Here is a 137,593-nt window from a genome sequence, read left to right as displayed (position 1 = left end):
TTTTTTTTTTAAGAAAATAAAATTTGGTTTTTGAAATTGGACTTGGGCTCAGGAGTGAAGTGAGCCTTGGAGCAAAGCAAGCAGCAGCTATGCAACAACCACAGAAGAGAAGTCAGTATTGCAACAGCAGCACAAGGCAAGGAGTGGCAGTAGCAGTGCAAGAAAGACAGTGGCAGGAAGCAATGCAGCAGTGCTGCAGGGCAACAGAGGAAGAGCTGCACAGAAGAAGCAGCTGCAGTAGAAGAAATGCAGTAGCAGCTGCAACTTGGCAGCAACATCTGCAGAAAGGCAGCAGTGCAGTAACAACAGAGCTGCAGCAACAGCTGCAGCTGCTTAAGCAGTGAACAAAAAGCAAGCAGGAGTGCAAGTAGAATGTACAAGCATTGGAAAGACTAAACAGCAACAACAGAACACAAAGGCAAAACAAAATGACACAAAGGATGAACCAAGGCCTAAGGCCAAGGGCAGTGATGTGAAGAAAATAGCAAATGAAAGAAAGAAAACAGTGAACAATGGAATGAATCTAAACATGAAAAAGAGCAAAACAAATCAGTGAAGACAAGAAGATGAATTCAACTGATCATGCCAATTCTTCCTTACAGCAGGTAAAGGTAAGGTTCAAGTCTGCCTTTTACCTAAGGTGTTTCACCAATGGATAGTTGAATCACAACTGATGTGTCAATCCTAAGCACTAAATGTCTGACTAAAGCACAATTAGTCAAAGAATCTGACAATGTCAATAAGGTATGAGTTGTGGTAATATCACATAGTTTTATCCTAACTACAAAGCATACATGATATGCACTGTGAGAGTAAAATGTGGCTTACCTTGATTCAATTTTATCCTAAAACATTTCACACATCTAAGAATGACATGAACAAGACACTAACAGGAACAAGACACTAACAGGAACAATTGAAAATTGCACATTAACAGTAACAAGACACTAACAGAAACAAGACACTACAATGAACAATTGAAATTAGGCTAACCCAAATTGGGTGGAAACTTGGCTAGTCCAAGAACAAGTTTTTCATCTCCTACACATTGCCTATTTATACCCAAATTAACAAATTAGGGTTTCACACACATTTTTCCCAAAAGTATCAATACACAGTACAATTTAGGGATAAATTATTACCCAAAATTTGGCCTCCAAACTCCAAAAATTGCTCGACCCATGCTCTGAATCGTCCTTATGATGCTCTTCCTGCTCCTATTGTCCCCTAATTTCTAGCTATTTTACTCACCCCAAAGCCTAGGGTTTCAGAGGTTGTGAGATGAAGAAAATAGCTAGGCTAGGGTGTTGTCGGGTGTTGGAGATGGTGGTGGCAGTGATGGAACTGGTGGTGGTGAAGGAAGCTCGAGGTCTGGTGGTGGCAGTGGGTTGCAGGCGATGGTGGTGGCAGGACATGGTGTTGCAGAGCCTGTGAAGGAGAAGGTGATGGCAGAGGTGGTCGATGGGTTTGAGGAGAAGGATCTGTTTGGTTGGGTGTAGGTTCTCGACTGCTTGAGTGTGAGGCGGGCCCATCGTATTTCGATGTCTTGCGATGCTTAGCCGTGGGGTGTGGAGAGGGTAGGTAGATCGGACGGCTAAGGAAGAGGCAGCTTGTAGCGACCGTAGGATGTAAAATACAACGAAGTCAACGGTGCTAGATTGAGTTAGGTGTTGTAGTGTTAGGCGGAATCATCGGGAGTTGATGCACAGGCATAGGAGCGACCGTTGGATTCAACTACCATCTAATCTGAAGGCTTGGAATTTCAGCGCTGTGGTGCTCGGCAGAAACATCAGATTTTGATGCTCTATGAAGGAGCGACCGTCGGATGCTCCTGAGAACTGATCTGATGGCTGAGAACGGAGGCGCTTTTGTGTGTAGAAAATGAGGTTGTGCGCACCATTCTTTGCGGTTTCCTTGCGTAATTTCTCCCGGCTTTTCACTACTTTTCTGCTCTTTTCGCTCCACGTCTCATCCGAACTTTATTTATTACCTAAAAATGCAAAATTAATTAATAAAAATATTTATTCTTGAAAACAATGAAAATACAGAATATGGGATAAAATGTAGAATTAATGCGCAAAAGATGAGTTAAATGCCAACAAAAAGGGATAAATATATACAATATTTGGCACTCATCAGTGATGAAGGAAGGAACAAAGTTGTGATGGCTGATGACGTTGTCATCGGGGATGTTTCCGTCCCTGCTGGTGATGTCGCGGATACCCTTCCCACTTCTCAAGAATTTTCTTTTGATCGGATGTATTCCATGGGGGAGTTCTTTGACGAAGCCCTCGATTTTCCCGAGGACTTCTCTTTACTTTCCCCCAATGATGATTGGGATGTTCTTGGTGGTGATGGTAATGGGGATGCTACTGTAGAAGATGTTGGTGCGGAGGAGCCTGCTGTGCATGTAGGCGCGGAGGAGCATGCTGAGGGGGTCGAGTCAGAGAAAGGAAAATCTGTCGTTGACGCGCCCGCCGATAGTCTTCCCCAGTCGCCGACGTCTGAGGGTGAGGACGCCATCATGGATTGGTTTAAGGAAAAGAATCTTCTGTTTGTCTCTCATCCCACTCCTGTGGTCGCTGGGGAAAAGGAATCCACCGCGTATACCCGTCGCATGATGGAGATGTCTTCAAAGGCGCAGGTGTCTGAAGCCTGAGGAAAAAGGTTGACTTTTCCCGAAGCTACCCTCGTGCCGGAGCCTCCTACTTCCGTTGCCGATATGATGGCTATCGCCGACGGGTATCAATATGGCTTTCCGCAGCAGCGTGTGCTTGAGGTAAATTTTCGTACACACTTCTACGTGACGATCAGACGCTTCGGTGAAATAATGTTTTGTCATCTTGATGTGTAGATGATGAGGAGCGAGCATTGTAACCACGTGTTGTATCAGTTCTTCAAAGCGAAATCTCTGAAGCTCGAGGCTAAGCTTCGTCATCGAGAAAAGGAATTATCTGCGGCTGAGGTGGAAATTGAAGAGCTGAAGAAAAGCCTTAAGGAGAAAGAAAAGCTGGGTGAAGCAGAGGCTGATCTTCGGTCAGAACTTGTTGCAGTGCGCGCGGAGTTAGAGCAAACTCGTAGCCAAGTTTCCACTTTCACAGGTTTGGTTCTTTTCCCTCGCCGTATGTCGTCATTCTTTTATCTCTTAGTTGTTCTGTCTGAGTCTCCCCACCCTATCTCCAGTGGGTGGCGTCCCCGAGCTGATATGGATTCGAAACGAAAGAGTTCGGCAAAAATCTCGTATTAGAGATTTGGTTGAGAAAATTAAGAGTGAAGCGAAGAAATGGGATGCTCGGGGTGAGGTATGGCGCGCGCGGCATGTTCAGATGGTCTACATGCAAAATCTGTATAACCATGATCGTGCTTTATTTAATGGCACACTGCTGTGGACCCGTGATAGTCTGCGGGAAGCCCGTGAGCGCACTTCCTTGTTGGAATCTAGGATTCAGCGGTTGGAAGAAGAATTACAGACGGCTCGATCCATTCCTCTTTCAGGGGTCCAGGATAATATGCTCTGTCTTGCCAGAGAAAGAGATGATGCTCGTGCTGAAGTCTACGCTCTCAGCAATGCTCTTTCCGCGTCTCGTTCCGACGTAGCTCGTCATGCTGAGTCTGAGAGGAATCTCGAAGTGTGCATGTACAGACTCAGCAAAGGGGTCTCAGAGATAAATAAAGAGGTCGACCACCTTCGTCATATGGACTCGATGAAGCAGGTAGAATTAGATGCCTGTCAATTTACTCTCACCAACCTTCAACTAGACTATAAGAAATTATCCGCGGAATATGATCATCTTGATGAAGCGCGAGATGCGGTTGTTAATGAGTATGAAGAGGCTTCGGCTTGTGTCGAAGGTATAATCCCATTTCATCGAGTGTGACCTTGTCTTTTTTCTACACTAACTCCGTGGTGTTGTCTTTTTCAGAGCTCGAGGGACGCCTTCGCGTCACAAATGAAAAACTTGAAAAGGCTCAATTGTCCTTAGCGCAGCAGGAAGAACAGACCAATCACTTCAAGAATTTAGCAGCAACCCGCGAGGAGGCCGTTGGTGCTGCTTCTGGAGAAGTGAATCGGCTATCTTCGTTATTATCCCAAGCCCAACAGCGGACAACAGTTATTAAACACAGGGCTCGTTGTCAATTGGATGAGGAGATGAACAAGATGCTGGAGAGGATAGAACTTGGCCTAAGGAATGAACATGGTCTCGTGAAGAACTATCCTCGTCGTCTCGTTCCTTCTTCCTTGCCCAGCTCCTCGGGCCCTTCTTCTGGTGGGAGCGTCCCATCAAGTCTTCGGAATAATCCTGCCGACGGGGCCGCCACTTAGGTAGAGATCGCAGCGTTTTGTAGGATCCGCGGCATCATTATACTTTTTGTAATCATGTAACAAGGATATTTTTTGCTGATGATCCTGTAAAAGGAATATTTTTTGATTGTGTATCCTTGACTTTGGCCTTTCACTTCTTGTAATCACCCTTTATGAAATGAATCCTCTTCTTGATATACCTACAATGTTGTTTTGTTTTTATTTTAAGTATTTGTGAAAAATCAAAACAAAAGTTTTTAAGTGTTTTTGAGTGCGATACTGAAGGAAGGTACCTTCGTGATCGTCTTGAGACCTGTCACCCCGCTGGCGAATCCTGGGCCAGAGGATTCCCAGACGGTGGGGGCCGGGGAACGTTCTAGGATATGGGATTAAAATATTTACGCACCCATTCCGTCGACCCGTTGCCTTAAGATTGGTTGGGTATCTCTTTCTGCTGGGTGCCTTCCCCCTGGTCCTACACTTATGGACACTGATGGGGGAGCCCTGAGAGATTGTAGATTAACTACTTTCCCCAATATTGTAGGTAGATTCCACTGACTTGATAATTTGAAAGCTTGTTTGATTGATAAGTTGAGGTCTGCAATTCCTCTTCCAGAGATAGAAACATGTGGAGCGGTCAGGCTCCCTTCTTCTTCTGGTACACTCCAAGCAGATTCAAATCTGCGTTGCTTCTATGGGAAGTATGGTTTGAGCCATTTAGCATTCCAAGGATGCCGGAGGACCTCGCCTTTTAGATTACGAAGGTAGTAGGAACCGTTACCCGCAATGTCGTGGATCATAAAAGGTCCTCCCCATGTAGGTGCTAACTTTCCCCATTTCTTTTCTTGCTGATACCGTGGGATTGTTCTCAACACATACTGTCCCTCTACAAAATTCCGTAGCTTTACCTTTTTGTTGTACTCCCTTGCTAGTCTTCGTTGATAATTTTCCATCTTTTGCAATGCTACTTCCCTTCTTCCTTCCAAGTCGTCCAACCTTTCTAACATCATATCTGTTGTGAGGTTTTTCTCCCAAGCTTCGGTCTTCGTGGTTGGCATGAGGATTTCCGTAGGTATGACTGCTTCAGCTCCATAAGTTAGAAGAAACGGGGATTCCCCGGTAGCGGATCTTCGTGTTGTCCTGTATGCCCATAAGACATTGTGCAGTTGTTCGCACCATCTTCCCTTATGCTCGTCTAATTGTTTTTTGAGTATAAGGGCGAGGGTCTTGTTGGTAGCTTCCGCTTGTCCGTTGCTTTGAGGGTATAAGGGGGTGGACTTGTTCTTTCTTATTTTGAAGTGTCGAAGAGCATGTCTATATTTTTTCCCTGTAATTGCTTGCCGTTATCAGATACAATTTCAGCAGGTATACCAAATCTGCAAATGATGTTCTGGAATATGAAAGTGAACACATCCGCGTCTCTGATCCTGGCCAAGGCCTTAGCCTCCACCCATTTACTGAAGTAGTCCGTGGCTACTATCAAAAATCGTCTCTTCCCTGATCCTTCGATGAAAGGCCCGACGATGTCTACGCCCCATTTTGCAAATGGCCACGGGCTATCGACAGAGTTTAACATTGTTGCCGGCGCGTGGATTTTTTTCGCGAAGCGCTGACATTCTTCACATCGTCGGGACATCCTCGCAGCATCTTGTATCATGGTCGGCCAGTAATATCCTTGCGTTTTTGCCTTGTCAGCTAGTGATCTCATGCCGCTATGATTCCCCGCGTCACCATAATGGATATCATTTAGAATTCGATGCCCCTCTTTCCGGGACAAGCAGCGTAGTAATGGTCCAAGGAAGGATTTCTATACAGGACCCCCCCGAAGATCATATCTTCCCACTTTGGAGAGCATCTTCCTAGCTTGTTTCCGATCCGCAGGTAAGCTTCCTTTTTCGAGAAAGGCATGTATTGTCACCCTCCAGTCATCTTCGTTGCTGAAGTCTTCGTCTTGATTTGCTCTTGACAGGATGTCTCTTCATCAAAGTCATTATGGATGTCTTCTCCTACCTGGTCTTCGATATTTTTCTTCCATCACATCTTGATTGGTAGCGAAGGAGAATTGAGATGCAATCGAAGGCTCGTATACCCTTGCTATTTTAATACCTTCGGCATTTTTATCCCTCAGCATGGATGATATATGCTAGGGCATCCGCGTGCCTGAGGTCCCTTCTGCATAAGTGCCGGAACTTAATGTTCGGGATTTGTGATGCCAATGTTTGGACCAAGGCCATGTAAGCTGAAAGGTGTCATCGTACACATTATACTCGAGCCCATTTGCCGTATGACAAGCTGCGAATCACTTGTCAGCCTTACATCGGTTACCCCCATCTCTATTATTATACGTAGGGCATGTACGACAGCTTCGTATTCAACAATGTTATTGGTATGCTCTTTGAATTCCAATCTAAGTGCCTGTATAATCCTTTCTCCAGTTGGGGTGATAATGACAAACCTATTCCTCCTATTCCTCCTCCCTCCTGCTCCTTCCTTATTTTTAGATCCGTCGACAAAGACTTCCCATTGTCTATGACTCGCAGGTTCGAGGATATCCATTGGATCCTTGATTTCTTCCTCGGCTTCTGGTATTCCCTTAATCTCTTCGTCGTTGTCTAGGGGGAGGTCTGCTAAGAAATCTGCCAGACTTGGGACTTCTGAGAATGTTGAATTTCATGAATGATGTTGAATTGGTCCAGATGGGTGTTCCATTTGGCTATTCGGCCCACTTTTCCCGTGCTTTTGAGGACTGCTTCCAATGGTGCTTTGCATGGTACCCTGACGAGGTGAGTTAGGAAGTAGGTTCTCAGTTTTTGGGTAGCCCATACCAGTGCGAGGATGAATTGTTCAATCTTAGTATAATTTCTTTCCGCGGAATTGAGTGTCTTGCTGACGTAATAGATAGGCTGTTCTACCTTTGTATTGGTTTTGACTAATACCGCGCTGACTGCGTCCTCTGTTGCTGCTATGTACAGTGCCAAAACTTCATCAGGGTCTGGCTTCTGCAGGATCGGGATTGAAGCTAGATGTTCTTTGATTTTTTGGAATGCTTCCTCGCATTCAGCGGTCCATTCGAACCTGCTCCCTTTTTTAAGAATATTGAAGAAATGTTTGCATTTGTCCGAAGACCGTGCAATAAATCTGCCCAACGCTGCTATGGACCCATTGAGCTTCTGCACTTCCTTCAGATTCTTTGGGACGGCATCTCTACTATGGCTTGAATCTTGCTGGGTCTACCTCGATGCCCCTTTTCGTCACCAGATACCCGAGGAACTTCCCCGAGGTGACACCGAAAGTACATTTCTCCGGATTCACTTTCATGTGATGCTGTCTCATTGCTTCGAAGATATTCCTCAGGTCCTGGTGGTGATTTTTACGCAGCTTGCTTTTGACGAGCATGTCGTCCACGTAGACTTCTAGGGTTCCTCCAATCCATGGCTTGAAGATAGCATCGACCATCCTTTGGTATGTTGCCCCTGCGTTTCGGAGCCCGAAAGGCATTCTGGTATAGCAATAAAGGCCATGTGGGGTATAGAACGCTGTGTGTGGCTGATCTTCTTCTGCCAGGGCTACTTGGTTGTAACCAGAATATCCGTCCATGAATGACAGCTCTTCGTACCCTTCAACTGCTTCAACCAGTTGATCTATGCTCGGCAGGGGATAGCTGTCCTTTGGACATGCCTTGTTGAGATTAGTAAAGTCGATGCATATTCTAACCCCTCCATTTTTCTTAGGAACAATGACCATGTTGGAGATCCAGGTAGGGTACTTGACTTCCTTGATAAATCCTGCATCTAGTAGCTTCCGAAGTTCTGTTTCTACCGCCTCATGATATTCTGGAGCCACTTTTCGTATTTTCTGCCTGAACGGGGGTGTGCCCGGTTTGATGCGTAGTTCATGTTGGATTACTTTTGGGTCAATCCCCGGCATATCTCCTAACTTCCAGGCGAACACATCCGCATATTCCTTAAGTAATTTGGTTAAGGAATGTTCTCTTCCTTCGTCCATGATGGTCCCAATTTTGACCATCTTCGGGTCTTCTTCCGTTCCTATGTTGATTTCCTTTATGGGTTCTACTGGTGTGAACACAGGCTTCGGGTTTCCGAGGACTGGGGCGCTCTTTAATTGCTATTTAGCGTGTTTCTGCTCTTCGCTGGTTGTTGAGGTACTTGTTTCCGAGCCTTGGACATTACATCTTTCGTCAAGCCTTTTCCTGTAGTTTCCTTAAGGAATAGGTCTACGGCTTTCTCGCGGTTTCTTGATTTCTTACTCTTCGGATTTTTCGCTGCTCTTCTTGCTCATTGTTGATATGATCCTGAGTGGCCTGGCATTCGCGTAGCGATTCGATCTCCCTTGATCTCCATTATTCCCTCAGGTGTTGGAAATCTGAGGTATTGGTGGTATGTTGCCGCAACTCCTTTGAGCTTGTGTACCCATTGTCGTCCAATAATGGCGTTGTAGGGGGAAGGGGTGTCCACCACACTGAATCGGGTATCCAGTTTCATGGGCCCTGCGTTAACCTGTAACACGATGTCTCCCAAGGGCGTGGCTGCTCCATTGAATCCGTAGATGGTGTGATAAGAGGTCATCAACTGTTCATCATGGAGCTTCATCCGTTTGAATGCATCATAGAATAGGACATTTACAGAGCTTCCCCCGTCTATGAGGATCTTTTTGAGGTTACATCCAGCTACTGGTAATGTTAGGACAAGACCAAGGGATCGTTATGGTCTTCCATATCTTCTTCGATATCCTCGGCATCGAAGATGATAGGAGATTCCATCCATTCTTCGTGTTCGTCCACCCTATCCCATCGACCTTATATAACTCGCAGCGGTCTTCGAATTGCTTCCGTAACCTTTTTCCAATCTGCGCTGTGAGTGAGGGTCCTGTGGCTTCGGAACACGAGATGGTGTTGATTGTTCGGTTTTCTTCCGGAAGTTGGACTGGTTTGGTTCGTTTGGATCTGTCCTCGGTAACCCTTTCGTATGTAATGTTTGAGCTCTCCCGCATCAATTAATTTTTGGATCATTATTTTAAGGTTCTTGCATTTTCGGTCTGGTGTCCGTTGAAACAGTGATACTCACAGTAATCTTTAGACTTCTCGGATCTCGGGGGCTGCTTTCCCTTAGACCATGGCCACTCTAAGTTTTCCCTCCCTTTGATCTCTCGTAGGATACGAGCATAGCTAGCGTTGAGTTTCGTGTAAACTTGATCTTCGAATTTTCGGTCGCTGTTCTTCGTTCATCCCTCCGTTCCTTCCTATCTTCGTGAGGTCTCTCATCTGAGCAACCCCTTTTGGCCCCATTGGTTTGTTCCGCTGAATTGGTGCGGTGAGACCTCTGCGGATATGCCCTCGGGTTTTCCCGTTGAATTTCTTCAAGTCGAGCGTGCTTCGATAATTATTCGAGATCTCCTTCTGTCTTGGCACGCTCCCATGAATTTCAACAAATAGGGGACTCATTCGGTCTAAGCCCCATTTATAGCAATTGATGCTTACCACTGGGTCCACGCTCCATATGGCTTGGCAGATCTTATGCCATCTGTTTGTGTACTCCCTCGTGGTTTCCTTGTAGCCAATTGCTAGTGAAAAGAGCTTATCCATCCCGGTGTTTACAGTCTTGTTGTACATGTATGTTCTTAAGAATTTCTCTGCGAGTTGGTCATGAGTGGATGGAGTTTGGTGGCAGATTATCAAACCATGATAACGCCGATCCCTTCAAGCTTGACGGGAAGTATCTACAGAGTACGGCGTCGTTCTGACCCCATCTAGCTAAGACACGGTTGTAGTACCGAACATGTGCAGCAGGGTCGCTGGATCCATCATAGCATTCGAACGTCGGGACAGGGCATTTCAGTGGAATAGGGGTGTTGGCCAAGCGATGCGTTAGGGCGTGGAGTTAGCTTCTCTCATGACCTCCTAACCTTCCCCCACCTTGTTTATTTTTTAATTGCCTGATCTCTGCCATCATCTCATCTCGTAGTTCCTCCATTGCGCGTTGGTGCTCTAAATTCTTCAGCTCATTACCGTCTGACTCTCCATCGTCATAATCCGGGTCGGATACGCTACGTCTCCTTGTCGCGTCTTCATTAGCCGCTAGGACGACTCTACAGTCTTGGTTTGGCTCTGGTGCTTTGGAGCTTGCTTCATCAAGTTGTTGGCTGGTCTTCGTGCTTAGAGCAATCCGCTCCTTTAAATCTTGATTTTCTCTGGCCAACAGAGCTACAGCTTCTGCGTAAACCTGCTGGTTCTTCCTCAGTTCCTCAAGCTCAGCCATTAGTCGGTGTGATTGGTTGGACCCCTGATTGGGAGTCCCAGCGCGTGCCGCTACAGCCGTGGTGCCGCCCTCCTCCATGGTCTGTACTAAAGGTGGCAGGGGTTCAGCTTCGGTTGCTGGTGTTTCCAAATTGGAGTGAGCGCCCCTCTGCGGTGCCAGAGCCGCCGGTATGGTTTGATTCTGATTATTTGTTAGCGGCATTCCAAAGGTTAGAAGGTGCGCGGGTTGGAATGTTCTGGATTCATCCACCCTTTCTCTTGGTTGATTAAGTTGACTCATGGCGAAGGTATTGCTAGCCTCCGCAGCCTTCGGGACTACCGCAGCCTCCCCGTACTTTATCGTTGCTGCTCTGAGAGCCGCCGCTGCAACTGAATTAGCGTTCATGGGTGAAGTGATTTCTGCAGTATCTTGCCTTCGATTGGTCATTTTAGCTTTATCTCCTTTCTGCTTGCTTCGGGTGATGATCGGGGTTGTCCTGGGTGTTTCTTTTGACAAAGCTTTGGATTTTCCTGCTTCCTGCGTCTTTTCCATCACGTGCCCTTTTGTTGATAATGAAATCTCGCGTAAACTTGCCTTCTTTACTCACAACACGTTCTCTCTGCATAAGTTATTTCAAACAACAGAAACGGGAATATCCGCGTGAAGCGGGTTAGTTGGCGAAATACAATTTTTCAAGAGGGAATTAATACCCGCAGGCTATAAATATACGGGTTAGAGTTTTATTAAAGGATCCTTAGTATAAAAACTACGAAAATTGTAAATCCGATGGATTAGAACAATAACCCGCTTAGAACAATAACTCTTATCGAAGACAAAGGTGGGTTTTTGAACATAATACAGTTACGAATGATCTATACGGTCCGAGCTGATAAAATCAGAGCAATCATATGCCAATTAAAATGAAATCACAGGACAAGATAAATCTTTTACCGGGACGAAGTCCCTGTTTCTAGCGCCAAATTGTGAGCACACAACCACGTGGGGGTCCGAACGCTCACAATCAATCATTAACATCTAAGAGATTATGATGATGGTACCCTGGTGTTGATTCATTGGCTCAAAACCTTCGGGTTTATCATGGCCTCCTCAACTCCATGCGTGGCGTTTGTGCATGGGATATAAGTATTAAGGAAAACAAAACATAAAGCAAACATGCGGAGCTAAATGAATGTAAAGTGCTGAAATGTAAATAAGACCAAGGTTTACGTGGTTCAGCACTAAGGCCTACATCCACGGGTTTGTTTTTACTATGTTCTTCACGGTTACACGAATAGTTGAATGACTTTTGGGTTTACATGTTTCTCTCCTCTAAGGGATTAACTTACCTTGCATTCTCTCTCTCCTCTCCTTCCCTTCCTGATTTTTCGATCCCCTTCCTCTTGGTGGAGATTGGGTATTTATAAGGTTAGAACGTGGGACCCATCTCTGAAGACCGTTGGAACCTTATCTTCTTGTGTCCTTGCGTCCATCACGCGGAGGTCTGCGTTTCCCCTTGATCCCGCAGAGGCATCCTCGCTCGTTCCACAGGTTGGTCGACACGTACACTGCTCAGAGTGTTTAATGTGGGTAGTTGAGGGGTCTGCTCGTGTCAGACAAGTGTCTTCTGCCCCTGTCAGTCCGTGTCAGCTAACTTTCTCTCCACCGTTGATCTTGGCTTCTCTTTTGGGGATGAGATAAAGTAACTCCTCGGGGTTTATTTGGTGTTTCGTGACCCATCATGTTTCGATGTTTTTGGCCTGCATGCTTTCCACGTACCTCTTTATATACACGTGTCTGATAGTGAGATATATGTGTACACATTTCCGATGAGAAAGCATAAGATCGTCAGGAATGAAGAGGGTATCGCGATAACTGGCAAGCAATCGAACCCAAAAGAGATTGAAGGGCCGATGAATCAATGAATTAGCCGAAGAAGACTGCTAATTCCATGGCGGTTGATAGATGTATACTGAAATAAGAGTTGGGTTTAGGATTTTCTGATTTCTGATTTGCACAAATAAATCTACCAAGTAAGAAATTAATACTGGTACGGCCCAGATCTAAGAAGATCTGAGCAGTTAACTTTTCTCTCGCCGGAAATCGCTTTTTAGAGAGGAGTCTCAAAGTGACTTGTCAATATCATCCTGTTAGTTTTCTTGAATTCACTCTATGGTGTCCCCCTTTAATGTAATCTAATTCCCTAAGCCATATAGACCGTGAGATTATGCAAGTATTAAAATTCAGCCGTTAATTTACCATCCCCTACTATTCCGCGGGAAAAAAAATCAATTCATTTGAGCCATTATACTGTCTTGATTCTAGCTGCACGATTTTACTCTTCTACATCATCTTATGAGCAGTTCATGAGTAATTTTCAGCTTCATCGGATGGCAATTATTATTGATAATTATGCACTAATGGTGCACACGGTGCGGTTCGGCTCGGTTCTTGCCGAGGCCGAGTACCTGTACCTTCCTAGCCTCGTGTAAGGACCTTCAAGCTCGTCAACGCTATTGGAGTAGTCAAGAGACAAATTAGACAATAATATGCCTATTAGTTTAACACGAATGTTAATTAATAATGATTAATCTAACAACGATTTAGGTACGAAACCCGCACAACTTGATAAATGTCGAAAAGTTATACGAAATGGACTGCTCTTACGTGTCATTCGGATATCGGAGGAAGAAGATATCATCATATTTGTTCGAAGGGGAAAATACTCATTTTGCAACTCAGCCGACCTGGGCTCCCCATATCATTTGGGTGGGTACCTGTATCATTTGTCCTTAGCCTAATCTGAGCCGATCGAGCAGATAAGCTCATTCAACATTCTCATTTCTCTTTCTTCCTTCTCTTCTTCATTCTTCTGTTCTCGCTTCTTCTCTTCTGTCGATCTCAAGTCAAGAAGATTAAGCGATATTTGTGTGTTTTATTAATGAAAGCTTTGTAACCTGATGAATCAAGGAATCTTGTGATGATACTGAAGATGATTTGGTTTCGGGAGAAGAAGAAGATGATGTTACTGTAAGTGGATTTAGGGTTTCTGAGATTGGGAATCGATTGAAGATTAAAAAAGATATAGAACTATGGCTAGATGAAGAACACATGGGTTGATGTTTAATTAACGTACTGAGGTTATGTTGGTGGTAGAATCAGAGAGTTAGGGTTTCATGTTCTTCACCAAGTTAAGAACGGGGGTTTTGGATATCGAATGAAGATTCAATTTGGAGTTAGACAAGAAGAAATTGAAGGCTGGGTGTGGTGATTTGAGAGGTGAATTGAAGTGTAGAACTCAGATTAGTTAGATAAAATAATTGGGAAGTTTTTAGGGTTTCTTGTGAACCAGTAAGGGTAATGAAGATTATTGGGTTAAAGGACAAAATGCCCCAAAATCGACCCCCTAGGTTTGAAAATGCCCCGGACGTTGGGCAAGAAATCAAAATGCCCCAAAATCGTATCAAAATGCCCCATTCTGTTATGTTTTCCGTTTCAGAGCGTTAAGTGGTCAAATGCGTAAGCATGTGGCCCGCACGTGGAAATCGATTGACATTTATACCCTTCTGTCCACCAAGATGAAAATCTAGCATGTGGAAATCGACACATCGGCAAGAACCAAGGAAGATCTTTCTTGCATAGCTCAGATCGGAGCAATGTGTTATCGGATGCAGTCCACGATCGGGGACCCCCCCCCCCCCCCCCCCCCCATATTAATTTACAAATCTCACTCTAATCTAAAGGATCCATCCATCTATATGACATAAGGAATAGACTTAATCTACTTTCCAATAAATCAAAATGACCAACACATTAAGTTACACCAGATCTGACCGAATAATGGATAGGCACATAAAAGGATGATCCTTAGATATATTGGTTAACATACTATAGGCGTATTTCAAAGTGTCTACATATCTGTTGTGTGCCCCGCGCACAGACCTAAATACCTAAAAGAATGATTGTGATTGAATGTTATTTGATCAATCACATAGTTCTTGAAAGTCAGATGAACCAATTCTAAACTTGTTTGGAAGTGTGGCAAATAGGTTTCAAGGTTGCAAGTGTGAAAGAGAACTTACAAGGTAAGGATGTCGATATACTTTGAACACGTGATGTGAATGTTTATTTCTCTAATTGTTCAAAGTTATTCCTTAATAGCTAAGGGAAGAGAATCTCAGGATCGAAACATAAATAAGTTAAGAATCTTTTAATTAAGGATATTAATTTCATTTTGTAGGAAAATAAGAATTAGTAATGTGCATTTACTAATTAGAGATTTTCCGAGAGATTTCGATCATTATTTTTGGATAGAGCATTTCCAGGAATTATGAAAACCGAATTTGTGCTTTAATGAATATCTTGGGAATATTTTCGGTTTTGGAAATTCCTTGGTGTCCAAACTTCCTTGTCTATAAATACTTGAATCTTGCCTTTCTAGCAAACTAATCTTTCGTAACAACAAGCTTCCTCTTTGTTGTGTTGTTACCGGTGTAGCCTCCTATTCGGAGAGGAGAGTAACCTAATTAGGTGAAATCTCTTACGGCCGCTCAGTTTAACGTCTTCTTTGGGATTGAGAATATCTAGCGTGTACCGTTGGTGGGAAACTAGATAATTGCGGTTTATCTTTTGTTTTCATTGATTTGATTGACTAACCGTGGTTGAACTTTGATTGCACCTGGTTTGTTTATGCTTGAGAATCTTCTCTTCTGATATAAGACTCACTCAAACTAGTTCAAAGTTTCAACAGGGATCTTTAGACTATTGTTAGTTCTAAAGACGATCTTGTGATAACCCATTGTTAACAGACTCAATTCTGTGCATGATTGATCACGTGCGTGATTGATCACAAGAGATTCAAGAGATTGTGTGCAGGTTATTATTGAAGATCTGGGAAGATTTGAAGATGAAGAAGATATTGAAGAGGTTCACAATACTTGTTTCGGTAAAAGAGGATCCAATTAATAATCGGTTTATCCTTGTGATAGATTGGATTGATTAATTGAGTAGATCGACATCAACACAATTCTTTGGACTAATAGTGTTGTTGGATTAATCTTAAACGATTACTTCGGTAATTGAACATAAGATATATGTAAGGACCTGGTGAAGGAGTTTATGTTAAGATAAACAGAAGAACCTTTGTCCGACTCATATCACTTGGTTGAAGAGAGTTGATACCAAACAGATTTGTTGTTCCTTTACTGTTTGGAATACGAACCAAATGAAGTATTCCAAGTACGTGACTTATTTATAAGTTGGAGGCGTGGGAATACATACGGAACTAGGTGAACTATAGGTTTAGTTGCTTGGTCTCAACTATACGAAGTTAGTGTAATTTTGTGTAGCGGTATTAATCATTTTAGGCACAATTTTAGAAAATTAAATGTATATTCATTATGCAAACCACCACAAAGGATGCATAGCACATCATGCAACCATATTTTGGTTTATGGATTGACTAATTTTCCGTTTCAGAAAAAAGTAATAATATCACATTCCGTTTCAGGAAAAGTGATCCTTTCTCCCCGTTTCGGGAAAAGTGATACTTTCGTCCCCGTTTCGTAAAAAGTGATACTTTCGCCCCGTTTAGGGAAAAGTGATACTGTCGCTCCGTTTTGGGATGGAACAGAGCGAAAGCATCACTTTTTCTGAAACGGGGCAAAAGTATCACTTTTTCTGAGACGAGACGAAAGTATTACTTTTTCTGAAACGGGGTGAAAGTATCATTTTTTCTGAAACAGGGAGAAAGGATCATTTTTCCTAAAACGGAATGTGAAAGTAGTCGCAGAAAAACCCCATCTTCATATTCTTCTTCGATCGGCCCTCCCACCGTGGCAACGGTTGTACTAGTAAACATTACATAACCAGATAAAGTGTAATGTATCTTTTATATGGTCATTTTTTTTGTAAAATGTAAGTCATCAATTGAAACAAAAAGATTGGATTTGGTGTCCATGGTTAGTCTTTTTCACTTGACACAATTATCCCTCCCCTTTAGTCCAATTACTATATGTATCCTATTTTTTGGGGGTATAATCGGAAAGCAAAATTTAATATAACGTATCTAATAATCCGTGTCTTGTAATTTTACAAATTTTATCTCGTTGGAAAGGTTATAAAACAATCTACGGAATGAGTACAATCAATAATATCAAATTTAGAGTTTTTACGAAAAATTCGGATGGTATTTATCATTTTAGCCACAATTTTAGAAAATTAAATGTATATCCATTATGCAAACCATCAAAAAGGATACATAACACTTTAAGTAGCCATATTTTGGTTTATGCATCAATTAATATTCCATTGCAACTAATAAAACAATGTACTCCCTCCGTTTCAAGAAAAGTGATATTCATTTTAGGCACAATTCTCGAAAATTGAATGCATGCCGTTATGCAAACCACCACAAAGGATTAACTCATCATGCAACCATATTTTGGTTTATGGATCGACTAATTTTCCGTTTCAGAAAAAGTGATACTTTCACATTCCATTTCAGGAAAAGTAATACTTTTGCTCCGTTTCGGAAAAAGTGACACTTTTGCTCCGTTTCAGAAAAAGTGATACTTTTCTGAAACGGGGAGAAAGTTTCTGGACGGGGCGAAAGTATCATTTTTTTTAAAACAGCGTGAAAGTATCACTTTTTCTGAAACGGGACGAAAGTATCACTTTTTCTGAAATGGGGTGAAAATATCACTTTTTCTGAAACAGAACGAATGTATCACCTTTTTTGAAATTGGACGAAAGTAGTCGCAGACAAAACCCATCTTCAGATTCTTCATCGGTCGGCCCTCCCACCGTGGCAACGGTTATCCTAGTACTTATACAGAAAAGTAGAGGTGGAGCTCGGTAAACACTATAGCAACGGAAAGGTGGCCTTTCCTTCCTGTCTTGTCGCCTTGCAACTTAATCTGTTCCAGGTTTAACAATTTTATTCCAGACATCTTTAATCCTAGCATTAGGCATTAAAACATGCAATTTGAACGTATAATAAACAATTTGAACTCCTAGTAACTCATTTCTAAGGGTTGTGGTGCAAGATTGGTAGGCTTTAGGTGTAAAAACTTGAGGAGGTGCAATATCTTACCGCTGCGTCATTAAAAACAGCATTGACGTGAACCTGAGACGCAAAGGAGGACAAGAGAGTTGTTCTTATACATTTGTGGTTAGAAGGTCGGATCAACATATGGGGCTTGAATGTATTTGGAAGCTTCAACCAGGATCCCGATTATTATTTGATGATCAAGCTGGCATGTTTCGTGAAGATGTCACGAGCACAGCTTGATTTGGGTTCAAATGAAAAGGTCAAAAAGATGATACCTATTCTCTGTTCATACAGCTGGTGGAATCGCTGCCTGGCAAGGTTATGGAAGATGTTCTATAACAACATGGAAAGAGGTCATGTGATTTAGATTCAGCTTCAAGAAAAGCAGAAGAAGAATCACTTGCATTTCAGATATATTTTCTTTTTTAGCTAGATTTTCTTCGACTTATATTGGAGGAAATCATCCCTTGTAATTCTTTGGCAGAATTTAAGTGGAAGCAATTGTTTTCAATGTTGATTTCCTGGAATTTCTTTCGTGTTTTTGTGTGAACTCGATTCTATTCTGAAATTGGGACGTACATTGGTATATGTTCTGCAGATTCACGTGTTCAAGGTGGAATTGTTGGAGATTTTTGTGTGTTATACATGCAAGTCACCTAATGTTTATTATGTTTTGGCTTCCAGTGTTCTAACATAAGGAGCAGCATCTGAAAACTCCGAAAATGGTCTTCGAAAAGGAGCTTGTACGTAAAAACTTCTCTATCTTATACTCTGTGACATTGATCAGATATTGGGACGTTTCTTTTTCTTAAATACTTACTGCTTGTTTATAGCGCCATTCGATACAAGTCAGAACTGGAGAATAAACTTCACGTGTATTGCCATTTCAGAAACTCGTTTAACATCCTGGGATTTCTAGATCTTGTGACATTTACACCCACAATAGACTGATCTTCAGTCAGAAAGGGGCTTGCTTTCTCACAGCAAAAAGAGACTCATGTCGCACATCCATGTTTTACATGGACCATTGAATGTACAATTACTAACTCTCCCAAACATGTACAATCAAAAGAGTTACAGAAGGTGACCAGGCAGAGAAGTGAAGCAGCATGCAGCTTTGCCCAGGCTTGGATAGCATGACGGCCGGTTTCATCTGATCCAAAAGGAATCTGAAAATCACCTCGACTCTTCTGTGATGGCTTTAGAGGTCCAAACAATGTCTTGTAGGCCAGACGAGAAGCTTTTGTAGAACTGTCACAAATCAGTTCAAAGAATTTATTAAACACAAAAAAGAATGCAGTGAGTTCGTTATAAAGAAAACTCAAGATCAGCGTGAAGATGTTTGCCAAAACTGAAAAGACATAAATTTTTGACATACCTTGTGGAACTCCAAGGTGTCACCTTTGGTCTTGCGAAGCTCTACCATATGCAGAGATGGAGCCACCTCGAATACCTGCATTCATGTGCAGAATTGAACTTTAAAAAAAAAAATGATCTGTTGCAGGTATTGGCAAACCACGGCACCATAAATAATGCAACAGTTTTACAGGAAGAAATGGTGGAGCTCAGGAAACACTAGTTACCTCTGTAGCAACGGAAAGGTGGCCCTTCCTTCCTGTCTTGTCGCCTTGCAACTTAATCTGTTCCATGTTCGATAATTTTATACATTAGTTTGAATGTACAAACATTTCTACCATGTTTTTTCAGAATGATAGCATCTTTAAATCATCAAGCTACAACTCAGTGAAGGTGTAAAACCTTAGACATGTACCTTGTAGTTGTGTTTGTGCACATTGAAACCTAAAGGTTTGGCAGCTTCCTCAATTTTAGACATTATTTCGTTTGCAGGACGCTGCGAAGTGAAACATGTTTCTCTCTTCACAAGACCCTGTCATTCAGAACCCCAGCAAACAACATAAGCATCAATAATACCGAAAAATCTCCTATTAGCAGCCACAGGAATTAAAGCTGCAATTAGCAATATTTTGATACAAGTTGATACACATAACACCCTGGTAACTACAAAAACGATCACTTAAAAAAAAACATACCGCTTGTTTTTCGAACAAATTTTCAAGGTTGAAGCTCTGAGACCTTGAAATAAGCTCAAACGCATTCATTGAAACGGGCTTCTCTTTCTTTTCAGTTACAAGAAAATCCTGCATTAAAAGGAATAAAGAACCTCAGGAAACATTTTCTATACAATCCTCCAAGTTACTCATTTGTAAGGGTTGTGGTGCAAGATTAGTAGCTTATAGGTGTAAAAACTTGGTGACAGGCAGGGGATAAGGTGCAATGTCTCACCGCTGCGTCATTAAAAACAGCATTGACATCCTCCAGGCTGACGTCTTCTTCATGTTCAAAGCTTGGTGGCTTGTATCCCTTCTTAAACCATTCATTTTTCAAAATTTCTGGAATGGTTATCCTCTGAAATCACATAATTAACACGATTACACAAAAATTAAGTGGGTAAAGTGATATTCCTATCAGAGTATTGTTGGTTTTGTGGACTCACGGTTTCAGGGTTTGGATCGAGAATGCACTTAATCAATTTCTTAGCATCGGAGGAGAGCCACGAAGGGAATGTGAATTCAGCACGGAATATCTGCAGTTTGAGTAAATTCAGAGTTTCCATTAGTGGACTCTGATTTAGGTTCTCAAATGCAGAATAAGAAGTTATCATATTAAACTACTTACCTTTTCATACAAAACTGAAAGGTTAGATTCTTCGAACGGCAAGTAACCAGCCATAAGTACAAAAAGGATAACCCCGCAAGACCATATATCAGCTGTTGTACCGTCATAACCTTTATCATTGAGAACCTGAGAGTAAGCATTGAGCCAAAGAGATATGATGAGTCTCTAGGTAATGCCTTGTGAACAAGAAGCAAAAGAAAATTTATTTCTTTAAATGAAGCATACGCAGAAACATACCTCAGGAGCAACATAATTTGGGGTTCCACATGCCGTATGAAGGAGCCCATCACCCTACAACAACCAAACTGTTAGTCAGGTTCTTTCCTGGCAATGAAATTCTTAAAGTCACCAAGCAGAAGTAACAATGAATATGAAGCTCCTAGCAGCCTATTACGATAAAACTACAAGCAACAACCCACAGAGTCCACAGATAAAGCACAACATTTACACACAGAAAGAACGAGGACATAATAACGCCAATTCCAGACACTTCAACCACAATCCACAAAAATCATAACCAACGAAAAGCAGTCTGGCTATCCTTTGCAAGTTACCAGTATGACTGAAGCCCTCATGGGAGGCATTCCAAATTTTATGGCACAGATCCTCATTAGGTTCCCTGACTAGCTAGACAGTATGATTTGACTACTTCTCAATTTGTTCTGATATGAGATTGACATCGTAGAAACACTAACGTTGTATAATTTCTACCAATTGTATTTGCAGTGAAGACGTGCTACTTACTTTCAATTGAGGTGAGAATGCACTTAATCCAAAATCTGAAACTTTCAAAGTTCCGTATGAATCCAGAAGCAAATTTTCAGGCTGCACAAAAATTACGGGAAACATACACTATCAACATAGAGCAGGAGGAATAGAAATGGTTGAAGCCTATATAAACATTGAAACAGAAGGGGGGAAAACCTTCAAGTCTCGGTGGTAGACGCCTCTACTGTGACAGTAGTCCACCGCATTGATGAGCTGGTGGAAGTATCTCCTAGCCTCATCCTCCCTAAGCCTCCCATGATGAACCTTAAGAAATAGGAAGCAAACATACCAGTACTAACCATAAGACAAATGCATATGTAGTAGGGGTAGATGGATGAATTCAATCGGCAAGACTTACTATTTTGTCAAACAGTTCGCCTCCGTTAACGAATTCCAGCACTATATATATTTTAGTCTTGCTTGCCATGACCTGAATTCATTACATTACATCCACTCAGTTATCTGATCTTACAAATGAATGAAACTAACGGATTTCCTGCAACTACATGTATATGTACCTCGTGGAGCTGGACAACATTAGGATGCTTAATCAACTTCATGGTCGAAATTTCCCTTTTTATCTGCCAAAAAAAAAAAAAAAATACAATCACCACTCAAAATCCGCCATCCCGGACATAATTTTGCAAAATCCGAAAACAAATTCATGTATGTATATACCTGCTCGACCATCTTATGGCGTAGAACTTGATCCTTTTGAAGGACTTTAATAGCAACGCTGTCGCCCGTCTCGAGATTCTTAGCATACTTGACCTTAGCAAAGCTTCCTTCTCCTAATGTTTTCCCCATCTCATATTTCCCGATCCTGGTTTTAGTTCTAGCTGTTACCGCAGCTGCAGGTGAAACTCTCCTACTCCTGTGACTACTACTACCCCTGCTACTCATTCTCTGTGTGTGTTTGATGATATTCTTCTTCTTCTTCTTCTAAGAAACAAAAGAAAGTAGAGCTTCTGTGTTTCAGAGGGAGCTGCCTACTTATAATGAATATCAGTGAATCATCAGAATGGGGAGGATATTTTTGGGACCCGGTTCAGTTAGAGCATACTCTGATAGGACCCCACCACGGTAATAATAACTTTTAAAATATTCGTATTCATCTTTTTGATTGAACTGAATTGAATTCAAAGAGAAGATGGAATGGCATGTGAATCTTCTGTACGTGTGTGACTGGCATTTATCTGGACATCAATTATTATTTTCTCTCAATAATGCATGCAACATATGTTTGATTGAGTTGGTGACTAGAGACTACAGATTCACCGCTGTAAATATTAGTTCCGCCACCAATTACAGAGGTGAACCAGGAGCTGATTTACAGTTGAAGGTCTAAGAAATTAATGTCAGGAAAATGAACAAGTCATTTTTGTTTATGATCGACAAGGCACAACAAAAATAGACCACCCAAATTCTTCTGGTGATGAGATTAAGTGATTAAGAAATGAATGGTGGACGTTTGTGTTTAATAGGAAGGGCGTGAAACATGAGCCACAGAGTAAGTTAGTAGTATTCAAGTCAAACTTGGGTCCAATAATAGTAAATTTCGTTCAGAGAACCAAAAAAAGGCGAGGCCAGACGAAATGGCAGGATAGCCACAGCATGTGATTGCAAAAAAGTAAAGAGATTGCGTTCGAAAACAGAATTTCTGCAGAAAAAGAAGAAGTAGAAATGATGATAATGTTGGTTGGACGTGGATATATCCTCCTCCTATTATTATCTTAACTTCCATGTTTTTGTCAGATGAGTTAGGTCACTATACCTAAGATGAGATGAGATGAAGCCTTCTTCGCAGTTTCCTTTACTTTGTTTTCTATCTCTCACTGGCACACACGTCACAGAGAACCTACGGAATCCACACGGACATGGAAAATGATTGCAATAAAAAAATTACGTAGAGGGGCTTCTAAATTGCAAAACTTTTTATTAAAAGTTTCTGGATTTGGTTTTAGCACCTGATGGAATGACCGATGATACATACCCCTTTCATCTGTAATCCCTCAGTTTTGGTACTTTCGCACGGCATTACAAGGAAGAAAAAAAACTTCCACTGTTTGTCACGCAAGTGCACAAGTTTGAAGTATTTTCAGTGACATACTAACTTCTTTTGTTGGCAGAAACATAGTAAGCAAACCTGGTTTTGGACTTGCTGACATGGGACACTTTGATTGTAAGGACATCCCAAATATTTGATTGTACACTAGTACTAGTAATTATCTAATACGGGTTTACTAAAAGAGTTGAAAGAAGCAGATAAATTCAGTTCTTTACTTGGGAAGTCGATATTAAATACAAATTGCCGGTAAACAACTTAGTCGAGTAGGCACAGTTGATGGAGAATATATTACTAATCATTTTAGGCACATAATATTATGTACCGCAATAAACTATTAGACATGTCTCCTTTCTGCTTTCTCCCTTCTTATTTATATCTCAACAGCCAAAAGATGAACTATCTCTCATCTGTATTCTCCTACTCTTCATCATACTAAATCTTGTTCTTGCTGATATTTCCTGTATGTATGCATCTTCAGGAAGTTATCTTCTATAACTTGAATCAAATTCATAGTCAAACAAACATAAACTTGATCCCAAGGCAAAAAAAATCCGTTGGAATTTGATCTCTGAATGAGGAGAGCAGCAAAAAGTATTGCCACTACCACATTACTGCCCAGGGAAGATGTCATCATCTAACTCACCATTGGTAACTTATGGTTTGTGGTCGCTATTGACAAGCCTGGTTGGGGTTCTGATTTTAGTGTGGTGGACTGTTGAGTATCATACCCACAATACTCAGCTCTGGATGGTTCCTTTAGGTCTCATCCTCTCTATTACACCAATCTTCATCTGGTTCTCTATCTTCATTTCTCATTTCATCATCACCCAAACCTCATCTACTGCTACTACAACCAACACAGCCACTTGGGTATAGATACAGAAGCTGCATATCATATCAAATGATGCTATCTGAATACAGTCTAATAATAAAGTAGCAGTAGCAGCAGTACTGATAAACATTCTACGAAAAGAGCATTTTCCATAGGCTCTATTATGCCCATTAAGGTGGCACTACTTTCTAGGCATTCTAATTTCTAAGTATATGTTTACTTTTTCTATTTCTGGTTTCCTGAAAGAGCTTATATATTTTTTTAAAGCTGCAAATATGTGCATGAAATTCTGACAAGTTTAACATCCAATCCAAAGTAAAAGAAAGAAAATACAACATGGATCGAGAGGGCATCTTTTTTTCCCAGCAAAACAGAAAGAAATACCAGCTGGAGATTAACACACCATTTGAGCCGCTTTCTACTTGATGCTTCTCTCCTCCTCCAGAAAAGATTGCATGTTATCTATCAAACCAACAGTTGCATTAGGTTACTACGTTCTTCATACACCAGTCCAATGACATGCCCTGTCAAATATACAAAACCGTCCAATGAGTAGTGTGATAAAGGAAGACGGGATAGATGGAAAAGCCAGAATCCCAGTGGATGATTGCAAAATTAAATGACTTTGACAGGAAAACCGAACACCGAGCACAACAAGGATTATCTAGGCTAAGGATACTAGTAACATAACCAGCCACAGGAACTAAGCATGAACAGAAATAAAATACATCTATCTGCCGGTTGGACTTCTCTTAAACGACATTTAGCTCTGTCCAGAGGAAATGTTGGTGTCTTCGAGGTTCGAGAGGAAAAGGATACAGAATGACAGAAATGATAGTTTCAGTTTTCAGGGAGATTGACAATGTGCTCACTGGGATATGATTGGGGTACAAGAAGGCGTTATGCTTACCGTTATTCTATTCAAGTACTACTAATGTGTAATTTCAAAATTTCAACTGCTGTCATCAGAAGTAAGTTCCCGTATGGAAAGATATTTGTTTACTCCAGCACAAAGTAGACAAGTTATTATGACAGTTAATCCAAGCTATTAATCCAAGATATTTTTGGTGAATCTCAAGCCACACCAGAAAGGCTAACGGCTTCAAGCTATTATGACAGTTAATCCAAAATGTCCTCGATAACCTTCAACTTGAATAAAATACCACAATGACAATTACAATCTTCACAATTAAGTCCATTTAGATGAACAACGCATGAACCATTAATAAAACCAAATACCGTTCACATACGAAAATTAGCACCAGTTGTAACAAAATTGTACATAGAAAATGAGCATACCTTCTATCTTCGAGAAGTTAATGCAGTTCCAGGGATGCTGCAGAAGAAGACAAATTCACTTTGTAAGATTTTTCAAGAATCAACACGCAGTTGAGCTAAAGACAAAAGGCCACCCTAAGGTGCTAAGAGTAACTACCTTCCTTGTTGCTTTCCTGCAAAACTTGAACCATTCCTCCCATTACTTGATCCTTTAGTCTGGAGAATAGGCATTCCCCCGTTTCCAACAGCCATATGAACACCATTCAACTCCTTTGGATCTTTAGGTTTGCCCAAAAGTTTGGCATTTTCTAGACCATGAACACCGTTTGAAGGACGAATTTGTGCTGATGAAGTACTAAGTGATGGCTTTGCAGAACCAATCTTAACATGTTCGGATTCAATTGATGGAACCTTCTTCAGGCGATTAGATTGAGCAATTGGAGTAACAGCCACAGAGGGTAGGAAAGACGAATAAGGAGCAGAAGCAGCTGCAGCTGCAGCAACTTTTGCAACCGCAGCAGTAGCTGATATGATTTCTTGTGCTCCTTCTCGAAGATGAATGAAATCCCCATCAACAACAAATAGCTGAAAATTGAGATCCCAATTAAGAACTTCAGAGAGCAACATGAATTTAATATGGATAACTAGCAAACAAATAAAAGCTACTTCGAGACTTACTTCAGGGTGACCAGCCACAAAGTTATCGAGCTTTCCGTATACTTTCTTGTAATCGTGCCAATGGAGAGGTGCAAGCATTTTCCCCAGTCTATTTGGTAGCTACATTGACAGAGAAGATGAATAAACAAGTCAGACAAGAAACTAGAACTAGCATAGGTAGAAGGCAATGACTGAAGCATGGGCATCGCGTACCAGATGGACCATATCTTACCGTTGAACTAATTCTAATTTGACCACCAGATCCTGCAGGAATGGCACGAACAATGCACACTAGCAGTGACCTTTCATCTAATAGCTTAGGCTCCGGGATTTTTCTCACCGGCAGCATATTTATCACCCGTTCAGCTGGAAAGGATGCTTCAGATGAAACCACAACACTAGCATTGCACTCTGTAGCTTCAGCAGAATTCATAGAATGTGTTGAACTACCAGATGACATATTGGCAGCAGAAAGTTGTCGTGCAGTCTGCTCTTGAACCTCTAATGAATGGTTAGGTCCAGTTTCTATGCTTTCCTCCAGAACCTGCAAGGATCAGAGATATTAGCTATATTTGTACCGAGCACCAGATCCAATTAAAAATACTCAATAACAACTAACCTTGTTTTCCCCGCTTTGTACACGAGAGTCCAATCTTAAAGCAGCATCTAACTGTGAGTTTTCTTGAAAGTTCTGCTCTGGTTGCACCAAGTTATTTATATCATTTGACTGAAGAACCTAAACAGAAAACAATAAACACTCATGAATATATTGGGCCAAAGTCAATAAGAAAGCGTCGTATTACATGGAACAAACATTTCCAAAGAAAGTAACCTGTGCTTCTTCACTGGATGTGATTACAGGATCAGGCTCCTGGTTTGGGTTGACATTAACTTCCAAATGATTCATTTTACGAGTGAGGCCATCAGCAGTAAGCTCGTATTCGTAACGAGCACCAGATCCTTGCTCAGTTTGGGGCATTTGATATTGACTCTGACTTGATACCTGTGAGCTCTCTGGTACAGCCTAAATGGAAACGAAATGGTTTAAGAGATCACAAGCAACATTATATAGAACGACAAGTTGTACAATCACTTCACCCGTTACCTGCTGGTTCTCCCACTGTGGATGGAATGAAATTGCAGGCCCAGACTGAAGTTGGCCAACATGAGATTGAGGAATGTGCGTGTTGGCTGATGTTACAGAGGGTGGAGCACCTTGCTGCTGCATAACAAAGGGATGCAGCGCAGCAACCTGTCCAGGCAGACCGTAGGCACCAATTCCAAACAGGGACGAAGGAACAATATGAACTCCAGGAACTTGATCTTGCTGTTGATGAGAAAGGGGGAAGTTAAAATTTTCTACCCATGCCAACATAAATTGATGATACTGAGTTGGGACGTAACAACAGGCAAATTTATCCAACAATTAATTTTGTTCATCACATGTAATGTGTTAATCATGACTGTCAAAGCTCCAGAACTGAAAATGCAAGTGCAGGAAAATATCTGCCATTAACGCTTACAACTGTGATGTTGGAGAGCATTCAAAAAGGCGTCGTTGAACCTACCTTTACTGATCCGTTGCCAGTTGAAGCAACAGCCTGAAAATCCTCAACGCTCCCGTTTGGGTAGGCACTAGTATTACCATTTTGAGGGGAACCCCCATTTACACTGATCTGGTTCCCTTTGTTTTGTGTATGTGTTAATGCCTCCTTAGTTTTTGAAGCTGCACGAACCAAGTCATCAGCATAGACACCGCTCCTCTTTCTTGCCTCAGCCAGCTCTAATTGAAGCTGTTGTATAACCTGAAGATGATGGCCCTCCATCTCTGCGAACTAACATCGTCAAAAGAAACAAGTCAATAACATAAAAAAGAGCGAAATGGAAGTAGCGGATAAGAACAGAATAACATTTTTTTTTGAAAAGAGAGGCCATCAATGGGGAGACATGAATAAACATGTGAGTGTAAAAGGAAAGTTAAAACAACCTGTCTTTGACATCCAACCCAAAACTGATTAAACTGTTCTGTCCGCTGTCGCAGTTCAGCCTCTAATGTCTGATTGGTAATCAAGTCCATTTGGTTAACACGAGAGATCCAAGTTTGAGCCTCCCTCAATTGTTCATCTTTGTATATAATGGTCTCTTGTGCAACCCTATGCTGAAACACAAAAGATATTAGACAATCCACCTATGTGCTTTCCATGGAGATATATGGTTTAAATGTTGAACATCTATTCTCTGCCAAAGAGATGATAAGGCACGTGGAAGAATACAGAACTTGGTAAAATTGAAATGGTCATGAAGAAGTTATGAGAGCACCTGCTCCTCCAATTCAAGAAACAGCCTATCTTTTTCTTGGATATGTTCTTTGAGATCATGAATTTGCTGAAGATTTTGTCCTCGCTCAGCTTCAGAATTATCCCACTCTCTTCTGCTAGGCAACAAAATCCAAATTGTTAAAAGTCACTAAATGAACACCCATCTTAATAAGTAAAATGGGAAATTTTCTCAAAGATGCTAGAAGAACATACCGAAAGGATGCCAACTCTTTGTTTTGCTCCCTAAGAAGGCCTTCCTTAGCCCAAGCCTGTTAAAATGGTAAAATGTGAGGAACACGTAACGAGAACAACACCAGAAGTCCCACATTTTTAATAGGCATGTCAAATATACCGTCTCATTGTCCATTTTAACAGCATGTAGCTCTCTTTCCATCTCTTCCATCTTTAATTCCATCTCACGTATTGTTTGTTCCCTTTCTCGCAGTTGCTCCTGCACGATAAAACAATCCCACAATAGAACATAAGAAACAAAAATTGATGTATCATGTAACTATGACCTGCAGTTATCACCATCTCACACATACAATTCCTGCCAACATCGCATACAAGTAATCTAGCTACAAGTACCCGAAATTCATAACCATGAAAACAGCAGAAGTAAAACATTTAACCTTAAGCTGGGAGGCAGCATTGGCATGGTCATTGATCTGTGCATTGTAGCTGTTCTGCATTGCGATGATTTCAGATCTAGCAATGAACTGTGCTCTCAACTCAACCTCCATCTGCAGTAATTCCTGTCTCTGTCTAATTATACTGTGTAGTTTCTGTTCAGCATTGTTGTTGTCGTTCATCAACATTGAACATAAATCACCATCTAGTTGCTGCTGTCCTGTTACTTGCTGAACCTCCGCACAAATTAGAACAAACCCTCATTAATTCTTCTCCTCTATCACCCAACCCTCTCAAAACCCCCCAAAAATAAATAAATAAATAAAAAGAGATAATTTTTACCTCGTATAAGAATGTTCTTTCGTGATCAGATTGTTGTTGTTGCCCTAATTTTGATCGCTCAAACTCCTGCCAAAGAAAAACAAGTTAATAAGCAAAAATAAGAAAACCCATTGAAGAAAGGGGGAAAAGGAAGCATTTTATCATGTACCTCGTTGTTGTTAGGGTTTCGAATGGGGGAAGAATGTTGTTCAGAAACAGCACGCCATTCCTTTCTAGGAGAAGAAGATGACTGAGAAGTAGATGAGGAAGGTGCAGGAGGGAGTGAACCACCACCGCGAGAAGCGGAGATTCCTCCAGAGACAACCTCCATTAAACAAAACCTAAAAATAATTTATCTTTTTCCTCCTCCTAATTAAATTAGTAATATTGAGAATGAAATGAATGAATCAGAGAGAACCCAGATTGTTTGATTCTCTTTGGTGTGATTTTCCCTCTTTTTTTTCCTTTTCTATTTTCTATTGGGAGAAACCCTAGAAAGAGAAATCAAAAGAGAGAAAGAGGAGAAGACTGACAGTCAAAAACAAATGTTTGGGGGGACTTCACTTATAAAAAGCAGCTGGATTGTGGTGGTGCAGCTGATTTGTACTCCTCCCTCCCTAATTCAATGGATTTAAGACTTTTAATAAAGGAGTGTGATTAACACTAATTAATTTTTGATTAATGAAGGAGAAAAAAGAGAGAGTGGGTATTAATGGCTAGGCTCCTGCCATTAATAGGGAACGGACATTCCAAAGCCCATCCATCGACCTTAATCAACGAGCCATTCCAAATTACAGTACCTACCCACACGGCCACACCAAACTTACGTGTACATCAATCAAAAATCATCATCAACATAATTATTTTTTCTTTCACTCTGGTTTTTTATTTTTCCTTTTCTTTTGCATTTTTTCCTTCACTTCATCATAAAAATAGTTTCTTGGAACTGTCAAGGTATTGGCAATCCTCGTACTAGGAATTATCTTAAAAATACTAATTGACTTAACATGACCCTGATGTTTTTTTCCTTTCGGAAACTAGAGCTAAATCTGATAATATGAGACTGTATCTTACTCATACTAGATATCCTCATTTTTGGTTTCATTCATCTATTGGCCTTTCCGGTGGAATTGATATTGCATGGAAAGATGGAGTTGACTTCGAAATTATGCACACTTTTGCTGACACAATTCAAGCAATAATTCATACTCATGATAATCATCCAGACTTTTTAATCACCTGCATGTATGGTGCTCATGACACTTTAGATAATACTAGGCGGTGGAATTATCTTTTAGAGATGAGCATCTATGTTAATATTCCTTGGGTGCTGATTGGAGATTTGAATTTTACTATGCATGATTCTGAAACTCATCGTTCTGTTAATCGGCCTCATCATGCTAGACATGTTAGGAATTTCGTTCAACAACTTGGGTTAGTTGATTTGGGGTACTCTGGTTCTGATACTACTTGGTATAATCATAAACAAGCGGAGGATCATGTCTCTGTTCGACTTGATAGGGCTTTAGTAAACAATTTGTGGATCAATAATTATACTACATCTTATCTTTAGCATTTAGTACATGTTGCATCTGATCACAGTACAATCATCTTAAATACCATTTCAACCTTCACTAGGCAGTCTCCTTTTAAATTATACAAATACTGGTTTCAAATTCCTTCTTGCAACACAACTATTAACCAGAGTTAGAACCATCATTTTTTGGATTCTCCTTTGTATCAATTTTCAAGTAAACTCAAGTACATCAGAACTGAACTTCAACAATGGAAAAAATTGCATTTTGGTAACATTGAAGCAAATCTGCATCAAATTCAGACTCAACTTCAACTGTGTTACGATAAAAACCTACCTGCTACTCATCCTCATACTCAGAATCTTACTAATAGTTTGCAGACTTGGTTGTCCATTCAGAAGGAATATTTTATGCAGCAAGCTAGTGATAAATTCCTTGAAGCAGACAGGAACACTTCGTATTTTCACTCTCTGGAAAATTTTAATAAGAGAAGATCTCATATTCATGCTATTCAGAGGCCTTTGGGTTTATGGTATGATTCTAAAAAAGATATTGAAGACATTTTTTAGCTCACTACTCTGCAGTGATTAATACTTTTGTGCCTCAACATCAATCAGATGTGTTGCAACTGTTTACGCCTTGCATTTCAGATTCAAAAAATCAAGAGTTAATTCGTCTTTCAGATGCTGATGAAATTAAGGAAGTGTTATTCAACATCAGGCGATGGGCTTCTCCAGGAAACGATGGTTTTCAAGCGGCTTTTTATCAAAAGTGCTGGGATATTGTTGGTTCAGAGGTAATTTCAATGGTTCAATATTTTTTTACCAATAAATATATGCTTAGAGCCATGCATCATACTTATCAAGTCCTTATTCCGAAAATCCACCATCCTCAAACACCTTCTGATTATAGACCTATTAGTCTTTGTAATGTTAGTTATAAAATTATTTCTAAGATATTAGCTAACAGATTAAAACCATTTTTACCAAAGATTATTTCACCAACTCAAACAGCGTATGTTGCAGGAAGACATATCCAAGATAATGTAATTATTGCACATGATTTACTGCAAACTATGAAGATTAAAAATATTAATCATGCTCTGGTTGGTATGAAGTTGGATATGTAGAAAGCTTTCGACAGGGTAGAATGACCTTTTTTGTTGGATATTCTTCGTCATCTTGTCTTTCATTCAGATTGGATTGCCTTAATCGAACAGTGTATCTCTACAGCTGATATTTCTTTACTTATTAATGGGACTCCTTCAGCCAGTTTTAAGCCTTCTCGTGGTCTGCACCAAGGGGATCCTTTGTCCCCTTATTTGTTTTTGTTTATTATGGAGGATTTTTCTAGAATGTTACAACATCATGTTGATATGGGTCTGCCACAAGGTTTGAAAATTGGTAAGCATTGTCCTGCAATTAACTACTTATTTTTTGCAGATGATTGCTTACTATTCTTTCAAGCAAATGCCACTCAAATGAATCATTTAAAAGATCTGTTGCGCATCTTTGGTCAGGCTTCGGGTCAGGTGATTAATATGAAGAAGTCTACTATTTTCTTTGGTAAGCATACTACTCCTTCTCAAAAAAACAAGTATTAATGGTATTATTAACTTGTCTCAGATGGGTGTCGGAGAAAAGTATTTGGGAATTCCTTTGTTATTGCATAGACCTAGACAAAAAAACTGTCAAGGTATTTTGAATAACATGAATATTAGACTTCAAGGTTGGAAAAGTAAGCTTGTTAAACAAGCGGGTAGAAGTACTCAAGTGAATCATGTTTTGAGTTCAATGGGTATGTACCAAATGCAAATTTTTAAGTTACCAGAATCTATTCTTTATCAGATGGATAAGGTACAACGACAATATTGGTGGAATAATTCCCCTCGTCTCATTTCGTGGGATAAAGTGAGATTACCTAAAAGACTAGGTGGATTGGGTTTGAAGCATTTAGGGAACTATAACTATGCTTTGGCAGTTATTTCATAATCAAGATGCTTTGTGGGGAAAACTTTTGAAAGGTAAATACTTTCCTCATAACGATTTACAATTCTTCCCGCCTCTAGATTCTGTTAACACAAACTAGGTATGGCAAAGTATATGTCAAGGTCTTCAAATTATTCTGAAGTTTGCAAAATGGCAGGTGGGAAATGGTACTATCATTAATATTTGGACTTCAAACTGGATTACCATCAGCACTTACATATTGGGATGATCTTCATCTTTCTGATTATCAATGGGTTTCTCAACTATTCGACACTCAAACTGGTAACTGGGATATTCATCTCCTTCGAAAGTTGTTTAGTCCTTCACAAGTAAATTTAATTCTGACTATACCTATTCAGATGGATCAAGAAGATACTTTAATTTGGCCTTACACAACTTCAGGTGTTTTCACAACTTCTTCTTGTTATAAATTTTTGTGTCAACAAGACAATATAAGCAGTACAACCCTTAATCTGACTCCTCAGTTCTGGTTGAAGTTCTGGAAGCTAAAAATGCCATGTAAATATCAGATTTTTTTGTGGAAAGGTCTTCATAATGCACTGCCAGTTAAAGCTAGATTGTTTATACACATGAATTCTGTGGATCAGCAATGTGTTCTCTGCAACTCAGCTCATTTTGAAGATATTGATCACCTTTTACTTCATTGTCCATTCACTCAGGCAATTTGGATATACTTCTTCCCGCAGCAACATACTTGATCAATGATGCAGTTTGCTTCTCTTCTTTCATGGGTTCAGACTTGGCAATCTCATGACTATCAAATAAATATCCATAGTACCCCTCATGTCATTACACATTATAGTTTGCATTATGCATTTTATCTAGAAACATAGATGTAGAATCATATTTTCTAACCTTTTTCCCAATCATAGTTATATCATTCATCAGGTTGATTTTTATATTGCAAAACATCAGTTACATGTTGCATCAAGTATTTCTACTACTCTTAGGCCTGTTGTGAATGATCCCTGGAAGCCACCTCCATTAAATGTCTTGAAAATCAATATTGATTCTTCTTACAGTCCTCTTTCATTAATGGCTGGTATTGGTATAATAATTCGGAATGATACAGGACAATATGTGGCTGGAAAATCAACAGTAACAAGAGCTATTGATATTCATCAGGCAGAAGCATGGGCTTTATTGGAAGCAATGAAAATGACGACTTCTAATGGGTGGTATGCTATTGTGTTTGAAACTGATAACCTGAATATCAGTTCTTATCTAAACAATCAATCTTCTCTTCCTCCTTGGCAGAGTAAACTTTTACTTAAGAAGTGTGTTCATATATGTAATATAAACGTTGTGTGGTCTTGTGTGTTTGTTTATAGGGGTTGTAATAAGGTCGCTGATGCGCTAGCTAAGGCTGCTAGGAAGCATCATATTTGTGGGGAATGGTGGTCTAATCCACCTGCTTTGTTAATTCCTTACTTAGAGAATGATGTAATGAACTCTTCTATGTAATATATGTGTTCCTTTGTTTAAAAAAAACAACTATTTGATTAAATATTAGTAAGATTTTTTTTTCTTTTTATAGATGTGCTAATCTTGAAGAGTTAGTGTTTTTGGATGGAATTTTATCTAATAAAAGGGACTAAATTTCAGAGAATTGCTACTAGTCATCTCGGTGTAAACAAGATGAAACCGATTTTTTAGTAAGAATTTTATAAGAAGGTCAAACTTCGATTTTGGTTAATATGCAACAACCAGTAGCAACTCTATGAAACTTAGTCCAAAAACTGAAAAGAATGAGGTACCTGGTACACCGCCAATTTTTCATTAGTGAATCTATGTGACAAATTTTTTGGACGGTCTCGAAAATCAATATCGAAGGATAACCTAGAATGATATCTTTCAAGATCCAAATTTCAACAAGCTTAAATCTTGTTTGTTCTATTTTTAAAGAACCACGCTTTAGTAAAAGAATATATAATGCGGAAATAAAAGTGAAATAAACACGCCAAGATTTTGCTAACGAAAAAATTACAATCTTGTAGACCTAGTCCAGACTAAACAAACATTGATTTAAGCTATTACACCTCCTATCTACTATCAGACTTCGGACTAGATGTAATAGAGACAAAGTATACCCTCAATATTTCCCCACTAGTTGTTTCAAGGATTTGTAAAACTCCTAAAAAAACGTTGATTCTCTTCAGGAGTTGCTCTTGTAAATATTTTAACATAAGTTGATTCCCTTTAGTAAATGCTCAACAACAATTAGGGTTTACACGTTTCATAAAAAAATTGATTCCACCTCTAAAGTTCAATTGGAAATCTACTAGTGATATCTTGTAGAACTTCTTAAGGATTTTAATGTACATTACCTCGTATAAGAGTGGGTATAATGGGAATGCTCCTGCCATTTATAGGGTACGGACATTCCAAATCTATGGTTTATGATGTATAATCCTTAAATGGCCTTATATCAAATCTATGGTTTATAATGTATAATCCTTAAATGGCCTTATAGCAGAAGTGAAAAACCTTATATATAATAAACAATAATTATTGTAATCACATACATTCAAGTTATGCAACTATCAAAGAAAAAGATAGCCGACATGGGTTTTACAACTCACAAGTAAAGTATTCATAGCTTCACATGTCGTAAAACCTTATGAATACTTTACTTGTTCGTGAAGAACAACAAAGTCGAAAACAACCTTATGCAACACATGCACAATTTTTCGATGGATTGTTTGTGTAGCTACATGAATCCTCTATAATGAATGACCAAAGATAGGGATATTAAAGCAACTATTACTTGCATTCAAATTAAGTTCATGAACTAATTTCCATATTCACAAATTACTTTGATCCCAAGTAATCTCAGTTTATCCTAGAACAAATACATGATCAAGTAACTAGCCAAATATGGAAATAGATTGCTTCTTGAGTAGCCGCCCTGCCTAGTGGAGGAAACATCAAAAACTTGATTAAAATAAACTTTAATCATGTTTTCGGGGTGGATTTCTCAAATTGTTAGGTTCGCGAACTGTGGCGGAAAAAAAGGTTCCTAAACTTTTATTTCCCTTAAACCCAATATGACAAACTTTTAGCCACATTTGTCTAGCTTTAGTATAGCACTCATAATTTCTTCATTATGCATCCGAATTGAGAGATTCATAGTTTGTTGTATTGGTATTTTCATTCTGTACAAGACAAGGATATTTCAAGGTCAATGGTCATTTTCACTAAATTCTTGACTCAATTGTCCTCAGGTGTATACACAAACCTATATATACTTACAGTCAAAAGTATTGTTCCAAAATTGAGTATTTTGTTTCGTTAGATAGATAGGAAGATAAACAAGAGTTCTGATTAAACGGATCAAGTTTCCTCACTAACCTTACTTAAGTTCTCCATATTTCATGTAGTCTTCCGAGATAGTTTTTTCGAACTGTACTACTTTAACCCAATGTTGTCATAAACCGATTTTATTATACTAAATTAAGAATGCATTTCGGCACCTAAATTTTACAAATGACTTGACATATCAATGCGAGCGGTTTCACCCGAGCAATGGTCTAAAACAATTCTAGATGACCAATTCTCGAAGACTAGAATGTATATATTTATTAAGAAAAAACACGTACATATCCAACGTATTGCATGAAGACGAGGTTGGGATAATAATCGACGAGAAGCTAAAGCTATTTTCTTATCCAAACATATTCGTGTTCCCGATTACATGGTGGTCTTAAAAATGTCAAAGTAAATCAAATATGGGGTGTCACATATTGATTTTCGATAGCGATTGAGAAACCACACTTCACTCATGATTATCGACAACCACGTGCAAGCGAGATCATCGTAGTCCTGCTCCTGAATATAAGCACCTTTGCATCACGAGCAGAATTGTGGGTACAATATTTTATTTTGGTCTTACGAACACTGCATGGACTCGGGAGACACTCCAAACACATTTACATTACAAATAATTATTTTTCGTTCATTACAAGATGAGTACCTTTTCAAGGTCAATGATAGAGAAAGATGTCTAGCTAACCTGACATTGGGAACCCTCTAGGGGATTTCAAGTTGCAGTTCAGCGTGCAAACCAAAAAACCCGTTAAAATGATTGATTGTGACATGTGATACATGAAAAATATTTTATTTTGGTATTATGAACACTGCATGGACTCGGGAGACACTCCAAACACATCTACAATACAGAATATAATTTTTTTTTCGTTCATTACAAGATGAGGACCTTTTCAAGGTCAATGATAGAGAAAGATGTCTAGCTAACCTGACATTGGGAACCCTCTAGGGGATTTCAAGCTGGAGTTCAGCGTGCAAACTAAAAAACCCGTTAAAATGGTCGAATGTGACGTGTGATACGTGAACATGACAGTTTCGGAGCTCGATTAACAAACTCTAAAACCTTTAAAAGTACTTGTATAAGATCTTTCTAAGGGTGGAAGATGTGGTTTTTTGATGAGTTTGAACAGCTTATCTCTGCTAGGATTGAGAGGGACTCTGTGTGGCCCATTCTCTGAAGGAAATTTTTGAGTACCGGAATGAGCCTATTCTGCTATTATCATTACACCTTTAAAGAATTTTGAGATGGTAACTGGACTTGGTAGGTTTTGATTATATTAATTGAACAAAATGAAAAGACAGTACGTAGTACCTAAATTAATTGACAGGTGATGTCATGGGGACAGAATGGGAAGTGCACATTCTGTCCCCATTCATCTGTCCAAATCGCTCCACGTTTTTGGTTTTTTATTTATTTTTTTGAAAATCACATTAAAAATTGGAGAAATAAATAAATTAAAGTATGTACACCTCTATTAACACTTTTCCTCTCTCATCTCTCCCCATTACCTCTACCCATCGCCGCCACCAACACTATTGTTTGAGAAGATATGAGAGAAGATTTAGAATGCAGAAACCAAAAATTAAGAAAAAAATGTTTCCTATTTTAATTTGAAACTCTGTATAAAATCGAACCAGATGTTTTTATTAATCTTCATCTGCTGGAGCCGGATTATTGTTTTATTTTGTCTAATCTAACGTCTCTATGCAATAAGAGGTTAGTAATTAGTTAATTTTTCTTTTTTTTGGTTTTTGTTATTTATATAGTTTTTCTTTTGAAGCATGATATTGTAATAAGTACCAGTAGTATATGTTGGATGATTCTCTCTTCTCTTTTTTAATTACAGAAAAACAAAACGATAATACATCCGCATTACCTTTCAAATTAAAAATACACATGTATGTTGATTTATGTTGTATATTTTATAATGTTAAGTTTTATTTTCTTGCTTATGATAAATTGTTATATATATATATATATATGTGATCTTATTTAATTATTAAGAAAAGGAAAAAAAGTATTTAAAAACTAATCATAGAAAAATTTAATAGTGCATTCATAATATCTAAATTAATACTCCTTCCGTTTCGAAATAATAGGCTGATTTCATGTATAATTTGCACAAAACCTATTATTTTGAAACGGTGCGAGTAAGTTTTTTTATTGTACTAATACTAACTTAAAAATGCATTCATATCATTTTTCTTTAATCAAATTGTATTCATAATTTGTTATAAATGTATCTCATGCTAAAAACATAATAGAAGTTGGCACTAGTGGAAACCAGCAGTTTCGCGACCGACAAAGCAAGTCATTTAACTCGTATCTATGACTTGCTTTGTCAGTCGAAGAAAGGGTCGTTGTTTGAGCGTCTTTTTCAACTATGACGTGTCTCTGGGGGTCGTTGAAAATCTTATTTCAACGACCGACTTTAACGGTCAAATCTTTATGACTGTCTTTAATCAGTCATAGATATAAATCTTAATATAAAAAAAAAAAATTCAGATTGACTGTCTGGCCTGACTGAATCTGATTAAATCTGAAATCAAACAGAAATGAAACTCAAATGAGAATCAAATGAAACACAAATTAGAACTCAAATGAAACTCAAATTAGAATTCAAATGAGAATAAAATGAAAACCAAATTCAAACCAAATAAAATGAGAATCAAATTAAACTTGCACACAAATAATCATTCAATTTAACATTCATTGATTCATTGATTTCAAATTACACAAAGGATTAAAATCTGTTGTTCTGACCAGTGCAATATGTAGTTCTAGGATTCGATTACAAAACGATGAACTAAAAAACTATTAATTAAACAACAAAATTATAAACTCCGATGATGATGAAGAACTTATTTCTACTTCATAATGGTGCACCTGCACAGAAAATCTATTAGTTGATTAATGTGGGGAGGTCACAATACTCAAGAAAATGCTTATAAAAACAATAATCATTGCCATGCACATGAGAGGACAATGACCTATAAAGGCGGATATCCTAACCAATATGATGTCAATCTCTTTACCTGCCTCTGTCCAACATCGACACAACGGCACAAACATAACTAGTTCATTAATTCACGACCTTGACATATCTCGAGCACAAGATACAAAATGGGTTATACATGGAATCCTAATGTAAGAACGGCAACAGGTATTGCATGTAAGATTGCAGAGAGGCCCCAAGATGAATAACTAAAAGAACTCAACAGTTTTGTTCTTCCTACTGATAAACCAGTTGCTATTAGCGCAGTGATTGAGAAAAGCATGAGGAAACAAAGAAACCTATTTGTTGAATCAATGGCTTTAAATGGGAAAAACCCTATTGCAATCCCAACCAGAAGACGAAACAAAGCATGAGCTACAACAAAATTCATTCATGGAAACCACTGAATCATAATAGAACCGATACCAGAAACACAAGCAACAATCAGAGAGAAACTCAAGGAGGATAAAAAGTGCAAAGTTGTGAAGATTAGTACAAATTCCTCATAGATCAGTTAAGCATATATTGTTAGAATGTTTGGTTTCATCTTCTAAATAAATACGACAAATGAACAAACTAATATATGAGAGACTGCAAAACAAACATAACCCTTTAACGAGAAGTAAGATCTGCCAATATATTCATCGAGTTTTACGAAGACAAGCAAGCGGCAGCAGCAATATAATGAGATAGACAAATTGTAATAGCAAGTCCCATGTACTGAACTAAGAGCAAGGTAGAGGTCTCTTTAGACAACTAACAGCTCTTTTCAACATGATTAAGAGCTTCTCTCAGTAAACCCATGTTTTCATTCATTACCATATATAAGGATAAGATCAGGTTATTGGTTCTTTGACGTTTATAAATACAAGCTCATCATTTTCTACCACTGCACCACAGGATCAGTTCAATTTCACACTATTCAAGGAAATGAAATTACTCAGCGAAGCACCATGAGTACGGTTATGACGAACAAATAAGTTGAACTAAAAAAATGTGATGGAAAAATGGGATTATACTAATTCTTAAGGAGAATATATAGCATGTCACAGATATATCAAACTTCAAAAGAAACACAATTCTAACAAAAGAAGTTTGAATTACAATTGAAGCATGCTAACCAGTGGAATCAACAGTAAGAAAGTATAGAGCACTCTATAAACTACTTTTGCAGCATAGAGTGCAACTGAAATATAACCAGTTCAGAAACCACTAGCACAATTTTAAATCAAAAAACACTGTTATCAAAGTAATACCAATATATTGATGCATTGTTGCATCATAATGCTATATTATATACATCGCATGTGGGTTTCTACAAGATAAATGAGACATAAAAAATGCTACCGTAGAAACTCAGGTTTTCAACCTTCTGACCCAGGACTAGCTTTCCAGGTAATAATAAGAAGTTGATTTAAGAAATGCTCAACTCGGTGCCTAATTCAAATAGATCGAATACAAAATCAGTAGGGGATAGTGATACTTAGCTTCACTTTGAAATAAGTCAAAGCTTTTGCAGTTGGCATTGATGTTGTACCATTTTATCTCTTTTTCAACTTGGTACTCCGTTCTATAAGGAGCAAGCACCTGCCACCAAAATAAAAGAAAGAAGATGCCAAATTTTAGCCTTTCGCTTTGAGAAACCGATACATGATGTATTATTCAAATGATATGTTTCAGAAGGTTAAATGATGTCATAGTACAACTAACGAGAATAATTAAAAGAAAAGATAAATGTAATCTAATAACATCTTTCTGTTATAACATATAATAATAGGAAGGCGTAAAATAAGAGGGCCAGTTAGATTGAAACCTTGTTTTTCCCATTGTAATCAGCCTTAACAAGCTTTGAGTAGTCTATATGAACTCTACCCTCCTTAAGAGTTTCAACAACATCAACGAAAGCAATTGTCAGAGCCTCGTGTCTATTAGCAAAAGCAATCATCAATATTTAAGAAACAAATAAAAACAGTTGATAAAACATCCATGGATCCTTCTAAACTAATATAGAAAGACCAAGAAATAGGGGACCTAGTGAAAAGCTTTAAGAAATTACCAGTCCTAGCAAATGCTTATCAGCGATAGGAAGCCCAAAACCTAAGCTCCGGGATATTGCTAGGATTTTCAAAAAGTTCAGCGTCTAAAATATTCTCGTCCTGTTTTGGCTTCTTGAAGGTTTATATCCTGCAACAAACCAATAATTGTTAGGCCATATCTCTCTCTAAATAATTAGAAGTGAACAACACAAATTCAAGAGGTTTTTACACATTCAATTTTCTTTATTGAAGAAAAAGATACCTCTCGCATCTTTTCAATTTTGGGGTTTGGCTAGGGGTATCTGACATTAATTTCTGTTGACACTGCAATGGTACGTATAAGCAAAAGTAGTACTCAGTAGAAGGAAGTGAAATTTGATTATCATATGTTCATATGCAATTACTTAAAGCGAAAACAGTATACCCCTTAACTAATTATTAATCCATGTCCTCTAAACATTCATATGCAATATCCAATTACTTAAAGCAAAGACTTCAGTGAATCATACTTGAAGAGGTTGCTTTTCATGTATCTTCAGCTAGAGCAATAAAAGACCAAAGAATTTATGTGCTCCATTGAAGAGGTTACGTAAAGCACATGCCAAAGCCAATGACCAACTGCCACATGACATGAGGAACTTCATGTCTAAAACTTAAGAGATTCTTAAAATGCATCATGATTTCCAATCAAAATATACTGACCATTGAAGACAGTTCCTTTCAAGGTAGGTAATGAGGATATGATTCGCATATAATCCAATATGTGCAAGTTGGCTATCCATATTATCCACCAGAACTTGGTATGTAACAAGGTTGGGCGAGAAACTGACACCAACAAGTATCGGGTAAGTAAATCTTTAAAAGAAATTATGTATGCATGAAGAGAGAGAGAGGTACACCAACAAAGTACACTTCCGCAGTTTCTTTCACCAAATAATACTGATTACTTATGGTTAATGAACCGAGAACCATTCCCGCACCGTGTTGTATCAATGACATGGGACACAGTTCCTCCTTCAACTAATTCACTCATGACGTCGATGTGAGAGTTAATGTGATACAGATAGCTGCAACCTTCCTTGTCATACCTAAAATTTCAAAATAGTCAAGCAGGATTAGCAAAAAAAAAACTACAGGTAAGTAGAAGAAACTTTAATTGCTTCAATTATCCCTCAGACCTCTTGGTTGCCTCCTGATCATTTAGAACTTCCCCAATGTACTCACACACAAATGTTCCACGTGAAATTGCTTCACCAACTCTGACTGACAAACCCTGTGAAAAACACATGTAAAAGGTTTATCTAGAATTAATGACATGATGAGATCATATCCAGAGTGGTACCTTTTTTTCCGTTTCAAAAATCTCTAATTTGACCTTCACCCCATTTTGCAAAATCTTATTCCGACAATTCTTGTCGCAGCCGCACATTGAGTTGCACTCATAGACTGGGTATATGTCCTGTGTAATTTAATAAAAAATCAAATCTCGCTCTTCCAAAAACAAGTGAAGCTCAGAAATTTACTCTACGAAGAAAAGAAAATAGTCTAGCAGCGGCCATAAAACTACCTTTAAAATAATTCGACCATCTTCATCATATGGAAATATATCATGCATTGTTGACCATTAATATCCTTAGCAGCTTCATAGTCATTGTCAAAGAGGTACACATGATCACAGGCATCTGCTGAACAGGTTGACTGTGGGCAAGAACAACCCAACTGTGAACTCTGCGAAGAAAAAAATACTCTGTGTCAAATTGACCAATGTATAAACAATGTTACGCAGGTGAGCAATTGATACATCAAACATAAAAACTAAGAAAACCCAGTACTCAAAACCTTAAACCCACCTCACAAACAAGAAAAACATCAAACATAGACATATCAATCGAATAAAACACAAAAAAAATACCAAGAGAACAACGTTAACTTAAGCAATTGAAGATGGGGGTTAAATCCTTCTTTGCGAAGTTGCAACAGCTGTTTTCCTCAACCTAAAAGACTCAGTTAAAACAAACCAAAAAAATCAACTGCCAGTTAAGGTTAAAGATCAAAATAAAATTATAATTATATTGCAACCCATATCTCAGATCTCTTCAACAAAATCATTAGAGTTGGAGTTCTATTTGAACCTTCAAATCAAAAATTCCCAAATCAAGCAAGAACAATAGATACAATTTTTTTTTAGGACTACTAATCTACAATAAATCAGAAATTATCTGCTGATATTCTATCTTAGAATATATCAAGATTGATAAAACGTGAAAACGAAACAATAAATCCATCGACACAAAATCAGTTTCTGCAAAACACATTAAACAACTAAACTAACATTAGAACACTCGGTTACAAAAGAGTATTTTAAAACCCCAATTCTAACCCATAGCCAAAACCCCCAAATTCAGAAATTGAAATCTTAACAAAAAAAAAATCGATACATTATACCTGATGAAATTGATGCTCAAGATCGCAACGAGAATGATGATTTAAAGAAGAAAATGCTGAAATGGTTTAGGATAAAGCTTTGATTACTAATAGTGATTTGCAATCTGTGAAGTAGAAACAAAGATTTTTATTCTAGGGTTCTTGGGGTTTCGTTGATTTTCTGTATGCAAACCAAATCAAGGGAGAAGATGAAGAAAGTGTTGTTGTGCTGATGGAAGTAGTGGATGGTGGTTGTGTGGTCTGTTGTGGTGATGGAAGTGAAGAAGAAAAGATAGCTGCAGTCTCTCTCTCGAGCAGAAGAGAAAAAAGAGAAAGATAAATGATATGATATTAGGGAGAAATAATAGAGGGATGAAGAGATAAGGAGAACGGGAGAATGAATGCCTTGAAAATTGAACCACCGAAAGTACTTGGATCGTTGGTCACAGTGTGGGTCGGTGAAAAGGGAATAAAATAATAATAAATTTTTTAATTCAGCGACCAACTTTGGTGCTCCTAGCAGTGGTCCGATTTTTTTATTTGATCTTAGACCGTCTTGACCGGTTAATGGTCAATTGACCGTCATTGAGAGTCACGGGTGTGGGTCAGTAAAGCCCCCTTTTCCACTAGTGTGGTAACGTAACAAGTATAACATTGATAATCTATCCTGGTAAGCTCGGTAATTATCTTTTGCATATTAGTCGTCATTATCTGCTAACTCGGTATCATTGCAGACCTAAATTTAGTGCATTGGACATGACCCAATTCATCCACTAATCATATATAATATAAACTATATACTGATTGACAACAATAACGGGAGCATAAGTAATTGTAATCATCCGATAAAAATACTATTTCCGCACATGGATTGAAGAGTAACTCAAGAGCAAATATCTGACAAGTAATTGTTAGGGTTGTCAATAGGTTAAATAATTTCATTATAAGAATTTATAGTTTTAAAATACAAGAAAATGAAATTAATTACATCTTATATTTATAGGTTTCAATTCCACCAGCACCACCACTGGTACTCCCTTCTTAACCAAATCTTAAATCTCTCCCTACCATAACCACCATTATAATATTATTAGAACTAAGAACAGAAGAAGCCAAACATTAAGAAATTTAGTTAAAATTTCTCAAAACTCATATTTGGAATGTTGAAAAACAAATGGTTGATTGCTAAGTCTAGTTTCGATACAAAATTTGGAAATAAAATGATCATCCTAATTGTGATTCAAAAATTCGCTATAAAAACAAACCATAACTTGATTAATTTTTTTCACTGGGTTATTATTTACTTCCCTTGTCTGAGAACTCTATAGCAAGAGCAGTAGGTTAGCTAATTTTTTTTCTCTTGGTGTTTTTTTGTTAAATTATTAGTAGTAGATTATTTTTTAGTCATATAACAGATAATACTAAAATACACTTAATAAGCATGAGGATTTTTTTCTTTTTATGTATATAAGAATACTTCGTAGATTCATATACACAATGTGGTATGTATATCCAAATATGTATTCATGTGGATTTTATATGCATTTTCGATTCTCTTTCATGCCATTTTTAACCAAATTATGTCAATTCCTTCTTATAGCTTATATATGTATGTATGTCAGAATAATAAATTTACCTTGACTGTGATATTCAACAAAAGCTTCTTATGCTAACTTCTTTTACAAAATTTTCTTTTTTCTTTTTTTAATGACACGTGAATATCTTATATTAACACGTGTTTAAGTGATTCTACTTTTGCATACTAGAGATATTAGTCATAATTAATAGCGATAAACACACATGACATGAGATATAAGAGGTAATTACTTTTATATCCCGCATATTAGGCGTTACTAGACTATATTTTTTGAGGTTAGTAAAATATTATCTCATTATCTCTAAAATATGAAGGATAAAGCTGGAAATAACAATATATATATATATACACAATTAGAGATAATATAGTGTTTATCTCATGACATAATAAACATTATTATCCTCAAAACTTTGTCAAGGTCGTCAAGTCCGTATTCTAAATACCGTAATTATCCTGATAAGTAACCACACAAATTATATTTTCAAGGTCGCTAGTCATCACATAAAAAGGATGGCGACTCTGATTTGGTCGTCATATTACAAGTGTTAATTAAAATCGTGATGAGTTTTCTCTCGAAACATTACAAGTGTTAACATAATCTAACTACGCAAACAATTCATTCAACAACTAAAAATAAAACAAAGTAGGTTTTTTGATTACAAGCAAACATAAAGAAACGTTTGTCCAAACATAAAGGACCTTAATTTAGGGGATACAATGTTAGGTATACTTGCCCTCTACCTTGTTTTCGGCATTATCGGGGAGGACACAATTGGCCATGAATAAGCGGTCGCAGTTGTCCTGACTCGCACTTTATTTACATTTTTTTCCTTTTCAAAAATATCAGTGGTCTTACTTTATATGTCCCTCAACATGTTTAAATTCAGCTTCTTACTTAACCTCCCTTCATTGCAAACGTAGACTCACACTTCTTTCATCCCAACCAAACAAGCTTTTGGTCAATTTGTAAAGATTCTTCCAAAGAATACCATCATCGTATCCGTCTTGAGTAGATTTTCCATCAACCTCATCTTCTTCATGAGTAGTTCTGATAATATAGAAGTTTCTTCTTCTGTTCCAAACTCCAACCTCTATTCTGCTGATCATTTCCCAGTTTGCGTTTATGAAGTTGCTGACTCTTGATGTTTGAAAGCAAATATTACTACAAAGTTTCCCTATGAAGAATCCTTTCCATTCTTGGACTTGCTTTGATGTGATATTCTCAGAGTTGATGAAAACCTTTGAGAATAGATCTTTAGGAATGATTAAAGCATTGTTCATTTTTTCTACTAGGTTTTCTATGGATTGAGGGTTTGAATTTGAAGAGGAGGCCACCATAGACCAGAGTTTTTGAGTCCAAAGAAAACAAGTGATGAGAAGGTGATGTTGACTTGGTGTAGTATAAGTGATCTGGAGAACCATGTGTATGATGTGCCAAACTTTAATTTGAAATCTATTTACGGGATAGCAGTGGCTCTTGTCGTAACTGATAAGGATGACAAGAGTTGAAGTACTTTGATAGTCCTTGTACTTGTGGTTGGGCAGTCTGTTAAGGAATTGTTGACTTGGACCCTCATGGCTAATGGCATATGGACCCATGACCTGTCAATGTTAGTAGCAAACAGTATAACACTACTAAGCTCAAAATTTTTATCAGAATTTGAATTTACTTGAGAGTGAAGTGTTTTTACCCGGAGGTTGTGGTAAAAGTTGGTTGCATAGCTGAACTTGATTATCGTGACCATGTCAGCCAACAAGGAGGAGTTATTGGGTTTTGGTTCTTCTGGTGTTGCTGCTTGAAATTTCTTCCTCCTCTTTATAGGCTTGTTTATATTGTAAGATGTTTCATCCTAACAAAAGTTTGATTCAACTTGCATCTGAGTCGGAGAGTGAAGATTTATTAGCTGAGTAGGGAATGTGTATGTATTACGTGTGAGAAGCTTATAATTTGTGCATGGCAACCATCTGAAGAACGGGTAAGTTGTTGTATCCATATGATCTTCGCCACCTATCATGACCAGCCGCATAAGATTTAAGAAAGTTATATGTGTGGAAAATAACTTACTGCAGCAGAAGTTATCATTGCCAAACTGCTAGAAATTTGAAGTGACATGGATATAGGGTGAGGGAAAGGGTAGAGCGTGTCGTTGATGGTATTGGGACTCATCCCTATTTATTGGCGACACCATCGAGGCTTTAGCGATGAGATCCCTTAAAAGCAAAGTTTTTCTTGCCGGAAGAGAAGCAGTTTTCTTTCCTTCTCAAAATTTTCATCTAAAAAATTTCTGAGATTATCCTCATGGATGGAGAGAAAAGTTCCAGTGATCGAAAGGGAAAGCGCAAGATGGTAGACGTCGAGAAGGAGCCCTGTATACACTGGTATCCTATGAGCATTTGGTTCACCGTATGCCTTATGGAATTGCTTTCCCCCAAGGATGTGAAGCCCCGATTTTAAAGAAGATTTCAATTGGTATTTGAAAGATATGCAGCATAATATTGATGTGAAGATTGAGGCAGAGAGATTGTTGCATTGTTGTCCTCTAGGGGATGTGCATGAGTTGTTGATCTATTCTCCAGTAGAGAGATTGATTCAATTTTTAAATCAGCCAAAGCCTGCTCCTATGAATCAAGATTCCAGTAATCCTTTTCTGAGGCCTGAATTGGGTGTTGAACAGGGTGGATGTAAGATGCATGGTGCTACTCATCATAGAGAGGAGGCAACACCTGCTCAAGCAACAGAGCCAATGAAGAAGCCTCAGCGTAATGGTTATGATGATGATGATTGGGTTTTGTATGCATATCATCCAAAATATGGTCCCTTTGAGGTGCATGAAGGTGTTTCTATTGTTGCCGACCGATTTCTTGTTTCTGCCTTGAGTAGAGTTGGATTTCAGTCGCTCACTTTGCCAACTACTGCTCAGTTCATGGTTCAACAGTTGGCAGCCAAGCCTTGAGGTGAGGATGAGCCAATGCATTTTCCGGTGTTGGATGCACTCTGTCCTGCTACTGGAAAGATATGTCGTGTTATCTTTGCTAATGCTAATGCCAATCAACCTTCTTCTGGTCCATCTAATCAGCCTGCAGCCGATCCAGCCTCCGATCCAGATGCCGATTCGGTGTCTCCTGTGAGTCCAGTCAATGTTGATGCTGATCCATTCGAAGTTGACGAAGCAGAGAGCGAGGAGCAGGAAGTGACTCCACCCAGAGGGAAGGTTCGCCGACCAACCAGACATTTGACCCGAACTCAGACTCGTCATGTAAGTCAGGGAACTCGAAGTCGAACTCAGCAGAGACGCTAGAAGGTAAGCACCTTGGAATCCAGTCTTTCTATGTTTTGAAAACTTTGATGATAAGCAGTTTGTTATTTTGGAGTGATGGGAGGACTTTGAATTATAAAATGGTTTAATTTGTAAGATGCTTTGGGTACTTTGATTTCGTTGGTTTTTGGTTTTGTTGAATCGGCTAGACTTGTAGCTGTTTGTTCAAATTTGTTGCATAATGTGGTTGTTAAATTTGAATGAATGGTGGGATGAATGTTGAGATGGGTGTTTTTTGGGATTGGGCTGGAGATTATAGAGGTACTGGAAGTGCCATTTTTTTGTATTGATGACCTTCTCTACTGCTTCCATAATAGTAATTAGATTAGCCTCTGTAGTGATACGAAGAGATAAGCTCTTCTCTTTACTTCCTTGTAAAACTTGAAGCTTTATTTTCTGGTCAGTCATAGGTTGATCAGTACTTAGTTGTAGAACTTCAGTGAATTCAGAGATAACAGAATTTCCCGTGGATGTCTTGAGGACAGCATAGACTGTGAATTCAACAATGGGATTGGAAATCAATGTAGTAGTTGTGGTTTCTGGGTTCATTATACCCTTTGTGATGCTTGTGATTCCAGTGATTGTCGTGATTTCAGTGATTCTTGTGATATTTGTGATAATAGAGATGTTTGTGGTTCCAGTGATTGTTGTGATGTAAGAGTTGATAGTGATTTCTGAAGAATTAGTGAGACCTATGATGTTTGTGATGTAAGTGTCATGAGTGATTTTAGTGAAACAGGTTTGAGATTGAGTAGCCATAGCAGAACATCAAGAATAGGTTTAGGTTGCAGGAAGCATCAGGAGAGAAAACAGGTAACCTTAGACAAAAAAACCGGCGAAGTCCGGGAGAAAGAAACCGTTAGGAGAAAAAACAAGACTTAATAGCTAGAGAGAGATGCCGGAGGGGAGAGTCAGGTGGAGTTGTGGCGGTGGGATGGGAGAGAGGAGAGAGGGGAGAGCTCATTATTTTCAAGTTTATCCTCCTCGTGTATAAGAACAACTCAAAGATCCAGGGGACGATTAAATTTATTGAATTTCAACTCCTTATTCAAGAAATTGTTAACTAGAAACGATTTTACATCATATCAACTTCTTCAAAAATTACTATCTTCAAATACATTAATTTAGCACCAAAATCGCTCCGTGCTTTTGATTATGTAAAGCGCTGCTTCTTTAATTTCGCAAAGACGGCAGCTTTTACCCCCTCCTCTGTGCTGATGGTCTTAACGGAGTTCTCAGGAAGCCTAACCATGACATCCTGCAACATTTGATCCTTGACTCTGGATATGCTTGCATGTTGTACTTGAAACTCTAATTCCTTTAGTGCATTCATTAGTCCAGCTGAAGAAAGCTTCACGTCCTCTGATATCACCCGTATCATAGCGTGCGAATCCATCATCATCTTAACATCTATTTCCACATTCTTCATCAGAGTCATGTCGTCATCTCTGCCTCCACCCACACTATCAATTGATGAGGTCTTACCGGTGAGATCCTCGTCATCAACTATTTTTTCATCACTTCCTTCCTTCATTGTTGTTGTATTATTGTTGTCTAACTTGACAGATCCCTCCTTAGATTTTCTTATTTTAGCCTGTTGATCAACCTCCAACTTGTCCACTTTTCTTTTGAGTTCATTGATGTACGACAAGGTGTCTGAAAGCAATGAAGCCTTGTCCATCCTTGACACATTTGGTACTACCGATCTTAACTCATAAAACAGCTGATTCAGCTTCTCTCTTCTTTGCCGCTCTGCCTCCATATGACTCAATCGGCCACCACCAGAACTACTATTGCTTCTTCCTCTCTTGTTCTTATTCTTTGGTGCTGGACTTGTTGTAATCTCATCTATAATCTTGCCGTCATCATCATCATTTACGACTAAACCACAAACATTGGGATCAGCAACCACAGAAGAGTTACCTTCGAATCCAAATTGCTGTGAGCAATAATCATTCATTGAACACATTAACGAATCCATGTCACTTACTCCAAATGAACTTACATGTTTAACCTCACCTTTTAAAGATTTGTCCGCTTTTTCTTGAATGAGATCTGATTTTGCTGCTTCCAAATCCGAGGACGAGCTGAATCCCGAATTCACCATCTCCTCCGTAATAGTCGATGTGGAGATAAGATCATTAACGAGAACAAAAGAATGATCAGCTGCTTCATCTGGATTTGACCTTTCACAAGGGAAATCTCCGAGCTCTTTGAGAACTGTGGTCAACCAAATGGAAGCGGATCCAGTGCTGATGCTGCAGCTATTTGGTGCAGATATTGCTGAAGATGAAGGAGCATAGAGCAAGCTGCAGTTTTCCATTTTAATTTTTAGGTGTTGTGGCAATGTCTGTACCAAGGGATTTAGATGGGCTGAAGTTCAACCATTTATGTAGCAGGAAAATAATGGATCTTGTTGGCTGACAAATTAATATTTAACTGACCAAAGTAGGTCAGCATTGATTTGCACACATTAATCAAATGATAAATATGGATTGCCTGATATTATCAGAATCCTTAGCATTCATTATCACGTGCCTGTATCCGGTGCTGGCGCGTATAATCTTCCTCGACATGGACATTCAACTGTTAGATAACTAAAACGATCTCCATATGCTTGTGATTGTATGGATGATTTAATTCTGTTTTGATTTCATACACCGTTTAAAATTCATTCCTTTTAATTAATGCCTTGCGCAATGTGTCCTGGGATTAGTAAAAGAAATAGTATTAGAAAAGAGAAGCAACAGCGAGAAATCCGTCGTGCAGATACGAGGTCCACGTGGTGCTTGTATAAAACAAAGAAAATGGAATAATATCACCTAGGAAAGATGATGCTTCATCATGATACTAAACTGCTCCGTGAAGGAATTCATTGGAAAGTCATGCTAAATTAGAGATGGGAATTCCTCAGATTGAGGATATTGATGGATTGGGTGATTTTGACGGACTCCGACTATGATGAGCAAACCGATGCGGTCAAATGCCCGTTTCAAGCTGAACATGGGGACTTAAGAAGAGTATTTCCGGTTGGTTTCTTTCTTTTCCTTTAGGATTTCCTAAGCTTAAACACTTTAGGTAGTTTTTTCTAGAGCTTGTTTTTAATAACACTTAAATGGGTGTTACACTCTTCTTATACCAATCCAGTCGGGATACAACCTGTTTTCTCCTAACACCTGTCTTGTGTTCATCGGTACTCTTCTTTTATTCTGATTGATTATCTTCTCGGCCTGTAATAAAAACTATTTGATTTTTCTCTTTACTAGTAACTAATCAAGAACAACTTTTCTTTTTTGTGTGTGTTTTTCTCTGACTGTAATTCCATTTTCTTCATCAATGAATTACAATTTATTCAATTCTACTATAGAATCAGATGGAGAGATCTCTACATCTACCAGGTTTTTCGATCTTTCCTTTCCTTCCGCTTCTTTCAATTTTTATTTTACTTTCATCCTTTCATGATTCAAGAATTTCATGGTCCTACATCCATGGAAAACCCTACTGCAACTTCAATTTCTTTTATCCCATGTTCATCAATTTACTCGTTTTGTTAATCTCAAATTTACATATAACAACTTTATTACCTGGAAATACCTTATGTCACATGTAATTCGTAAATTCGGTCTCATCCATGTCCTCCTCAGCATACAAATCAAAGAAATCAAGAAAATGGAATTGAGAATCCACTCTATCTTGATTGGATGATGATACATCAATCATCTTGTGGATACATTCAACTATTTCGGAATCAGTTCTTGCTTATTTTTCCATATCGGAAACTTCTTTTGATCTCTGGCGAAGTATTGAAGAAAGCTTTTCTCGCTCTTCATCATTCACTCGATTCAACTACGCACTAAGCTTCTATCTCTTAAAAAAGGTGACACATCCATTCCTAATTTAATCAATGAAATCAAGACTATATTCGATCAACTTGCAGCTGCTGAAGAGGTTGTTTCTGATCAAGAACTTGTTGTTGTTACACTTTCTGCTCAGTTCTGATTACATTCCTTTTGCCACTGCTGTGAGACAAAAAAATCCTCCAATTTCTTGTATTGAATTGCATAATCATCTTCTCAGTGAGAAAATTGTTGTCACAGATCATAATCATTCTTTACTTTCTGATTCTGCAAACAAATCTTTTGCTACTCAATTGAGTGATTTTTGATCATCTGGTAGAGGCTATGGTGTTCGTCCTTGGGGGTTTTTATAGTGGTTATAACTCAAACTTTGGAAGATCTAATGCTGGTAGATCCATTTACTCATTTGGCAGAGGCACTACTAATTCTTATTCAACTGGTAGAGGATCAAGTACTTCTTCACTCTCATCTACTTCAGTTGTTAGACCACCTCAAGGATTGCAATCCTCCTATTCTTCTCCAAGTCAATCTCCAATTGAATGTCAAATATGGCGCAAAGTTGGACATGGTGCCTTAAAATGAATAAACTCAATTTTTCTTATCATAGTGATCATACTCCACATCATTTGAGTGCAATGCATGCTTGTGCCAACATAATGGGAGAGAGTCCATGGTATGTTGATACTGGTGCTAATAATCATGTTACTTCTGAAGAAAATGAGTTACAAGCTGTCAATACTTATGAAGGTGTTGAACAAATTCAAGCATCCAATGGAGAAGGTATGCATATAACTCATTCTGGTTTTTAACTAAAGTCCACTCCAAATCATACTTTTAACTTACACAATATACTTATGGTTCCTCAAACCAACATCATCAATTTTGGTGCAAAATTAATTACCTCAACAATCTTCGAGATGTGTGCAAGATGATTCAATCTCCGCCAATGCTTTAATTCTCCAAAAATTGATGATGGAATTTTGGGGGTACCTGCAAAGACACTCCGATTCTAAAATCAAAAAGAGCTAAGAAGGTCAGTTGTGGAAGTTACAAACTCCCCTATACTTTCAAGTCATTGTAGTTCTAAACCTTTAAAATTGCTTCATCTTGACTTATGGGGTCCTAGTCTTGTTCAATCCATTTCTGGATACAAATATTATGTTAATATCATTGATGATTGCTCTAAATTCTGCTGGATATATCCTTTATTTGATAAATCTGAGTTCAAGAAAGTGTTTCTTTAGTTCAAAACTCAAATTGAGAATTTTTTGCAGTGTCATATTATTACCATTAGAACTGATGGAAGTAGATAATTTGTTAACAAGAAATTATATTCTTTTTTTATCTACTAGTGTAATTATTCATGAAAGTTTTTGTCCACATACACCTGAGCAAAATAGTGTACCAGAATCAAAGCACAGACACTTAGTTGACGTTGGTAGGACATTCCTTATTCAATCAGGTATCTCTGCTTCTTACTGGGTTGAAGCTTTTACAAGTGCAAATTATACAATAAATATACTTCCAACAAGATCTATATGAAAACAATCACCATTTAATGTATTATTTCACAGATCCCCTGATTATAATTTCCTTAGATCTTTTGGCTGCCTTTGTTTTCCTTGGATAAGACCTTACAAATTTGCTCCAATAAGTAATTCTTGTCTGTTCATTGGTTATAGTCGGGTTACAAGTATCTTGAAATTGTAACTTGTAACATTTGCATCTCAAGACATGTAATTTTTCATGAGTCTGTTTTTCCTTTTAAAGTAACACAAATATCTACTTCTTTGTCTGACAATTATACCCTTGCTAAGGATATTATACCACTACATTCTGTTGAGTCAAGGTCTGCTGCTTCTTCAGTATAGCATGTTATTGCTCTTGCACCTGCAATCTGTCCACTTTCTTCTAAAGATTTTTCCTCTAATACTACTCCACCCGTCTCTTCATCTATCATTGCTTCTTCTCAAGTTTTTGTTGTTGCAAATGATCATCCCATTCTCACTAGAGGAAAAGCTGGTGTCTACAAACGTAAAATTTATTCTACGCTGCATTATCTTTCTACATCACTATAAGCAAAGAAATCTCCATTCCAACTTGTTATAGTTAACCTATTAAGCATCCAAAATGGAAGGTAACCTTACATGAAGAACATGGTGCACTGAAAGCTGCAGGTACATTTTCTATTGTTCCTCTTCATCCTTCTCAAAATGTAGTTGGTTGCAAGTGGGTCTTTAGGATAAAACTCAAACCATATGATATTGTAGACAGATTCAAAGCAATGTTAGTTGCAAAGAGGTTTCACCAACAAGAGGTCTTGGATTACACAAAAACTTTAGCCCTGTTGCTAAACCTGCCACCATTAGAGTCATTCTTTCTCTTGATGTTAATTTCAATGGGTATGTGTCTCAGCTTGATGTTATCAATGCCTTTTTACCTGGTGATCTAACATAAGATACTTACATGATTCAACCTCTAGGTTTTGTTGATCCAAAACATCCTACTTATGTTGCGAACTTCATAAAGCTTTATATGGACTCAAGAAGACTCCTAGAGCATGGTATGAGAAGTTGCTCAATGTGCCACTTTCATTTGGCTTTACTACTTACTACAGATTCTTCTCTTTTTATTCAGACGCATAATTTCATACTTACTCTAAATTTGATATATGTGGATGACATTCTCATTACTGGCATTTCTCAAGAGTATCGTTCTGATCTTATTGCTCACCTTCAATCTTATTTTCCTATCAAAGACTTAGGTCATGTCCATTATTTTTTGGGCTTGGAGGTTAAGAGAAATGATAACTGTTTATTTATGTCACAAACTAAGTATGCCTTAGATCTGCTGGATAAATCTGATATGAATGGAGCTCAACCTTGCACTTCTCCAGTTCCTGCACATGGCAAGCTTGTAACTTCTTATGGTTCTTTACTTCCAGATCCAACTCCTTATATATCTTTAATTAGTTGGTGCTCTAAAATATTTAACCTGGACAAGACCTGAGATTAATTATGTTGTCAATCAGGTCTGTCAGCATATGCAACATCCTATTTCTGATCATTTCATTGCATCCAAAAGGATACTCAGGTATATAAAATGCACATTGGATTATGGCATTCTATTTAGCAAGGGTCTATCTGCAGTTCATGGCGTCAGTCATGCTGATTGGGATGGAGATCCTGACACAAGGAGGAGTACTAGTGGTTATTGCATATTTTTTTTGGCTCAAAACCCATTTCCTGGTCAAGTAAGAAACAAGCATCAATTGCTAGATCATCCACTGAAGATGAGTTTAGAAGTCAAGCTAATTCTGTTGCTGAGGTTTTGTGGCTTTGTAAACTACTTCAGAAATTGCATATTCTTCTTCCTTCTTCACCAACTTTACTGCGTGACAATCAAAGTGATATTTCTTACTCTTCCAATTCCGTCTTCCACTCAAGAATGAAGCATTTGTCCATTGACTATAACTTTGTGCGTGAGATGGTTCAATCTAAGGATTTACAGGTATCTTACGTTTCTACAGTTGCTCAAGTTGCATATATCTGTACAAAAGGTTTGAATGGTCCTAGATTTGCACTGCTGTGCAACCATTTGAAGGTGCTTCCTTTGTCTGCCCACATCATCTTGATGGGGGATAATAACACTTAAATGGGTGTTAGACTCTTCTTACACCGGTCCAGCCTGGATACAGCCTGTCTTCTATCCTAACACCTGTCTTATGATTATTGGCTCTCTTATTTTGTTCTGATTGATTATGTTCTCGGCATGTAATAAAACTATTTGGGTTTTCTCTTTCTTCGTAACTAATCAAGAACAACTTTTCTTTTCTGTTTATGTTTTTCTCTGCAACTGTAGTTTCATTTTCTTCATCAATGAATTACAATTTATTCAATTCTACTAATGGTTAGACAATCTTTTTAGAGGTTCTGAGTCCCTCCTTCATGAGCTTGTCAATGTAGTACGACTCGGGGACCCGGCTCGGTGGGGGAGCGATCCCCGATCCCAGCCGAGTTACTCGCCGAGTCATCCGAGTTACTCGCTGGGTCAATTAATATGACTTATTTAGTTTCCTTCCTAATTAATATGCTTCCTAATTTATCTCATAAGGGTTCAGGGTTCACAGCTGATGAAATGTGCAAAGACTTGCCTTGGTTGAACTTGAATTTTCAATGAAGTAGGAGTGACCAGTATGGCACTAAATTAACCTAATACGATCGAGTACGAGCAATTGAGTATCGTATTTATGGCATTGCTCAAAGACATTTTTTATACCAAACCAAATTAAAGCCTTAGCAGAACGTAGTAAAAAACAACGGTTGCTAACATCTACTAGTATTAGAAATCCCATAGGTTCCATTAAGGAAATCCTCACACAACTTAACAAGAACGACCAACAAAAATCCACCACTTGTAACTGGCATCACATTTATACAAGTACATTTTTATGTAGAGCGTACACCAAGTCCTTTTCATGTCCAAGCTTCAGTACCAGATCCTCTCCTGCTAGTACTTATGATGGCAAAACCTGCAGGTTTTTTCATCGACTTACTCAACTGAAACACGGGGCGCCTACAAATCTTTTTCACTCCTTCTCTCCAGCTTGACCTGTCCGATGAGAACACTTCTGCGCCCATGCCAGTAGACCCACTTCTTCCTCCACACTCATTTTCTGAGTACATGGTGGTGTCGCATTTAGACTCGTGAAACTCTCCCTTCTCAATCCTATCCTGCAAAGTCCAATGGACGTGTTCATCATTATGGCTTTGTGGTTTCTCTTGGCTACTGCTCCTAGGGAAACTGCAAGAGACTGATGGGCCATCATGAACACAGAAATCAATTGCTTGCTCACTAGATGACCTTTCACCGATTTCGCTGTTTGATTTTGACAAATTGGGGTCGCTTTTATTGCTCGGAGATTCTGAGCATGAAGAGAACAAGCTAACCTCGTCAGATGATTTTTCTCTTTCTCGTAGCGTTTTTACTGTCAGGGTCTTGAGAAAATTCATTACTTGAACTGCATGGAGCAATGCAGTCAAGGGATCTGCCATCTGCCAAACACAAATAAAAAAATGAAAAAATGAAAAATTACTTACTGTTCTCCAACAAGCACACTAAATCAATATTAAAGAGATCGACAGAACAAATAATGGAGCTAGGTAGATGGTTCAGAAACCTGAGTCATGTTAGGCGCGAAAACCATTGCAATGTTGCGTGCATTCATCTTGTTTTGGTGTTCAAACTGCACAACATCTGCCATCAGATTGATGGCCCAGTCAAGCAGTGCAAATTCCGTTGGTCTCAGTAGGCTCGCGATGTGAGTGCACTCTTCTTCTGTATTACAGTTCATCACCTGTTCAGGTGTAAGGAAATCAAGGACTCCTGCCGGAAGTTCTCTAAACCATGCCTACACATTGAAATAAACCAGAACGATGAAATCAGTTTTCGAGGTAGTTTTCTACATGATCTAATTGAGAAGGTTTTTGTTTTAGATCCGCATGCTAATTAAGTAATTGCTATGGAATTTAGGTGCAATACCTTTATTAGGCCGGCCAGACAATGCACATCAATTTCATTTGGCAAAATTCCCCTGTTTAGCAGGCTCCGGACGTACTCCTCTTGGGTATTCTCAGGATTAATGCGGAAAATTCCTTCAGCCTACAAGCAAGCATACAATAAGATTAACAATGTAGTCACTCATTTCACCATAATAGTGCAGCAATTTGATAAAGCATCCGGGAACTTACTTGAAGCCCTCCTCCGGAATACAAGCGCCTTTGCATCATGAGCAGAATCGTGGGTACGCTGTTTCCTCTATGGTCATATGAACATTGCATGGACTCGGGAGATACTCCAAACACACTTACACTGCAAAAATTGAATTTTTCATTACATCTTGAAAACTGGTGCAGCAAAATTGTTTCAGGAAAAGAGTTACTTATACTAGTTTTGGCAATATCCTGCTAATTTGGCATGTTTATACAGCAATTAGAGCACTAACATCTTGAAACATAAACCAATTGAATTAATGAGTAGAGAAAAATGTGTAGCTAACCTGGCACTGGGAACCCTCCCGGGGATTTCAGGTTGGAATTCAGCAGGCAACCCAAGAAATCCGTTGAAACGATCGAACGTGACGTGGGATACATGGCGAACATCGGACGGCCATCCAATATCCAAGGAGTAAAATTCATCTTCTCTTGAGAAACTAGTACTTGTACATGTCACCAACGACTTCCTCAATGCTTCCACCAGAATATCCAAAACCGAAAACTGGTGATTTTGTTGTTGCGGCTCGTCTCTCAAATTTCCCGCTCTAAAACTTCCCTGTCTCTCGTGATCACCACCACCGCTGGGAGAGTCGAGCGGCGTAGAAACTGGATTCGTAAAAGGCCGACTTTCTTCCTCTTCAGCAGGCTCTTCATTGTTACTGTGATACAGAGATGGAGTTGAAGGAACAGAGTCGAACAGAGTACTCTGGTGCCTCAGTACACAGGATTTAGAACGAAACAACTGAGTCATTTCAATGCCAAACTCGAAGTCGAATTCCCAGAAGAAGAAGAAGAAGATAGAAGAAGAGTTAAAGAATATGGGTAAAGGTGGTTGAAACACAGGTGGATTTGGTGAGAGGAATTTGGAGGAGGTTGCTTAATTGGGTTGAGAAGTTGTGAATAATGATGATGATGGGATTAGATGGATTTTGAAGATATGGAGAGTCATGGTGGTGGTGGTTAATTATTATTATGATGAAGGGAATGGTGATGCTGACTTTGTTTAATTGAAAAGTTGATGCACGTTCCTTCTCATTATAAGAGACAGAGAGGAGATAAGGAATCGTCACTCTCTCTTCTTGAAACACAAACAAAGACCAGAGATGACAGATAATGGAGGATAGTAACTATACCTTTCAACTTGATGGAATGTGTTTGGCTCCATCACCAAGTAATTCCAATTTCATACCACCACGACATATAATAGTAAATGATATTTTTACTTAAAAATAGGCGAAAAAAATATATATAAAAATCTCACTTTCCCGAGTAATTGGTGAATAAATGAAAGAATGAATGTGGACATTAGCAGGTTGGACAAAATTACAGGTGATAAAGTCACTGGAACTTACGATCTAAAATCTAACTAGCAGTTGGTAAATGATATTACCTCCATTTACATGAAGAGTGATAATTTGACTTTTCATCTTCGCCAAAAAGAAAAAAAAAACAACAAAAAGAAAACAGGCCCATCTGTAAAACTGAAAGAATCATTTTTTTTTGAAACGGAGAGAGAAATTGATAAATGAATGAAGACCAGTAGTCTGGACAACATTTCAGGTGGTAAAGTCAATTGGATGCTGAAACTTACGACCTAGTGTCAGAACTCGTCTACATCCGAATTCATTGTTAAATTGCGTGTGTTTTAGGGGATTTTTTTTTGAAGGCGAGACTCTAAGTTAAGGGAAGACAACTTAACATTTTGGTTGAAATGGTGGATCTATCTATTGCCTTGGTTTCAATTTCTTTTACCCTAAGCATGCGAACAAACAAATAAAACAACAACATTAAGTGATAGGTCCCCATGCATACCCATTGTAGAAGCATAGATTATAGGTCCCAATGCATATACTATCATTGTAGGAGCAATAGTTTTTGGATTTTGCCTGTGCAAGAACGTGTTGAACTGAACAGGTATATCTGGATTTTACGTGTGTAGCATGGAGTTAAAATTACTGGTCTATTTGGTTTTTGAAACTAGCGGTTGAATAATATATGATTAAACTTCAAAACCAAGTCATGACTCATGATGCAATATATATTAGGATATAGCAATCCAGGCATGAGGATGCGACAACCCACAAAATGGAGCAGAGAAAGCAAGCAATAGATTAGGTCAGGTGGAATTCTTAATTATTAGGTTGGTTAACAATGTCTCAACTAGATCACCAAACTCACTAATTTATACTACTAAATTTTCTTTCCAATTAGCTAGGCTTTTGCAATTTAAGTATTCTGTCACAAGCAAGAAGTGCTCAAACTCGAACAAATACACCCTGTTTCTAACATTATTTCACGATGAAATCACTTATAAGCTATGCCAGTGCACTTGTCTAATGCAAACTAGATTGATTGTAATTAATCAAGAACTGTGATTTTAGGCATACCAAAAACTTTCAAGGCATACAAAATAGTTTTTCCATCCTAGGTGACCTTATAAGGGGTGTCTATTGGGTGGTTCAATTACCTATATACCCTTGAACCTAAAATCAAAAAATAAACTATCCTAAACATCTCTTCTTCTTCCTCCATCCAAACCACCTTCCTTTTCTCTCAGAATATTTTTTTCATCACTGTAATTAATTATCGATTCGTGAAAATTCGATCATCGGTTAAATTGAACTATATAATGGATCGTACAAAGAAAAAAGCAAACGTCAGGTGATAGACACATTTTTGTGTCTAATTTGTCCTCAATGTCCGTATTGTTGAAACTCTATTTTTGTACTAATATTGTGTTTTTATGTATTTTTAGGAAATAAACATTTTTGGAAATTTCGGCTCGAAAAGTTGATTTTGGCACCCCGGAGGACAAGTGTTTTTCGGACTCTCGCTTTTGGATAAGGGGTAACCTAATTACTAAGGGACACCCCCAGGTCACCCCCAAGGCAGCTGCTATTCGCACCCCAGTTCTGGTTAGGGGGAGGAAATCTTCTTCCCAAATTCAAAAACCAAAAATTGGCGGGAAAAATTGTTCTTGAAGTGTCGTGACTAGGGTTGAGGATTTGAAGGTGTTCCAGTGAGATTCAATGGCCCAAATTAGATGGGTTTGTTCCTAGGGCCTAGATAGAGTTGCTATGGGTGTTGGATTCGGTCAAAATTGGTTAGATAACCGGTGGTAATCAAATCAGGGAAGATATTCTAAAATAGGAAAAATATTCTATTCTTGGAATTCTTGGATGGAAGAGACGTGCATGGGTTGATTCTATTGGATGGAAACAATCCCTACAGCTCAAGGATGACGCGTGAGAAGAGATAAAACAGGGAAAAATTCGTAACAAATCAGAGAATTAAAGAAAAAAAATATCGGGAATATTTTCATTCACTGCCGAGTAATGGGAAGATTTTTTGGATTAATGAGAAGTTATTCTTGGTCCAAAGGTGTATAAATATAACTCTTGGGTTAGCATAGAGGGGTGTCGAGAGTTTGGGGTCGAGAGGAGGTCCAGAGAAGCAGAAATCAAGAGTTGATGAAACTCTGTTGTTGCTGCTGCTGCTGATGAAGAACACCAAGAACACGAAGAACGGACCTGCAACAGCAGTCGTTTTTCTACAGTAATAACGACTCACACCTGTGGACCAAGAATAACTTATGTTGACCAGACCAGACCATTTGACCAGACCAGACCAGACCATTTGAACAAAAGGAATAAATTCAATAAAGTCGACCACTGGTACCCTTGTATATGCCAGTTGTGTTGAACTAGAGTTAGGTTATCGACCACTGGTACCCTTGTATATGCAAGTGTGTTGATATTAGTCAGACTAGTATCTCAATCCATTAGGATAGGTTCATTTTGGCGGAGGCCTTCAGACAGATATGGGAAACGCCGTTCAGTTAGTAAACATCAAAACCATCTATGTTTTTCTATATCCATCTCTTAATCTTTCCATGTGATTAGTTTGACTCCGAATATGATGTCCATAGTGCAACTGTCTGTGTAACACCCCGTATTTTTATCATGGCGCATGCTAAAAGATGCGTCATGGCTTGAGATGAAGCTTCATTCAAAGCTTCCGTTGTTTGGCAAGAGGTAGATTGGCTTAAGGCCACTACCGCGCCAAAATGGCGCATTATGTGTGTCATTTGTCCAAGAACAATATCTCGCATCATAATGATGCATTATGCCAGTTGGGTAGGTGGCCTTGAGTTTGCAGCGTAATCTTTGCGCAATCACGAAAGTTATTGGCCTAGAGCCAATATCGCACAATCATTGAGCATCATACTAGGGAGGGCTGGACGAGAGATTATTGCATAAACATTATGCAATACACCGAAGAGAATGTCGCACGATCATTGTGCGACAACGGGAACCAGTGTTGCACAATCATTGTGCAATACGGTAGAGTGTGCCAGAAAGGGATGTCCGGACGAATATTGCGAAATCATTATGCACAATCATTGCACGCAATCATTGCGATGAACAGTGAAGCAGGCATGTCAATCTCCTCCCCTAAACATATTTGTAGAAATTCCATTAAGACATATATAGGGAGGGGTACTTGGTTGAAGGTGCATATGCGGACTATGTACCAAGTAAGCTTCATAGCTTATCCGGAAGAGTATAAATGATGCCTAAAGCTCATTTATAGTTGCGTAGCCTTGCGAAGAGGGCATTTGATGCTTAGGCTTTACTATGCCATGTAGTGGACCCGATGATGCATAATCATTATGCATCTTTGACGGAATGGCCTACGGACCAGGATATTACCATATTTTGCTAGGCTACGGCCTTGCAAACGAGTTGGTTAAGTTTCTGTCCCTTCGAGGATGAACTACGGTCTTTGCTTGATCCCTTTAGAGTAGGGAAGGGTACGTAGGCAGCCGCAATGAGTTGCAGCATTGCAGGTCCAGCACGTTGGCCCCTCATATCATCTAAGCTCGTTAGCTCGATGCAAGAGATGATTGCGGCCATGCTTGATGAGGCTTAGTTGCAAGCCAGCAAGTGTGATGCTCATACTTCCTATCAAGCTACGAAGAGTTGGTAAGCAAGATACGGTAGGGAATGGCAAGAGAATGGGGTAGCCTAAGCCAAAGTCCAAGGCTTACGCCTGGACAAGACTTGGCGGTATGATGGTTGGTCAGCTAGATAGGAAATTCAGTGATGAAATTCCTACGTAGAGGCAGAGCCAGCAATATATGCAAAATGCATTGGCCTATAACCCTAGACCCTTTAGCGGACAAGGGTAAGTTTGGAACGGTGTGGAAGCTAAGTCATCCGCAATCATGCTTCACGAGCATGCTTGCAAGGGCAAATGAACGTGCACTTGCCTAGACTTAAGGCCCGTCCCATAGCTTCATCATGGCGCACCGGGAAGATTACGGCCTGCGAGGCAACGCGCTAAGGTCGTAATTTTCCGGTCCGTCACAGTTGGTATCAGAGAAAGTTCCGAGAAAACACTAGGAACTTGTGCGGAGTGGACTCATCGGTGAGTATTTTTCCTTAAGGGAAACTTTAAGTTGGATAGTATGCAAACTTTTGCGCGGAAAGGAATTTGTAACTGCTACGCCAGTTACTTTGCGAATCGAGTTGAGCTTGTTTAAGTACTGTGAGTTTGCCTGGCCTAAGTGGCCCACCACTTACAAGTGGATATCTGGAAGACCGTCTGGGACGGTGGGTAGACAGTGGGACTGATCATTCCCACACATTGGAAACTGGCCAATGGTGTGCAATGTCAGGACCGGCTAGCATCCCACTTACGAGTGGCAACCTGGATGACCGTCAGGGACGGTGGGCAACTGGAAAACTGTTCCACACAGTACTGTGATAAAACCTTGTCATTTTGATGACATCTTCAACCTTGTGAACTTTAGGGATTCTTGGGTGGTGGTATGAGACACGATTCAGAATACCTGGTCGAGATATCCTCTTGGCACTGGCCAATTGCGATTCTTGGTATTGTTGTGAGCACTTTTGGATTCCTGGGAAGGTGGTATGGGACATGTGCTCAGAAGGTCAAAAATTGTTGTTCATGACAACTTGAAGAAATCTGTGATTTCTGAGCATCTAGTATGGGACTTTTGCTCAGGAAATCCAAACCGAAGAGATTGTCCACAATAGTTTTGGTTTTGAATTTCGGGGACGAAATTCTTTTAAGGGGTGAAGAGTGTAACACCCCGTGTTTTTAGCATGGCGCATGCTAAAAGATGCGTCATGGCTTGAGATGAAGCTTCATTCAAAGCTTCCGTTGTTTGGCAAGAGGTAGATTGGCTTAAGGCCACTACCGCGCCAAAATGGCGCATTATGTGTGGCATTTGTCCAAGAACAATATCTCGCATCATAATGATGCATTATGCCAGTTGGGTAGGTGGCCTTGAGTTTGCAGCGTAATCTTTGCGCAATCACGAAAGTTATTGGCCTAGAGCCAATATCGCACAATCATTGAGCATCATACTAGGGAGGGCTGGACGAGAGATTATTGCATAAACATTATGCAATACACCGAAGAGAATGTCGCACGATCATTGTGCGACAACGGGAACCAGTGTTGCACAATCATTGTGCAATACGGCAGAGTGTGCCAGAAAGGGATGGCCGGACGAATGTTGCGAACTCATTATGCACAATCATTGCACGCAATCATTGCGATGAACAGTGAAGAAGGCATGTCAATCTCCTCCCCTAAACATATTTGTATAAATTCCATTAAGACATATATAGGGAGGGGTACTTGGTTGAAGGTGCATATGCGGACTATGTACCAAGTAAGCTTCATAGCTTATCCGGAAGAGTATAAATGATGCCTAAAGCTCATTTATAGTTGCGTAGCCTTGCGAAGAGGGCATTTGATGCTTAGGCTTTACTATGCCATGTCGTGGACCCGATGATGCATAATCATTATGCATCTTTGACGGAATGGCCTACGGACCAGGATATTACCATATTTTGCTAGGAAACGGCCTTGCAAACGAGTTGGTTAAGTTTCTGTCCCTTCGAGGATGAACTACGGTCTGTGCTTGATCCCTTTAGAGTAGGGAAGGGTACGTAGGCAGCCGCAATGAGTTGCAGCATTGCCGGTCCAGCACGTTGGCCCCTCATATCATCCAAGCTCGGTAGCTCGATGCAAGAGATGATTGCGGCCATGCTTGATGAGTCTTAGTTGCAAGCCAGCAAGTGGAATACTCATACTTCCTATCAAGCTACGAAGAGTTGGTAAGCAAGATACGGTAAGGAATGGCAAGAGAATGGGGTAGCCTAAGCCAAAGTCCAAGGCTTACGCCTGGACAAGACTTGTCGGTATGATGGTTGGTCAGCTAGATAGGAAATTTAGTGATGAACTTCCTACGTAGAGGCAGAGCCAGCAATATATGCAAAATGCATTGGCCTTGGCCTATGACCCTAGACCCTTTAGTGGACAAGGGTAAGTTTGGAACGGTGTGGAAGCTAAGTCATCCGCAATCATGCTTCACGAGCATGCTTGCAAGGGTAAATGGACGTGCATTTGCCTAGACTTAAGGCCCGACCCGTAGCTTCATCATGGCGCACCGGGGAGATTACGGCCTGCGGGGCAACGCGCTAAGGGCGTAATTTTCCGGTCCGTCACAATCTGAGTAGAGCTCTGTCACTTATATATGAATTTTAGTATGCTTGAGTGCAAACTCGTGTACATCAATTGGAATTTCGCATCAGGGTACTTCCTCTTGTAGTCAATAAGTATTCCAACCAAGGAGATTCTTTAGTGCCTTCCAAGGTTCGTTGTAGATAGCTAGGGTCTGGAGTATAAAGGTTTTTTGGGTACACCTCTGGAAAACCCTCCGGAGACAACACTCCGCCACTAGGGCCACCTAGTGGTTTAACGGCTTGCTGCACGTGCTAAGTGTAGTCATTTTACTTTCTAGATTAGATTTGCTCGAGGACTAGCAAATAATAAGTTTGGGGGTATTTGATAGACACATTTTTGTGTCTAATTTGTCCTCAATGTCCGTATTGTTGGAACTCTATTTTTGTACTAATATTGTGTTTTTATGTATTTTTAGGAAATAAACATTTTTGGAAAATTTGGCTCGAAAAGTTGATTTTGGCACCCCCGTAGGACAAGTGTTATTCGGACTCTCGCTTTTGGATAAGGGGTATCCTAATTACTAAGGGACACCCCCAGGTCACCCCCAAGGCAGCTGCTATTAGCACCCCAGTTATGGTTAGGGGGAGGACATCTTCTTCCAAAATTCAAAAACCAAAAATTGGCGGGAAATTTTTTTCTTGAAGTGACGTGACTAGGGTTGAGGATTTTAAGGTGTTCCTGTGAGATTCAATGGCCCAAATTAAATGGGTTTGTTCCTAGGGCCTAGATAGAGCTGGTATGGGTGTTGGATTCGGTCAAAATTGGTTAGATAACCGGTGGTAATCAAATCAGGGACGATATTCTAAAATAGGAAAAATATTCTATTCTTGGAATTCTTGGATGGAAGAGACGTGCATGGGTTGATTATATGGCTGGAAACAATCCCTACAGCTCAAGGATGACGCGTGAGAAGAGATAAAACAGGGAACAATCCGTAACAAATCAGAGAATTAAAGAAAATAAATATCGGGAATATTTTCATTCACTGCCGAGTAATGGGAAGATTTTTTGGATTAATGAGAAGTTATTCTTGGTCCAAAGGTGTATAAATATAACTCTTGGGTTAGCATAGAGGGGTGTCGAGAGTTTGGGGTCGAGAGGAGGACCAGAGAAGCAGAAATCAAGAGTTGATGAAACTATGTTGTTGTTGCTGCTGCTGACGAAGAACACCAAGAACACGAAGAACGGACTTGCAACAGCAGTCGTTTTTCTACAGTAATAACGCCTCACACCTGTGGGTCGTACATCAGGCAGTCTTATTTTCCACAGCGTTTGCGACACAGCAGCAGCAGTCTTATTTTGTCACTGAGGGTCGTAGTTCTCTAGTTTTATTGTATTTCTCATATTCTCATCATTTGTAAACCATTTTTGAGCCATAATAAATTATTTTGAGAGCATTTTTACTATGATGAGTTAAACCCCTACACCGGGACGACGGAGGAGGCCGAGCTTCATACATGGGTAATTTTATTAATTATTTTTAAGACTTTTGCATTAAAAATTAATTGAAATATGATTTGATTAAATTGGGTGTTATTTGATTAGATGGGTCATGCTTAGCTTAGGTGATTTGATGTTCCATGCTTAACATTTACAATCAATGTTTTGAGAATCTAATTTGGCAAAATAAGAGTCCATATATGTTTTGAGCGATTATTGTTGAGAATAAATCATTGAGCCCTATGCTATGAAGATTGGCCGAATCATTAGTCCCAGTACCTCTCACCGTTGTTAATATTTTTGTATATATATTTTTATTAAATCTAAAAATTCCATTTCCTTTACAAGTCTGAAACGAATCCTATTTACTACAACCCCAGAAAAAACACTAATCATTTTGGCGGCGCCGCCGCGGATTTGTGTTTAGGTAGAATTTTTAGATTATTATTATTTTTTTTACTATTATTTGTTCCTTTTTTACGTTTCTTTTTGTGTCTTTGATTTACAGGTTCGAAGTGGAATACTAAGGACTTGGGAACAAAAAGATTAAAGCTCAAAGCTAAAAGAGAAGAAAAAAAAAGACATAATTTTTTTTTTTAGGATTTGTAGATAAGCTTTATCTTTCATAATTTTTGTAATTTTTGGACTTTTTATTTGGACTTTATTCTGGACAATTCGACTTTATTCTTTTTTTAACCCTACGGAAGGGTATTATTATTAAAAAAAAAATATTATATAAACTGTGTGCAGGGAAGGACGACGATTACTATATCGTATCGGCCCCTCGGGTTCGTACACGACATAGGAGTCGTGGCCCGAGTCGACGACAACGGTTCATCCCCCGTCTGGTAAGGGAGGTAAGTCCAATCGAAACACTCGCGAATCCCCTGCAAGCGAGTTACTGTATGCCTTAAGGTGATATTTGTTTGAGGACGAACCAGACTGTATTTATTTTCCTAGTAAAGGGAAAGGCCTGGTGTAACACCCCGTGTTTATAGCATGGCGCATGCTAAAAGATGCGTCATGGCTCGAGATGAAGCTTCATTCAAAGCTTTCGTTGTTTGGCAAGAGGTAGATTGGTTTAAGGCCACTACCGCGCCAAAATGACGCATTATGTGTGGCAATTTTCCAAGAAAAAAATCTCGCATCATCATGATGCATTAGGCCAGTTGGGTAGGTGGCCTTGAGTTTGCAACGTAATCTTTGCGCAATCACGAAAGTTATTGGCCTAGAGCCAATATCGCACAATCATTGAGCATCAGACTAGGGAGGGATGGACGAGAGATTATTGCATAAACATTATGCAATACACCGAAGAGAATGTCGCACGATCATTGTGCGACAACGGGAACCAGTGTTGCACAATCATTGTGCAATACGATAGAGTGTGCCAGAAAGGGATGGCCGGACGAATGTTGCGAAATCATTATGCACAATCATTGCACGCAATCATTGCGATGAACAGTGAAGCAGGCATGTCAATCTCCTCCCCTAAACATATTTGTAGAAATTCCATTAAGACATATATAGGGAGGGGTACTTGATTGAAGGTGCATATGCGGACTATGTACCAAGAAAGCTTCATAGCTTATCCGGAAGAGTATAAATGATGCCTAAAGCTCATTTACAGTTGCGTAGCCTTGCGAAGAGGGCATTTGATGCTTAGGCTTTACTATGCCATGTCGTGGTCCCGATGATGCATAATTATTATGCATCTTTGACGGAATGGCCTACGGACCAGGATATTACCATATTTTGCTAGGATACGGCCTTGCAAATGAGTTGGTTAAGTTTCTGCCCCTTCGAGGATGAACTATGGTCTGTGCTTGATCCCTTTAGAGTAGGGAAGGGTACGTAGGCAGCCGCAATGAGTTGCAGCATTGCCGGTCCAGCACGTTGTCCCCTCATATCATCTAAGCTCGGTAGATCGATGCAAGAGATGATTGCGTCCATGCTTGATGAGGCTTAGTTGCAAGACAGCAAGTGGGATGCTCATACTTCCTATCAAGCTACGAAGACTTGGTAAGCAAGATACGGTAGGGAATGGCAAGAGAATGGGGTAGCCTAAGACAAAGTCCAAGGCTTACGCCTGGACAAGACTTGGCGGTATGATGGTTGGTCAGCTAGATAGGAAATTCAGTGATGAACTTCCTACGTAGAGGCAGAGCCAGCAATATATGCAAAATGCATTGGCTTGGCCTATGACCCTAGACCCTTTAGCGGACAAGGGTAAGTTTGGAACGGTGTGGAGGCTAAGTCATCCGCAATCATGCTTCACGAGCATGCTTGCAAGGGAAAATGTACGTGCATTTGCCTAGACTTAAGGCCCGGCCCGTAGCTTCATCATGGCGCACCGGGGAGATTACGGCCTGCGGGGAAACGCGCTAAGGGCGTAATTTTCCAGTCCGTCACAATCTGAGTAGAGCTATGTCACTTATATATGAATTTAAGTATGCTTGAGTGCAAACTCGTGTACATCAATTGGAATTTCGCATCAGGGTACTTCCTCTTGTAGTCAATAAGTATTCCAACCAAGGAGATTCTTTAGTGCCTTCCAAGGTTCGTTGTAGATAGCTAGGGTCTGGAGTATAAAGGTTTTGTGGGTACACCTCTGGTAAACCCTCCGGAGACAACACTCCGCCACTAGGGCCACCTAGTGGTTTAACGGCTTGCTGCACGTGCTAAGTGTAGTCATTTTACTTTCTAGATTAGATTTGCTCGAGGACTAGCAAATAATAAGTTTGGGAGTATTTGATAGACACATTTTTGTGTCTAATTTGTCCTCAATGACCGTATTGTTGGAACTTTATTTTCGTACTAATATTGTGTTTTTATGTATTTTTAGGAAATAAACATTTTTGGAAAATTCGGCTCGAAAAGTTGATTTTAGCACCCCCGGAGGACAAGTGTTATTCGGACTCTCACTTTTGGATAAGGGGTAACCTAATTACTAAGGGATACCCCCAGGTCACCCCCAAGGCAGCTGCTATTCGCACCCCAATTCTGGTTAGGAGGAGGACATCTTCTTCCCAAATTCAAAAACCAAAAATTGGCGGGAAAAATTGTTCTTGAAGTGTCGTGACTAGAGTTGAGGATTTGAAGGTGTTCCAGTGAGATTCAATGGCCCAAATCAAATGGGTTTGTTCCTAGGGCCTAGATAGAGCTGGTATGGGTGTTGGATTCGGTCAAAGTTGGTTAGATAACCGGTGGTATTCAAATCAGGGAAGATATTCTAAAATAGGAAAAATATTCTATTCTTGGAATTCTTGGATGGAAGAGACGCGCATGGGTTGATTCTATTAGCTGGAAACAATCCTTACAGCTCAAGGATGACGCGTGAGAAGAGATAAAACAGGGAACAATCCGTAACAAATCAGAGAATTAAAGAAAAAAAATCTCGGGAATATTTTCATTCACTGCCGAGTAATGGGAAGATTTTTTGGATTAATGAGAAGTTATTCTTGGTCCAAAGGTGTATAAATATAACTCTTGGGTTAGCATAGAGGGGTGTCGAGAGTTTGGGGTCGAGAGGAGGTCCAGAGAAGCAGAAATCAAGAGTTGATGAAACTCTGTTGCTGCTGCTGCTGCTGACGAAGAACACCAAGAAAACGAAGAACAGACCTGCAACAACGGTCGTTTTTCTACAGTAATAACGACTCACACCTGTGGGTCGTACATCAGGTAGTCTTATTTTCCACAGCGTTTGCGACACAGCGGCAGCAGTCTTATTTTGTCACTGAGGGTCGTAGTTCTCTGGTTTTATTGTATTTCTCATATTCTCATCATTTGTAAACCATTTTTGATCCATAATAAATTATTTTGAGAGCATTTTTACTATGATGAGTTAAACCCCAACCCTGGGACGACGGAGGAGGCCGAGCTTCATACATGGGTAATTTTATTAATTATTTTTAATACTTTTGCATTAAAAACTAATTGAAATATGATTTGATTAAATTGGGTGTTATTTGATTAGATGGGTCATGCTTAGCTTAGGTGATTTGATGTTCCATGCTTAACATTTACAATCAATGTTTTGAGAATCTACTTTGGAAAAATAAGAGTCCATATATGTTTTGAGCGATTATTGTTGAGAATAAATCATTGAGCCCTATGTTATGAAGATTGGCCGAATCATTAGTCCCAGTACCTCTCACCATTGTTAATATTTTTGTATATATATTTTTATTAAATCTAAAAATTCCATTTCCTTTACAAGTCTGAAACGAATCCTATTTGCTACAACCCCAGAAAAAACACTAATCATTTTGGCGCCGCCGACGCGGATTTGTGTTTAGGTAGAATTTTTAGGTTTTTATTATTTTTGAACTATTATTTGTTCCTTTTTATGTTTCTTTTTGTGTCTTTGATTTACAGGTTCGAAGTGGAATACTAAGGACTTGGGAACAAAAAGCTTAAAGCTAAAAGCTAAAAGAGAAGAAAAAAAAAAGACATAATTTTTTTTTTAGGATTTGTAGATAGGCTTTATCTTTCATAATTTTTGAAATTTTTGGAATTTTTATTTGGACTTTATTCTGGACAATTGGACTTTATTCTTTTTTTAACCCTATGGAAGGGTATTATTAATAAAAAAAAATTATATAAACTGTGTGCAGGGAAGGACGACGATTACTATATCGTCTCGGCCTCTCGGGTTCGTACACGACATAGGAGTCGTGGCCCGAGTCGACGACAACGGTTCATCCCCCGTCTGGTACGGGAGGTAAGTCCAATCGAAACACTCGCGAATCCCCTGCAAGCGAGTTACTGTATGCCTTAAGGTGATAATTGTTTGAGGACGAACCGGACTGTCTTTATTTTCCTAGTAAAGGGCAAGGCCTGGTGTAACACCCCGTGTTTTTTAGCATGGCGCATGCTAAAAGATGCGTCATGGCTTGAGATGAAGCTTCATTCAAAGCTTCCGTTGTTTGGAAAGAGGTAGATTGGCTTAAGGCCACTACCGCGCCAAAATGGCGCATTATGTGTGGCATTTTTCCAAGAACAAAATCTCGCATCATCATGATGCATTAGGCCAGTTGCTTAGGTGGCCTTGACTTTGCAGCGTAATCTTTGCGCAATCACGAAAGTTATTTGCCTAGAGCCAATATCGCACAATCATTGAGCATCAGACTAGGGAGGGCTGGACGAGAGATTATTGCATAATCATTATGCAATACACCGAAGAGAATGTCGCACGATCATTGTGCGACAACGGGAACCAGTGTTGCACAATCATTGTGCAATACGTCAGAGTGTGCCAGAAAGGGATGGCCGGACGAATGTTGCGAAATCATTATGCACAATCATTGCATGCAATCATTGCGATGAACAGTGAAGCAGGCATGTCAATCTCCTCCCCTAAACATATTTGTAGAAATTCCATTAAGACATATATAGGGAGGGGTACTTGGTTGAAGGTGCATATGCGGACTATGTACCAAGTAAGCTTCATAGCTTATCCGGAAGAGTATAAATGATGCCTAAATCTCATTTACAGTTGCGTAGCCTTGCGAAGAGGGAATTTGATGCCTAGGCTTTACTATGCCATGTCGTGGACCCGATGATGCATAATCATTATGCATCTTTGACGGAACGGCCTACGGACCAGGATATTACCATATTTTGCTAGGCTACGGCCTTGCAAACGAGTTAGTTAAGTTTCTGTCCCTTCGAGGATGAACTACGGTCTGTGTTTGATCCCTTTAAAGTAGGGAAGGGTACTTAGGCAGCCGCAATGAGTTGCAGCATTGCCGGTCCAGCACGTTGGCCCCTCATATCATCTAAGCTCGGTAGCTCGATGCAAGATATGATTGCGTCCATGCTTGATGAGGCTTATTTGCAAGCCAGCAAGTGGGATGCTCATACTTCCTATCAAGCTAAGAAGAGTTGGTAAGCAAGATACGATAGGGAATGGCAAAGAATGGGGTAACCTAAGACAAAGTCCAAGGCTTACGCCTGGACAAGACTTGGCGGTATGATGGTTGGTCAGCTAGATAGGAAATTCAGTGATGAACTTCCTACGTAGAGGCAGAGCCAGCAATATATGCAAAATGCATTGGCCTTGGCCTATGACTCTAGACCCTTTAGCGGACAAGGGTAAGTTTGGAACGGTGTGGAAGCTAAGTCATCCGCAATCATGCTTCACGAGCATGCTTGCAAGGGCAAATGGACGTGCATTTTCCTAGACTTAAGGCCCGGCCCGTAGCTTCATCATGGCGCACGGGGGAGATTACGGCCTGCAGGGCAACGCGCTAAGGGCGTATTTTCCCGGTCCGTCACAATATGAGTAGAGCTCTGTCACTTATATATGAATTTTAGTATGCTTGAGTGCAAACTCGTGTACATCAATTGGAATTTCGCATCAGGGTACTTCCTCTTGTAATCAATAAGTATGCCAACCAAGGAGATTATTTAGTGCCTTCCAAGGTTCGTTGTAGATAGCTAGGGTCTGGAGTATAAAGGTTTTGTGGGTACACCTCTGGTAAACCCTCAGGAGACAACACTCCGCCACTAGGGCCACCTAGTGGTTTAACGGCTTGCTGCACGTGCTAAGTGTAGTCATTTTACTTTCTAGATTAGATTTTCTCGAGGACTAGCAAATAATAAGTTTGGAGGTATTTGATAGACACATTTTTGTGTCTAATTTGTCCTCAATGTCCGTATTGTTGGAACTCTATTTTTGTACTAATATTGTGTTTTTATGTATTTTTAGGAAATAAACATTTTTGGAAAATTCGGCTCGAAAAGTTGATTTTGGAACCCCCGGAGGACAAGTGTTATTCGGACTCTCGCTTTTGGATAAGGGGTAACCTAATTACTAAAGGACACCCCCAAGTCACCCCGAAGGCAGCTGCTATTCGTACCCCATTTCTGGTTAGGGGGAGGACATCTTCTTCCCAAATTCAAAAACCAAAAATTGGCGGGAAAAATTGTTCTTGAAGTACCGTGACTAGGGTTGAGGATTTGAAGGTGTTCCAGTGAGATTCAATAGCCCAAATTAAATGGGTTTGTTCCTAGGGCCTAGATAGAGCTGCTATGGGTGTTGGATTCGGTCAAAATTGGTTAGATAACCGGTGGTAATCAAATCAGGGAAGATACTCTAAAATAGGAAAAATATTCTATTCTTAGAATTCTTGGATGGAAGAGACGTGCATGGGTTGATTCTATTGGCTGGAAACAATCCCTACAGCTCAAGGATGACGCGTGAGAAGAGATAAAACAGGGAACAATCCGTAACAAATCAGAGAAATAAAGAAAAAAAATCTCGGAAATATTTTCATTCACTGCCGAGTAATGGGAAGATTTTTTGGATTAATGAGAAGTTATTCTTGGTCCAAAGGTGTATAAATATAACTCTTGGGTTAGCATAGAGGGGTGTCGAGAGTTTGGGGTCGAGAGGAGGTCCAGAGAAACAGAAATCAAGAGTTGATGAAACTTTGTTGCTGCTGCTGCTGCTGACGAAGAACACCAAGAACACGAAGAACGGACCTGCAACAGCAGTCGTTTTTCTACAGTAATAACGACTCACACCTGTGGGTCGTACATCAGGCAGTCTTATTTTCCACAGCGTTTGCGACACAGCGACAACAATCTTCTTTTGTCACTGAGGGTCGTAGTTCTCTTGTTTTATTGTATTTCTCATATTCTCATCATTTGTAAACCATTTTTGAGCCATAATAAATTATTTTGAGAGCATTTTTAATATGATGAGTTAAACACCAACACTGGGACGACGGAGAGCTTCATACATGGGTAATTTTATTAATTTTTTTTAAGACTTTTGCATTAAAAATTAATTGAAATATGATTTGATTAAATTGGGTGTTATTTGATTAGATGGGTCATGCTTAGCTTAGGTGATTTGATGTTCCATGCTTAACATTTACAATCAATGTTTTGAGAATCTACTTTGGCAAAATAAGAGTCCATATATATTTTGAGCGATTATTGTTGAGAATAAATCATTGAGCCTTATGTTATGAAGACTGGCCGAATCATTAGTCCCTTTACCTCTCACCATTGTTAATATTTTTGTGTATATATTTTTATTAAATCTAAAAATTCCATTTCCTTCACAAGTCTGAAACGAATCCTATTTACTACAACCCCAGAAAAACACTAATCATTTTGGCGCTGCCGACGTGGATTTGTGTTTAGGTAGAATTTTTAGGTTTTTATTATTTTTTTTACTATTATTTGTTCCTTTTTACGTTTCTTTTTGAGTCTTTAATTTACAGGTTCGAAGTGGAATACTAAGGACTTGGGAACAAAAAGCTTAAAGCTAAAAGCTAAAAGAGAAGAAAAAAAAGACATAATTTTTTTTTTAGGATTTGTATATAGGATTTATCTTTCATAATTTTTGTAATTTTTGGACTTTTTATTTGGACTTTATTCTGGACAATTGGTCTTTATTCTTTTTTTAACCCTACGGAAGGGTATTATTATTAAAAAAAAATATTATATAAACTGTGTGCAGGGAAGGACGACGATTACTATATCGTCTCGGCCCCTCGGGTTCGTGCACGGCATAGGAGTCGTGGCCCGAGTCGACGACAACGGTTCATCCCCCGTCTGGTACGGGAGGTAAGTCCAATCGAAACACTCGTGAATCCCCTGCAAGCGAGTTACTGTATGCCTTAAGGTGATATTTGTTTGAGGACGAACCGGACTGTCTTTATTTTCCTAGTAAAGGGCAAGGCCTGGTGTAACACTCTTTTTTTTTAGCATGGCGCATGCTAAAAGATGCGTCATGGCTTGAGATGAAGCTTCATTAAAAGCTTCAGTTGTTTTGCAAGAGATAGATTGGCTTAAGGCCACTACCGCGCCAAAATGGCGCATTATGTGTGGAATTTGTCCAAGAACAAGATCTCGCATCATCATGATGCATTAGGCCAGTTGGGTAGGTGGCCTTGAGTTTGCAGCGTAATCTTTGCGCAATCACGAAAGTTATTGGCCTAGAGCCAATATCGAACAATCATTGAGCATCAGATTAGGGAGGGCTGGACGAGAGATTATTGCATAATCAATGTGCAATACACCGAAGAGAATGTCGCACGATCATTGTGCGACAACGGGAACCAATGTTGCACAATCATTGTGCAATACGGCAGAGTGTGCCAGAAAGGGATGGCCAGACGAATGTTGCGAAATCATTATGCACAATCATTGCACGCAATCATTGCGATGAAGAGTGAAGCAGGCATGTCAATCTCCTCCCCTAAACATATTTGTAGAAATTCCATTAAGACATATATAGGGAGGGGTACTTGGTTGAAGGTGCATATGCGGACTATGTACCAAGTAAGCTTCATAGCTTATCCGGAAGAGTATAAATGATGCCTAAAGCTCATTTATAGTTGTGTAGCCTTGCGAAGAGGGCATTTGATGCTTAGGGTTTACTATGCCATGTCGTGGACCCGATGATGCATAATCATTATGCATCTTTGACGGAATGACCTACGGACCAGGATATTACCATATTTTGCTAGGCTACGGCCATGCAAACGAGTTGGTTAAGTTTGTGTCCCTTCGAGGATGAACTACGGTCTGTTCTTGATCCCTTTAGAGTAGGGAAGGGTACGTAGGCAGCCGCAATGAGTTGCAGCATTGCCGGTCCAGCACGTTGGCCCCTCATATCATCTAAGCTCGGTAGCTCGATGCAAGAGATGATTGCGGCCATGCTTGATGAGGCTTACTTTCAAGCCAGCAAGTGGGATGCTCATACTTCCTATCAAGCTACGAAGAGTTGGTAAGCAAGATACGGTAGGGAATGGCAAGAGAATGGGGTAGCCTAAGCCATAGTCCAAGGCTTACGCCTGGACAAGACTTGGCGGTATGATGGTTGGTCAGCTAGATAGGAAATTCAGTGATGAACTTCCTACATAGAGGCAGAGCCAGCAATATATGCAAAATGCATTGGCCTTGGCCTATGACCCTAGACCCTTTAGCGGACAAGGGTAAGTTTGGAACGGTATGAAAGCTAAGTCATCCGCAATCATGCTTCACGAGCATGCTTGCAAGGGCAAATGGACGTGCATTTTCCTAGACTTGAGGCCCGACCCGTAGCTTCATCATGGCGCACCGGGGAGATTACGGCCTGCGGGGCAACACGCTAAGGGCGTAATTTTCTGGTCCGTCACAGTTGGTATCAGAGCAAGTTCCGAGAAAACACTAGGGACTTGTGCGGAGTGGACTCATCGGTGAGTATTTTTCCTTAAGGGAAACTTTAAGTTGGATAGTATGCCAACTTTTGAGGATTTGAAGGTGTTCCAGTGAGATTCAATGGCCCAAATTAAATGGGTTTGTTCCTAGGACCTAGATAGAGCTGGTATGGGTGTTGGATTCGGTCAAAATTGGTTAGATAACCTATGGTAATCAAATCAAGGAAGATATTCTAAAATAGGAAAAATATTCTATTCTTGGAATTCTTGGATGGAAGAGACGTGCATGGGTTGATTCTATTGGATGGAAACAATCCCTACAGCTCAAGGATGACGCGTGAGAAGAGATAAAACAGGGAACAATCCGTAACAAATCAGAGAATTAAAGAAAAAAAATATCGGGAATATTTTCATTCACTGCCGAGTAATGGGAAGATTTTTTGGATTAATGAGAAGTTATTCTTGGTCCAAAGGTGTATAAATATAAATCTTGGGTTAGCATAGAGGGGTGTCGAGAGTTTGGGGTCGAGAGGAGGTCCAGAGAAGCAGAAATCAAGAGTTGATGAAACTTTGTTGCTGCTGCTGCTGCTGATGAAGAACACCAAGAACACGAAGAACGGACCTACAACAGCAGTCGTTTTTCTACAGTAATAACGACTCACACCTGTGGGTCGTACATCAGCCAGTCTTATTTCCACAGCGTTTCCGACACAGCGGCAACAGTCTTATTTTGTCACTGAGGGTCGTAGTTCTCTGGTTTTATTGTATTTCTCATGTTCTCATCATTTGTAAACCATTTTTGAGCCGTAATAAATTATTTTGAGAGCATTTTTACTATGATGAGTTAAACCCCAACACTGGGACGACGGAGGAGGCCGAGCTTCATACATGGGTAATTTTATTAATTCTTTTTAAGACTTTTGTATTGAAATATGATTTGATTAGATGGGTCATGCTTAGCTTAGGTGATTTGATGTTCCATGCTTAACATTTACAATCAATGTTTTGAGAATCTACTTTGGCAAACTAAGAGTCCATATATGTTTTGAGCGATTATTGTTGAGAATAAATCATTGATCCCTATGTTATGAAGATTGGACGAATCATTGGTCCCAGTACCTCTCACCATTGTTAATATTTTTGTATATATATTTTTATTAAATCTATCCATTTCCTTCACAAGTATGAAACGAATCCTATTTACTACAACCCCAGAAAAAACACTAATCATCAGGTGTTCTAAATCCTCTTCCAATCCATGAATTAAAGAAGAAGAACCAATTGAAGATGAATGTGTAAAAACTATAATTGAATCAGAAATTGAATCGGATATTCAACCATTTGAAGCTCCAAATACTGAAACGAGGATAAGAAGGTATTCCCTACAAACCCAATCTTTTATTTGTTGTTTTTTATTGATTGAATGTGTTAAAACATGGACGGATAAGAATTCCTTTACTTTAAGTTATGTAAAGAAACGTCTAAGATTTGGTTTTAGAGAAGAAAATTGAATAAGGGAAGAGGGGATCTTCAGAGAAGGAGAGACAATCCATGAAGAAACATGTGAGACGAATAAATCTTGTTACCACTTCAGTTGTTTTGTTTCTCTTCTAAAAATCTACTCTACAAATGTTTCGTGGTGACTCTTTCTTTCATATTATGAAAAGGAAAAATAGGTTAGTGAGTTGGTCAGGGTTATGTTGGGTTTGGAATTTTTGCGTTTTTTCCCGGCCTCGTTCAACATCCTACGGTTCATTTTTTTGATATCCTATTGAATCCTATATGTCTGTTTGAATTTCGATCCATATATCGTGATGAAGAAAAGTTGTTTCCACTCCTACGTTACCTATACTGCGCACGCATATAATTTCGTTAATCCATATACTATCACAATCTCATGCTATCAAATTAACAGATTACCAATCTAATTTATTTCAAATCTATACACATTACCATTCTAATCCATGTACTATCTTAAATTGACGTCGATTTAAGATAAATTTAATTCAAATCTATACACATTACCAAGCCCCAAATCTATACAGATAAACATCAATATAATCATATTTATGCATGTTTATCATCATTTATCACAGAAACCCCTTTTGTCCCTCTCTCTCATCTTCTCTCATCCTGGTATCGCAGAAACTCCGTTTATCGCAGAAATTTGGGTATGTTTCTCTGTAGTTTTATGATTATTTATATGTTAGAGGGAGAGCATCAAATTTATTAAGGTTGATTGTTTATATTAATTGACTGATTGAGATAGGGTTCTTGCTGAAATAGGATTCAAGATAACATGACTAGGTTAGAAAGCCATATATGTTATGTGAATAGTCGTGATTGGGATTCATAATATTTCTTATTGTGATAGACATGAGTTACAAATTCAAGATAACTTCACCGATTGTGATACACTTTTATATATAATCTGCTAGGTTTAGGAAATATTTTACTAAAGGAAACTATACTTAAAATATCATGCAAACTAGACTCTCGAAGTACGATATAAAATACAACCTATGATTATTAAAAATTTGGCATAAAATAAATGGACCTATATATATCTAGGAAACACAACATATTGTTAACAAAGTTTTGAAATATAATAAATTTTCTATAGATAGGTTATACATACGAAGAAATTGCGTATTCGTATCTGATTTGATTATAGATGGATGAAGAACATACCTAACCTGTCCACGGCTAAAATTTTCCGTTTCCTGACCATAAATATTATGACCCCAACTGTATATGGGTATGTAACTCATCTTTCATTAGTAAATGATCTTTAAGAGATTTTAATGATTTAATAATAAAAAGTAGAAATATAATTTTTTTTTCTAAAAAGAGAGGATAACTTTAGTTTTAAACACCCCTTATCCCACAACCTTGATAACATAATCCAAATATTGCCTCTTCATAGGATTCTAAAAAATATATTCTTGGAGAAAGGGGTATGGCAAGGAATGTTCTCCTTTTGAGAGACTACCAATTTAATCAAATTAGATGTTGCTACGGCCTTCATTCAACACCCTTCCACCTTAAACTCTTTCACGCACTCCTTCATACCAAGGAGTGTTTCACGGTGAAGCTTATACGACAAACCGCTTAAAGGATGATTAAATATAAACACAGACGACAAATAAACGGAAATAATATATATAAAACAAAAAGTAGGGGTGGACGACAAATCTTCTAGAATCTGTACCTTTTTCAAAACATTTCCTCCGCTTTTTCTTTTAAAAATAATTATTATAAGGCAGACTATTTCAGTATAGTTTCTTTTCCACTGATTTCCAACAGTGGGTTTAGTCCTTTATTCATCTAGTGCTCTTTCCTTCCAAACAAGTGTGGCGAGCAAGATAGTGCGAAAAAAGAATGATTATGATTTTCTGGGCACCATTGTTTTTTTTTTGGAGACCACTCATCCTATTTTACCAAGTCATTACGAAGAAAATTCAACACCCCTTCTCTATATATATTTTTAATTGTCAAACTACCCTTTGAATTTATTATTAATGATTAAGTTAGTTAAGATAATTGATTATATTAGTAAGATTAGATTATACATTTGATTTAGTATTAGTGTAAAATAATTAAGATTAAAGACCATTTGATAGGGAAGAAAAGTGTTTTTGGAAAATTTTTCATATTCTTGTATTCAAAATGAGAGATTTGAATGCCAATTTTCAGGAATGGTTCAATCTTCATAACAATCGGGTAATGAGTAGCTTGAGAGCCATATGTTCAGCTAGGAAAATAGAAGTACATGTAGTTGAACATCCTCTTTAATGGAGTTTTGAACTAGGTTCATCTAGAAAAACACAAGTACATGTAGCCGAACATCCTCTCTAATGGGGTGTGGACTAGGTTCGGATTTTAAAACTCAGGAACTGCTAGCCGAATTCCCATTTTGTGTTTAACAAAGTTATGTTCGGAAATGTCGTGACCACCATGTTTCTAACCGAACCTAAGATGAACCAAAACATCAATTTACGGAAAGTTCGGCTAGGATTTTCTTTCTCGAAATAGCCGAACATACATTTACATAAAGTTCGGATAGGATATGTTTTTCTTCCGAAATAACCGAACTATCTCTTCACGTTCTTCATTTCCATCAGGTTCGGCTAGTTCGACTAGAGTTTTTCCAAAAAATTCCTAGCTTAACTTCTCTATGCAACTTCAATTTTTATGATTACAACTTAATTTATAAATCAAAAATATATAAAAAAAACATGGTTTTGACGGAAAGTACTTCAATTTTTATGATTACAACTCAATTTATCAATCAAAATTATATATAAAAAGCATGGGTTAGACGGAAAGTACCTTGTAACATACAAATCTCTATAATCTTGATTTAAAAATAATTATGAAAGTGGAAGTGAGAACAAGAGGAAAAGAAAAGAGTTTAAAACATGGACGGATCCAAGATTATTGTTTGGGTAGGGATGATTTATCATTGACTGATAAGGGGGCTGAAGACCGCAGGAAATTATTTGGGGCATGATTAGTTTGCAATTCTAATTCACCTACACAGTAGTAGATAGATAGTCAAATAAAGCTAAAAATAAACATTTTTTTTGAATTTATGGAAGAAATATGGGAGATTGTATGTAGAGAAGAAGAAGATATTTTTTACTTTGAATAAGATTTAAGGTTTTAATTTCTCTCATATGGCTAAATATTACATAGGATGAAATATACGTTGGTTAATTATACTTATAGATGGACTAAAATGTAAATATTGCTAAAAAGCCTGTACCAATTTTTTGCTCGGCTAAAAATATGGACGGCCTATAGCCCGGGTTAGTCCCTTGCTAGGCCCGTCCCTGGCTTAAAATGAAAATAAGTTGATAGAATAAACTGTGTTATTTGAGTTTTAATAAGATATTTTGTTTATGTTGTTGGTTTTGAACTAGATTTAGGTTAATTTAAGTAAAGATTAGTTAGGAGATTTATTATAACTAGGACACCCCTTGACTTATCACAATGGATGGCCTAAGCAAATCATTTTCCCCCAATGGTCACCAAAAAGTCATTCTGTGTAAAAACACAATACCCAATGGAAACGAATTGGTTAGACTGGTTATTAGTAGTGTAAGTAGGTTAGACCAGGCCCAACACCGTGTCTCCAAAAGATAGTTGGACACTGAGCATTTTTGATGTTACATATGAACGATTTTTTGGGTACCATCCTTTTCTTGGGGACCATGGTCTTATTAGGTCACCTACCCTACAATGTTAAGGGATGTCCTAAAATCAGTTGAGATTACTCATTTGACCCTTATCCTAATTAAATTTAACCCTAATCTAATAACTGCCTCTAATCTAATAACTACCCTTGATTAAAATTAACCCTAACTTAATGTAAAACAAAAACAAAAGTATCCAAACCTAGCCGCACAAAAAAATCAGTTCTCCTCTACTTCTCTTCTTCCCCATTTCAACATCGTCTTCATCAATTAATCGTCGATTCATAAAATTTTCATCGTCGATTAATCAATCGACTATAAGAATGGTTCTTCGAAAGAAAACCAACAGACTCCCAGGAACAGGTCCCCTATTATGGCATTTAGAAAATCAACCAAGTTATTTTGAGATTCATAAAGAAGTGGAACAGCCAAGTGAATCCACAATCCAGTATAATAGACGCAGTAAGAAGCCTGATTTTGCCATGGGATCGATTCGAAGGTATGTTCCAACAAACCCATTACTTTTAATTTGATTTTGATTTGTTTAATTGAATAGAAATCATCAAAATAGGGTTCAAATGGAAGTTACAGTGCACTGTTCGGTTAGGATGAATCAAAGGCCTACCAATTACGGGAACAAGTGTTCGAGAAGGCTACAATCCCTCAATGACTTATGAACATCTTGAAAAGTTGGTCGAAAAATGTCTAGGATGGAGCTCTTCCAAGGCACAATGTGAGTTTAGAAGAGCTGCAAAAGAGCCTGAGGAAGGTGATGAGGATAATCCGTTTAACAAAGACCGCACGTCCAAAAAGACATTGAAAAAGATCTCCACTAGCTTAATTTTCTCTTGCTAAATACTAGCTTGAACGGGCATTTAATTTTCTTTGAGCATGTTGTTCTTCCTCGTCGTCTTTCCTTTATACTCAATAGGTAAGTCAAATACCAACTCATTAGCATAGTGATGAGATGTATCTTCGAACAACAGATTAACCGGAGAAGGTTGATCATCCATTGGTATAGGTTGGCTTTCCATCTACAAGAAATGTAAAAACATCAATTGGAATTACATTAGAGTTCGGTTAATTGTAAATTTTATCGCAACAATCAAACTCAAGGTTCGGTTTATGTAGCAAAGTTGACATATAACCGAACAAGTAACAAAAAATGTTCGGTTACTTCTTATTTTATTTAGATAACCGAACATTACACTGGAACTTCAGAATTTTTTTTTTCCTAAGTTCGGTTATTTACGCTGTTATTTCGAGTTTGCGAAACAACTGAACTTAATACACTAAGTAAACTCTAATATTACGTAGAGTTCGGTTATCTAGTTCGTAAACATGCAGTTTGCGAAACAACCGAACTTTGTACACTAAGTTAATTCTTATTTTTACGTAAGTTCGGTTAGTTATTGGTTGCGTACCAACCGAACTTTGTACACTAAGTTAATTCTTATTTTTATGTAAGTTCGGTTAGTTATTGGTTGCGTACCAACCGAACTTTGTACACTAAGTTAGATCTAATTTTTACGTAAAGTTCGGTTTGTTAATTTGTTACGAACCAACCGAACATTACACTGAAATCTGAGAAACCTTCATTAATGCAGAGTTCGGTAACATGCGTGTTTGGAGAAAGTAACCGAACAACACTTTCAGGTGAGTTCAGTTACTTCTGTGTATAGCTAAAGCAACCAAGGTGCACTTCCAGATGAGTTCGGTTAGCTGTTCTTGACATAGTGTAACCGAACAAGCCCAAATCCACTTGAAAAATTTACATTTTTAGGAAAGTTTTGACCAATTCAACATACATTATCTAAGTTTGTAGCATACCTGGACACCCAAATACTCTTCCTCCGGTTGTGGTTGATAAAATCCATCATATTCATCTTGAGTTTGAGTTTTGGGAAGAATATAATCACCCCCTAAGAAATAACTCATATCCGGATCATTGTGAAGATTAACAAATACTCTAGGAGAGGATGGAGATGAAGAATCAGATGAGTTTTCATCACTTGAATACCCAAACTTAGTGAATTGGATTTTTTTTTTATTTTCCATGTTTTTTTCCTTCATCTTCTCTAACTTTACTCTCTCTAGAATTCTACTCATCTAATAATCATACCGTCTTTTAATATAATCTCACTAATTATTATTAACTAAATCATTTAACTAATCATAACCTAAAATTAATTATTAGGATAGTTTAAGTATTAATATAAATATCAAATATGGGGTGACCTAGATTTACTTCTAATATCTTTATCCAAAATTAAACAATGGTCCCAAAAAAAGAATGGTCCCCAAAAAAATCATTCTTACATATGGTTGCTCATTTTGTATTTCATGATTTGGTGGTAGAAATGAATAGCCAGGTAATCATGCTTTAAAGTTTAGGGTTGTTGGAGTTATTGATTTTGTTGGACTTTAAAACTCAACTAATAATAATAATAATAATAATAATAATATCCCTTTCCTTTTATCATGAGTCTCATCAACCCATATTACGACTTCCCAAACCGCTTAAAAGCAAAAAATAAACTCTAAACCAAAAATTCAAATGCGAGCTATACTTGTATTTTACCAATACGCTGTTGTTGCACGTAGTAGCTATTCTGGAATCTTTTTTTCGGGGAGGTCATGGATAGCTAGTGCACACGCTTAGTTTAGTTTGATTTTTTATTTTTTTTAATAAACTTTTAGGTATCTATCAATCAACACAACCGACTAGGATTTGTTTTCTTATCTTATGATATTTATACCATATGTACTTACCTCATCACCCTCTTCTGATTTCATGATGTATAAAGAAGAAAACTAGTTTGAACGGAAAGTATTCCGGTTCCCTCCGTGAGATCATACTATACTAATTTATGATGATATTGACACACCCCATGACTCGACTGCCAGGGTTATTAGTAATAACTAGCTAGGTCCATTAATTGAAGGGAAGGGGACCCTGAGCCCATATGGGATGTGCCTGGGATAGTTACATATAGTGTGTGGGGGATAACTTATTATTATTATTATTATTAAGGGAATTGAAATGTGTGGGGGATAGTTACATATAGTGTGTGTGGGTGGGGGCAATGTGAACAAGTGTAAGAAGACAAAAAGGTATTTCCAACCAACAACAATAACAACTAAACACTCTTTTATCATTTTCTTCATTCAACAAGGACAACAATGAACAATCCTCAAGTTCTCTGATAAAATGGGCATCAGCTCTGGGATCACCGGTCTTATAAGCCGGAAATACAAACAGAGGCGACGGTGCAATCGAAAAAGCTAGTATTAGTTGGTCAAAATGGAGTAAAGACCTCAGACTGCCAAGGAAGGAGGATACGTATTCATGAGAGAGATTGATTTTGTCTCGACAAAGTATTTAAGTACGGACCTTTTCAAACCAAAACCCTGTCCGGTCACGCCTACTCATCATTTTATTATTATTTATTTTAATTTAAAATCGGAATTAAATTAATAATGTTCACCCTCTCACACAAATGAAAACAAAAACAAAAACCAAAAAACCTGCAACAACAACAACAAAAGTCAAGTAAAACAAACCACCTTTTTGAATCCTCGATTATCCCCTCTTCTTCTCTGTTTCTCTCCTCCCAACCCAAACAAAGATTTACAGAGGTGCCGAATCTTTTATTCTTCTTCTGTTCACAACCGATATTCCCGCCTTTCCCACTACTCTTCTTCTTCTCTCTGTGTCGTCGTTACATTTGAGTATCAATTTCTTTCTTCTAGATCTCTCTGTTTACTTTACCTTCTTCTTCTTCTTCTTTTCGCAAGAGTCTAATCACACTCTACAGATCTTCTTCTTTCTCTTGATGAGATTCAATTACTTCATACAAACAATCAGTTGATGCTTTTCTTGTTAATCATGTAGTTACGATTTCTTGGATTACTTTGACTAATTCAAAATTAGTAGTTCATCGGAGGAGACATGGGACAGTGCTATGGCAAGAACAGCACCGTCTCAATAGTCAGAGATGACAACTTAGTCCCAATCTACACCGCCACCGCCGCTTACCCTCAGTCTCCTCTTCCTTCCGCTACACCTACTACAAGTCAGTACTACGCATCATCAACATCAGCGACTAGTCCATGGCACAGCAGTCCATACCACAATCCACAAGGAAACAGTCCTCTTCCAGCAGGAGTTTCTCCTTCACCAGCTAGATCGAAATCTTCTAAGTCTACTCCTCGTAGATTCTTCCGCCGGCCTTTCCCACCGCCATCGCCTGCAAAACACATCAAGGCTTCTCTACTTAAGCGGCAGGGACGGCAACCGGCAAGACAAACTTCGATTCCTGAAGAAGATGGCGGTGGAGCTGAAGCTGATCAGCAGCAACACCATCAAGAACAACAGCATGAGCGTCTGGATAAAAGCTTCGGATATAATAAGAATTTTGGGGCAAAGTATGAATTGGGGAAGGAGGTTGGGAGAGGACATTTTGGTCATACTTGCTCTGCTAAAGTCAAGAAGGGGGACCTCAAAGGTCAACAAGTCGCTGTTAAGATCATCTCCAAATCTAAGGTACTAAATCTTTATTTGACTCAATCATCTCATTTTGGATTTTGTTTTCTGCTTGTCAATCTTGTGATATTCTGAATTTATATTGTCCAATATGAAATTGCTGTGTAGGCAAATGATTTTTCGGATTTTTTTTTGTGGTATGTACAATTGTGGTACAAGTATTAGGAGTAATTCAATTGCAATGGGTACATTGAAATGTAGTATCATGCAAGGCATTATGAAAATTGAACCGGAAGCATTGCTGTTTTCTCTGCTAGAGCCTTGTTTAGGAGTAAATTGGAGGATTACACCTAGGATCCACAATATTCAGTGATTGAACCAATCATTTAGTTGGTGTTCGGGCAAGTTGCTGTTTTCTTGCATAGACATTGTTATTTCTGTGATGGATGGTAAGTATTTTTCTTAGGAGTTGGATTTGCAGCTGAATAGCCTCAAAATGCTGCTCAAAATTTAGCTATGTGTAATTTAGCTTAATTTGGCAGTATGTGTAACTAATGTGCTTGATTTGGCAGATGACAACACCCATATCAATTGAAGATGTTCGGAGGGAGGTGAAAATCTTAAAATCCTTGTCTGGGCATACGAATCTTGTCAAATTTTATGATGCTTGTGAAGATCCTAATAACGTCTACGTGATCATGGAGTATGTGTTTTATCTCTTTTCCAAATCTGGTTATTATTACCTTGTCATTCTCTATTATTCTCCTTGTTTTTCGTCATCAATTTGAGAGTTATCTTTGTTTGTGAAACTTGTATCTAGAGACTAGATCAGTGTTGGTAGGAAGATCCTAACTTTATTCCTCCGTGCCTTATAACTGAAGTACCTTTTTATGCTTTCCCGAGTAAAGTTTGATTCAGCTGAAGTTGGTAATCCTGGAAATTGATGTACTGTTATAAACATGCTTTAGCAATGTGTTCTGAACTTGAATCTAACAGTCTTGTGCTTTTTAACCAGATTGTGTGAAGGTGGGGAACTGTTGGACAGGATATTGTCCAGGTATACATGTCTTGCATAATGCACTTTTTACTTTTCGTAATGCTTTCCTAGGCAGTTGTAAAGCACGATCTCGTTAGAATTATCACAGGCTAATCTTTTTGTTACAGAGGTGGAAGATACCCAGAAGAAGATGCTAAAGCTATTATTTTGCAAATTTTGGGCGTAGTTTCTTTTTGTCATCTTCAAGGTGTGGTACACCGTGACTTAAAGCCAGAGGTAGATCTTAATAAACAACTCCACAACTATTTTTCTTTTTCTTTACAGATAAACTTGGTTGTAGTGCTTATTGATCTTTAATTGTTTCCTTTACTTTTCTCTATTTAGTTACGGGGAGTTTGTATGGGAAATCCTAACTCATAACACTATTTCCTGTTGCCTCTTAAACAGAATTTTCTCTTCACTACGAAGGATGAAGATGCCACGATGAAACTTATTGATTTTGGTCTTTCTGATTTTGTTAGACCAGGTATTGTCTTCTTTATTCTTAATTTTGCTATTATTGGCATGTTAGCTTTCTCCCTGAACCAGCATAGTGCTGAATTTTCAATATGGGCTTGTTGTGTTCCTCAGACTGAGGTGACCTTCATCTTAGCACCACAGTTTTATGTCTTAGGATTTTGAATTTACTCAAGCCTGGTGTTCAGATCAAATATATTAAGCCCTTGTTTTGCAGATGAAAGACTAAATGATATTGTTGGAAGTGCATTCTACGTCGCACCTGAAGTTCTCCACAGATCGTACACTCTAGAAGCAGATATTTGGAGCATTGGCGTCATAACATTTATCTTATTATGTGGAAGCAGACCTTTCTGGGCACGGACAGAGTCGGGCATATTCCGTGCTGTTCTCAGAGCTGATCCGAACTTCGATGATGCTTCTTGGACCGAGGTTTCACCAGAAGCCAAAGATTTTGTAAAGAGGCTTTTGAACAAGGACCACCGAAAAAGAATGACTGCTGCACAAGCTTTGAGTAAGTTGCCATATGCCTTTTGAATCTCTGGAATGTTGTATATCTATCCAGAAATAGAACACCATGTAAGTTATAAGCCGAATCAACTATTGATTTGTTTGTTGGAACTAACAATGTTATTTTTGATGCAGCTCACCCTTGGTTGCGAGAGGAAACCAGCATAGTGCCTTTAGATATACTGATTTATAAGCTAGTCAAGTCATTCTATCGTGCCACTCCTTTAAAACGTGCAGCACTGAAGGTATTGCTCACTGCTTCATAGTATCTATCTAATCTTTGAAGTGTTGGAGATATTTTAGTCTTCCATGAAAGTCCAGATTGGTTTTTGATGAATTCAATGTACAGCAAGTTTGAGTTGCCAGATTTGATCCTTTAATTGGAATAAGAGAGATGTGGTTGACAGCTGTTGTGTCAACATCATGCATATGACATACCATGTGGGTAGTTGATGGGTGGCATAATGCTTTGATTCTTTTGCTAGCTCTGTGTTAGTGTGTCACTTTAGGAGATTCTCTCTGTTAATAGTCCTTTAATGTTTTTAAGATCTGTTGAACACTGATTTTTTCTTAAATTACGAAATAAGGTACATTCGATAATTGCTAAATTATTCGTCGGTTATTATCTGAACCTTTGTTGTGTTACATTCTGGCAGTGTCTATCCAAAGCTTTGACAGAGGATGAGCTTGTGTACCTTAGGATTCAGTTTAAGCTCTTGGAACCTAATAAAGATGGCCGGATCACTCTTGATAACTTCAAAATGGTACGGTGATGCTCATTACTCTGTTTGAATTTGAAATAAAAACTCCGGTCTTTCTCTCCACATATGCTTTTACCAGCCTACTATGGTTATTCGTGAGGCACAGGCGGGTAGTGAAATAGCACTTAAGAACTGACATCTATTAAGCATTTTTGTCCATAATGTTGTACTCATAGTTTGCACTTTAATTAATCTATCTAGGCTCTCGCAAGAAATGCAACTGATGCAATGAAGGAGTCGAGGGTTACAGAAATTTTGAGTTCGGTGAGTCATCTCCTAATATCAAATCTATGTATAGTTGCCCGAGATATTTAAAAGCGGCCCCTTTAGAAGTCAATGATGGACTTGCATAGCATGCCTTGCTTTCTTTTGTTCCCAAGAAAATTTGTACCTTGTTTACTCATAGGTTGTATTTTCCAAATGAAACACCCAACAAAAATATATCCGGCCTTCAGAGAAACCTGCTTAGTGTGGGTTGAGAAGACTTTCCCTCCTGCAATCCCCTGGACTGTGGACACTTAACTATTTTACTGCATTTAAATCAGTGGCAGTAGTTGCTGTGTTCTTTCGCTAATTTCCCAAAGACCTTAGTTCTTGTTGGTGTGCTGTATTATAGTGTCTCATGTGATTTTGTTGCAATCTATTAGATGGGGCAGCTGTCTTATAAAAAGATAGACTTTGAAGAGTTTTGCGCTGCTGCGATTAGCACATATCAGCTGGAAGCTCTTGAAGGGTGGGAGCAGATAGCAACCACAGCCTTTGAGTTTTTTGAAAAAGAGGTAAATCGAATCATTTCTGTCGAGGAATTGGCACGGGTATGTAATGAACACAATCTCTTCACACTTTGACCATAAATTTTTTATCCGCTAGTCAATCTGATGTTATGAATCAACTATTTTGTTCAGGAAATGAATTTGGGTCCTACTGCTCACTCAGTCCTCCGTGACTGGATACGGAAATCTGATGAGAAGCTTAATTTCTTAGGATATACAAAATTTTTGCACGGTGTTACAGTGCGAAATCCAAGTACAAGACAACAGTAGTGGTTTGTGTATGTAGCCGGGTGATTGGCGTATAATTTTATTTCACAGGTGATAGAAAGAAAAAGGTTTGGTGTATAAATTTTGTTTCTTTTTGTAGAGAAAAAAGTGTTGTATAAATGTAATGAAAAACGGAATGATATAATGAATGAAAAGTGGTCGAAGCCAGATTGGAGTTTCTTGAAAGCAAAAAATCATATCTGGATTTGGGTACTCAACTTTACTTTTGAGCAGTTATGCTTGCAGGCAGTTGCAACAGTTTACAGTTAAACTTGCAGGCAGTTGTAGCAGGCATGCTTTTTGGCCGTTGACACTTGCAGGCAGTTGAAGCTTGACTCAGCTACCCACCCACCACCAAAGGATAAGCACAACATATCTGAAGATGGTTCCTTGTTGTTGTCGTCAATGGACCAATTTCCCAGATAAAGCAAAGGCCTGCAGTTCCTCCCAGGTATCGTATGATTAAAAAAAGTGAAAATGAGGGAGGATCTTCTATGGGTTACTGTACTGAACTGAGGTATGCGTATTAGTAAATTCATCAAGAAATCGCAAAAAGAGAAAACGAAATCAGAAAAAGAGAATAAAAACAAGTGAAAAAGAAAGACAGAATTGGTAACTTGGAATGATTATAGACCAAGGCGTGGTGATTCGTCTCTCTACTCTTTTCTTGCTTAAACTAATTAAGTAGAAAAATAACAATCAATTAGACACTAATCGTGGTTCTCCTTATTCCCACAACTACCAGCAATTGTGGAATTAATTTGTTGCTCCCATTTAGCCAGGAAAGTGCTTTTCTCTTCTTTTGCGTCAAAACACTCAATATTTTCATACGGCAAATGTACCGATAAAATTACGGACTATTACCGCTCTCTTTATTATGAGATTGAGCTTCACCACCATATCCAGTTTATTGACAATGTCAAGGATTAATGCTGGTCTAAAATGACAAATTTAGGGGTGGTTGCCACCTGCTGTAGCATTCATAACCCCATGTTGATCAATAACTCGTAATCAACCGGGATAAAATCTCATAAAAACCCCAAATATAACCATTTATTTGAAAATCTGGGAGGATAATTGGTACGTGACATTCATTTTCTAGGAAATACATCCTTCTAGATATTTTTGGAGTCTGAAACTTAAGTCGGCCAACAATGACTTGGAGATCCAGACGGGATTAGACGTGTCTGTCTCGCACATTAACTATGAAGAATCGAATTCTCTCTGGAATGGTCGACTGGACATGATCAACGCGTATCGGTGTCGTACAACCGACACACTTGATGATTCTACGGTGGAGACTAGACTTGTTCTAATTTGAAGCAAAGAAAAGAAAAGTATGCTTTCTTCATAATTAAAGAAGACAAAATAGTAAAGAAATTAAAAGAAGACGTATACACAAAATTTTAAACTAAAAAAATTTAGTTACTTTACTACTAATTCAACTACTAGTAATCAAATAACAATGTAATATTTTCGTCATCATCATCGAAATAAAGAAAAGAAAAACTAATCAATCGATCCACCACCACCAAAAAAAAAATCACAAAAAAGAAAAGAAGATTGATATTTACATCAATCAATCAATCAATCCACAAGCGCTTTAAAACAACTACCGTGGAGAAAGTGGTGGTGGTGGTGGTGATGATTCTGATGTTGTTCATGGCTGATACGGTGGTGGGGGGAACATGTAGTAGTCGACATGATCTCCTGCTCAATCAAACTCTGCACGTTTAGAAAATCGTCAACATCACAAGGTAAAGTTATGTTGCCTTTGTGACGAAACCCATACACTTCTTCAGCTTCTTTCAGTAGAACCATGAACTTTGGATGGTTCAAGTACGTTACTGGTATTACAAATCTCTCTTCGTTTTCACCGACTAATATAGCTATACACCCTCTTGGAACGTGATGATGATGGTGGTGATCTTCAGAATGATTATTATTGTTGTCCCCGCTCATCATCGGCATCTCTTTCAGATCACAAAAAACTGCGAAAACCTTAGACAAAAAAATATTTAAAGACTGACGGATTTCTTGTGTGTGTTTCTAGAAGGAGGAAGAAGAAGAGGATTCTTGTTATAAGGTGTTATTGAAGAAGATGAAAAGCCAATATGGAACCAGAGAAGAAGAATAATCTCTTTTAAGAACTTGGTTTTTGCAAATCATGGTAGAATCTTTCTATCCCCTATGTTTTTTTTTTGTTTTGTGAAGGATGAAGAGTAGAGAAAATAAAAGAGGAGAGGATGAGTATTTATATGTGAAAATAAAATCTTTTTTCCGAAGTATCCTTAAAGAAGAAGGAAGGAAATAATAATAGTAGGGAGCGCGTATTTTTCTAGGTATTTCCATTCTCTTTCGAGACACCCAGAAGTCAAGGACTTGTTGGTGCGGTTGGGGGTCGGGTTTCCATTAAATTCTAAATTTAGAGACTTGTTCTTTCTAGAGTCTTACTTGGTATGGTAACCTTTTTGATATTTACTGCATTTTTGAAATATTTTACTAAAACTTCTCCAACTAATAACTGACTAAGCCGTAAATATGGAAGAAAAAAGATTTTGTTGGGTCCTAACTAATAAGTGGCACCTCCTTTAGCTGCGTTATCCCAAATCAAAGGAACTTTTGAGGCTGTTGCAACGAACTTGCTATAACCAAGTATTTGGAAACGTGTTCGGAAGAAGTTGAAAAAAAAGAAAATTTAATGGTTTTTTTTTTTTTGTTCTTCTCATCAGTTTAGTTGTTGGTAAAGTGTCGAAGATGTGTGAGATCATAATTTACTTCATCTTTTGTACCTAGCTAGAGAAAATGTTGGCAAAAATGTGAAAAATTAAATCATTTTCATAATTTTGTTGGTGGTCGAGTGAGAGAGAGACTTGGAGAAGGTGATGGCGCAAGCCGGGGTTAGATAGTTGACAAAATAATCTAAAAAAACAAGACAAAGTCATTATAAAACATGGATAAATTATCCATGCCTGCGCCTGCCGCCTGATTGAGACCCGTTTTAGAAATTTAGGAATGGATCTAACACTAAATTTGTTGACCTTCAATTGCGGAGTTAAACTCTTATTGCCAGCATTTTCAGAGGGAGGGTGTAACCCAAAAGTCCATGAGAAATCCCAAATGCGTGCCTCCCTCCTTCCAGTCCTGCCTAAACAAGTCAAAGAGGAGTACTTGATTTTCTTCTACTCATCATCATGTTCGCTTCTTAAGTTGACAGAAATAAATAAACAAAGTTAATTTAATTCAAGAATTAGCTGGCTGGCCATGGAATAAGAACGAAACACATCATGTTCATTCATACTTGTAAGTCAAGTTTACCAAAGGAATAAAGCATTTACGTTCACAAATGAACCTTTCTCTTGCTTTTGTTACTGTTACCTACGTATTGGATTTTACTCTTGCAGTGGAGCACCCAAACGAATCAAAGATGGCATTTGTGATGTCGGGCTTACCGACAATACTGTTGTTTTTGCATTTAAATTCTACTTTTAGCTTTTAATATCACTGTTTAATAATTTATAATCATATCACATGATATGAGATGGTGATGCCGTGTTGGTGCGGTTCGATCGAATTTAATAAAAATCACCCCCCCTATATCCTATGTTCCTCCCTCCTCCTCCTCCTCGTATTATTATGTGGTGTTGCGTGAGAGATAACGAATCGACAATGCTTTTTAGAACTATCTATCTTTGCCTTTTAAATCTGTTGGTAAAACTAGAATTATGTAGCTAGCTTTTGTTTGATGATTGGCAATTGGGCAGCATGGATCACCCACCAATGTGCTTTGTTGTCCACTGAATGCATATCACAGAATTTCGGTCAATTGTTCCCGAGACACATTTAGTTTTAACCTGAGAAACTAAACAGGAAAAAAAAAAGTAAATTTTAGGTGAAGAGGGTTACGTTACATGCTTCTCCTCTGTATATAAATCGTTTTCGTTTCACTTATTGGGTGGTAGAGACTTCTAGTGAGGGTGATGTGAGCTCGGTATAGATGGTTGAAAAATATAATCAAATACTAAAAAAAGAAAGAAAAAGAGACAAATACTATGTTTGGTTACTCCTGACTCATCTGAGTCGTCTGGATCTGAGTGAAATCACCTTACTCATCTGAATCTGACTCAATATGTTTGTTTTGAGTCAGATCTGACTCATCTGACTCAAAAAATGTGAGTCAGTGTTTTGGTCCCGTGAGTCAGGGATATTTTGATACCTGACTCAAATGGGTCCGAGTCAGGGATTATGTCTGAGTCATAGGTCGAGTCAGATCTGACTCAAAATATAAAACAAACGGTCTGACTGCTGACTCGGCCCGAGTCAGAGATTGACTCAGATCCAGACGCCGAGTCAGCTGCAAACAAACGAGATGAAAGTCATCAAAAGCTTGGCCTTGAAATACCTGCCACCTGACAGAGACTGTTTGCCGTCTAATAGAAAAATCTGGCACTAAATTTCACAAGAATTTTGAGGGTAAAACTCCACTCCACGGGGTAAACCAGGAAGTTATGCATGCCCCGCCCCCCTCTAACAGGAGGATCTTTGATTTTTCATCTCAAAGAAAAGAAACTTAGTTCAATTTGCTAGCTGGATTGATTGAACACAACAACACGTTCATTCATATATACTTGTAAGTCAAGTTATTATTAACCTACCAAGGGATGCCAAGATTAAAAATAAAAAGTCCAACATTTGTACAACACACAAATGACGAATACTTCTGTTGCTTGCTTGTTGGCCATAAGATTTATTCTTACAACGAAGCAGATTCTCACTTTTGCAACAGTGTTCAACTGGCGGTGTTGGTGAATTGTTCTTCTCACAGTAAAATTGATGCACCGACACTAATATTGTTTCGCATTTAGATATATTCTTCAAATATTTTTGGAGCTCCTGCATGCACTTTTGGTTTTAATACCACTGTTTGTTTAATCCGTGATCACATCACATGATATACAAGACGGTGATGCCGTGTTGGTGCGGTTGATCGAATTTAATAAAGGAAGTCCGCCCCCTATCCTAATCCTCCTATATTCCTTGATCCTCCTCCTCCTCCTCCTCGTATAATCATGTGTCGTGTTGCGTGAGAGAAATAAATGGAGAATGCTTTTTGTTTTAAGATGTTGCTTACTTTTAGTCTGTTAGTAGTGAAATTGTCTGTTGGAATGGATATATCCAGTTTTTGCTTGGTTCATCATTCGGCAGTTAGGCATATGGGACATCAATATAAGTTGTTGTCCACTGAATATCATGTCTTTTGGGTCCGTTCCATGCTTTCGCTTTTTCTCATACTTTTTCTAAAGTATAATAACTCGCTAAATCTTATCGAAATAGTTAGCTAGCCTTTGGCTCGATCAACTAACTTCAGTTGCATCATGAGCAGGCAAGTACACAAAGGTCCAGGTAAATGATTCGTGTGTGAATACATGAGCCATCTGGTTACGTTTGGACTTGGTTCAACTACGCATGTTATAGTATACAAAGTTGAATTCTTAATGTTTTAATTAGGCTATTGTGCGAATATACCTTAGAGAAATTCGCCCAACTTTATTTGAATGTCGATGGGTCTTTGATTCAGACCCAAAAATATTTGGCAACGTAGATAAATATTGTTTTCGTATGTTTATAATGGTCTTTCGAGCACGTTATAAGAATAACAACTCAATGTATAGAGTAATTCATGCCGTATGTTAACGTTAACCTTACATTTTTTTTTTACTGCTCAAGTGCTAGATTCTATGTAATAATTCATTACGTAATGAGAGATGGGAATGTATTCTGGGCTTAATGAGGGTGCGTTTTGACAAGTCATGATATAATGGGCCGTAAGAAGCAGTGGACTTGGACCTTTTCTATTCCGGGGTTTTTGCATACGCTATGTAGGGGTGTGCAACGGATGGACGGTTGCGGATTAGGATCACCCGTAACCAAACCGTCAAAGTTACGGATTTGGAAAATTGAACCGTGACCGGTCCAATCATCCGCGGGTTTGACCTCTACGGTCAGCGGATTGTACGGGCTGGATATGGATTAACAGCGGATTTAGTAAAAAAGAAAAATAAATAATCTTAGAACACCAAGCTTTTCTCCCGATGGATAGGCAGTATGACGAGGATGCAATCCATGACAGTGATGATGATGACGACGACGAAGTGATGATAATAATGATGAGACTGTGGAAGAATAGAGTTCAGATTCTGATGAAGGATGGAATTCCAATAGCCAATACGATCAAAATCAACAAGGGATTCCCGTACCTGTAGTAGGTCACTATCAATTTTACAACGAAGATGGATCAGTTAGAACTACTGGAATTTTTTGTGCGACAATTTCGTTGTTGAACAGCACTGTTGGGTCATCAGAAGATGGCCTGAGTTATGAAAAACTAACGGAATTACAAGAAAGAGCTGGCATCCGCAGATTTGGTACTTTTATTAAACTACCTTGCTACCCTACGGTGTGGGTGAATCCGCGGATTTACAAAACCAACCGCAACCAAACCGCTAAACCTTGCGGATTTGATAATTCACCCGTGTCCGGTCCATAGATTCTCATGGATTGGTTTTCACCCGCAATTTTACTGACGGTTGCGGGTGAAATCCGCAGTTTCGGTTTTTTGTACACCCCTGACGCTACGACATATACGCGACGACACTATCTCGTAGCATTCACATTGTTTACACATATTCTATGATGCGTCACTGAACGATATCAAGTGTCAACTTGAGCTTGTGTTTCGTGCTTTGTGATATGTCATTTAGTAAAACGATGCATCATCTTGGATCTTTGATCCGCACCTGGTACTAGTGATGCATCCTGTGAGGATGGGAAATTTTCTCCAAATTGATTTTTATTATTAAACATCATATTTGTACAAATACCATTTCTCTTTGTTCAATTCTAGCTCTCTGCTTATCCACGTTATTAGTTTTTTTTCTTTTTTTTTTGTTACTGTTGCATCGTTTGGCATACGCCACATATTTGCAAGTATTACATATGACCTAGTTGTGCCTGAAACTAGAAAGATAGGCTATATGAATTTAGGAGTTGTTGGCCATGTATTGAGATCCACCTCTTTTACAAAACATGATGCCTGGTAGATGATACATCCTCGGTAAGCATAGAAATATGTTGCGCTACTTCGTAAGCAACAACAATAACGGTGATTTCGTATCATAATGCTTCCACGGGTAAACAACATTAGTAAATGTTGGAACTCTTGGAAAACAAGCATAATGACACCGTAATATCATAATGTCGAGCCGATGCAGTGTATATCGTACACAAAATTGGTTAAAAAGACCAAAATTAACAATTTTTGGGGTGAAAAAAACATCTAGGTTTTGATAATGTTTAAATGGACAAAAATGTTAAAATAGCCAGGATGTAAACAATTTCATCCTACCCATTTTCAAATACTTTTTCTTATTTTTAATTTACATCGGGATGCATTCAGTTTCATCCTTATTATTTTTTAAGTTTAAGCCAAGATGAATCCAGTTTCATCCTTGCTATTTTTTTGGTGTCCATTTCATCCATACTAATTTTTACTCGTCCATCAGAACCATGTTTTAAAAATATTTGGACAAATGACCCATTTTCCGTATCTCGTAAGTTCGAGGTAAAGTATGTTTTTTAAATGTCGCATCATAAGGGATGCACAGTTTCCTAATGGTAAACTTTGGAGCAAAATGCATCACTTTACTAGGGTATATCACAAGCTTGAGGAGATGCATATAGAGAGAGAAACAATTTTGACTAGTGAAGTTTATTTTTGAGTTTGACGTAGAAAGTGAAGCATGTTATTAGAGAGTGTAATAGGCCAGTGTACAATTGCTAGCAAAACATTCTAGAAAGTATAAGATTGATAAGTTATGGAGGGGATACCCTGATCTTATATGTAACCAATTGATGGGGGATATGAGTAACATATCTCTTAGCTTAACTTCTTAGTTTTTATAAAGTTTATGTTACATAAAAAAAGTATATGTATATATCTATGGGTTTGAGCCATTAAATATTACTACTTTTTCTTTTTGTTTTGTAAATGTTCGTGAGAATTACCGCAATTCTCAGATAAGCAAACTATATCCGCAAAAATAGATTTTCCTGTTTTGCCCTTATACACAAATTATTTAACATAATTATATGGAACGTGTTATTTCTTGGGGTCTAACTGACCACTTCATTTTGTTATCTCATAATCACACCATCATCTCCATTTTCTTCTATCCGCCAGAACCAACAGATAAAGATGGTTCTTTAACAAATGATTTCACGATTCACAACTTCTTGAAATTAATCAGTTCATGATAGGTCACATGATTAAAACAATTGGGTTTAATTAGTCGAATAACAACAAAGATATTATAGTTTTACAACCAATAATAACAAAGAACTCTTTTATGAGTTCGGATTAGTCGAATTTTGATCCCAATTTGAAGAAAACCCGATTTACTCCCATCAAAACAAATCCAATTACCAAGCCTAAAAAATATATAAGTTGTATCTATGTTTTAATTTTACTTAGCAATTATGGAAATAACTGATTAGAGAAAAATCAAAGGAAGAGATTACAGAGGAAGGAGATGAATAATTTTTCTTCTTCATCGATATTAACGATAAAGTTATTTTACTAATATAAAAACCAAAGGGGTATTCACGAAAATTAGTTTCTACTTTTCTTTTAATTTTCAACATAAACATAATTTACCGAGGTGTTTAGTAATTCAATTGAAAACAAAGACAAAAAAGTCATTAGTACCCTTTTGTGCACAAGTTAACAAGACCCTCTACTTACATCTTAGTTTATTGTATCTTTGTTTCAACAAAATAAATATTTATTTTAATCTGGATGCTATATTTCGTGAATAATTCTTTATGACACATTGTTGTTTGACTAAATACTTCGATAAATTGTATGCTCATCTTAACTCTAAAATGTCTCTAGGCCAACCTTATCATTGAACTTTCTATCTCTTATATTTCTCTTTGTTCCTTGGTTATGGTTTGGAGAAAAGTTTATATGAAAGTACAAATCATCTGATTTGCTTGATGTTCAACTTAATAAGACCCATGTTAACCCTAAGCAAATTGATAAGATCCCTGGTATTAGGTTTTACATTTATTTTTTTGTATTCCCTTTTGTCGATCCATTAATCATTTTTTTCATTCCCGTTCATTGTATTTGCCACTTAACAAAATAAAATTTTAATCTGGATGCTAAACTTTGTGAATATTCTTTATGGTAGCGTTTTTTTTTTTTAAACTAAATACTTATGTAAATTGTATGCTTGTCTCGATTTTTAATTAAATAATTCACTAGTGTTTATAAATGTTAGGTTTCTTGTTCTAGTTTTTATTTATGTTAGATAGTGTACTAATATTTATGTAGCCATGTCTAATATGTAAAAGCGACATGCAATATATCTTTTTTTCTTTATCGCGTTACTCCCTTTACTCTCTTCTTCAGTCTAGTAACGATGATAAGCAAAAAGCTATTTCGAAATGTGTTTTCATTTCGAATTTGTATTCAACTATTAAGTTTGATCCATTGTTTATTTGATTCTCCTTTTATCATATTTTCTTGATGATCTTATGTTGAATGATATGAACTCTTCAAATCGAATCTCGTTTTCAAATCCAAATATTCCATTTTAACTGATATGATAATGTGAACTTCAGTTTTAATTTTTGAACTTAAGGAAATACGTCCTTAGAAGTGGGACAAGGAATTTCAATACTTTACCCTAACTTGAGGTCCATAGGTACGAAGTGACTCGTTTGGAAAGTATTACACTATAGTTCCGAATTCTCATTATGTATGTGGATGTATGAGATGATTCAATACAAGATCAAGACATCATTATTCAGAGTGCCATGAAAGAATAATAAAATATCAAAATCAAAAACTTATTGGTAATAACACTTACATTTAGTTGTATTACCATATATTTAATACCACCCAGAATGACACTAATATTGATTAACACTAATAATGATAATGTTTATTATAACTTTTTTAACATATAACAAGTGGAGTGCACGTGCGTTGCACGTCTGCAAACGCTAGATTTTTCAGGCTAAGAGTGTAGATGCCACATCCCATATCAATATGTCCTAACAAAAACTCTAATAATCTTGCAGAGAAAACGTCAATTACAAATTCACCAATATATTCATAATCAAAACAATGAACTTATATAGACAATTTGTTTAAAACATATGAATTGATGGAAACTCTATGTCATGTCTTTCCCAGTAAAAAAAAATGAATTAGCCATGGGTCCACAACAACAGTTTGACAAGAGTAGCGTACTTGAGCATAGAAGAAAAAAAAGGGATGAGAAGCTAAGTCCGGAGTTGCACGAGATTTGTAATGAGATAATAAGGAGCGGCTTCAATTAAGAATGCACATTTGCATCCTCTCTAAGGCAAGGAAACTCCATTGCTGACTACCTGGCTAAGAAAGGTAGCAAAACAAAGAAACGTGTTTTGATTGATCGTGTTGGGGAAGAAGAAAAAGCGCGGTATGATCATGGCACTGACTTTCATGGTGAGAAAGATTTCCATCGTCATCCTCACCTAAAGAAAACCAAAACAACATATTGTAATTGTGACACTAGTGGAGAATGGGGTTTTTATAACCCACAACCTCGACCCTCGATGGCAGTCAATTGACCATGAACCGATCAAGACGGTCTTTGTTTAAAAAAAAAATCCTGGAGAGTTAAAAACAGTCATTGAATAAAGAAATTTATTCCTTTTTTATTCCATGTTCAATGACTGGCTCTGTGACCGGTGAACCTATCGTTTCCTATGGTTCAACTTTCTAGGTTTCCCTTCTCTATATATTCTCTTCGGTTAAGATTTTCTAGAGATCGAGTCTTCTCGTTGATCTAGCGCCACGATTACATACCCCCTCGCTCCGTTAAAACCAAGAGAACCTTATCTTTTCTATCATTTTCCTTCTCTCACCTTTACTTCACAACCGAACTCATCGTTTTTCTTCTCGTTTTAGTTTTCTTCTTCTATCACAAATCTTATAAACCGAAAGAGTAAAAGATCCCCCTTAAAGAAAAAAATCGTTTGTTCTTAACTCTCCATCCATGATATGATAAGAGCAAAGACAAACCCTAGAACCACCTGTTGCGTCTGAAACAATAAAACACTCAAGAAAGATGTTAGAAATATGTAAGAATAAAAGGATTAATTTCTGGAAAGTAAATAGACACTCAATTGGACTGCAAACAGAGGACAGAGTCACGTGTTCAACACGCTGTCCTTAACACGATATTTGACCGGTACGCCTCAAGAATGAGTGATGCCTATACCCTGTGGTCAAGTTCGTATCCAGGATAAAACTGCCCGTTGCAAGCACTGTTATCACTACAGTACTTGCCCACTCTTATGACCTCAACAACAATTGCGCACAGAATGAAAAATAAAGGACCACACAGGGGGAGAAGACGAAAAGAAGAGGATAATATCTCTTCTGGACACAAAACGAAATGAGAGAAAGTGATCGCTTTATATAGGGGAGAATTGAGAGAGGTCTCATAACGCGCATTAAAATAATTTCAATTAATTCAGATTTTTTCCAACGGTTTGAAACGTTCATGCGTCATTATGTTTGATATAAAACGTTCATGCAAATTTAAATTTGAAATAAAAACGTTCATGCAAATTTAAGTTTGATATAAAATGTTCATGCAAATTAATGTTAATATAACGTTCATGCATAGACATAATGTCGCCCAAAGATTTATTTTGTTTTGTAAGTATTAATTCAATAATTCAAAAGAAGTTTTGCCAAAAAAGATAAGTCTTGACCCACACCCGAACCCGAGCCCGCCCCGCCCCGCCCCGCCCGCCCGCCCGCACGGACAGACGGCGGCGGCGTGCGTGCTTCGGTGCGAAGCACCGCGCGTGTGTGAAAATGTGTGATTGCACCAACTAGCCCATTGCCTAAGTCCTCTCCCTCGCACAAAAGTGCTAATGACCCAAGGGCCACTCTAATTAATATCAAAATTTTCAATACTTATGGAGAGGTATCATCTTTAGTTTTCCCTATGTGGGACTAAAGGTTCATTCACAAATAGTGAAAATGAGCTAGTGTCCTTAGTGACCAATAGATCCTAAGTTCCAATCCCACCAAGAACAAAAACCAAACTATTTTATAAACTCATTTTCTCTAACAATCCCCCACATGAATGAAATACCGATAAAAAATCAGAAAACGGAAAGCGAGAATACCACTTAGGCAAGAGGTGTCCATGAGGTCTTGAAACTTTTCTTAGTGAGAAATTGCCGGAACTACTTGATGGACAGTGAACGCGATGTCTTGAACTACCATCGTTTAGTGTAATCCGCGATAATAACCACGCGTGATACCTCTCTAAGTGCTGTCGAGTTCGTGCCATTGTGTCCTTTTTGGCCCTGGACAAATTCCGTTTCTCCGAATGCTCTAGAGAATCAACTCTCTTCTCATAGGAAGCGACCCACTTCCACATTCAGATAGGTGAGTTCTATCAAGAGTGTTTACTGCTACACCCCACTTCAATCTAAAATTGAAACTATAAAACTCATTGAGACTTAATAGAAAGTCATCCTCACATGCAGTCACACTATCACGTCTACACCATAGGGAAGGGGCAGAGAATGAATTCTCTGATAATGTTTACCTTGACCCGCCACAAATTAGTTTCTCATTCGAAACCTTGATCTTGGGATCTCCAGTCAGCAAGGTTGAGTATCCTTCATGGAAAGTTTATTTAATGAGCCTAAGCCCCATCCCCTTAGATGCATTACTAACTATCTCCTTGGACAAACCTTTCGTCAAAGGGTCCGCGATATTCTCCTTGGACTTAACCCAATCAATGGAAATAACGCCTTTTGAGATTAGTTGTTTTAGGGTATCGTGTCTTCTTTTTGTATGTATAGACTTCCTATTATAGTAGCTGTTTTTAGCTTTATCTATGGCAGCTTGATTATCACAATGTATAAATATAGCCGGCACAGGCCTATGCCAGAGAGGAATGTCTTCTAAAAAGCATCTTAGCCAAGCGGCTTCCTCTCCTGCTTTATCTAGCGCAATAAACTAAGATTCCATAGTGGATCGAGCTATGCAGGTCTGTTTGAAACTCTTCCAAGAAACAGCCCCACATGCTAGAGTGAAAACATATCCACTCGTAGACTTAGACTCCTCTGAGTCTGATATCCAGTTTGCATCACAAAATCCCTCAAGGACGGCAGGATACCTTTCATAATTCAAACAAAAGGTCAACGTGTATTTCAAATACCTCAACACTCTAAAAAGTGCATCCCCGTGTTCCTGCCCTGGATTACAAGTATACCTACTTAACCTATTCACAGCATAAGCAATGTCTGGCCCAGTACAGTTCATCAAATACATCAGACTTCCTATAACTCGTGAGTATTCAAGTTGTGATACTCCATTACCTCTGTTCTTTTTGAGTTTACAACAAGGATCATACGGAGTATAAGCAGGTTTACAATCAAAATGATTGAATTTTCTAAGCACAGATTCAACATAATGAGATTGACTAAGACTATAACCGTTAGAATTTCTCCTAATTTTCATCCCTAAGATTACATCTGCAGGGCCTAAGTCTTTCATGTCAAAGTTCTCATTCAGCATGTTCTTAGTGGAATTAATTACATCCATGTTTGTACCAAGTATAAGCATATCATCAACATACAAGCATACAATCACACAGGCATCATTTACAAGCTTAGTATATACACACTTGTCAGATTCATTGATTCTAAAACCACTAGAAAACATTACATGATCAAATTTTTCATGCCATTGTTTAGGTGCTTGTTTCAATCCATACAAAGATTTTTTCAGTTTACAAACTTTGTTTTCACAACCTTTCACTACAAAGCCCTCAGGTTGTTCCATGTAAATTTCTTCATCTAATTCACCATGTAGAAAAGCTGTCTTTACATCCATTTGATGTATTTCTAGGTTATGAACCGCGGCTATAGCAATTAACATCCTAATGGAAGTAATTCTCGTAACGGGTGAGTAAGTATCAAAGAAATCTACACCTTCCTTTTGTTTGTAGCCTTTGACTACTAACCTAGCCTTGTATTTTTGAATAGTTCCATCTATGTTACGTTTCCTCCTGAAGATCCATTTACATCCTATGGCCTTACACCCTGGAGGTAAATCTACTATCTCCCATGTATCATTTTCTTTGATGGATTCCATTTCACTAATAGAAGACTCTTTCCACCACGGAGCTTCAGAAGAAGTCATGGCTTCTCTATAAGTCTGAGGATCAGACTCTGCTAGTGTTATGAAGTCAGGTCCAAAAGAGGTTTTGGTTCTAGCCCTTTTACTCCTCCTAAGATCAAATTCTACTTCATCTTCCTCTAAAGGTAAAGTCTGACTGGTTGAAGGAACATCTAGGGGATCAACACCTCTCTTACGAGAGTCAGATTTTAAAGGAAAAACATTTTCAAAAAGCACAGCATCCCTAGACTCCATAATAGTATTTACACCAATTTCAGAAACATCAGAATTCACAACCATAAATCTATATGAAGGTGTATGCTCAGGATACCCTATGAAGACACAGTCAACAATTTTGGATCCTATATTGGTTTCTTTAGGTTTAGGGATCTGAACCTTAGCCAAACACACCCACACTTTAAAGTATGTTAAAGAAGGTTGTCTACCTTTCCACAATTCATATGGAGTTTTATCTGATCCTTTAAAAGGTACTCTGTTCAGAATATAGCAAGCTGAGAGGACAGCTTCCCCCCACAAGTTCGAAGGTAATCCTGAACTAATTAACATGGCATTCATCATCTCCTTAAGGGTGCGGTTCTTACGTTCAGCTACTCCATTCGACTGAGGTGAATAAGCAGGGGTAACCTCGTGTATTATGCCATGTTTTACATAGAAATCTCCTATAGGAGTTATGTACTCACCACCACGGTCAGACCTAATGGTTTTAATGGTAGTATTCAATTGGTTTTCAACTTCTAGTTTATACCTCTTAAATGCTTCTAAGGCATCATCCTTACCTCTAAGAAAATAAATATGACAATACCTAGTATAGTCGTCTATAAAAGTAACAAACCATTTCTTACCGCCTCTAGTTTGAACTGATTTCATGTCAACTAGGTCTGAGTGAATTAATTCTAAGGGTTTAGAATTTCTATGAACATTTTTGCTAAAAGGTTTTCTAGCATACTTTGATTCTACGCATATTTCACATTGGTGTTCCTTTTCCAAACTAAATTTGGGTATGCAGCCCACATTGGCTAGTTTAAGCATTGATTTATAATTTACATGTCCAAGTCTACCATGCCAAACGTTCAAAGACTCACAAACATAAGCAGAAGAATCATTATTATTCATTACAACAGAGTTTACATTAAGCTTATACAGACCCTCAGTCTTATAACCCTGCCCCACATAATCCTTACCCTTAGTTACAACACATTTCCCAGATTCTATTATAATTTTAAAACCCTTATCATCTAAAACAACACAAGAAACAAGATTTTTGCAGATGTCCGGAACATAAAGAATTTCATTCAAAGTGAGAGTCTTTCCAGAAGTGAGCTTGAGCCCAACTTTTCCTTTTCCTACAACCGCAGCTGCAGATGAGTTACCCATATAAAGTTTCTCTCCTTCCCCTACCTTACTGTAGGAGGTGAACATTTCTTTGTTCCCACAGACATGTTTGGTAGCCCCAGAGTCTACCCACCAGTCTCTCACATTTGTTACCAAATTTACTTCAGACACCGTGCCAGAAAATTCATCTTTGTTGTTTTCAACCAAATTAGCATTATTTTTCTTTTTAAGGTCCTTACGGTTTCTACAGTGAACCGCCATATGGCCAGGATTTCCGCAAGCATAGCAATCACCCTTAATTTTATTAATGCTATATTTAGGTTTCTGAAACATACCTTTCTTTCCTGGAGGTTTCTTGGAGTTGTTTCGGTTCTTATCAGCATTGGAACCTTTGTGTTCAGTCACATGAGCTTTGTAAGACATGTCCCTTGAAGAAGATACATTTTTGTCCTTGGAGCACAACAATTCTTCAACTTGAATTTTCTTACCCAGTTCAACCATAGTAACTTCAGCAGTTTCATGTCTCAGTTTCTTCTTGTACTCGGACCAGGAAGTAGGCAATTTCTCGATAGCAGTAGACACTTGAAAAGTTTCATCAATCACCATACCTTTCGCAAGAATTTCATTCATAATTTGCTGGAGTTCAAGGAATTGATCAACCACATATTTGTCATTCACCATTTTATACTCATAAAGCCTAGCTACCAAGAATTTCTTACTTCCGGCAGTTTCAGCTTGGTATTTCGCCTCCAAAGCAGCCATAAATCAAAAGCAGAGAATTTTTCTTTAGCATTGTAAAAATCATACAAAGCACCTCCAAGCAATTCAGAATATGATTTTTAGACATGTAATTGTTCCTCTTCCATTCTTCTAAAGAAGACTCACGACCAGCATCATTCAGTGATTCATCAAAAGGTTTCAGAACATATGAATCCAACTCATGGTAACTTAGAAAGAATAACATTTTTGACTGCCACCTCTTAAAGTCTTTTCCAAAAAACTTTGCAGGCCTTTCAACATCGTTCTTACCCATTGTTACAGATAGAAAACAGAAATATCGTGTTAAGATTGTTGCGTCTGAAACAATAAAACGCTCAAGAAAGATGTTAGAAAGATGTAAGAATAAAATGATTAATTTCTGAAAAGTAAATAGACACTCAATTGGACTGCAAACAGAGGACAGAGTCACGTGTTCAACACGCTGTCCTTAACACGATATTTGACCGGTACGCCTCAAGAATGAGTGATGCCTATACCCTGTGGTCAAGTTCGTATCCAGGATAAAACTGCCCGTTGCAAGCACTGTTAGCACTACAGTACTTGCCCACTCTTACGACCTCAACAGCAATTGCGCACGGAATGAAAAATAAAGGACTACACAGGGGGAGAAGACGAAAAGAAGAGGATAGTAGCTCTTATGGACACAAAACGAAATGAGAGAAAGTGATCGCTTTATATAGGGGAGAATAGAGAGAGGTCTCATAAACGCGCATTAAAACAATTTCAATTAATTCAGATTTTTTCCAACGGTTTGAAACGTTCATGCGTCATTATGTTTGATATAAAACGTTCATGCAAATTTAAATTTGAAATAAAAACGTTCATGCAAATTTAAGTTTGATATAAAACGTTCATGCAAATTAATGTTGATATAAGACCTCTCTCTATTCTCCCCTATATAGACATAATGTCGCCCAAAGATTTTTTTTTTTAAGTATTAATTCAAAAATTCAAAAGAAGTTTTGCCAAAAAAGATAAGTCTTCACCCACACCCACACCCGCCCGCACGGACGGCGGCGTGCGTGCTTCGGTGCGAAGCACCGCGCGTGTGTGAAAATGTGTGATTGCACCAACTATCTCATTGCCTAAGTCCTCTCCCTCGCAAAAAAATGCTAATGACCCAAGGGCCACTCTAATATCAAAATTTTCAATACTTATGGAGAGGTATCATCTTTAGTTTTCCCTATATGGGACTAAAGGTTCATTCACAAATAGTGAAAATGAGCTAGTGTCCTTAGTGACCAATAGATCCTAAGTTCCAATCCCACCAAGACCAAAAACCAAACTATTTTATAAACTCATTTTCTCTAACACCACCAGGAAACCAAATCATCCTACTCATGTAGCAGATCTGTATTCGAGGTCTTCTTCTTCTTTGATGGTAAATAATAAACGAACCCAGTAATGTCTTTTGCCATTTTCTGATATTTACAGAGTCTATGATACCATGCATCTAATAGCTTGAATTTTCAGTGTTTTTTTAGGGAACAACATATTTCAATGGGTCGGGTAGTGATGAGAATAGAGTTGATATTATTAATTCTAAGGTATACAAACTTTATTTCTTCCTCTGATTTCAGTTTCTCAAATTAGAGTTTCTTTAATTTATCTGTTTTTGCTTATTTAGAGTTTAGATATTTGGATCCGGATATTTTTGATTAATTTAGCATTTATGTTGTTAGTTTTCATTGGATTTTGGTATGGATTTTCATGACTAAGAATTTGTTACAGTCTTAAGTTTTATGGGATTAGTTCTGTGATTGTTGTTGTGATGGAATATGAATTGGAAAATCTGATTTTCAAGTGTTTGGTACCATTATTTATAGTGTTCAAATTTTGGTTCCATTCTTTTTATTGAGATTTTTCAGCTTTTTACGTCTACCAGATTGGATTCTAACGTATTATAAACTATTTTCATGGTTTGGATGATTGTTGATGGATTTGTTGTTGGTGGAGTATGCGGGTGGTGTTGCTTACACTAACGGTGCTGTTAGTGGTGGTGTTGCTGCTACAAGGTGATGATGATGGTGGTCTCTTAACAATTACATGATAACAATATGTACTTCTTAAGCTTAGAAATATATGATTTACACTTGCTGATTCAATTATATTACTTGTCTCTAAAGCATCTCATTTTGTATGCTGTTTAATGATTAATGTGAAGGTCGGTGGGCACAATACTGTTCTAATTGATGCATTATCAAGGCATATACTGCTTGACAGTGACCTGCCCACCATTATCTTTGGTGCTGCTCACCAAGGAGAGGATTCAAGCCCCTCAATCGCCGTTGCAAGATTTTATTTTCTGATCCACTCTAGTTCAACTTGGTGATTTCAAATTAATTTGTTCCAATTATTGACTTTTATCATGTTGTACCTCTTATCAAGGTTGTGGCATCACAAGATTGGCCTGAGGCGAGGAAGTGTGCTGGTTTCGTGTGTGCTCAAGCCCACTGCCAAGAGTTGATTCAGATTTTTTTAAAGTATGGTAAGATCTAGTTCGAGAACTGTGACGGGAGGCATGGTTAGGTACTTGTCTTGCCTGTTGCATTTCCGCATCTTTGTCATCTCAATTTATTTTCCTTGTCGGGACCTGAACTGCATGTTCGACGTTTGTTTTGGCTAATTTTGTAATATTTTCATGAATTAGGGAACTTCTTATCTCGTTTCGTAGAGCAACTGGACAGAATCCTCAGCATAATATATTTTAAAGGTAATATCAGCGTTCATTATGTAGCCAATTAGCTTATGTCTACTGCCTTTTCTTTTCTTTCTGATCCACTTTTTTCTTTCAGGGTCAGTTTTATCAAGTTCTACTCTATGAGCTTGATGTTATTCGCAAGGTAATGCGATGACAAGTTGCTACTTTTCTTAGGGACAAAAGGTCTATAGATAGTAAGATCTTTGTTAAGGTGGATAATTTTATGTACTGTGTGAAAATAGCTGAGCAGTTGTAGTCTTGAATAGTAGACAGTCCTCATGTTGATAGTAATTTTTTATTTTTAGATTCTTTAACTTAAATTTCTGTTGGCGCAATGCGGAAATGTGATGGATGTATGGGAAATGAATTTAAGAAAAGAAGTTGGTTAATTGAAAAGTGAGGCTTTAATTAATAGAAAGGTGAAAATGTTACAAGGGGAATTTAGTGTAGCACTTTGGCTCACTGTATACACTAGCAGTCACTTGACTTGCTTATTAGCTCTCACTCTCACTAGCTTGTTTACTCACTTGAGATTTTTGATTGATTACAAATGATCCCATCGGGTGCCTATTTATAGGCTTTGTCCACCGACCATATATTTCCCTAGATAGTTCTTTCAATCTCTATCTAGATCTTTCTTAACACTCACTATTGACCGACTAATAAATAAAAGAATCCAGATACTGAATTCTCTAGAAAATGCACGACTAGTCTAAGCATCTTCTTGTACTGAAGAGCCTAGAATTTTCTGGGCTTTTCTGGACTTTACTTATTCTAGAAGGCTTGCCTTTACTAGCCCATTATGAGTACTCCAGAATTTTTTGGAAAAGCCCAATCACAAATAAGCCAAATTTTTAACACCCCCTCTTAATTTGTGATGTTAAGTTTGTCTCTAAAATGATTGAACTTATCCACCGTGACTGTTTTTGTGAAGATGTCGGCATTTTGATTGTTTGTTGGGCAAAATTGGAGCTCAATTTCCTTGCTTTCGACCAGCTCTCTGATAAAGTGGTGTCGTAGCTCTATGTGCTTCGTCCGTCCGTGGAAGACTGGATTTCTTTTCATTGCAATTGTAGACATATTGTCACAGTAGATGGTGGTCGGCTACTTTTTCCTTTGTTGTAGGTCGGTCAATATTCTTCTCAACCATACTGCTTCACATGCTGCACTTGTTGATGCTATGTACTCTGCTTCGGCTGACGATAGTGCCACTGTACTTTGCTTTTTAGAACTCCAAGAGATAACTTTTGTTCCCATACAGAAAACATAGCCTGAAGTGCTCTTTCGGTCTTCAATAGAACCTTCCCAATCGCTATCTGTGAAGCCAATCAAATCATTATCTTTTTCTCTTGTATACTTTATGCCAAAATCTTTTGTTCCCTTGATATATCGAAGAATTCTTTTTGCGGCGGCATAGTGTAACTTGCTTGGCTCGCTCATAAACCGAGAAACAATACTGATTGCATTGACGATGTCTGGCCTTGTATTTGTTAAGTAGATCAGTGAGCCGACTAGACTTATGAATAAGGTTGGATCAACTTTTGTCGCTCCATCATTTTTTACCAATTTCTCATTGGTACCCATTGGAGTTGCAATTGGTTTGCAATCCATCATGTTGAACCTTTTCAATAAGTCTTCTGCATATTTTTCTTGGGAAATGAATATTCCTTCTGGAGATTGTTTTACTTGAATACCAAGAAAATATCGCATAAGTCCTAAGTCTGTCATCTCATATTCTTTCATCATCTCCTTCTTAAATTTTTCTGTCATCTCTTGTTTTGTACTGGCATAAATTAAATCATCAACATAGAGACAGACAATTAGGAAGTCCGTACCTGGTTTTCTGATGTAGAGTGATGGCTCACTTAGACTTTTCTCAAATCCATTATCTCGGAAATACTTGTCGATTTTGCTGTTCCATGCGCGCGGTGCTTGCTTAAGACCGTATAGTGCTTTGCGGAGACGATGTACCATTTTTTCTTTTCCTTTTCGGATATATCCTTGAGGTTGTTCAACGTACACCTCTTCTTCAAGTTCTCCGTTTAGGAACGCCGACTTTACGTCTAATTGGTAGACTTTCATTTTGAGTTGAGCTGCCAAAGCTAACACCATCCGGATTGTTTCCATGCGAGCGACTGGGGCGAATGTCTCGTTGTAGTCAATTCCTGGTTGCTGGGAATATCCTTTTGCAACTAGCCTTGCTTTGTGCTTTTTAATTGACCCATCTTCATTATATTTTGTCTTGTAGACCCATTTCAGACCAATTATTTCTTTGTCAATTGGCTGATTAACGAGCTCCCATGTCTTATTTTTCTCGATTACTCGCATTTCTTCGTCCATGGCGTTTCTCCATTTTTCTTCTTTTGCCGCTTCCTCATATTTTTGAGGTTCTAGTGCTATAAAATCACAATTAGATACATTATAAATATCTCTTAGGGAACGCACCTTTCTAGGTGGGGCACTTGATTCAGATGAACTTGGACTTTGTTGTGTTGGACTAGGATATCTCGGGCTTGCTGATGGAGTGTTTTCTTCTTGGTGTGACAGATCTGGCTCTTCTTCGATGAGTAGTGGAGACTCGTGGTTATCTGGTTCATCATTCCAATCCCAAGCTTTGAATTCATCAAAGATTACATCTCTTGATATTACCAGTTCCTTTGTATCTGGGTTTAGAAGTCTATAGGCTTTAGACTCCTCGCTATATCCGATGAATATTAGCTTTTCTCCTTTTTCATCAAACTTTTCTCTGTGTTGAGATGGAATATGTGAATATGCAACGCAACCAAAAATTCTGAAAGAAGTTACCTCGGGCTTTTTCTTATGCCACGCCTCGTATGGAGTTTTGTTGTGAACCGCTTTTGTTGGAGAGCGATTAAGGATGTAGACTGCTGTGTTGACTACTTCCGCCCAATAGGTGTTGGGTAGATTCCTTGCTTTTAGCATACTGCGAGCCATTTCCACGATCGTACGATTTTTCCTTTCCGCGACACCGTTTTGTTGTGGAGTGTATCGGACAGTGAGCTCCTTTTTAATACCGTTTTCTTTGCAGTAGTTGATAAACTCATTTGAGGTAAATTCTCCACCACGGTCTGTACGGAAAACCTTTAGTTGGTGACCACTTTGCTTCTCTGCCAACGCCTTGAACTCTAGGAATTTAGGGAATACCTCGGACTTTTTCTCGAGAATATACACCCACATCATCCTGGTATAATCATCCACGAATATGAGAAAATATCTTCTGTTGTTGAGTGAAGTTGTTCTTGTCGGACCGCAGATATCGGCGTGCACCAATTCGAGGGGCCTTCTTGCTCTCCACGATTTGTTTGTGAATGGAAGTCTATGGAACTTCCCAAGAATACAACCTTCACATATTTTATCTCCACCGTTGATATTAGGAAGACCAATTACCATGTTCTTTGATTTTAGAACCTTCAAGGATCTGTAGTTGAGATGCCCGTATCTCATATGCCATAGCTTGCATTCATCTATATGATAGGTACTCATTGCACAATTTTCAATTGATGGCATAGATAAAGGAAAGACAAAATTTCCTGACATTTTTACTTTTGCCACCAATTGTTTATTAATTTTATCATAAATTGTGCATTCTCCGTCTTCGAAATGTAGTGAGTACCCTTTTCTTATAAGTTGTCCAACACTTAATAAATTTTGAGCTAGGCCAGGAACATAAAGAACATCAGATATGTATCGAGTTTTACCTGACCTTGTACGTACGGATATGACTCCTCTTCCTTCAACATTCTGGAACTTTCCATCCCCGAGCTTGACCGGTGGAATCTCTTGCTCCTCCAATTTTACGAAATATTCTTTGTTTCCTGTCATATGGCTGCTGCATCCGCTGTCGACATACCATATACCTTGCGCTTCTTGTTGCGAGATGAGGCAGGAATAAAATACTTGATTTTGAGAATCATTTTTCTCGGAATAGTTAGGCTTCATTATTTTTAAGCCAACAATCTTTTTCCATGTGATTTAAGTTATCACATTTGGTGCACTTGTACTTGCAATTTTCAGTTGCATGGCCAAACTTTTTGCAAACACTGCATCGGAGATTTGAGGAGTAATTTTTTCCGTACCTTTGGTTGTTGTTTCTATAACCTCCTTTTCCTCTTCCACGTCCGCGGTATAAATTTTTGGCGCAATGCGGAAATATGATGGGTGTTTGGGAAATGAGTTTAGGAAAAGAAGTTGGTTAATTGAAAAGTGAGGCTTTAATTAATTGAAAGGTGAAAATGTTACAAGGGGAATGTAGTGTAGCACTTTGGCTCACTGTATACACTAGCAGTCACTTACTTGCTTATTAGCTCTCACTCTCACTAGCTTGTTTATTCACTTGAGATTTTTGATTGATTACAAATGATCCCATCGGGTGCCTATTTATAGGCTTTGTCCACCGACCATATATTTTCCTAGATAGTTCTTTCAATCTCTATCTAGATCTTTCTTAACACTCACTATTGACCGACTAATAAATAGAAGAATCCAGAGATTGAATTCTCTAGAAAATGCACGACTAGTCTAAGCATCTTCTTGTACGGAAGAGCCTAAAATTTTCTGGGCTTTACTTATTCTAGAAGGCTTGTCTTTACTGGCCCATTATGAGTACTCCAGAATTTTCTGGAAAAGCCCAATCACAAATTAGCCAAAATTTTTAACATTACTGTAGCACATTCTAGAGTGCTTGTATTCGACAATTTTCTATACTTTTTTGGAACATTCTAGACTATTACAAATTACATGTTCCAACATCCCCTCTTAATTTGTAATGATCTTTGATTTTGATCTCACCCAATCTTGGCTCGCTCTTAGCTGCTTATGCTCGCCGTTGCCTTCCCATGGTCGTAGTGTATTCATTTCGGACTTGTCGTCACATTGAAACCAGCTCGCCTTCTTAATGCCTCCATATCCTGTTTTAGATCTTCTTTGTTGACCTGGCATTTTCGCAGCCTGTTCCTTGTAGATTCAGAGCCTCTGTCTTGTGCCAATTATCTCCTTCTCCTTTACGGTTTAGACCGAACTTGACAGTCTTAAATTCAGAGGCTTTGCCTTCTGTTGATATTCCTCACCTTTCACGAAACTTTACCATCGTAGGTTCAGAGGTTCCGCCCACTCAACTTTATGAGTAGAATATTTTTACAGGATGACTCTCATTTTGCCATCTCTGTTATTTGAGGAGGCATTTCTTTGATGCTCTTCCCTCAAATTTTCTTTAGAAATGCACTCTTTGGTGCATCTCCTGCGAGGATGGAAACTTCTCTTCTTATTTTTGTTATTTATTTTTCTTTAATGGAAGGAGGTGAAACTTATACATTTCTTACTTGTATTTTATGTTATATGGAGACTTATCATTTCTAGGAACTACTTCAACTTCACGAGCTGCTATGTTCTTTTCATATTTTTCTAAACTTAGAATTGGGTGATAACTAGATTCTATTGGGGGTTGTAAAATAAGTAGTGAACTTGGATAGTTGAGACGTACCTTGCGTCTTCTATTGTGCGGAATTATCACCTTCAGCTTGTAGCGGAAACTTTAGCGCCCATTTGGATCGAACCCGCTCTGATACCATGTTAGAATTTTGGATATAGAAACTTCAGAGATATACGAGCATAGTGGTGTTGCTCGTATAGAGCTCCTGGAACTCTAGTGGTGAAGGTGGAAGCAAGGACTTTGTAAATTTAAACTTTATCTTCTATTGAATTGAATCTTACTTGCTTACAATTGGTGTAGGATCTGCCTATTTATAGGCAATACAAACCGACTACAGACTGTCTAGAACTCTCTCTAGTATTCTAGTATAAGACCCTCTCTAGAATACTCTATCTGCTAACAACCTTTCTATAACGAGGACTTTGACTGACCTCACATTCTCTAGAACATTCTGTTAGCCAACTGTAGCACATTCTAGAATGCTTGTATTCGACAATTTTCTATATTTCTTTGGAACATTCTAGACTATTACAAATTACATGTTCCAACAACTTCGTGCGGTTAAACAAATTATGGCATGTTGAACTCAAGCAGCTGACTAGTCACTTTTTGCTCATACAGGCTTGTGCTTCTTTGAAGCCAAACTATCAGCCACCTGTTACATTTGTTGTGTTGAAAAACGTCACTACACAAGGTTGTTTGCGAATAACCTTAATGATCGTCAAACAATTGACAAAAGTGAAATATTTTACTAGGTAAATTAATATGGATTGACTTTTATTGTGCATGACCATCATTAAATCCTGGAAAGCTTTTAACTATGCCGTTGGTTCACAGGAACTGTGGTAGATTCCAAGATTTTTCATCCTACCGAGTTTGACTTCTACCTCCGCAGTCATGCTGGTATTCAGGTATCCATATATGTAAGTTCTTATAGTTCTTTGCATTGTAAACTGCAATAGTTTCTAAAATCGTCACTTAAGGATTATCTATTCTAATAGGTATGAAATTCTTGCATTTTCAGTTGGGGATCTAAAGCTTCTAAATCCTGAAAACAAAGCTTTCGCTCAAATATATCAGAAGAGTAATGCTGGGAAGATTTTGGAATGCCACTTGAACTTGTTGAATGTGATTCGTGTTGATGGTTATCTACCAGATAGAGTTATCAATCTCATTCTCTAATACTTGAGTAACAGGTATGCTTTACAAATCATATGATGTTCCCTTTCATGATTACTTTGTGTCAGAGTTTGTGTGGCAATGCCAATCATGATACTCGATTTGATTCGGAACAAGATTTGCTTGTCACCAGCATCTTCTTATTAGTATAATAACAAAGGCCCACATGATTCATATCCTCTCCATTTAGTTCCCAGTTGTGTGATTTACTTTTTAGTAACCGTGGAAGATCGTTTCTATGAATTAATCATTCAGTTACTGGATTAGAAGTATTTTATCTTTTTTTGTTTTTATGTTCTTGCAGAATTTCAAAGAATGGCATATATCAGTTGATGCAGTCACAGCTTGATGTCGTCTTATTTGAGATAATAATTCCTCCTTATGTGCTTCCGTGAAAATGATCAAATGATGTCGAAAGAAAATCCTCATGAATATGTTAGGAAGCGTTATGGAGAGTTAAAGACCACCTTGTCCTTGTTTCAATATATATTTTTTTTATTTATTGTTTAGGGGTTTCAAAAACGGTTGCTCATCAACTAATAATTATGCAGATATTATCGGAGTCCTGGGATTGCCGAAATGCATTTTTTATTTGAGTTGGTCAGGAGACGTGGAAAGGATAACCTTCAGAAATTCCTTCAATTCATTGTGTAGATTTTGAGGAGGTAATTATTCTATGCCATCTTACCCCAAGTTAAATGCTTCAATCTTATACTCTGGCTACAATGGTGGTCATTGCATACTATAATCCAGATACAATGAGGCATCAGCAGGGTATAAAAAATATCACCAAAAAGATGGTGCCCTTCTTGCCATCAGTGCATTATGTGATAAACTGAAGCTAACAGAACTGTACAAGTCCGAGCTTAATCCTATATATGCTAGTTCCACATGTTTTCCTACGCATGGCCTTGTAACATTGATTGATGCCTACCTGGTCATCTTGGTTAGTTTGCACTATTGTAAGAAAGCATCATTATGGTCGGAGAATCTTAGAGCTTAATTACTTTTCTTGTTGTAAGAACTTATATTGATCTGAACTCCATATTTTCTTCCTTCTTGTGTAATTTGAACTTAATGAATCAATTAATGTTGAATTGAAAGATTATTCGTGTGCAAGTTTAGTTTGATTCTCATTTGATTTGGATTTTGTTCTCATTTTTGTTTGATTTGAGTTTGATTTGGTTTTTATTTGAGTTTTGTTTGAATTCTCATTTGAGCATGGAAATTTGAACATTGATTCCACTTTTGATGTTGACAGGAAACTACCTGAATGTGGATTGTGGCATATATGCAATCATGTACACAGTTACACCTAATTACAGAAAGGTAAACCTTGTCTCTTAAATTAATTTACAATGAATCAGTTACCTTTCCTGCCATAATTTTGAAAGTTAAAAGAACAAGGAAATAGAAAGGAATTATATGGTTAAGTAAATGATATAATCTTGATTTCTATTAAGACATGCATGCCTGCGAAGAACATCTATAGTGGCATTTTTCTAGAACTAGTACTATTATAAACAAAAAAGAACTTAGTAAAGTGGTTGGTGAATTCTAGGGTCCCTATGCTTGTTTGACACCAAATTTAGTGCAAGTTCTGAAATTGTTTTCTTAGTTTAGTTTTGTCTATGCCATAGTGTATCACTTACTACCAAATGAGCTGAGATGGATTGACGCGTGTCATCCTAAATTTTATTGAAGTAGTTTATAGAGTGCAAAAGTAGTTTATAGAGTGCTCTATACTTTCTGAACTGGTTATATTTCAGTTGCACTCTATGCTGCAAAAGTAGTTTATAGAATGATCTATACTTTCTTTCTGTTGATTCCACTAGTTAGCATGCTTCACTGGTAATTCATACTTCTTTTATTAGAATTGTGTGAAATTGAAGTGATCCTGTGGTGCAGTGGTAGAACATGATAAGCTTGTATTTGTAAAAGTCAAAGAACCAATAACCTGATCTTGCCCTTATATATAGTAATGAATGAAAACATGGGTTTGCTTGTGTTTCTGGTATCAGTTCTATAATGATTCAATGGTTTCCATGGATGAATTTTGTTGTCGCTCATGATCTGTTTCGTCTGCTGATAGGGATTGTAATAGGGTTTTTCCCATTTAAAGCCATTGATTCAACAAATAGTTTTTTTTTGTTTCCTCATGCTTTTCTCAATCACTCCGCTAATAGCAACCTGGTTTATTAGTAGGAAGAAAAAAATTGTTGAGTTCTTTTGGTTAATCATCTTGGGGCCTCTCTGCAATTTTGCTGATGGATTTTTATGTGCAGGTACGCCATTATAAAGTAGGAAAAAGTTCTTCATCATCATCGAAGTTTATAATTTTGTTGTTTAATCAATAGTTTTTTAGTTCATCGTTTTGTAATCGAATCCTAGAACTACAGATTACACTGGTCAGAAATACATTTTAATCCTTTGTGTAATTTGAAACCAATGAATCAATGAATGTTAAATTGAATGATTATTTATGTGCAAGTTTAATTTGATTCTCATTTTTATTTGATTTGAAATTGGTTTTCATTTGGTTCTCATTTGAATTCTAATTTGAGTTTCATATGATTCTCATTTAAATTCTAATTTGATTCACATTTGAATTCTAATTTGAGTTTCATTTGATTCTCATTTGAGTTTGATTTCTGTTTAATTTCAGATTCAGTCAGGCCAGACAGCCAATCTGAATCTTTTTTTTTATGTTAAGATTTATATCCATGGTTGATTGAAGACAGTCATAAAGTTTTGACCGTTAAAATCGGTCGTTGATATTAGATTTTCAACGACCTCCAGAGACACGTCATAGTTGAAAAAGACGCTAAAACGTCGACCCTTTCTTCGACTGACAAAGCAAGTCATAGATACGAGTTAAATGACTTTCTTCGTCCGTCGCGAAACTGCTGATTTCCACTAGTGTGATGAAAAGGATGAAAATATACCTGATAGAGAGCAAGAGGGGAGAGAAAGGGAGAGTACCTGTGAAGAATAGTACGAATGAATGTCGAGAGATCTAAAGATTCTTTGCTTTGATTGAGGGTATTCTTCTTATGATTAAAATGATTCTTATTTCTAACCTCTTTTTCTCTATCGGTTTTTCACTTGTGCCAGTCTTTTGGTTTTGTCAGTCGGATGAGGTTTGAACTCTGAAGAGCAAAATAGTATCTTCCAAAGACACCACGTTTGTCCCTCGATTTGATAAGAAAACAAAACACGACGTAGTGGTAAACTCTAAACATATGTTTCATGTGTTACCTATCTTTACAAGTTTAGTACTGAACCTTTCCTTTTTTTCCCTTTATTTCCTATGAAATCGATGATAGACTTCTTTTGCTTCTTTCTCCTCCATCCTTGTATGAAATTTTAACGTATGTTACATTTATGTATGCATCGGTGATCCTAGCTAATAAGAGATAAATAAATTGGTTTATAGATGACGCATCTTGTGATGGACTGGAAAAAATTTCCATGAATTTTTTTACATAAAATCATCTACAACAAACTCAAATATCTTCAATTCCAATCGTCGTACATAGCTAACCAAACACATTAATACTAGGAAAAAAATATATTGGCACCCTGTTTTCCTTTCTACTTTCAACTGAAAAGATGAGGGTACTCAAATACACCACAATCTTTTTGTTTCAACCTATAAGTCCTCTACCGAAGTGATCGTCTATGGACAGAGTCGAGACAATACAACTAATCGGTTCACACTTCGTGTGATTGTCTATGGATACGAGATCGAGACAATACAACAACTAGATAACTTGTGTGATTGACGTCTATGGATATAAGATCGAGACAATACTACAATACAGTATGTTACTTGATAATAGGTTCGGACTTAACCAAACTCTATACGATCTCCTTGTATTATGCCTCTTGTAGGATGAAAATCATTACAGGGAGATCCATTGAGCATCACAGATAGATAAGTGGAGCTAATACATTGGTAAATGAGGTCACAAAAATCCTCACTAAAACCAAAATATATGAGCACCTTTATGAGAAAATTCCATTCAAGCTTGTCTAAGGCTTTAGACATATCCAATTTTAAATAAATCCAACCAGTTTGACCCTTAGTTTTCTTCATTGAGTGAATAATTTCATGTGAAATAACAGTATTATCACTGATAAGTCTTCCAGTCACATAGGATGCCTGAAATGGAGAAATGATCTTATCCATAAGAGGCTTCATTATATTAACCAGTTGCTTAGAGATGATCTTGTAAGATGTATTACAAAGACCAATTGTCCTATAATCAGCAGCACAAGTAGCTTTCTTCTTCTTGGGTATAAGAGAAATGTAAGTTTTATTTATCTGCTTGAAAATATGCTTTGTCTGAAAAAACATTTGTGACCGTTGAGAAAACATCTTCACCTGTAATGCTCCATTGAATTTTATAAAAAACTGCTTGAAAACCTTCAGGTCCTGGTGCACTCCAGTTTTCCATACTTCTCAAATTAATCATAAATGTCTCGATGAGTAGGAATTCTAGTAAGGAGCAGGTTATCAGCATCTGCTATAATTCATTTAAATAATTGTTGGATGAAGTACTTATCTCTTAAAATACTCAGTGAGATGTTGAGATATATCTTCTCTTGAATGAAGCCAATTGTTGTTGTGGTCTTTAGTGGAATCAATATTGTTTATAGCCTTCTTCCTATTGGTTTTTGAATGGAAGTATTTACTGTTGACATCTATGTCTTTGATAAACTGATCCCTTGATTTTTGTTGATAGAATTCACACTTTTCTTTGTGACATTGGTTTAGTTGCTTATTGGTGAGGAAAATCTTGTTATGAACTTCATCATTTGTTGGTTGCTCTTGTAGAAGATTAAACTCAGATTGTTGAGTATCCACTTTTTGATTAATGTTTCCAAAGTGATGTCTGTTCCTTATGGATAGTTCCTTTCTTTTTGAATGGTGCTTCTTAATAAGATGAAAACCAGGTGATCTAGATACACTAATATTCCAAGCATCTTGAATAGTTTCAAAACATGAGTTATCATTCAACCAAGTAAAGAAGAATTTGAAAGGCTTCCAACAATTAGAAGTAGTTGAATCAGAACTAACATGACAGGGAAATGATCACTGCCATCTTGTCTTAAGTGAAATAAATTTAGAGTTAGGGAAGTTTAAATGCCAATCACCACTTCCTAAATCCATGTCTACTTTGGACCTTCTAACTCCAGTTCCTAAATTGTTGCTAGTCCAAGTGTAATCTTTGCCTACAAAGCCAATTTCCTCAAGTCCACAGTAGGAAGAAGGACCATTGCTATCACCTAAGATATGAAAATTTAAGTCACCAAAGAGAATACAGGAGCAGTATTAGCTCTGCTAATTTGGTGAATGAACTCCCGTTGATTCTTTTCTTAACATGATTAGTGTATCCATACATACAAGTGTCTAAAAACTCAGGTTTTCTTTGATCATATTGTACAACTACCTTAAACATGTTCATGGTTTAGTCAACTATATCACAAGTAAACCCATTTTTCCAAAGTAAAGCTAGTCCTCCAGATAATCCTTCAGGCCTATATAAGAATGATCTGGGTATTGTTATTGGTTTAGCAGAGGCTTACATTTAACATAACTAATTTTGGTTTCACAAAGGAAAATGATGTCAGGATTTTAAGTTCTTATAAAATCATTCAAGTGATTTCTAGTATTATTTTTTTTGAAGCCTTGAACATTCCAAGAAATAACCTTCATACCGTGAATGAGGTTAATGTCTAAAAAAGTAACTATAAAAATTAAACTAGTAAGATAATAAAATACACACTGCAGTTGAGATGAAAGAGTTGTTTTGACAGACTGTTTAACGGTAATAAAAGTTATAGAAAACGTACGCAGGAAGTAGGTACTTAACTTATAAAAAATAAATGAAAACCAATAAAACTGAATGGAAATGCAAAAACTATATGTGATATAAGATTTGTTGGAAAAGATTACTTGTTTCTCCAAATTTGTGTTGTCAGCATGTGCCTCCCTTGTTGTGATCTTCAGAGTTTGCTGGATGACTGTCCTGCAATTAACAATGGTAGACGAATAGGTGTTTTCTGGTTCATTTTGGTTAGGAGATAGTTAACTATAGGTCCTAATTCTCTTGCCTAATCTAGAAGAATCTTCAGTATCTCCAATGTTATCTTTGAGTAAGAAATCCATGTTGATAGGAACACCATCTTTTTGTGGAACGAAAACAGTAGTCTTCATGAAACTCTTTTGATTCTTCTTAGAAGTAGGAATATTTGATGGTGATAAAGTTGAGATATTCTTCCTCAGGTTATTAACCTTACCAAAAAAGTATGGTTTTTTATCAGCCTTTGCAAGATAGTTGGCTGCATCTTTACATGCTACTTTACAGTGTTTGATGACATAACAATCTGAGCATATGCCAATAGGTTTCCTTTTATAAAAAACATTTAATCCACTTAGATAGGCTATCATTAGTGATTGTTTTACACCTCTTATTAAAGGATTGGTTAGGTCAATGTTGACACAAACCTTTACAGGATCCCTGCCAATAGGTATTACATATTTTGGTTCAATAGCAACCACCTGACCCATTATTTCTCCCGTTTTTGTGACAGCATGAACGTTCATATGTTCAGGTAAAAGATATTTCAGCTGAATCCAGAACTGTTGAAAACTCCAATGTGCTTCAATATAAACCATTTGAGGAATCAAATCATGCACCACTAGAAGTTTCTTATTGATACTCCAAGGACACTCATCAATGACTCTGGTGAGGAATTCCACTTGATGAATTTTAAAATAAAGAGATTAGGTTCAATCTCGACTATCTTGAGTTCTTCAGGTGTTATGAATGGCCAGGTGAACTGGATAAACTTTTCAACCAAATCATAAATCATCCTTCCTTCAATAATAACTTTGTCGGTGGCGCAGGCTTCCCACTTTTCTTCTTCTTCTTCAGGAGTGCCAGTTGTATCAGTAATAAAAGTTATAGCTTCAGAGATGTCTCCAAGATCGAGAGTATCCTGCTTAAACTTGTTAACTAAGTTACCAACCTGCATATCACCTTCTGCGTCTATTGCCAACACGAAAGAGTTATTATGGTTTATATGATTACTATTGACATAAGAAAGGTAGGCCAAGTCGATGGCATTATGGTTATACTCAAAGGGTTTTAACTTTAAGATATTGTTACCTAAATTGGGCTAATCCTAATTATAATCTCTCTAATATGGAATCAGTTTAAAAATGGCAGGTATAGCTGGAAAAGTTGAAAGGTAGGCCAGGACACAAAAGACGTTGACTTTTCGGGAAAGACTAATTCCTGAGTTGGGAACAAACCAGGATCAAACCAGCATCTACCATTGGAAGCAACACAAGTCTTCAAACGATGATCTACAAAGTCTGCAAATGTATAGATCACAATGTAAAAAAAGGAAAACGCCACTAGAGCAAACACATACTGTGAACACATCATGGAGAAAATAAGAAAAAATTAGTTACTCGTTAATAATAAAAAACCTCAAAGAAAATGAAAATGATGAAACGAGTTAACCTGGAGAAAATTATAGAGTATGAATCATATACTTAGATTTGTAATGATGTAGATATCGTAAGTAGACATAAAGCAAGAACAAAGATTTGTTAATAGGATAAAATATTGAAGAAATCAAGAAAAGAAAAATTTAACTGAGTTGGAAAGCCATTAACCCCGATTCACGATTTAGGAAGTCATGATTTAGCACATTTATATTTTTATTATTATTATCTTTAATTAATGAAAGATCAATTAAAAGAAAAAAAAAATACAAAAAAACAGGCATCGATCTTATTCTTTTAAAATCTTGCACATTGTTCACTACTCTTGCACCTCTGCTCTTCTTCTCGCATCTAAGGTTTCCAGTTTCTAGGGTTTCATCATGGTGATGTCAAAGCCGATGAGGATTTTGGAGCACGGGACGATAAACGTGGTTGCCAGAGGAAAGATTTTGTTCTGGTGGGCTCCGATAGTGTATCATCAAAACAGGGTCTAAAAAGGAGTGTTTAGTGACTAGGATTTGATAACGACAAGATGATCACCTTCCGTAATTTTACTTTAGAGTACTCCGGTGATGTAGGGTTTCTTGAAGGTTATATGACTCATCTCTGGAATGAAAAGATGAAGTCAGACGAAATGTTGGTTAACAATAAGAAAGATAATGTTTATTATATTTTTTTAACATATAATTATTTATCATGTATATACTTATTTTGTTTTTAACGGACAAAATATCATTTTGATAATATATTTAGTATTAATTCATATATTTTTGTGCTCTATCCAGTTTTATCATGATATTTTTGGAAAATGTAATTTGTATACATATATACTAAGTTGAGTCAATTAAGTCATATGTTATTAACCAATCGCATGGTCACGCATAAAATTAGGATTAGAATTCCAACCTCTTCATACTTATTTATTTAGGATAAAATCATGCATAAGTACAAGCAGTAAAATCTCCCATAGAAAATCACAATCACTGATAATCATAATTGTTTATGATGAGTTATCACCCGAAGTACCATCATTCATCCGTGAAGTTGATAAAGTCTCATCTAGAGAATCATTGTTAATCCATTATTCTTAGGAAAATCCATCTTGATTCTAAGACCTAGCTCCTAACCTGAAATTTCAGATGAAAAATGATAAAGAAGTGGTGTTATTGACTATGGAGGAGGATCAGGAGAAGGTGAAATAACATGTAAAGAAATATCAAGTGAATAAAGAGAAACTACAAGAAAGGTGAAGAATCGGGTGCCATATTTTTGGTTGAAGAGTAGAGAAAGAACAGTGAGATTGACCTTCTGAAAAAGACGAGGGTACCCAAATATACCTCAATCTAAAACTTTTCCACCTATTAGTCTTTTCTCCGAAAGTGATTGTCTATGGACTGAGTCGAGAGAATACAACTAATCGGTTCATACTTCGTTGGATCGTCTATGGATACGAGATTAAGAAAATACGACAACAAGATAACTTGCGTCATTGACTATGGATACAAGATCGAAACAATACAACAACGAAGTATGATTACTTGATAATAGGTTCAGACTTAATCAAACACAATAGGATTGCTATCAAGTAATTAGGAATTAACGTTTGTGTATTTTATTTCTAATTATAATAAAGACAATTATAATTGCAGAAATAAAAAAGTAAAAGACACAGCAAGATTTTGTTAACGAGGAAACCGCAAATGCAGAAAAACCCCGGGACCTTTTCCAGAATTGAATACTCTCAGGATTAAGTTGCTATAAAAAATCTAAACCAACTTCGTATAGTTGAGAGCAAGCAAATAAATTTATAGTTCACCTAGTTCCGTCTGTATCCCTGCGCCTCCAACTTGAAATAAGTCGCGCACTTGGAACAATTCCTTTGGTTCGTATTCCAAACAGTAAAGAAACAACAAATCTGTTCGGTAACAACTCTTTTCAGTCAAGTGATATGAGTTTGACAAAAGGCTCTTCCGTTTATCCCAATAAACTCCTTTGTCGGGTTCTTAGATCAATCTACTTAACAACTACCAAAGTAATTGTTTAGACTATGCAATCAATTCTTATGAATCATAAAGAAATGTATTGATGCCGATTAACTCAACTAATAAATCCAATCTATCGAAAGATAAACCGATTATAGTTGGATAACCAGCCGATCAAGTTTTGTGCACACCAAAGATTATGAACACAAATAAGAAATCTTCTTTGTCTTCAAATTTTCTTGGATCTTCAATAAACACCTGCACATAATCAACTTGAATCTCTTGTAATCAATCACACACAGAACGGAGTATGTTAACAATGGATTATCACAAGATTTCTTTAGATATACAAACAGTCCTAAAGATCCCGTCGAAACTTCGATCTAGTTTGAATGAATGTTATATCAGAAGAGAAGATTCTAAAGCATAAACAAACTAGGTGCAATCAAAGTTCAACAACCGTTAATCAATCAAATCAACTAAAAATTAATAATAAACTGCAATTATCTAGTTTTCCACCAACGGTACTCGTAGAGCTTCCCAATCCTAAAGAAGTCTTTAAAACGAGCGGTCGTAAGAGACTTAGCCTAACTAGGGTACTTTCCTCTCCGAATGGACGACTCCAACGGTAACAACACAACAAGGTAGTTTTTCTGGCTCTGAGGATTAGTTTGCTTGAAATGCAAACTTCAATATTTTATCGACTGAGGAAGTTTGGGCACCAAGGAATTTCCAAAACCGAATATTCTCAAAGATATGCAATAAATGCCCAAAATCGGTTTTCATAATTCCTGGAAATACTCTGTACAAATATTGACCTCCAATTAGTAAATGCACATTACCAATTTTTATTTTCTAAAGATATGCAATTAATTGTTGGAAATTAAAAGCATATAAAACTAAAAACCTTAATTAAAAGATTCTCAATTTATTTCGATCCAGGATTCTCCTTTAGTTATTAAGGAATATCTTTGAAAAATAATAGATAAGAATTACTGCACGTGTTCAAAGTATGTCGATATCTTTACTTTTTAAATCCTCTTTCATATTTACAATCTTGGAACCGATTTGCCACACTTCCAAACGAGTTTAGAATTGGTCATCTAAATTCCAAAAACTATGCGATTGATCAAAACCATTTAATCACCATTCATGGGTTTAACGGTTCTACCAACCACAAGTTCGGTTCTACCTCCAAGTGGCTACTAAGATTGGTCACACTGAGTACCAGGATCGGTTACCACTATTTATGGTACTTACATGTGATCGATTGCACAAGTTATAGGATTGGTTGCAGCAATTACTAAAACTTGTTAACCTACTACAGATCGATTACACATCTTGTGATTAGTCCCACCAAGTTCTAGGATCGGTTACCCAATGACTAGGAATGGTCACACCAATTACAAATATCGATCGTACCATCTCAGGTGATTACTTAAGATTGGTTTCACTAATAAAAGTCATACCGATATATAAGTCAGGCCTTGTGATTAGTTTTACCCAAACAAGTTATGAGCGGTTATACTAAACAAACATATTGGTAATCCAAAGATTTTCAATGAATAATAGTACCAATAAGCCTAGCGATTTCCCTTTCGATTCATAAAACAAGTTTATGAATTGTACTTCCTTTAAACGAATATAAAACATTGTTTCCTAGGCCGAAATCTTCACCCACACCCATGCGTAATCACAATAGCATTCATACGATTATGTCGATGTCTTATATACGAAGTTCAAAATATAGGCGTTATACTTCGTATATAATTCCTTAATACTATGTCTAACTAGAGTATAATCATTCACAGCTTCGCAGTTATGTTTTCAATATAACACGACTTGAAAGATACGTTAGGAGTGAAACAGATCAAGTCAAAATATTACTAAACTCAAGAGGAAGGATGATGTCGTCATTGTAGCTCTTTACTTCTTCACATTCTTCAAGTATTCAAGTAATACTTGTATGTCTCATATCCTAATAACTTTCTAGCTAACCTATATAAAGTTGACTCTAGTAAATAATCAAGTGACTCTTTAAATGAATTTTGGTTCACTAAAATATGACAACCAAACTTGACATACCAACGCTTGATGGGTTCAACCGAGCTATGCTCTAATACCTTTCTCTATAAAACCCATCATAGTTATATATATCAGGTTAAAAGATTTCCACAAAAGCCATTGATACACTATAAAGCGGTACCCGCCACCAACCAATAATACACAGAAGAACATGACGTGGTGATATTCTCTTATGCCAGTCTCTTTCTTTGTCAATAGATGAGTTTGAACTCTGAAGAGAAAAATAATATCTCCTAACGACACCACTCTTTTCCCTCAATTTGATAGGAAGACCAAACTCGATGTAGTTGTAAATTCTAACTATATGTTTCATATGTTAGCTATCCTTATAAGTTTAGCACTGCACCCTCTCTCTTTTCCCTCTCCTTTTTTTTATGAAATCCATGATAGACTTCTTTTGCTCGTTTCTCCTCCATCCGTGTATGAAATTTTTACATGTATGCATCAGTGATACTAGTTAATAAGAAATAAATAAATTGTTTTATAGTTTATCTTAATCGGTGATTGTTAATTATTTTTATAGGGTGATAATGACTTTCAAAATTTTCAATTACGTATGCACCTTGATACATTTGTTATATTCGTTGTATCTTGGATAATTTTGACATCATTTTCACAAGTAATAGGAATCGGTTCCAAGTGTACAAAGATAAAATAATATCAAACTCTAAGGAATTATAATTCCAATACCAAGAAACAAAGAAAAAAAAAACCCAATCTGAAAAGCTATCGAGTATTTCATGAAAATTTTTCATGTTATTTTAGATGAAAAACCCAAATTTAGCTTTATCTCTTCTTTTCTTATAAACCGTCCTCGTAATTGCACTGTCTAAGTCTCATGGTACACCTTGAGGTGTTAACTTGGATGCCCAGAAGTCTGTGAGTCGAATTCTTTTTAAATAATCCGTAACTAAGGAAAAACTTGTATGAACAACAACTTAGGCCGCGTCAAAAAATGTGCAAGCCCAAAACAATGTGGATTCAACCTTTTTTTTCATAACTTTTTCGTTTTATGTTTGAATGATCTTATTATTTCACCTTTGATCGAATTTAACCAAAATCTACTAAATAAGACCGAATAACATAATCATAGTAACCTTTTGGATAGCATGGAAATAAAGGATCAATGCATATAAATAACACTAATCATGCGCTTAAGCAAACGGCAACATTTGAATCATTCAAAATAAATTACCAAACTAATAAACTGCATGTTTTGATGCTTTGAATAATCTAAAATGAATAAAATTATCTAGTCGTATGAACCCATAAAATTATACAAGAAAAAGTAATGAAAACTCTAGAACGGTGAGAGAAAACTAATAATAATAAATCCGAAAATTAATTATTTTTCTACTAAAATTATCTTAATAAAATACAAATAGTAACGGGAAAATAATAGATTTAGTTTCCATAAATCTCGCTTCATCATTCTACCGGTGTTGGAGAAGGTTCATATTGAATCTTGTCGGTACCATGTTCGGCATGTGTAACTCGTTGATGACAATCTTCATACACATGAGCTGATGTCGAAAAAAATAATATGTGCACCATAAAGAAACATGAGGTATGGTGGAAACCCAAAACGCGTCTTTATAAGCTGATTCATTAAATTCTCCATTGTTAGGGTAGACATAGGAGACCATTTTTATATCACAATAATCAATAACTAGCTTACTCTCGATCATAGGAAAAGAAAATATGTCATTATCTTCTTGACGCGGAGCAAGGAAATTTCTTCTCACCATAAAGTTTTCTCCTTGATCCCCAGAGACAACTTCATCAGTAGATTCATCATTTTCAAGAGCATCATCAAAAATACCATCATCGCTACTGTAATCTTTAGTGAACAACACCTTATTCACCCGTTCTCCTTCACGCAAAATGTTATGTTGAACCGACTTACATTCGATATCTGCCATTATTTGTTCTCTTAACGCATTAAAATCTTCTGGATTACCTTCTCGACCTCGACCACGACCAATTTCTACTCTTGGTGGCATCTTATCAACCCTATAACCAACTTTGCTTTGATAACAACTAATGCAGATTGGAAGCGCTTGAAAGATGCTAAGGTCGCAACTAAATATAAAATAGAATAAGTAATTGATAGATTGGGTAGAAAAGATGATTTAAAACGAAGAAATGGATGATAAATTGTCCAAGCCTCAAATTATTCTTAGGAATAACGCCTATGAACAATGATCCAGACCTCGCAACTCAGAAAAATCACAACTACAGATATGATGATTATTTAGACCTCAGGATGAACCCGACTATAAATAAAATACAAAATAAAGTTATACGAAGTTAAACAATATCAAAATAAATTTAATTAATCAAAAGAATATACTAATTTTCGTTTTTGGAGCTCGTTATATGGATAACTCCCTCTGAACAAACCCTAAACTTATCAAAAATATAAAAAAACTTATTTCCAAGGTATTTACTACCTTCAGGCAACTTTCCTAACTTATTAAAACTCTTAAAATAAGACTATTGTAAGATTACCATAAATAATAAATCCGAAAATTAATTATTTTTCTGCTAAAATTATCATTAATAAAATACAAATAATAATAAGAAAACAACAGATTTAATTTCCATAAATCTCCCTTCATCTATTTTATTCGAATGATTTTTTGGGGACCATGGTTTTTTTGGGGGGACCATGGTCTTATTAGGCCAACCTCCCTATAATTATAAGGGGTGTCCTAAAGTTAGGTAAATACACATTTACCCTTTACTTTAATTTAAATTAAAACTAACCTAATTACTATATAAATCTAATCATATACATCTAATCTAAATGAATCTATTAACTAAAATCAAAATCAAAAACAAAAATTGGAGGGGAATCGAAATTTTTTAGTTTTGAAAAAAAAAATATTCTCTTCTTCTTCTCTCTTTCCTTTACGTTCCTCATTCAATTGAAAAACCCATCAATCGTTTTTAATTCGTTTTTTGATAGGGTAAATTGAGTAGAATCAAATGATTGGGTAAATTGAGTAGAAATCATCAAAATATGGCTTAAATGGAAGTTAAAGTGGCATGTTCGGTTAGGAATAGTTTAAAAAAAAACTAGTTTTGTAAACGAATATTCTGAAACCAATAACACGAAGAACACTTCGGTTATCACGAATTTATTTTTTCGTAACCGAATTCCGAGTTCGGTTGGTTCGCAAAAAATAGTTTAACCGAACTCCTCATTGAAAACCAATATATTGTGTTCGGTTGGTTCGCAAAAAATAGTTTTAACCGAACTCCTTATTTAAAACCAATATATTGTGTTCGGTTGGTTCGCAAAAAATTATAAAACTAGTTAGTAACCGAACTCTACCCATAAAAAAAAAATACAATGTAACCGAACGGTGTTATTTTTCCCACTATGTTGAGTTATGATTTAACCGAACTTTTCATACTCTGTTCGGTTTGTTCGCAAAAAATCTTGACAAACCGAACTCTTCACTAATTGCATACATGTGGAGTTTGGTTAGATACGCTATTGGGTTAAAGTTTGCGAAGCAACCGAACATTACTCTGTAAATCCTATAAACAAAGTTCAGTAACATGTCTGTTTACCGAACGACGAAAACCTCCATTAAAGAGCGAGTTCGGTAACCTGCGTGTTTGGAAGAAGTAACCGAACTACACTTTTAGATGAGTTCGGTAACCTGTTCTTCACATAAGGTAACCGAACAAGCCCAAATCTACTCTAAAAATTTACAGTTTTTTGGAGCAATTCAACCAATATTATCTAAGTTTAAAGCATATCTGGGTACCCAAATACCCTTCCTCCGGTTGTGGTTGGTAAAATCCATCGTTTTTCATGTTTTCCTTCTTCATCTTCTCTAACTTTACTCTCTCAATATTTCTACTTCTTTTAAGGAAAAAACTATCTGATTTTTTAATCTCACTAATTATCTTTAACTTAATCATCTCACTAATCATTACATTAACTATTATTAATCATTACCCAAAATTAATCAAGAGGGTAATTTAGGTATTAAATATCTAGATAATGGGTGACCTAGATTTACTTCTAACGTCTTTACACAAAATAAAATCATGGTCCTCCCAAAAAAACCATGGTCCCCAAAAAATCGTTCTTTTATTCTCACAATGGAGGCCACTGTCGTCTTATGGCATAGGCAATATAAGCGGCCGCCTAAGGCCTCATTTGCTGGGGCCCAAATTCATTTTTTTCCTTTCGGTATGGTGGTTCATTTGTCATAATTATAATTACAAACTATTGTAACAATTACAATTGATGTAATTTTTTTTAATCACAGTTACAAGTGTTACTAATTTTTTAATTTGAAAAAATAATAACCAATTTTTTGGGTACATTATGCAGAATCCCATGTTTACAATAAAAATGTAACCAAAGAACTCAATAACCAGTTTTTGGGGCACCTTATGCCAAATCCCAAGTTTACAACAAAAACGTAACCAAAGAACTCGGAAAATTTTGGGTAATGCAAGTTTTTGCTTTCAGTATACGAGTTTATCTCCCCAAAAATTAAGATTCAGAAGCAAACTCTGATCTAATAACATATAAAAATCCGCATATTTTAAAGTGAAAACTACAACCACACCCATTTTTCAGATTTTGGACACTGTGAAACCCATGTCCAGAAAAATTCAGGCGCGCACCCATTTTCTAAGAAAAATATCTCCCAAACCCATAATTTCTGAAATTATGTTTGGGTCTTTCTTCTTCTTCTTCTCCGATCCATAACTACATAAACCAAAACTCTCTTATACGATCTTCTTTCTCTCTGCTTTTGTCTCAGTTCTTCTTTGTGAAAATCTGTTGATTAAAATCAACAAAGCAACGATGGGATTACTTTTTTAGAACAAACTATACCCTTCTTCAATTTCTATTCTCGGAGGAAGAAGAAATCTAATACTTGGGTAATTATTTCACTCTTTATTGTTCTCTATATCTTATGGTTTTGCTACTACAATGATTTTGAATGATTTCTGATCTCCCATGTCTCACATGGTTAACACGATCTAGTTCTCCATAATCATTAGTTGATTTTATGAAATGAATTAGGGATACGACACAGAGAGTGTATTTTAGTTGGGGAAAAATTTGATATACTAAGAAATTAGGAAACCATATCTAGTAAAAGGGACTGTTAGTAATTGGTAGTGAGACTGACTGACTGGATATCCAGAAGCCTCTTTGATCTTTTGGTAAATATTCGTAGTTTTTTTTCTCTTTCGTTTTAGTTGTGCACTGCAACTGTTTGTGAATTCGTTTAAGAGAAGACAAATGCATTTGATTTCATCACATAGTCATGGAAGTAGTATATGGAGTTCCACATTTGCAACTTGATCTTGTTGTTTATGTTGACTCTTGCCCTAAAATATAAGAAATAGATATTTGAACCATTGTTCTGCCTCTTTTTGATCTGTTAACGTACTATGTAATCTACCAAGTTTAGTTCGTTTGTAGTGATTTTATTTTGTTAGTGTTATTATGTTACAATCGACTACGTGATCTATTTTCCGTTGGAAACAAGGGAAATGCGGAAGTTGATGGTTGGTTGTTGCAAAGTTTGCATATCTGGAAGTTGACTTGGGAAAGTGCTCGAGTCAGAAAGCTACTAAGCTATGCCAAGTGGTGGCTGTTGTTAACAAGTTTGAATATGAGGCTTATAATGGGGTTGGACATACAATTGTTTAATTTTACTTCAAATGCAGTCGAGAAATTTGGTGCCTTTTGAAAACATGGTGTAGCAATGCTTAAAGCTGCATTTCGTCCAGAGTAAAGTTATGGAAATTATACACTTACGGCATGTGGACTTAAAACAATCTTTGTCACTACCTAATTGATGACAATTATATACCTACGACATGTGGATAAGTACTAAACTACTTATGAGTTTGAGAAGTCGGTGTTGTTGGTTGGAAAGCTACAAATATGTATTGGTGTTGATGTTTTTCATAATGGTTGAATAATCTGTTATGCAGCTATGAAAACGGTTGCATAACCTGTTATGCATCTGCATTTAAACCTGCATAACAGGTTATGCAGGTTTTCTGGACTGCATAACATGTTATGCATTCGTGAAAATGGATGCATAACCTGTTACGCATCTACAAAATTGTTGCATAACTTGTTATGCAGTCCAGAATACCTACATAACCTGTTATGCGTCCGAAAATATGGCTACATAATGCATTATGCATCGAGAAAATAGATGCATAACCTGATATGCATCCGTAAATATGGATGCATACTGCATTATGCATCAATTTTTTATATGTACGACTAAAATCAACCAAAACAATGGTTACATAACTTGTTATAGATGCATAACTTTGTTATGCACATACATAACTTGTTATGCAGTCGAAAAAATGGTTGCATAATTCGTTATGCGTCTGCAGAATGTGTTATGCATCGTTTTTGGTGACTGCATAATGGTTAAGTATCAAGTTTTCAAAAAATTTCCCTAAAATGAGGATCACCTCCGATTTTTTCGTTAAAAACAAAAATTTGGTATTCTTGTTTGTACTCGTTGCGTAGCTCTTTTAAAAAGATTTCCAACGATATAAAATTTGTAAAATTCTAAGGCGCGGATTTTTAGATATGTTATGTTCAAGTTGCGCTGCCAATTATACCCCTGAAAAAGATAGTATGCATAACGAGTTATGCCTGAAAAGATAGTATGCATAACCAGTTATGTATTGATTCATATAATTATGGATGTCACGGTATACAAAATTAATTGTGGGCCTGAGAACGAAAATATTATTTTTTTTGAATCTCCCCCAAATTTCCGCTATTTTAAATTCTCCTAGAACATGCAAAAACATTAAGACGGGCCCAGAACACCCAAAAGAATCTAGTAATAACAAAAATTGTTCTCACACAAAGATGGCGTTTATGATGTTGGGCTTACCCCTATTAAAAAAAAAAAGAGGTTCATGTCCTATTAAAAAAAATGTCAGGTTTACCGAAAGTACCGTTGTTTCTGTATTTACATTTTTTCGGATACCACTTTTAGCTTTTAGTATTCATATCACATGATTCGAGATGGTGATGCCGTGTTGGTGCAATTCGATCGAATTTAATGAAAATCCACCCCTTATCGTATGTTCCTCCCTCCGGTGTTACGTGAGAGAAAATAAATGGAAAATGATTTTTCCAATGTGTTTAAATTTGTTGGTAAAACTAATTATGTAGCTAGTTTTGGTTTGATGAGACTAAGTTCTATGAGCTAGATTTAACTGTTAGATTAGACAAAATGCGTTGCAGACTACACAAAAAGCGTTATCTACTCTTTAATACTACTTCTCTTTCCGTATATATCTCACACTCCAACTAGTAGCGAGATAGTTTCGATGAATGGTTTAGCACAGAGAAAATCAAATTTTCGTTATTTGATTCAGCGCAGATTGATTTATTTTTTGATCCGATGACTGAGATGATTGCACTGTTCTATTCAGCGTGATCATGGGGAATGAATCAGCGCATCTAGATGCTAGATAAGTATTGCCATAGAACTTGGGAGTTTTTTAGCTGACGTGGAGTTCCAATCTAGATGCTAGATTAGAAGACCATAAGACTTGGCCTGATTGGCAATTGGGCATGGATCTTTTTTTTTTTTACTTCAAAGGTTGAGATTATAAAGAAAAGAATGTAAAAGAGCCCAACACAGGCCCCTATTTGACTAATTACAGATTATCTGCTATCTATAACTACCTTCCCTGAGTTACAAGCTCTCTAAAGAAGGTAACCCTGAAAATATTATATTTCCCTCCCCATAAATACAATAAATTTTTGATTTCTAGGATGACTTCATTTTTATGTTGAGGTCTTTTGCTAGTTGTTGGTACATGAAAAATAGTTCCCCTTAACCAGGTTAGGGTGCCCCAAAGAGGGGAAATGCCATACATAGAATATGGGGACTTGGGGACTAAGGTCCTAATCCACCAAAGAAGTATCCATGAGTTGGAAGGGACAATGAAGGAATTAAAAAGGAAGAGGGAGGTTATATTAGAGAATGGGATGGCATTAGTAGTAATTAAGGAGGTTTATGACACATGGCAAGATGTCATAAAAAGAAGGGGCTTTTGGAAAGTCTATATAAGAAAGGACAAGGTACAATGGAAAGAAAAGTCGCCCTCATACTATTCTAAGAAAAGTGAGGCCATCTTGGTAGACTAGGACGGGTAGAACCTAACGAGAATTCTGGTATCAACATTTGGCGACCACACCCGGAGGCTCGTGCCTAGTCTATCATAATGCACCTGAGTGATACTAGCCGAAACGCGACTAACGATCAGCTGAATAATCCGCCCCTTAACCTAGAAAGGGAGCGGATAGGGATAGTGACGGATCCAATCTTACAAGCGAGAAGACATGAGGCGACGCAGGAGAAGGATAAGCAACTAGAAGGTGGAAGCACGTTGATGAGTGCCAAATAATGTATATATTTATCCCTTTTTGTTGGCATTTAACTCATCTTTTGTGCATTAATTCTACATTTTATCCCATATTCTGTATTTTCATTGTTTTCAAGAATAAATATTTTTCTTAATTAATTTTGCATTTTTAGGTACCAAATAAAGTCTGGATGATTTGCGGAGCAGAAAAGTAGTGAAAAGCCGGAAGAAATTACGCAAGGAAGCCGCGAAGAATGTTGTGCACAAGACCAAAAGGCTATAAGTGGGCTTGAAGAGGAAGAATTGTTCTTAAAGAAGATATGGGCTTGGCATACCCAAGGCCCAAAACCCTCACCCAAAATCCATACCCGTTTTCCCTTTCTAGCCATCAGATTGGATCATCTCAGCATCCTACGGTCGCAGCATCGTCAGTACATCAAAGTCTGAAATTCCTGACCAACACTACAGCACCTAACTCCATCTTGAGCCGTCAGTTTTGTTGTATCAGGCATCCGACGGTCGCTCCACATCCATTCACATCACGTCATTGGATCTTTCCCTCATCCTATCATCCTACGGATTCCCCTCACAAATCATCAAAATCCGCTACACCCGACCAACACTCTAGTACCTAATGCATATACCTTAACCAAACATACCCTCCATCATTCCCATCGACTTCTTCCCCCCCTCTCTGCAACAGAACCACCTTCTTCATCATCACCACTACCCACTCCACTGCCACCGCCACCAACTCCTCTACCACCACCACACCTCCACCATCATCACCCCTACCTTCCTACAGCTATTACCCATCTTTATAGCCCCCTAATTCGTCAATTTCTCCCCTGCCGAAACCCTAGGTGAGTGGTTGACGAATTAGTGAAGCTAGAAAAGCAATTGAAGGCATGGGAATTGAGCTGGTGAACGAGGAGAGGAATGGGTTGAAGAGGGAAGCGTCAAATCGCAGGTTTGGTAAGAAAAATCCCTAACCCTAATTTTTCTGTCCATTTAGGATTTGTTTGAGAAAACCCTAATTACTGCTAGGGAGAGCATGAGGAAGAACAGTGGCAACATGGGTATGATTAAATTAGTCGAATTAGGTGAGAAACCCTAATTTTGTCACTGTTCAATTTGGGGATTTGGGGGAATTTTT

General features: G+C 37.7%; 6 protein-coding genes and 1 long non-coding RNA gene across 13 annotated transcripts; 2 read left to right on the top strand and 5 right to left on the bottom strand.

Moving 5' to 3' along the window:
* Nucleotides 1-18,461: 18,461 nt before the first annotated feature.
* LOC113339956 (CBL-interacting serine/threonine-protein kinase 9-like) lies at nucleotides 18,462-22,486 on the bottom strand. Its single transcript, XM_026585172.1, has 14 exons — nucleotides 21,749-22,486; nucleotides 21,589-21,651; nucleotides 21,429-21,500; nucleotides 21,227-21,334; nucleotides 21,047-21,127; nucleotides 20,540-20,593; nucleotides 20,303-20,428; nucleotides 20,121-20,210; nucleotides 19,910-20,032; nucleotides 19,657-19,764; nucleotides 19,377-19,493; nucleotides 19,189-19,245; nucleotides 18,984-19,058; nucleotides 18,462-18,856 (listed from the first exon to the last, which is right to left on the bottom strand). The coding sequence occupies exons 1-14, from the start codon at nucleotides 21,971-21,973 to the stop codon at nucleotides 18,782-18,784; spliced, it is 1,374 nt and encodes a 457-aa protein (XP_026440957.1). The 5' UTR covers nucleotides 21,974-22,486; the 3' UTR covers nucleotides 18,462-18,781.
* Nucleotides 22,487-24,205: 1,719 nt separating this feature from the next.
* Nucleotides 24,206-29,781, bottom strand: LOC113339838. Of its 3 annotated transcripts, none has more exons than XM_026585066.1 (16): nucleotides 29,344-29,781; nucleotides 29,196-29,261; nucleotides 28,856-29,089; nucleotides 28,576-28,674; nucleotides 28,437-28,492; nucleotides 28,225-28,336; nucleotides 27,893-28,063; nucleotides 27,474-27,740; nucleotides 27,011-27,232; nucleotides 26,738-26,929; nucleotides 26,525-26,641; nucleotides 26,138-26,449; nucleotides 25,927-26,025; nucleotides 25,406-25,833; nucleotides 25,270-25,306; nucleotides 24,206-24,494 (listed from the first exon to the last, which is right to left on the bottom strand). In XM_026585066.1, the coding sequence occupies exons 1-15, from the start codon at nucleotides 29,503-29,505 to the stop codon at nucleotides 25,273-25,275; spliced, it is 2,571 nt and encodes an 856-aa protein (XP_026440851.1). In that variant the 5' UTR covers nucleotides 29,506-29,781; the 3' UTR covers nucleotides 24,206-24,494; nucleotides 25,270-25,272. The 3 variants fall into 3 exon arrangements, with proteins under 3 accessions (XP_026440851.1, XP_026440853.1, XP_026440852.1); XM_026585068.1 differs by having other exon boundaries at nucleotides 26,525-26,632; XM_026585067.1 differs by having other exon boundaries at nucleotides 28,856-29,083.
* Nucleotides 29,782-40,177: 10,396 nt separating this feature from the next.
* Nucleotides 40,178-43,837, bottom strand: LOC113340267 (histone-lysine N-methyltransferase SUVR5-like). Of its 3 annotated transcripts, none has more exons than XR_003355425.1 (10): nucleotides 43,523-43,837; nucleotides 42,645-42,805; nucleotides 42,420-42,536; nucleotides 42,256-42,350; nucleotides 41,780-42,165; nucleotides 41,587-41,695; nucleotides 41,340-41,401; nucleotides 41,098-41,225; nucleotides 40,855-40,966; nucleotides 40,178-40,628 (listed from the first exon to the last, which is right to left on the bottom strand). XR_003355425.1 is itself a non-coding variant. In XM_026585472.1 (10 exons), exons 2-7 carry the CDS (start codon nucleotides 42,690-42,692, stop codon nucleotides 41,386-41,388), a joined length of 540 nt encoding a protein of 179 aa, XP_026441257.1. In that variant the 5' UTR covers nucleotides 42,693-42,805; nucleotides 43,523-43,835; the 3' UTR covers nucleotides 40,178-40,628; nucleotides 40,855-40,966; nucleotides 41,098-41,225; nucleotides 41,340-41,385. The 3 variants fall into 3 exon arrangements, 1 of the variants encoding a protein (XP_026441257.1); XR_003355424.1 differs by lacking the exon at nucleotides 41,587-41,695 and having other exon boundaries at nucleotides 41,780-41,902; nucleotides 41,981-42,165; XM_026585472.1 differs by lacking the exon at nucleotides 41,587-41,695 and having other exon boundaries at nucleotides 41,780-41,902; nucleotides 42,025-42,165; nucleotides 43,523-43,835.
* A 5,603-nt stretch (nucleotides 43,838-49,440) lies between these two features.
* On the bottom strand, nucleotides 49,441-50,765 carry LOC113340364 (transcription factor MYC3-like). The gene has a single exon (XM_026585569.1). It carries the CDS (start codon nucleotides 50,736-50,738, stop codon nucleotides 49,569-49,571), a length of 1,170 nt encoding a protein of 389 aa, XP_026441354.1. The 5' UTR covers nucleotides 50,739-50,765; the 3' UTR covers nucleotides 49,441-49,568.
* Nucleotides 50,766-56,518: 5,753 nt separating this feature from the next.
* LOC113340173 (rho GTPase-activating protein 5-like) lies at nucleotides 56,519-59,151 on the bottom strand. Its single transcript, XM_026585382.1, has 5 exons — nucleotides 58,331-59,151; nucleotides 58,023-58,143; nucleotides 57,814-57,933; nucleotides 57,452-57,682; nucleotides 56,519-57,326 (listed from the first exon to the last, which is right to left on the bottom strand). The coding sequence occupies exons 1-5, from the start codon at nucleotides 58,795-58,797 to the stop codon at nucleotides 56,748-56,750; spliced, it is 1,518 nt and encodes a 505-aa protein (XP_026441167.1). The 5' UTR covers nucleotides 58,798-59,151; the 3' UTR covers nucleotides 56,519-56,747.
* Nucleotides 59,152-85,903: 26,752 nt separating this feature from the next.
* Nucleotides 85,904-90,911, top strand: LOC113340023 (CDPK-related kinase 3-like). Of its 2 annotated transcripts, none has more exons than XM_026585234.1 (11): nucleotides 85,904-86,953; nucleotides 87,466-87,596; nucleotides 87,909-87,950; nucleotides 88,058-88,166; nucleotides 88,338-88,416; nucleotides 88,624-88,920; nucleotides 89,052-89,161; nucleotides 89,573-89,680; nucleotides 89,879-89,941; nucleotides 90,325-90,456; nucleotides 90,583-90,911. In XM_026585234.1, the coding sequence occupies exons 1-11, from the start codon at nucleotides 86,360-86,362 to the stop codon at nucleotides 90,718-90,720; spliced, it is 1,803 nt and encodes a 600-aa protein (XP_026441019.1). In that variant the 5' UTR covers nucleotides 85,904-86,359; the 3' UTR covers nucleotides 90,721-90,911. The 2 variants fall into 2 exon arrangements, with proteins under 2 accessions (XP_026441019.1, XP_026441018.1); XM_026585233.1 differs by having other exon boundaries at nucleotides 90,325-90,492.
* Nucleotides 90,912-108,751: 17,840 nt separating this feature from the next.
* Nucleotides 108,752-110,254, top strand: LOC113339810. 2 transcript variants are annotated; one of them, XR_003355139.1, is made up of 4 exons: nucleotides 108,752-109,128; nucleotides 109,502-109,601; nucleotides 109,764-109,826; nucleotides 109,909-110,254. It is a non-coding gene; the product is annotated as an uncharacterized LOC113339810 (long non-coding RNA). The 2 variants fall into 2 exon arrangements; XR_003355138.1 differs by having other exon boundaries at nucleotides 109,502-109,642.
* The last annotated feature ends 27,339 nt before the right edge of the window (nucleotides 110,255-137,593 follow it).

This window comes from Papaver somniferum, unplaced genomic scaffold (genome assembly GCF_003573695.1).
Source record: "Papaver somniferum cultivar HN1 unplaced genomic scaffold, ASM357369v1 unplaced-scaffold_21, whole genome shotgun sequence".
Lineage (NCBI taxonomy): Eukaryota > Viridiplantae > Streptophyta > Magnoliopsida > Ranunculales > Papaveraceae > Papaver > Papaver somniferum.
Note: the sequence above shows the minus strand (reverse complement) of the source record. Positions and strands in the feature narration are given on the sequence as shown.

Coding starts and splice junctions, on each gene's coding strand:
- LOC113339956 (XM_026585172.1), bottom strand. CDS start 21,973: ATGAGTAGCAGGGGTAGTAGTAGTCACAGGAGTAGGAGAGTTTCACCT. Junction 20,594..21,046: donor CATTCTCACCTCAATTGAAA/GTAAGTAGCACG, acceptor TGGTTGTTGTAG/GGTGATGGGCTCCTTCATAC. Junction 19,246..19,376: donor TGCACAAACACAACTACAAG/GTACATGTCTAA, acceptor AACATGGAACAG/ATTAAGTTGCAAGGCGACAA.
- LOC113339838 (XM_026585066.1), bottom strand. CDS start 29,505: ATGGAGGTTGTCTCTGGAGGAATCTCCGCTTCTCGCGGTGGTGGTTCA. Junction 29,090..29,195: donor AAAGAACATTCTTATACGAG/GTAAAAATTATC, acceptor ATTTGTGCGGAG/GTTCAGCAAGTAACAGGACA. Junction 26,930..27,010: donor CACAGTGGGAGAACCAGCAG/GTAACGGGTGAA, acceptor GTTTCCATTTAG/GCTGTACCAGAGAGCTCACA.
- LOC113340267 (XM_026585472.1), bottom strand. CDS start 42,692: ATGCATGATATATTTCCATATGATGAAGATGGTCGAATTATTTTAAAG. Junction 42,537..42,644: donor ATGGTCGAATTATTTTAAAG/GTAGTTTTATGG, acceptor TAAATTACACAG/GACATATACCCAGTCTATGA. Junction 42,166..42,255: donor GATCAGGAGGCAACCAAGAG/GTCTGAGGGATA, acceptor TTGAAATTTTAG/GTATGACAAGGAAGGTTGCA.
- LOC113340364 (XM_026585569.1), bottom strand. CDS start 50,738: ATGGAAAACTGCAGCTTGCTCTATGCTCCTTCATCTTCAGCAATATCT.
- LOC113340173 (XM_026585382.1), bottom strand. CDS start 58,797: ATGACTCAGTTGTTTCGTTCTAAATCCTGTGTACTGAGGCACCAGAGT. Junction 57,934..58,022: donor ATTCCGGAGGAGGGCTTCAA/GTAAGTTCCCGG, acceptor GCTTGCTTGTAG/GCTGAAGGAATTTTCCGCAT. Junction 57,327..57,451: donor TCGCGCCTAACATGACTCAG/GTTTCTGAACCA, acceptor TGTGTTTGGCAG/ATGGCAGATCCCTTGACTGC.
- LOC113340023 (XM_026585233.1), top strand. CDS start 86,360: ATGGGACAGTGCTATGGCAAGAACAGCACCGTCTCAATAGTCAGAGAT. Junction 87,951..88,057: donor TTGGACAGGATATTGTCCAG/GTATACATGTCT, acceptor TTTTTGTTACAG/AGGTGGAAGATACCCAGAAG. Junction 89,942..90,324: donor TTACAGAAATTTTGAGTTCG/GTGAGTCATCTC, acceptor GCAATCTATTAG/ATGGGGCAGCTGTCTTATAA.